Source organism: Apodemus sylvaticus, chromosome 10 (genome assembly GCF_947179515.1).
Source record: "Apodemus sylvaticus chromosome 10, mApoSyl1.1, whole genome shotgun sequence".
NCBI lineage: Eukaryota > Metazoa > Chordata > Mammalia > Rodentia > Muridae > Apodemus > Apodemus sylvaticus.
The window spans coordinates 92,671,478-92,799,859 of record NC_067481.1 but is presented as its reverse complement, the minus strand read 5'-3'; the positions used below and the strand labels follow the sequence as shown (position 1 = coordinate 92,799,859).

The window sequence follows — 128,382 nt, the reverse complement described above, 5'->3', positions numbered from 1 at the left end:
AGTTCAAATCCCAGCAACCACATGGTGGCTCACAACCATCTGTAACAAGATCTGATAGCCTTTTCTGGTGTGTCTGAAGACAGCAGCAATGTACTTACATATAGTAAATAAATAAATAAATCTTAAAAAAAAAAAAACTTGGAATAACTGTAACCTAGGAAGTGAAAAGCCTCTGCAATGAAAATTTGGGCTAACAAAAAAAACTTTGGGGAGCTTGGTGAAATGGCTCAATAGTCAAGAGCACTTTACTGCTCTTTCAAAGGTCCTGAGTTCAAATCCCATCAACCACATGGTGGCTCACAACCATCTGTAATGAGATCTGAACCCTCTTCTAGTGTGTCTGAAGACAGCTACAGTGTACTCACATATAACAATAAATAAATCTTTTAAAAAAATCTTGGATGCCGGGGGGGGGGGGGGGGGGGGCGCGGGGTGGTGGTGGTGGTGGTGGTGGCGCACGCCTGTAATCCCAGCACTTGGGAGGCAGAGGCAGGCGGATTTCTGAGTTCGAGGCCAGCCTGGTCTACAGAGTGAGTTCCAGGACAGCCAGGGCTACACAGAGAAACCCTGTCTCAGAAAAAAAAAAAATCTTGGAATTAAAAAATATAGAAAAAGACACTGAAAGATAGGCTTCACATCCTGTGGGGATTCAGGAGTGTGCTGCCGCACCTGCCTTCTTAGGGATGTAAGCTCAGGCCTTCTGGCTTTTTCAGCAAACACTTGCTGACCAAGTTCTTTTTAAAGTGGAGCATCATGGCCACCACTGCTGTGCTAGCGCTGGGCAGAAAGGCTTGCAGAGCCTCTCCCCTCACCTCCATCAGGATGTGCATGACTTCTCCCCACCTTTCCCGCCTTTCTCTTTAAAATGTGTCACCAAGAACAGAGTATCAGTGTTCTGCGGTTCTGTCTTAAGCTGTGGCCCTGATCTCTGGGAAAGGAGAGCTCCCCAGGATATTCCAGTCCCCCCAGGATAGACAGGAGCGTTTCCGGTTGTTCCTTGAGACCTTTTGTATTTTACTTGGCTAGTGAAGCAGCGGCTCCTGGTGGCACTCACCTTTTCTGACATTTTTTACTCTCAGTTTACTCCCTGCAGGGTCTTGCTCACCCTGTCTGCTCTCTCCCTTGGCTCCGTGAGAAATCTTCTCCTTAGTATTGGGTTGGAGACTACATTTCTCAGACACAATCGCAGCTGCTCTGCTCCTGCTTGCTTCATGTCTTCCATATGTATATGAATTTCAAAATTCCATATGTATATCCATTTCAAAATTACTTCTGTATGCGTCTGAATTTAAAAATTACATTTACAAGTTACAAATGTATATGTTCTAGTATGCATTCTGTCGTGATAGAGCATTTGCACCCAAAGCCACTTGAGGAGGTGAGTGTTTATTTCACTTACAGATTGCAGTGTATCCTCAAAGAAAGCCAAGGCAGGAACTCAAAGCAGGAACTTGGAAGCAGGGACTTAAGGAAGAAAGCATGGAAGAGCACTGCTTCCTGGCTTCCTCTCCATGGCTTGTTCTTCCCACTTTCTTATATAGTCCAAGGTCACCTGCCCAGAGAGGGCACTGCCCACAGTGGTCTGCACCTTCCCACGCGATCGATCATTAATCAATCTCCCCACAGACCTGCTTTCAGGCCAAGGTGATGGAGGTAGTTCTACTGAGCGTCCCTTAGCCCAGATGACTACAGCGTTATGTGTGCATATGTGTGTGTGCATGCATGTATATGGATGTGTAGGCATGTTTGTATGAGTGCCTGAATGTGTGTATGTGTGTGTGTGTGTGTGCTTGCGCGCGCACAGGTCAGTATAGTTGTAGAGGTCAGGACAACTTGCAGGAGCTGGTTCTTTCCTCCCACCATGTGGGCCCCAGGTCCTCAGGTCACCAATCTTGGCAGCAAGTGGTTTTACACATTGAGTCATCTCAACAGCCCTGACTGATAAATGTTATTTTGTTTGTTTGTTTCGTTGGTTGGTTTTTTGAGACAGGGTTTCTCTGTGTAGCCCTGGCTGTCCTGGAACTTACTCTGTAGACCAGACTGACCTTGAACTCAGAAATCCGCCTGCCTGGGCCTCCCAAGTACTGGGGATTAAAGGCGTGTGCCACCACCCCCAGACTACATTATTCTTTTTTGAAAGCCACTGATGATTTTAGAGATAAGTTTATGAATCTTTGTTGGGAGTCTGATCATTTCAGTATTCTTGCAGTTGGTGACTGGGCAGTTACCATCTCTCAGATGCATTGTGTTGGCTTTTTCTGGCATTTCTGTGTTGTGTTTTGTGCTCTGTTGTTTTGGGAATCTCCCTCAGTCTTTCTAGTTGCCACCATGAACAGCCTTCTTTTAGATGCCCAATCTCCAGTAGCATTCAGAGAGGGGGGGCATAAACTACTCTAACAGCAATAAACACCCAAACCAACCAGATAACAGAAATGCATGCAATTGTAGTCTATTGAAGCCAATGGATGATCATAAATCAGAAAATGGCAAAAGGAGTAGAGTGTATGCTACACACACATTCATTCACACACATACACACACACACACACACACACACACACACATTTATCAAAGAGTAAAATACAGGGCTAGTGAGATGACTCAGTGGTTAAGAGCACCAACTCCTCTTCCAGAGGTCCTGAGTTCAAATCCCAGCAACCGCTCACAACCATCTGTAATGGGATCAGATGCCCTCTTCTGGTGTGTTTGAAGACAATAGCAGTGTACTTACAATAAATAAATAAATGGATGAATAAATGAATGAATGAAAAAAATTTAAAAAGTGTAATTATTCAGCCAAAAAAGTTTACTTAAGTGAACAACAACAGACAGTACCAGTTTTCTTTTCATCAAAGATATCAGTTAGGCCAGTAGAGGTGAAAGTTAACAGCTGACTCTACATCACTCTTGTGGCCTGGCGGTTTCCTTTGGAGAGGCCACGGGCACACACTGTTTACCTTTCCTCCCTCACTGTCCCTAGGCTAGCAACCAGAGGGAGTGGTCAGTGGGCACAGCCAGTTTGACTCTTGGCTGCCTTGTGCCAGGATGGGCTGCGATGGAACATAGGTTCTACGGCACTAATTTACCGGGGGATTAGTCTGTCTGGACACTACTACGGCAGCATGGGTGCTGGAGGTTCTGGCTTAGATCTAGTCTCTAGTACCTTCCAAGATGGCTGCTGTGGGGCTAGGGGGCCCCTGTGGGGCTACGCTCAAGGGCCCTGGGTCCTGCCTCCTCCCATACAAGCACTGCTCACAGCCTGGCCCTGCCTGTTCTCTTCTGACACCTTCGTTAATCCTGTTTGTATCTCAAAGGCAGTTTCCGACTGCAGGGAACTGCATTTTGACTCAGTCTACCTGCTCTTTTATAATCAACATTTGGAGGGCCAGCTACCACTCTGGTTACAGTTCCAAGAGACAAGGAAATGCTGTGACTTTGGACTTAAAGATGGCTCCTGGACACTGCATTTGAGCTACATGCTGGGAAGAAGGAACTTCCCCAGGGTCCTTGTCTTTTTATGAGACCCTTGCTGTTTTCTGTTTCTCCGTTCTTTTGTTTCCACCCTCGGCCGCGTGCCTGGTGCTGGGTCACTCTCTTACCAAAGTTTCTAGAGTTTTTCTCAGGTCTGTTTTTTACAACTAAATGACAACGCCTACTTATCTTCTTCTCATCTATCCAAACCTATCTATCTGTCAGTCAGTCAGTTTGTCTGTCTGTCTGTCTATCTATTTGTGACAGTTCTAGCTATCCTGGAATTTGTTTGATAGACCAGGTTGGCCTGGTACTTGCTTGTCTTTGTCTCTTAAGTGCTGTGATTAACAGTGTGCATACCACACCTAGCTAAATCATTCTTTTTTTCCCCTTCTCCAACTCCATATTTTTCTGGAATTTCATCCTATTTTTTTCTTACATCAAGCACATTGAGACAAACCTATTACATATTTCTTTTTTTTTTTGGATTTTGTTTTTTTTCCGAGACAGGGTTTCTCTGTGTAGCCCTGGCTGTCCTGGAACTTACTCTGTAGACCAGGCTGGCCTCAGAAATCTGCCTCCCAAGTGCTGGAATTAAAGGTGTGTACCACCACCGCCTGGCTGCCTTTTTTTTTTTTTTTTTTTTTTTGGTTTTTTTGAGATAGGGTTTCTCTGTGTAGTCCTGGCTGTCCTGGAACTCACTCTGTAGACCAGGTTGGCCTCAACTCAGAAATCCGCCTGCCTTTGCCTCCCAAGTGCTGGGATTACAGGCGTGAGCCACCATGCCTGGCTAATTTTTAAATTTCATTTGTATAGGTGATTTGGCTGCATGTATGTCTGTGCACCCAAAGAGGGCATTGGATTTGCTGGAATGTGAGCTGCAATTATAATTGATCATGTGGGTGCTGGGGATTGAACTGGGGTCTTCTGGAAGAACTATTGGAGCTCTTAACTGCTGAGCAGCCTCGGCAGCCCTGGGGTCAAGTCCTTCGGGGTAGGATCTTGCTGAGGTGGCTTGGCTGGTCTCGAGCTCAGGTAGTCTTCCTGTTTTCTACTCAGCTAGAACTAATGGGGTGTGGGACCACCATGTCCTGGTACTCTAAAGTCTCTGTCAGTGTCAGTTCCGACCTCCTCTGATGTTGCTGACAACACAAAATTAGAAACTATTTGACTAGTGGGAGGATAGGTATTGTTCTTTTCATTTTGTTCCTTTTTGAGATAGGGATCTTAAGCCTGGTGGACATTGGTGGCGCACGCCTATAATTCCAGCAAGTGGGAGGCAGAGGCTGGTGGATTTCTGAGTTCAAGGCCAGCCTGGTCTACAGAGTGAGTTCCAGAACAGCCAGGGCTACACAGAGAAACCCTGGGAAAAACAAACAAACAAACAAACAAACAAACAAACAAGATGTATCTCCTTGGTCCAGAAAAGATGGCTCTGTAGTTAAGAGCAGGCACTGTTCTTGCAGGGGACTTGAGTGCAGGTCCTAGCTCTTGTGTCAGGGTTCTCCTCTGGCCTCCACAGATGCCTGCACTTCTGCGAGTGCGTTCGCACGCTCACCCACCCACACACCCACACACATTCTCACTTGCATAACTCATTGGTCAGCCAGATTAGGCACTGTCTTTCTCACAGTTATCTTTTTCCTGGGACTTATAGATAAATAAAGATATATAGTCTCATCATATGGGTAAAATATTTGAGTGTATTGCTTTTATTCTGTCTTACTAATACTCTTTTTGCTAATGGTCTCAAAAGTTATTAGTTTGAAATGAGCTGAATCAAAAGCTTACTCCATATAATCATCACTTTATGACATGCCCACAGACTCATACACTTACTGTATACAAATATAACACATGCACAACAGATAAATAAAAATATATAAAAAAGAGAAAGATATAAATTCTATCAAGACTTTGTGTTATTTGATTGTAAGTGATCTCAGGGAGTCTACTGTTTAGATGAGCTGCTCCCATGACCCTCAGCTATCTGCAGCTATGTGACATCTACTTCATAACAGCCTGGAAAGAACAAACATGACCTCATATAGTCTCTGAGTGTCAGGAATCCAAGAGTAGCAAGCTGTGTTCGCTGTTGAAAGAATGCAAGCTGGGGCTGGGAAACTGGTGACTTACTGAGGTGCACTGAACAGACCACTTCAGCTGGGGGTGGTGGTGCTGATATTGAGGACAAGGTGAGGGGGAAAAGGAGAAAGAGAGAGAAGAAATGTGAGACAGTCACATACAGAGGAAGAGAGAGAATGAACACACATCATTCAGACAGACAGACAGACAGGCAGGGAGATTGCCTCCATATACACACAGAGTGGGATGGAATGGATACATGTGAGACATATAGGACATTTGCTGCTTGGGTCACCAAAGCAATAAGGAAGAAGGTACAGAAGAGGCAGGACCGGGAGCCCCTTCATTCTGCCATACCCGTGCTGTGCTCTCTGCTGATGAGGTGAAGCAGTCTGCATGCTCCAGCATCTCGAAGGATGGCAAGGATGGGTGGGTTTGGAGCCAACTGCTAACAGGCACACATACAGGTTACTGCAGATAAACGAACACATCCGACTACAGAGTGTGACGTCCGCATCATGCTGGGGGTCATGGAGCTGCACCTCCTCACTGTCAGCACACCTTGCAAACCTTGGCCGGAAGCTGACTGAGGCTCTGGACAGAAGCTGCCTTATGACTTTCTCCTGCCTTTGTCTATGATCAGATCTATCACCAGCTAGCACCAGGCCTGAAGCATAAGAATCCTGCACACCCAGGCTCTTGTCTAAGGCCTTCACTCAGCTTAGGTAAGTCTTCTGTCATACACATGCTTTTTTAATCCCTTTGAACATTTGGAATCAAAGCCAATAATGTTAAGTTTTCTTCTTCTTTTCAGGAGGCATATGATTTTTATTAAAGAACGGAAACCGTGAGGTTTTTCTGATGCCAGGGGTTGCAAACTCAGATATCCTCAGGGGTTTAGCATTCAAATGAGAAGCAGGCAGATTGCTAGAGTATGAATGTGGCACCAAAGCTTTGGTTAAAATGGAGTCCCATTGTGAGGGTTAGGTCATGAGGGCTTTTATTCTCTTCAGTCATTTAACCCTTTTGTGGTGGCTATTCCTGGTTGTCAACTTGACTGTATCTGGAATGAACTACAATCCAGAATTGGAAGGCTCACCTGTGATCCTGATCTGAAGGCTGGGAGATACAAGTTGCTGACATCTGCATCTCTGCAGATCTTTTTTTTTGGATCTTTTTTTTTGTTTTGTTTTTTTTGTTTTTTTTGTTTTTGTTTTTTTGAGACAGGGTTTCTCTGTGTAGCCCTGGCTATCCAGGAACTCATTCTGTAGACCAAGCTGGCCTTGAAACTCAGAAATCCGCCTGCATCTGCCTCCCAAGTGCTGGGATTACAGGCGTGAGCCACCACGCCCAGCTCTGCATGGAGATCTTGAGGCAAAGTGGTTATGAATCTCAGAAGATTAAGACAGGGAGATCTCTGAGTTCAAGGTCATCTGGTGACTCAGCAAGTCCCAAATTCAAGTGTGGTGACACATTCCTTTAATCTGGACCACACCTTCTGCTGGAGACCTACATAAGGACATTGGAAGAAGGAAGATTCCTTCTCTTCTTCACCTGCTTGCCTTGTGAGACTGAGCAACTGCTAGCTCCTAGGACTTCCATCCACAGCTGCTGCTGACCACTGTTGGGAGTTGGACTTCAGACTGTAAGTCATCATCAAATTCCCTTACTATAGAGAGACTACTCATACGCTCTGTGACTCTAGAGAACGCTGACTAATACGCCCCTTCGTAGACTAATGGGCTAATAAGGGCATTGCATGGCTATCGAGCGAGCTTTCTCTGCTTAGCTTGCTCCGCACATTGCCTCTTGATGACCACTGCCTGCGATGAACCCATGAAAGGCACTGACCTGCGTGAGACAAGCAGATGCTGGCACCATGTTCCTGCCATAAACTAAACCAGTTTCTGTCTTCTTTCTCTTTTTTTCCCCCTCTGTGTAGCCCTGGCTATCTTGAGTTCATAGAGATTGGCCTACTTCTCTCTCCCAAGTGCTGGGATTAAAGGGCGCACAGCCGCTGCACAGCTTTAGGGTTTTTCTTTTTCTTTTTTTTTTTGGATTTTGTTTTTTTTCCGAGACAGGGTTTCTCTGTGTAGCCCTGGCTGTCCTGGAACCCACTCTGTAGACCAGGCTGGCCTCAAACTCAGAAATCTGCCTGCCTCTGCCTCCCAGAGTTCTGGGATTACAGGCGTGTGCCACCACCGCCCGGCTAGGGTTTTTCTGTTATCTGTTCTCACATATTCAATACAACAGCAACAAATGGACCGAGACAGATATGGCAGAGTTCAAGGACTAATGGCACTGGTGGAACCTTAAGACACTTTCTGAAAGGAAGGTAGTGGATACCGAGCCACTGCGTACTGTGGTCTTAGATCCAAGAGTCAGATATTCTAATTTTTCAAGGGAAATTAAACCACAGATTTTAAAGATAGATTCTTTTTTTTTTTTTGGTTTTTTTTTTTTGAGACAGGGTTTCTCTGTGTAGCCCTGGCTGTCCTAGAACTCACTCTGTAGACCAGGCTGGCCTTGAACGCAGAAACTCTGCTTCTGCCTCCCAAGTGCTGGGATCAGAGGCGTGCACCACCACTGCTAGGCAAGATTTATCTTTTAACTATGTGTATTGAGGTGTGTGCATAGGCATGCAATTGCCTGCAGGGACTACCAGAGGGCACCAGTTCTTCCAGAGCTGGAATTCCAGGCACTTGTGAGCTACCTAGTATGGGTGCTGGGGGCTGAACTCAGGCCTGCAGGAGCAGAAAGCACTCTTCAGAAAGCCATTCAGTCCATCTCCTTAGTTCCCCTAAAGTGACACTTTTAACTAATGGATTTTGACGGTGCTAAGGGTTGAGCCCATGACCTTCACATCATGGATATGCCAGGGTTTTTTGTTTTGTTTTGTGACACGGTTTCTCTATAACAGCCCTGGCTTTCCTAGAACTCCTCTTGCAGATCAGGTTGGCCTTGAACTCACAGATCCACTTGCCTCTGCCTCCTAAGTGCAGGGATTAAAGGTGCGCACTACCACACTCAGTGTGTGACAATGTCTAAAACAATGAATATGGTAGTCTAGACTAAACAAACACATGGGAGGTTCATCCTCATCCTGCGCCCCTACAAGCTGTATCAATATGAAAGGGGCTGGCATCACATGGGAGGGCATCCTCACCCGGTGCCCCTTTATGCTATATCATATGAAAGGGGCTGGCATCCTCAAGGGCTTGGCTGGCTGTGAACTCCAATAAACTATAATTTCAGTCCTCATAGAACTTTCCACATTCACTATGGGCTTGGACATACGACTTGCTTTGACTGATTAGGCGCTCAGAGCTTGATAAGCATTTGCTGATGGCTCTCTTGTCCTTTTTCTTTTTTCCTAAAGATTTTTATTATTGTATCTAAGTACACTGTAGCTCTCTACAGACATACCAGGAGAGGGTATCAGATCTTATTACGGATGGTTGTGAGCTACCATGTGGTTGCTGAGATTTGAACTCAGGACCTTCGGAAGAGCAGTCAATGCTCTTAACTGCTGAGCCATCTCCCCAGCCCTCTTGCCCTTTTTCAAGCCACCCTCCAGAAGCTTGAGAGGCCCTGGAGGATGAGATATCATTTTGAAGGTGTTCCCAGCTGATTACAGTTCTCTGTAACCTCAGCTTATAAATCACATTGGTCCAGATGGGGGCTGGGTTAATTTACATAATTGTATAAAATAATAAGCCATTGTTATTCTAAGCCATCACGCCTTGGGATAGATGGTTTATGTCGCAATAGGTAACTGAAACAAAGGTCGTTAACCTAACCTCATTACACTTCTGTCTGTCCCAAGTCCGGAAAGGGAAGAGAGTTTGGGGAAATCCAGACAGCAAGGTATTGACAGTAATTCTAATTCTGGGCTTTTCCCAGTTACTTGCTTTCAATCTCTTGGTGAAAGCCACTAGATAAATATTCTAAAATTTCAAACTCTACCGCAGGGAATTTATACTGCGGTTTGGATATATACAGATTACTGTAATGCCTTGCTCTTTGGGAATGAGAAGAGTTGTAAGTCATCCACTTTGTAAAGTGGGGCAAGGAACTGAAACACACTGAAGCAGGAAAGCAGGCACTGCTACTGTGAAGTGCGTGGAGTACAATGAGGCAGACCCTTGAGATACCCCTCCTTCAAACCCTTTTCTATATTACTTAGACCTTCTCTTCTGCTTCAGCTAGAAATAAACCCACCTTGTTCAACTATCAGCATGTTCCTGGGGGCTTTTGGTTCGAGGGTACTGACAGTTGGAGGTCACAAGAGGAAGAGTTCACTGGAAGTCTCCAGATGTGTTTCTTCATAGCATTTCTAACTCTTAATGTCTGCTGTCTTCCCATTAGAATTAAACTCTACAAGAACAGAGGTTTCGCCTGTTATTCCTAGTGCTTAGGGCAGTACTAGTAAGAAACTGAATGTTTAAAAATAAATGTCTCAAATGAACAGCATCTTTCTCAAGGCTTGGCCCCTCTCACTCAGTGTAGCAGATCTTCATACACCTGTTTACCAACTCAAGTCTCCAAACTGTTAGATGTCCATTTTCCCTTGGTTGTGTCCTCGGGCTCGGCCCCCCCCCCCCCCCTTAGTGCAACCTAGGACCCACCTACCTCCACAATCTGTCCCTACCAAATGCAACCCGCACGGAACGGCCGCGCTGCCATCTAGACAACCAGTGGGCACTGCAGACACCCACTGCGCATGTGCGGAAATCGGTCCCACCGCAAAGATCTCAGACAAGTGAGGAGTTGCCTCGGAGTTTCCGTCCGGGTCCAGGCAGCCACAAGCTGCCAGGAAGTCAGGGATGACCAACCGGAAGGAGACCTCACGCGCGAGGATTTCTGGGACAAGTAGTCGCGGCGTTCGCGAGGCCCTATCCCGAGCAAGGCCTAGATACTCCAGGTCTGCACATTCCGCACTCCCGGCCCTGCACTCCCCTAGGTGCTCTCTCCGGTGGCGAACCCTGGCAGATTGGACCAAGCGGCTTCTTGCTCCCACAAGACTGCGCGAGCCGCCGCGGCTGCCGGGAATTGTAGTTTTTGGTGTGCGTCCTGCGTCCGCCGAGGGGGAGGGCGGAGCTGCGGGCGGCCCGGGCGGGCTGGCAGCTAGAGTGGGTGCGAGAGCTGCCGCCGCCGCCGCTGCCACCGCCTCCTCCGCCCGGGCCGTTCGTTGCTGAGCGGAGAGAGCGAGGCGGGGCCGCCGGGGCCGCCATGGAGCCCGACTCGGTGATTGAAGACAAGACCATCGAGCTCATGGTGAGTGCGGCCCGCTGGCCTTCAGTTCTTCCGGCCGGCCAGCGGCCCGGGGGACTGCCCACTTCGGCGTCCGCGCCAGGCCAGCCCTCGTTCCCTGCCGCCTGGGCCCGGCTGGTCTCCTGCTATGGCTCGTTGCTGACGCCTCGCGCTCTTGGGCCGGCCCGGCCTCCACTCCCCGCGGGCTCCCCCCAACCCCCTCCTTGCCGGGCTCTGGCCAGTCTCGGGTGTCCCTGCCTCGCTCCAGCCGGAGCCACTGCTCACTCTTGCCTTGCCATCAATCACACTCTCTTTTTAGAAGAGGATTTCTATTTTCCTTCCCTGGATACCTCTGGCCAGGCCTGCATCGCGCTTCCCAGCCCCGCTCAAGCTGAGGGTGATGGTGGTGGGAGGGAGTCCCGAGAGCAGTTGGAGCCGCTTCGGCCTCCGTAACTTAGGCGCGGGTGGGGTGGGTGGGGTGGGGGTGGGTCTCAGTACCCTCGCCCCAAGCTACCGCTGTGTGGATGCCCGAATAGGCCCCTCTAGACTGGGATGTTGGGGGTGCCTACGAGTCTGAGGCTGTATGGGATAAGGGGCCTATTTTCCGGGCCCCTGCGGTGTCAGGCTTCTTGGACAAAGGGTTTCCTACCCTGCCGTGAAGGATGTTTGTATAGCAAGGCCCTAGGTACTCTGAATTCCATCCCCTAGGAAAGGGAAACCATAACTTTAACATTTGGGAAATGAGAGAGGAGGGAGAAGAGGTCGCCCTCATCGCTACCATCCTCTCTTCTTTTAATAATAAAAAGCGGGAGGTGGGGTTTCTTGGCCCACGGAGAAGCAGCGATTCCCTTTACTGTTAAAAACCATTGGTAGCCAGGTTGGTCAAGTCTCCCGGACACCCCCTAACCTGTTTCTGACCACAGACTTGGTGCTAGAAAGGTTTTTGGAAACAGGACTCTTGAGTATGAGAAAGTGAAGAATTTGCTCATTGGTGGACGAAAGTATGGCTGGTATTACCTGCCAATTTGACCACGAGGGAAATCAAACCCTGCCCTGGAGTCGGGGAGGAAATCAGCCTCTGCAAATGAACATACAAAGGGCTTCTTCCTGTGAAAACCTTGATAGTTTCTTTGTATCTCTACAAATAGAGTAACGACTAGTATCTGTTCCACAGTATGGAGAAAAGGTGAAAGATCTACTGAACTTAGCAAGATGTTTTCCTTGTCAGAGTTTCTCCAGTGTGAATCGCTTATTGAGTCAGTGATTCCACTGGGTAGGGTTGGTGACATCAGAGCCACTTCCCCCATTTAATGCTATAAATAATAAATGGTGATACTGAAAGTCTGTTGGATAGCCTCATGGTTTCTGTGGATGAGGTTATCCAGGGAGCTGAGATACACGTTTTAAAATGGAAGTATAGTAGCATAAATACCGAATCTCATGTCTGCTGGACTCTGCACAATGTGCAGAACTGGATTGTTGAAAATTAAACCTGGAAGTTTCTGGTGTGTGTGTGTGTGTGTGTGTGTGTGTGTTTTCAAAGGGATTCTGCCACTTTATCTTCAGGTTCTGGAGACTTTTTTCCTTTTTCAGCATAGAATTGTTTTCAGCATTGAATTGAAAGCTTGGGAAACTTTCATAGTGGGTTATTTTGACAAAATGTCTTTAAAACTTTGTTGTTATGTATTACTATGAATTCACACATGCTCCACAGTGGGCATGTGGAGGTCAGAGGACAGCTTTGTAAAGTTTCTCTCCTGCTTTTATCTGGGTTCTGGGACTTGAACTCATTTTATTTGGCATATTTGATCAAGTGCCTTTGGCTGAGCCATCTTAATGAACTCTAATTGGGCAGATAGAACATCAGTGATCCATGAAAGCAGTGTATCTGCTTTCATAGTGACCAGTGCTTCATACTGAAATGCATTCACATAAAACAAGCAAAATGTCTTCTTTTTCAAAAGTGTTAGAAGAAATACAGTGTAACTAACCCCAAGCATGTTTTGTTTTGAGTGCTGGGGTGCACCTCAGTGGTAGAGCACATGCTTAGTTATCGTCCATAAAATCCTGATAGGTGTTTAGACTTTGTGATATTTGCCATTAAACTGAAGTGATATCACCTAATGAAGACATAAAAGGGATTTAATGTAGGATTCTTAGAAATGTAATAAAAATAATGGGCCAGGCATGGTGGCATGTACTTTTAATCCTGGCACTCAGGAAGCAGAGGCAGGAGGATCTCTTTGAGTTCGAGGTCAGCCTGGTTTACAGAGTGAGTTCCAGGACAGCCAGAACTATATAGAAGCCTTGTCCTCTAAAAACCTAAACAAACAACCCCCCCCCAAACAACCAAACAAAACCCTGTCTCAAAAAACCTAAAGAAACAAAAATTGTAGTGACAAGACCTGCATGCCTTGCTAGAACCGTTTACTATGGCTGTGTGTATGGCATGTTAGAGTCATTTATTTATAAGGTATGTAGCTATAGTTTTTCCAAATCTGTTGCTACCTGTTTTTCATTATGATTGGTTTCAGTTATAATCAACATGCCCTATTGTGTTATATTTTAAAATATTCATTTAAAAATGACTTCATATTGGTTGTGGAATACCAAGAGTGGACCCTACATCTATTTAGTATAGTATACACTTTGCTTCTGTCCCCTAACCTAGGGGGTAGTCGGAGGAAGACAGTGGCAGCACAACAGTGAAGTTTCAGAACCCAGTTGTTGCCTTTGTGACTGCTTGAGGCCTGGTCTACCAAAGGTGCTTCAGTGCTGGCATCCGGTGTCTAGGACTGACCTTACCAGCAACCTTACGTGGACTCAGCGTCTCCCCACTTTCTCCTTTCCTCTCTCCATCTGTCCTCATCCTTCTTATCATCTCCCTCCTCTCTCTTCTTAAAACATTCTTTCTCCAGCTCCCTGTCCTCTTGCAGGGTCTCATGTAGCCCAGGATGGCCTGGAACTTTAGCTGAGGCTGGCCTTGAACCTCCCAACGCTTTCCTCTACCTTCCAGGTGCTGGGATTATGGGTCTGTGCCACCATCCTCAGCAAGGTAGTAAATGAACTCTTGAAAGAGACAATGAATTTATAGTTGCTGAAAGTGAATTAATTGTCATGGCTTTTCATTGCTTTACTGGCCAAGCGAGTGCTGAGCCGACTTTATGGACCTGTTTCTTAACTTCCCTGTAACAATCAAAATTATTATGAGTGAGATAGAACATCAGTGATCCATTTTGGAGATATTCTGAGCTTACCAGGCTGTGTTGTCTGGTTTGGCGGATTTCAGTGGAAGGAATGGAAGCTGTGTTATGCGTCAGTTGGAGCACGGACTGATTGACAGGCGGGCCTTAGGAAGCTGCAGCTTGACAGACAGGTGGCTAGTTCCTCCCAGGAAGACAGCGAAAAGCTGCAGTAGGTCAGGAACACGGGCCACCAGGCAAAGGTGCTAAGTTACCAAGCCTAAAGCCTGAGTTTCACTCCCCGGGAGTCACATAGAGGAAGAAGAGAAGAAATCTCTGCAAAGCCACCCCCATCTCAGTAAATAAGTAAATGTAATTTTAGAGAAGTTTAAGAATGATAGTTCTGCTGCAGAAATAACCAGAACTTGTCTATTTACACTCCTGCCGAGCTCCTGGCTGTTGAAACATTGCCCTCCTCTAAGAGACCTTAAGTGAGTCACTTCCTTTTTGCTCTCAGCTCCTAAATGGATGAAGTAATAAAGACTAAATATAAGAAGGTGCAATCTAAATGCTATTTTTAGAGCTATTAAAAGTATAGGCAGGCTGCAAGACTAGGGAAAGGAAAGAAACTGTTCAGGTAAATTATTATGTCTTTTCTTTTTGGTTCAGTTTTCCCACAGACCTTCCAGTCTTTGGCTTCATGAGGCAAGTAGGATTGTTTAGTGAGTCTCCAGACATTGGGTGTCTGCACTCACCCCTCACTTCTCAGGTGGTGCTAGCTCACCACATGTGCAGACATACATGGATGCGGGTTTCAGCAGGGCCTAGAGACTGTGGCTCAAATAAACAATATGAGAATTTGCTGTAGGCCCCATGTCCTTCGGATTTGACAAGGATGGCCCTGATTGCTGTAGTCTGTCCTTTAAGTAGAGAGCTAGGTCAGGATACTCCCTAGGCCCTGACCTACTACTTCCTAGACCCACTCACATGTGGTTTGGGTGGTGCTGTTGGAGCTGTGAGATCTGGAGTTCTTTGTAATGTAAGGACTCTGGGATCCTGGGGAGGGTGTGTCTCCAGGCCTGCTGACTCTACATTTCATTCCTCCAGTTTATCTCCCTCCTGCCACTCTCCTGCCCTCTTTGAACCTGCCTCTCTGCCCTTTCTTCCAGCTTTCTTTTCTGTGCTCCATCAAGAGTTGGGGGACCATGGTCCTGCATACTCTTGTCACACTGTTTCTCTTGTCAGCGCTGGTATAAACTGCCTTGAGTACCTTTATGGAAGGCTGCTGTTTACTAAAGGTTTCCATCCCTGAGCAGCCTCTGGCCAGATTGGCTTAGGTCACATCTCAACATTCTTCTCTATTACACATGCTGATAAACCTCTATACCCCCAAGAAATATAATGGAGGCCACCCTTTGATGTCAGTTTGTATGGTGGTAGATAGATAACATCTTGTTTAGTTGCATAGCACTACCTCTGTGGAATAACCCTTGAATAAATCCTGACATTTGAATTATCTGGTGGTACTTAGCATAGTCTGTGGTTATGCTGTAGTTACCTGTTTGTGTCACCCATTAAATGATAAGATCTTCATAGGAGGAGATGAGGCCATCTTCCCTTCCTCTGGCCACAGCTCTTTCACACATTGCACTCTTCTGATACTGGTCATTTGGTAGTAGACTACATTCTGTATCTTGGCCATCTTTGTGTCTGGGAAACTGCACCCGTTTCTAACGCTGATAATAACTTTAGCTTTTATGGCACCTTAACCTCATTTACTAAATGACCTAGAATTGCTGTTGGGTCTAAACACCAGGTCAGAAGCTGCAGCCAGTGGTCCTTCACTCCCTCACCATGCCCCAGGCGTGTGCTGCTAGCTAGTTAAATTAATGTTAGGGTTTTTTTCTTTTTTTTTTCCCCTCCTTTTTTTTTTTTTTTCTCGAGACAGGGTTTCTTTGTGTAGCCCTTGCCTTTTTGGAATTTTCTCTAGCTGGCCAGGCTAGCCCCGAACTCACAGAAGTCCACCTGCCTTTGCCTTCTGTGATGGGATTAAAAGTCATTGCCTGAGATTTTGGTTTTCTTGAGACAGGGTTTCTCTGTGTAGCCCTGGCTGTCCTGGAACTCACTCTGTAGACCAGGCTGGGCTCAAACTCAGAAATCTGCCTGCCTCTGCCTCCCAGAGTGCTGGGATTACAGGCGTGCGCCACCACCACCCAGCAACTTTGTCTTTTTAAAATACCATCCTTTTAAGATTTTCTTTCAGTGAGGGAAATGGAGGGTGGTGTGTAGCACATGTGACATGTATAAACATTTAGTCTTCATGTATGCATATATTGACATGCATACACCTTATACATTGACATATATGCACCTTATACCATCTATCAACTAAGAACTGAGAAAGCTATTCTCCTTTTCTATATGTTAGTGAGCTTTGAGGCTCAGTTTCCTGATCTTAGGATTCCTGCTTAACTGGCAGAAAGGGCGTGGTAGGGGCAGGACACCGGATTCTCTGTCAAAGCTTTGCACTCGCTATGTGACCTTAAAGGAAGCCTAATCAGGCAGCTTAGCTATACACATGGAAACCTGGAAAGCCTTCTGCGTTATGGGGAAGGTTTAAAGAGACATGAATATGAAAGGACTTCACAAGAGCCTTACTAACTCTACCTATAAGTGCAGAGACCTTTTTTAATTGTAATATTAGAGACCATTGCTAAGTTGTCCAGGCAGTATCAGTCTCTGGAGTACTAGGGTTACAGGCATGTACCACCATGCCTGACTGATGCTTCTATTTTGTTATTGTGTTTGCATAAGTGTGAAGTGTGTATTTGTGTATGTGAGTATGTGAGTGAACTCATTCTAGCTCAGGCTAGCCTCAAATTTGATGTCCTCCTCCCTCCTCTGCCCCAGTTGCTTGGATTATAGGTGTGTGACGCCATGACAAGCTTCAGGGACCTGCATTTTATAAAGTAAAATCAGCACAGATGGTGTGGGAAAAGTTAATTTTTTTCTTCCTGAGTTATGCGTGTTTATTTGTAAAGCTATTTGCATGTATATGCATTTATTTTTAGAGGCCTAACATTCAGTTGCTTTTAACCCATAGATATAGTGAGTCATTCTTTGAGGGAAAATGGTAATATTTTACAGTACCCACAATGGTTTGGAAAATATGGGAGGTATTATGATGTTTAGTTAGTGTGATCAGACCTTTGTAGCTATGGAGAGAACCTCTAACTCTACCCAGTCCTGTTTGGGGTAACCCAGTAGAATGATACCAGCAGCTAATGTATGTGAACATTTGAGTATTCTGATAAATGTTTCATTGGTGTAGGGTGTTCTGTGAGGAAGATTTTTGATTCTTTGCAAAGCTGGTGCTTTTGACCACAGATTGAATAAACCATGTTTCCTTCTAGGTTGGATTGTTTATCGAATTCGTTGACAATGGGGGAAAACCTGTTGGTCAAGAATGAGTTCCCTTCTGTTAAGTTTCTACTTCATCACAATTGCTTAACAGGAAGTTTGTCTTTGTAGGCAAATGAGAGACAGACTAGGAGGACCTGACCATCCAGTTGCCATGTCTAACCTGGGCCTTACTGATTTACACATGTTAACTTTTGTATAGAGTTTGTGATGTCAGCAGGAAGATTGCTTAGGAAATTCCCTCTAATGGTTAGGCAACATGAAGGCCTCACAGGCCAGAGTGTAGTGAGGTAGAAATTTGGATATTATCAAGCAAAATGGAGGGAAAAAAGAATGCTTGCTTGTAGGTAGAGAAGTGTGCGAATGCATGAGGGTGGGAGCTGGTCTCCAGGAGGAAGGCCTCTACAGAAGGGAAAGCCAAGCATCGGCTCTGTACACCTTAACTTCAGGAGACCCTTTAGCCACTCTAAGAACTGATAATAACAATGTATACTTCGGCTGTCTGAGGAGAGACAGGGAAAACTCAGTCTTCACTCTCAGTCTGTTAATCTTCTGCAAAGCCTGCCACCAGTTAGGCATTGGGGAGATACTACTTCAAAGGGTGAAAAATTAACTCACCAGAACAGGGAAAGGCCAAAGGATTCAATGGGTGAGAAACAAGATGAAGTGGTTTGCTGGCTCCTGTCCTGCAGTTCGGATGGAAGTTGAACTTTGAAAGCGTATATTGTTTTAGCATAGTTCACTGGATACTTTTGTCAAACCTGGATTTCCAGTTAATTTAGTAAGACAGGTTTCATGTATCTTAGGCTGGCCTTGAATTTGCCAAGGATGAATGTAGCCAAGGATGCCCTTGAACTTCTGATCTTCCTGCTTCCACTTTCAGAGTCCTGGGCTAAGAAGGATGTGCACCTAGTTAATGCAGTACCAGGGACAGACCCTGGGACTTTGAATGCTAGGCAAGCTCCCTGCCAGCCTCAGTCTCCAGTCATTCTTGCCTCAGTAACATCAACTAGTGAGGAACAGGTTGAGCTTTCTCTGCCTTTCTCTTGGTGTGGTGCTTTCCTTATGTGTTTTCTTGAAGTTGCGAGGACTGTTTGCATCTGTGGTGCTGTTAACTCAGAGGGGCCTAGCAGTTCAGTGCCCTGGATGGAGGTCAGCACACGGTCATCATCCGCTTGTGGATGGCTCTGCATCTGAGAAGTCTGAGTTGAGAAGGGAGCTTAGATGCTGCTAACACAGAATTGGACTCAGGCAATGTGTTTTGCTGTGACATCAGTGCTTGGAAGCTTGGAATTGTATGTTTCTTTGGTAATGTAGAATAATATGTGGAGTTTGCCCTTTCTGTTACTAGGCTGAAAATCTCACCCTTCTGTACTTTGGTAGTTCTCATGAACGTAGGGCCTTTTGAAAGTATTTATGGGTGTGTGTGTGTCCCCAACCCTACCCCCCATGGTTTCTCTGTGTAGCCCTGGCTGTCTTGGAACTCACTCTGCAGACCAGGCTGGCCTTGAACTCAGAAATCCCCCTGCCTCTGCCTCCCAAGTGCTGGGATTAAAGGTGTGCGCCACCACTGCCTGGTGGCAGCTATGTTTTGTGAAAATGATATAGTCTTTACCCCAAAGAACTTGGGAGTTCTTTAATTAAATATTAAATAATTAAATAGTCTTTAAAGAACTTGGGAGTTCTTTAATTAAGTATTTAGGTGGGTTTTTTCTTTCTTTCTTTTTGGAGACAGGGTTTCTCTGTATAGCCTTGGCAGTCCTGGAACTCTGTAGATCAGGCTAGCTCGAACTTAAGAGATCCCCCTGCCTCTGCCTCCAAGTGGTGGGGTTAAAGATGTGCTCATCTACCTCCCGGCTTAAATATGGGTCATTCATATATAAGGCGTGGTCTGTCATGGTATTTAATACCCAAGTGTACTTTGGCTGTGGAGTGACAAGTAAGTTCAGTCTTCACGCTTCCTCTGGTCCTCTGCTTAGTGTCTGTCCTCTTTGTTACAGTTTGTTAGAATTTGTGCTCTATGGAGAAAACTCATAGAAAAAATGTTAATAGGATTTGGATTTACTGTAATGTTTATAGGTGTCATACATACATACATACAATAACTTGTAAGTTATTGATTAGTGTATTTATTGTTTCTTTGGTTTACTTGATTAGCTATTGTGGGGTATTGACCTTATTTGAACTGTTAAGTTCACACTTAATGTCAAGTGTTTTAAGAATATTCTGTATCCCAGTTGAACACCAAGGATTTGAGTAATATATGTAAGTTTGATGTCTTTTCAGTGGCAAACCAAATGATTACTTTGCTAGGTATGTCAGTAAATATTGGGAGATATTTGAACCCTTGCCTATTTTCATTTTGGCTGGCAAATGCTTTTGTAATGGTGGAAGAGCTGTCCTAGAAAATGGACAGGGAGTTCATTGTATTGACTGATAGGGACAGTTTATGTGGACTGTTGAGTGAGTCTTTAGTTGCTCTCATCATATGCTGTTTTTCATGCATAAATATTAATATTAGCCGTGTTTCATTATTCATTATGTAGAATCCTTCTCTCAATGCCAAGGTGAAGGGTACTGCCCCAGGTCCTCCATGGCCAAAGTCTGTGCCTCAGATCCACCATTCCATCCAGCCCTCCTCTCCATTCTTGGTGGCTGTCATTTGCCGCCGGTGCCATGGTGGGTGTATGGATTGCTTTCTGTCTTTCAACAGTTACCGAAGTGCATGTTTGGGATTTTGTTGAAGAAAACTGGATACAGTAAACGGAAAGAATCTTGGAAGATGCTTGACTGCTGTCTTTTCTCAGACTAGTCTGAAGGGAATCCCCATTCATTCAGTGGTGGATTGAAGTGCAGAATACTTTCCAGGTAAGCCATTGCCCTGTGTTGTGTTGTTCTGTGGACTCACCCACCTCACTGAAAGACACTTTTAAAACTCTTTCAAAGTTGCATATTGAGGCTCACACCTGTAATTCCAGTACTTGGGTGGATAAGGCAGGAGGATTGCTACAGGGTGGAGACCAGCCTGGGCTACAGAGCGAGGCTTTATTTCAAACAACAACAACCAAATCTTTCCCCCCCCAATTGCTAGGGGATGAAAGACATTGGGTATTTGTGCCTAGTGTTTTTGTGAGTCAGTGAAGGGCTAAGGCAGAGTTACCATGAAAACTGCATACATGTAAGGACTGCAGTTACAGGCTTAGGTAGCTTCTCACCAGATGTCAACAGGAATATGGTAAACAGGGATTTGGGAGGTGTGAGAGGATAGTTTATAAGGCCATTCTGAGATATTTTCTTGCATGGATTAATTGTTGGTAACGGCCAGATTGTTTTTTATAAATACCATGTCTGTCACGAGGACTCCCAGAGGGTCTTCTCAGGCAGATTTGCTCTGTGTAGCAACTGTTGAGCGCATTGCTAGCTTCTAGGCACTGTTGGTAGGTACTTGGCATGTATTGTAACTGGCATATGCATCACTTGGATTTTAGACATGGAATGAAGCGCAGAATGATGGAGAAAGTACAGGTTACCCAGGTCATGCAGCTAGGAAGTAGCAGAGCCAGATTCAGGCCTGGATTTTTATGTCCAATGAAGTTTATATTTAAGCCTTTTGGGTGTGTGAGTGTGTAGATATAGGTGTGTATATGTGCTCACTGTGTCTGTTTCGGGGATAAGGGTTGTACACGGGGTCCAGGTTGATGGAAAGTGTCTTTCTCAATAGCTCTTAGACCTTATTTTGAAGACAAGGTCTCCTTATGACCCTAAACCCTGCTTTTGCTACACTGGTTAGGAGACCAGTGCTCAGATAATAGGTGCGCCACCTCAGCTTTGTGATTTATTTATTTTTGTTATTTTAATTTTTGTGGGTGAAGATCAAGTCAGGTCTTCATGCTTGTGCAGCACGCACTATTAACTGAGCAGTCTCTCCCCAGCCCCACAGTGGCGTTTACTTGAACATTTGCTAGCTCATTGTTTGGCATGGTATTTGACCTAGTCAGGGTTACTATTGTTATAATGAAACATCATGACCAAAAGCAAGTTAGGGAGGAAAGGGTTTATTTGGTTTAACTTTCATATCACTGTTCTTTACTGAAGGAAGTTAAGACAGGAACTCCAGCAGGCAGGAACCTGGAGGCAGGAGCGGATCCAGAAGCCATAGAGGGGTACTGCTTACTGGCTTGCTCCCCATGGCTTGCTCAGCCTGCTTTATTGATTGTCACCAGCCCAGGATGATCCCACTCACATGGGCCAGGTTCTACCCCATCAATCACTAGTTAGCAAAATGCATTTTCTCAGTGGAAGCTAACCCCTGTCTAGTTGACATAAAAATAGCAACACAGCATTTTAGAAATGTCTGGTATTCTGTCTGCTTTTGAACATTCAGCAGATCTGTAGTCAGTTAGTTGTTCAGGTGAATATGAAAGTAGTTTAGGAGCATAAGAGAGGCACGGTACATTAAAACACCAGTGTGCTGTATACAGGGATCCACATTGGATTCAATCCCACATTTTCCCCATTCCTTCATAGTATTTTAGCTTTACTCAAATAGCTTATAGCTCAAATGCATACTCTTCGTTTGACCTGTTATCTGTCAGCCTAACAGGATAGATGTTCTCAAGTAACTCTTGAAAATCTAATTTTTTCATTATTTAACATTCCCTCTATTCCCCACAGCCTATTGTTTGGAAACCTTGTGCTACAGACTGACATTCTGACTTGTTTCAGTTGGATACTTTGCATTTGTTAATACTCTAGCAAATGAGCAGTGGGTCTTGGCTGTTGCAGTAGAAAGAACAGGCCATAGTTCCTGAGCACTTCTTGTCTATGAAGATTCCTGTAGTTAATGTGTAGATAGGAGCTCATATTTCCTTACAGCCGCCCCCCCCCCCAGCTCCCTGTGGGGTAAGAACCCTCACTGCTCCATTGCCCAGGAAACCAGTGGCTAGAGTGCTTAAATAATGTGCTCAAGAGCAGGGATGGGAGGGAATCCAGTCAGCAGGGTATCAGGACTGTGCCTTCATCCTCTGCTCTTGTTCAGACCAACATCCAGTCATGGGCACACAGGCTGAGATCTTGTCTAACACTGTATACCATTTTCTTACTTGAGAAATTAATGAAGCTGGGTTCATGAGCCTGTAATCCTAATATTGAGAGGCTGGCTCTGAGTTCCCAGAAATCTGATTCGGTCATTGTGTTCAAAGTGTGTCTTTAGCCTAGGGATGACGGGGTAACATCAGTAGATTTACAATACTGTTTGTAAGACCAGAAACTAATTTATAAGTTTACAGTAATTATATGTATGTTGACATGATTAGTATATTCTTTTCTTCTGAGACAGTGTCTCAGAGCTCTCAGGCTCACCTTGAGCCCACTATATAGCTGAGGATGGCCTTCAACTTGTGATGTTCCTGCATCCACATGGGAGTGCTGAGAATTACTGGCATGCATCATTACACTATTTTATTAGACTCAGGGCTTGTGCATGCTAGGCACGTACTCTACCCACTGAGCTACATCCCCAGCCCAAGTATTCTCTTATCCAGGGATCTGCTAGATGTTAATTTATATGCTAGTAATTCAGAGGGGCCTGCAGACTCCACCCAAACGACTATAGCATTCTCGTTCTGTAGGCAAACTTTGCTCAGTGTCAATCATTTGTGGGGTGGCGGGGCATCAAATAACCTTCCCATAGGGCTTACATATCAGATATCCTGCATATCAGATGTCTACATTACAGTTTAAAACAATAGCAAAATTAGTTATAAAGTAGCACCAACAATAAGTGTATGCTTGGTGGGGGTCACCACAGCATAAGGAACTGTCCAAGGGTCCCAGCCTTAGGAAGGTTGAGAGCCACTGACCTAGCAGGTCATATCATGGTTTCAGATCTGTTCAGTAAGATTATCTGCTGCTTTTCTGTTTGTTTGTGTTTGTTTGTTTTTTGTTTCCCATGGAGTAGATAGATTTCTTGAAGGCAAAATCTCATTTCAGAACCTTTTCTAATTAAGGCATTCAGGGTTTTGTGTTTTCTTCCCATTTTCCTTACCTTTGTTTCTGTTTTGAGATAGGATTTTGTATGTAGTCCAGGTTGGACTTGTCCCCTTCACCATCCTCAGTGCTAGAATTATAGCTGCGTGCCACCCTGTGCCTGCTTTTAGAGCAACTAGGTCAGCCAGCAGATTCAGCTTGAATGTACTTTTGACTTAGAAGTCTGAGAGGTCCTTGTCTTTTCCTTTTTTTTTTTTGCATGTGTATGGTGTATGTGTTATTTATTTGTGCGTGTACATGTGTGTTTGCACGTGCACCTGCACATGTTCATGTTGAGGCTGGAAGCTGATGTCTTTCTCCATTGTTCTCCACTTTGAGTTCTCGTTACAATGAGCTTCACTGAATCCACAACTCCTGGATTGGCTAGTATAGTGAGCTGCTGGAATTGGGGTTCAGGCCGCCCCCAGCTTGTAGGACAAGAGCTTTTATCACTGAGTGCCCATCCCCCACCCCCTGGTTTTGCTTTGAGTTCCTTTGTCACTGCTGTGACCCATTTTCTGTCTACTTTATATTCTTAAGAAGATAGTTGACTTACTAAGCTTATGTAACTTGGCCAGATCGCATGCTATACATGCAGCATCCTGAGGCTCGCATCCCCAGTGGTTCATTCTCCATCTCCAGACCCTCCACTCAGTGGAGCTTGGTTGCAGCTACTCTGTCATTACTTTTGTTATTTTCTTTCTGTTCTTGACAGTAAAAAGGGTAACACAAATAAATTGGTATTTCAGGAAGTTACCTTGGCAGGTGGATGCAAGATGAAGAGACTGAAGGCAGAGATGTGTCAACCTTAGTGTCAGTGATAAAAGGGAGCTAGAGAGCTTGCAGGAGGGTGACTGGTTTGTGAAAGCTGTAGGTGGTGTCTGCAGCGTTTACAGGGTGGTCTTAGCAGAGTTGAGTGATATCATGAGCTTTAGATTGTTTCCTTCTGCCTTAGGCCCTTGGGTAGGTGTTGGCATTCTTTCTTAGGATGGTTATACTGTAACAGAACCCTGTGTTAGGGGAGAGGAAAGTGAGTTTATGTTAGGGGAGATTAATCATGGATTTGATTCACCTATAGATGGAAAAACCCTAAGGGTAGACAGGTACCTGTGTGTAATTGGTCTGAGCTCACCGAGCAGGGGCATTTGGGAGCCTTTGCTTTCATGCAGCTGTGTGAGATTACTCAGACACAGACTGCCTGAGAATGGCAGCACACGGGGATGCACACGGGGATGGGTTGGGATGTTGTTGACCAGGAGGTGTGGTTACATTTCTCAGCAGCCTGCCAGTAACTTCCCAGTCCACAGATGAGATCATTATGTGTAGTGCGTCTTTTCTCACTCTTAACTGGCTAACGAATGTTAAATGTGTGTTTTCAGAAAGTCATTGTGCTCATAGTATAGACATCCTTTATTCTTTCACAATTTCAATTCCACATCTGGTTACTAAACAGAAAAGTAAGTAACCTGAGCAAAGGTGGCAGAGAGATACCTACCCTCCTAGCCAGCACTGCTGAGTGTAACCATGATATTTTAAAACTTTTTTTTTTGACTTTTTGGATTTGGTTTTTTCGAGACAGGGTTTCTCTGTGTAGCCCTGGCTGTCCTGGAACTCACTCTGTAGATCAGACTGGCCTCGAACTCAGAAATCTACCTGCCTCTGCCTCCCAAAGTGCTGGGATTACAGGCGTGCGCCACCACTGCCCGTCTTTAAAAAGACATTTTAACATCACAATATGAATTCTAAATACAAGTCAGCTATTTTACCTACATGTCAGTAAGCAATAGCAGGAGTCAACATTGGCCATGTTGGAAGAATCGAGATGCTGTGTTGGTCTCTAGTGTAGCACTTCCTTTGGAGAGTTAATTTTGAGACAGTCTCTCTGTGTAGTTCATGAATTCTGAGCTCAAATTTACCATTCCTTAGACCACTGCTTCTCAACCTTCCTTTTTGGGGGGAAGATTTATTTATTGTATATAAGTACACTGTAGCTGACTTCAGACACACCAGAAGAGAGCATCTGATCCCATTACAGATGGTTGTGAACCACCATGTGGTTGCTGGGATTTGAATTCAGGACCTTTGGAAAAGCAGTCAGTGCTTTTAACCCTTGAGCCTCTCTCCAGCCCCTTCTCAAGCTTCCTAACACTTTGACCCTTTGATATAGTTCCTCATGTTGTGGTGTCGGCCCCCCCCCCCATAAAAATTACTTTGTTGCTATTTGTTGCCATTTGGCTACTGTTATAAATTGTAATTGTAATATAAATATCTGACATGCAGGATATATGATATGAAACCTCAAAGGGTTGCAGCCCACAGGTTGAGAAGCACTCACTGTCTTATGGGATTTTAACAGATTTGCTTTTATCTCATGGGTGTAGGTGTTCACATGTGTGTACCACTCGTGTGTAGTGGCTACAGAGGCCAGAAGAGGGGTTAGAGATGGTTATGAGCTGTCATGTGGGTTCTGGGAAGAGCATCAAGTGCTCCTAACTGCTCACTTAGTTCGTCATGCCCTCCCTAAGGATTTTTAACATAATTATTTTTTTACTACATGCTTTTTCTTAATCACTTAACACTGTTGGTGATGGCCATCAATATTTTACACATCTTATAAGTATCCGCTGTATGCGCCAGAAAGTACACAGTGCAAAAGAAGATGTCGGGCTCTTGTTCTGTAATCACACATCACCTCTTTCTACATATGCCTATCTAATTTTTATTATTACTAATATTTTTATTGTTTTATTTTGAGATAAGTATCTGGAGAAGTCCTGGCTAGCTTGGAACTTGCTGTGTAGACTAGAATTTTGCGTGCCTTTGCTTCCAGAGTACCAGGATTGAAAGCATATTCTATCATGTATGGCCTGGATATTTTTTTAAATATTATTATTTTTTTTTTCCGAGACAGGCTTTTTCTGTGTAGCCCTGGCTGTCCTGGAACTCACTCTGTAGACCATGCTGGCCTGGAACTCAGAGATCCACCTGCCTCTGCTTCCCAAGGGCGGGGATTACAGGCGTGCGCCACCATTGCCTGGCTGTTCTCTCCCTTCTTATTTTCCTCCCTACCATTCCCACTCCCTTCCTTTCTTACCTGGTACAAATCTTTTGTTGCAGAAACTTTTGAGAGTAGTTGCAAACATTTTGATATTGTTGCCCCAAAATTTGTACTAAGTTGTCTCAGCTGTCTTAATTTAGAACAAGCTATCTGTCTTTCCTTTTCCCCACTGACTTCTCGGAAGAACTCGGTTTAGTTGGTTGCCTTTCCTTATACATGTGCAGCAGAGTGCAGCATTCCACATTCACTTATTTCCTTATGGTGTCAGGTAACTTGCTTCTTTGGCTCCTAGTTCCTGTAAACTGGAACTTGGGTGAGCTGTATCTAAGGCAGCTTTTCGGTAGCAATGCTCTATCTAGGGGAGAAAATGCCCCTCCCATCAAATCCCATCGCCAGGCAAAAAGAGCTGTGCTACATTGTTCCTTGGTTAAGGTGGCAGCAGCCAGATCTCTGTAATAACTGCTGTTTCCCCCTCTGCTCTTAGCAAGCTTATCTGCTGGGCACTGTTTGACACTCTGTAACAGTCTTTCCTACTCACTGCTACTCACCTGGAAACTCCTGCTTCTCAACCCTCAAGTCTTTTCTTATAGTAGGCTTACAAAATTGTAGTCTCCTTATCAATCCTCTTCTGTTTATTAGCTTGTGTTCAGAGAGCTAGCCTGATTCTTTACCTTTCTATCTGTGTCGTCTGTATTCTCGTGGGTTTTTGTTTATTCTGTGTGCTAACAGTCAATTACCATCCTTACTGATTCTCTGTGTCCCAGATTCTAGTAGCTCCCATTTTCTTTTAATGTGGCCCCAGTCTTTGTGTGTCTTTGGCTTTTTGGGACCAGATTGTCTCAGGTCTATGTCATGTGACTATGGGGCTATTTCTAGAAACTATTTGTTGTCACTGTTTGTAGACCCTTGGGGTAGTTAGGGCTAAGAAATACATTTAAAAGGATCTGTGAGTCCATCTTATTTCTGATTCAATTTTAATATTACAGTTTTTCCTCCTGAGATTGATAGTCTTAATATTAAAATCTTGTTAACATAATGGCCATCATGTGAGATGCGCATGTTACATAAGTAACATGTCTTGAGCATGTCCTTTTTAGTACTATGAGGAATACAGAGTTGAATCAGATGTATATGTTACTCCAGTAGTTTTCAGTCTTATATGGAGAAATTTGTTCAGTGTTGCAGGAGTTAGAAAAAGACAGTTTTATAAGAGACATTTTATTTGCTCATTTGGTTTCTGAGTGTTGATTTATATGTGTGGTGTATGCGTAACATATGTGTGATTGTACTGGAGGCCCAAGGAAGGTATTGGGTGTTTTTCTCTAAAGCTTCTGCCTTGTTCTTTAAGACAGGGTCTCTTGATAGGTCTGGGGCCTGTCTGTGCTGTTTGGGCTAGGTTAAAAGTGCATGTAGAATATACCCAGCTTCTACATAGCTGCTAAAGTCTCTACTCCCACCCTTATGCATGCACAACTAGGTTGAGCCATCTTTCCAGCTACATAAGACACATTTTAAAAGCTGTTCTTGCCGGGCAGTGGTGGTGCACTTGGGAGGCGGATTTCTGAGTTCAGGCCAGCCTGGTCTACAAGTGAGTTCCAGGGCAGCCAGGGCTACACAGAGAAACCCTGTCTTGAAAAACCAAAACCAACACCCCCCCCCCCCAAAAAAAAGTATTCTTTGAGGCTTGCCAGAAATTAGAAATGGACATAGATGTACTACTTCAGGGTACTGTCATAGCAAAGATAATCAGGGGACAATGGTAGAAGGTTGTCTATCTTTTCTCTTTAATATTTATTTTTATTATATATATGTTGTTATATATATGTTGTACACACACACACACACATACATACATACCTATATACCCTTTTTTGTGTATGAGTGTTCTTTCTGAGTGTATGTATGTGCACCACATATGTGCCTGGTACCCCTGAAGATCAGAAAGGACTTCCGATTCCATGGAACTAGAGTTACAGATGGTTGTGAACTGCAGTGTGTGTGCTGGGAACCTACAAGAGTACCAAGTGGTCTTAACCATTGAACTGTTTCTTTACACCCCTTTAATTTTTAATTATGTGTCTGAGAGCAGGTACCTGCTCTCTGTCATGTTTTTTAATGAGGCAGAGTCTAGCTATGTAGTCTGGGCTGGCCTTGAATGTATGACAATCTTACCTTGGCCTCCTAAGGGGTGGGATTACCTGTCTATGTTGCTCTGCCTGGCAAAGGGTGTGTGATTTCTCTGAGAAGGGATGAGTAAGTGGTTCTGTGCATTGCTTACTATAGTTTGAGTGAAGCAACTGAGGAGTATGAACTTGCTAAGACCCATTATTACTAGCCTTGGATTTCTTTCAGGTAACAAGTTACAGACTAGTTTACATATGGATAGAATCCCTTACTTGATCTGCATAGATTTTAAGGATTGGGACTCTGCCTATCAGCACACCCATTGCTGGTTTTGTCTGTAAAACTGGAGCATGTGGTTACTGGCCTCCTGAAGCAGAGCTTGTGCTCTCCTGTCTGCCTCGCAGTCATGCTCTCTTAGAGTTACCTGCTGCTGATGCATCTGGGCCTGTGTTCGGTCGAATCAGATGAGTGCAGTGGACGTGGAAGTTGAACAGCATCTGTGCTTTATAAAGATTATTCTGGCAGTCGGTTTGGAGGCTGCATTGAAACAAGAAAAGTTGGAGCAGTTAATAGACTGTTGCATTATTCTAGGGAAGAAATGACAAACTAGTAACAGATGGCGGAAGAGGAGGAAATGAGTCATTCCAGCTATGGAGTGGATAGAGTGTACTGATAGATGTGAGCATATTGTGCCTGCAATTTACAAAGAATGTCATTTTTATGTTAAAAAAAGAAAAGACTTATGTTTGTGTGAGTGTGGAAGTGCCTGCACATCTACAGTGTGCTTGGAGGTCAGAGAACAGCCTTTGGGGTGGGTTCTGTCCTGTGTTGCGGCAGAGGCAGGTGAATCATCTCACCTTAGGAGTGATGGATATGGGGCATTTTATTATTTATTTATTTATTTATTTATTTATTTATTTAATTTATGATTGAACTCAAGTCCCCAGGGTCACATGGCAAGTGCAAATACTATCTTGCCAGACTCTTTAAAACACAAAGTCCTGGGGTTGAATATTTAGCTCAGTAGCAGTGCCTTGCCTGAATGGGCAGGGTTCTGAGTTCAGTTTCCAGCACTGCAAACAAACATACAAAAAAACACATAGTATGACTGCTACTCAGGATATGGTAGAGATTATTACCAAAGCCCTTGAAGAGTTACCAATGGCTGCCAGCTCTCCCAAAGATCTATATCTATATTCTATATACATAGGTTAGCTGTGTCTCTTTAGTCATGTGTTCATATACTCTGCTCATAATTACATCTGTGAAGATCTCTATTTTGTGCTTCTGTAATCTGCCCCTTTGCATTTTCTATTTCTAGTTCATTGCTCTTTTTACTAGGTAGCTTGATTTAACTGGGTTGCTGAGTACTTGAGTGCTGTTGATGCATAATGGAGTTGCTTTCAATTTTTTGCTGCTCTTCTAGATAACACTTGTAAGTAGACAGAATCCCAAATTTCTCTTGAGTATACAGCTCTGAGAGTTGGCTTGTGGGTGGGCATTGGTGAGCATAGGGAATTTAGATAAGACTTGAAGAGTTGAGCTGTGGATAGCATATTGGGAACTTAGAGAAGGCGGTCCAGGTGTCCTCTGAGCCAGTTGCAGGTGCTAGTCCAGTTTAAGCTTCTATTTCTGAGATAGAGTTCCACTAGAGTCCATTACCTGATGGTTTACTAGTCCTTGTTGGTGTACGCTCTTATCTTTATTGTAGTCTTTATTTGAGTTTTATTTAGTTAGCTTAGTAGAGTTGATGATGTTTAGTTAAATGTACTACTTTTTGTTTGTTTTTGTTTTTTGGGTTTTTTTTTTGGGAATTGGTATTTTGAGTCAGGGTTTCTCTGTAATAGCCCTGGCTGTCCTGGAACTCACTCTGTAGACCAGGCTGGCCTCGACTCAGAAATCTGCCTGCCTCTGCCTCCCAAGTGCTGGGATTAAAGGCATGCACCGCCACCACCACCACCGCCCGGATTGTACTACTTATTTTAAGTGTAGTGTTTGAGTTTTCAGAAATACATATGCTCATATAACCACCACCATAATGAAGGTACTGTTCATTTCTCTGCTTTTAAAACCTTCCTCACTTCCCTTTGCAGTCATTAGCCTTCTAGCATCCCCGTGTCCTGCTTTCTCTAACTTTTGGTAGTTCAATCTGTTTTCACATGGATAGAGAGTCATTTAACACTGTGTACACTGTACACTGTGTACTTGGTATGTTTGCTTTGTTCTGCTCAGCATGGTTTTAGGACACAGTCATTCATTAAAAAAAATTTAGAGTACGTGTGCGCTGGGTGCATTGTGTAGTATGTATAGATGCACAGGTACAGGCATGTGCCTTGAGGCCAGAAGGAGTTTGCTTCTCTAGCCTTGGAGTTGTGGACACCTGTGGGTTGCTAGTTTACCCTGTGGGTGCTAGAATGGAAGTGTCCCCATTATCTATCATGCAGCAAGTGTACCCTTTCTTTCCCACTGAGAACCTTCTCTCCAACTCCAAGAACTGTTCAAATTCATTTTATTGTTAGAGGGTTTGTTTATATTGTTTGATTTTTGGGAATAGTGTAAGGGAGCATTATATAGACTTTTAAGGATGTTTGTTTCCAGGTAGATGTACTTAAGAGTGTAATAGTCCGCACAGCTCGATTTCAAAGAGAAAAAAAGCCCCCCTTTTACATTCTTGAGAGTTGTGACTGTTTGTTTATTTTACATCAGTAGTTTCCCCGTTCTGTATTCCTGCCAGTGCTACCTGGCATGCTGTATCCCAGCTGTGCTACTTCCCAGTCCCATGTTGTAACCTGCTTACCTTGGGAGTTTCCACAACCCTCTTCCTCATGCTCAGTAATGCGCTAGAGTGGCACAGAGAATTAGGGGAACACCACTTAGGGTTACTAGCTTTATGAAAGGACAATACAAGATTTGTTTATTTTTAATTTACAAGTAGTGAGTGTTTTGCCTGCATGTGTTTGTAGTGTCTCAGGTGGCCAGAAGAGGTCATTAGATTCCCTGGCACTAGCGTTATAGATAGTGCTGCCTGCCATGTGGGTGCTGGGAATTGAAGTCAGTGAGTGCCCTTAACTACTGAACCATAGCTTCATTCAGCCCATGAAAGGATGGTAGTATAATGGATACAAATGAACTATCCTGTCAAGAGGCGCCAGAGGTGATTGTTTGTCAACTCCGCTGCCAAAACAAACTTTGGGAGTTATTCACAGGTCTGGTTGAAAGGGCTGACTATAGATAGGAAGTGGTCTTTCGTCCCTTGCACTTAGGGAGTTCCAAGAATTAGAAGCCATTGTCTCTGGAAGGAGGCAGGGGGTACAGCAGAAACTCAGGGCTGAACTGTGGATTCATTGTACCACTATATGTGCACATGTAGCTAGAAAAAGAAGCAATAAGATATGCTTTTCTTTTTTGTTTTTGTTTTTGTTTTTTATTAAAAGGGAAGTAAAAACACTTCATGATAAAATTAAAGATTTACATGGAAAATATTTCAGATAAAATAGATACATAGAAAAACACATTAAAATTGATAATTTTCATGGAAAATTAAAAGTAGTAAAGTGGTAGATATGTAAAACTTTGCTAAATAAATTGAAATATGAAATAGAAACATTTTATGAAAGAATTGAGGATTTACATGGAAAATATTTTTGATTAAATTGTAGAAAAATTTTAGGTGTTAAAAATTTTAAACATGTTAGAATTGAAAATTATCATTGAAAATTTTATATAGATGTAATGTTAGGTATAAAAGTATTCCTAAGTTGATTGAAAGTGGAATTATAAACATTTTTTCTGATAAACTTGAAGATTTACATAGAAAATATTTCTGATAATATTGAAGAAATATATAGAAAAATGTTAAAATTAAAGATTATGGAAATTATACAGATAAAGTGATAGGCATAATGATAATTCTAAGTTGGTTGAAGGTGGAATTATAAAGATTTTCAGATAACATTGGAGATTTACATGAAAAATATTTCTGTTAAAATCCAAGCAATATATGACTTTCATGGAAAATTTACATATAAAATGGTAGATATAGAAACTTTATAAATTAATTGAAGGTGGAATTACAAACATTTGTGATAAATTTACATTGAAAACATTTCTGATAAAATAGAGGAAATATATAGAAAGACATATTAAAATTGAAGATTACCATGAAAAATAATGCAGATAAAATGGTAGACCTAAACATTACTAAAATAATTAAAAGGGGAATTACAAAGATTTTCTGATAAATTTTAAGATTTACATGAGAACTATTTCTGTTAGTCTATGTCTTTTTATTTGGGAGTTGAGTCCATTGTTAAGATATATTAAGGAATAGTGATTTTTGCTTCCTGTTATTTTCAATGCTATTTATATGTTTATATGGTTATCTTTTGGGTTTATTGGAAGATTACTTTCTTGCTTTTTCTAGCCTCCTTGTGTTGGCATTTTCCATCTATTATCCTTTGTAGGGCTGGATTTGTGGACAGATATTGTGTAAATTTGGTTTTATCATGGAATATCTTGGTTTCTCCATCTGTGGTGATTGAGAGTTTTGCTGGGTATAGTAGCCTGGGCTGGCATTTGTGTTCCCTTAGGGTCTGTATGAGGTCTGCCCAGGATCTTCTAGCTTTCATAGTCTCTGGTTAGAAGTCTGTGATTCCGATAGGTCTGCCTTTATAAGTTACTTGCCCTTTTTCCCTTACTGCTTTTAATATTCTTTGTTTATTGAATTTGGTGTTTTGATTATTATGTGCCAGGAGGAGTTTCTGTTCTGGTCCAGTCTGTTTGGAGTTCTGAAGGCTTCTTGTATGTTCATGGGCATCTCTTTCTCTAGGTTAGGAAAGTTTTCTTCTGTAATTTTGTTGAAGATATTCACTGGCTCTAAGTTGGAAATCTTATTTTCTCTGGTAACATGTAAAATTTAATATGCTTTATACTGCTATACTGCTATAATATTGCTGTCTTCCTCTTCAGTTTTGGTTTAACCTTGTGGGCTTCCCTACAGAGTGACTGCCGATGCTCCTCAGCCTTTCTGTGCTTGCTGGTTACTGTCATAGCTCGGAATAGATGTGCCATTTTATGCCTTTAACACCAGCACTTGGGAGGCAGAGGCAGGCAGGTCTCTGAGTTCTAGGACTGCCAGGTCTATGTTGTGAGACTCAGTCTCAAAAAAACAAAATAATAGCTAGAGAGATGGCTCCATGGTTAAGAGCACTGACTGCTCTTCTGAAGGTCCTGAGTTCAAATCCCAGCAACTGCATGGTGACTCACAATCATCTGTAAAAAGATCTGACTCCCTCTTCTGGAGTGTCTAAAGACAGTGTACTTACATATAATAATAGATAAATCTTTAAAAAAGAACCAAAAAACAAAAAACAAAAAAAAAAAAACAAGTATGTAAAAGGACAGAATTCCACCAAATTAACATAGAGATCGTGATTGGTTTAAAACTGTTTCTAGGATATTTCATTGCACACGTTGCATCTCAACACAGGCAGTTGGTCGTGTCAGAGTTGCTTCTTTGTGGGCAGGGAGGTAAATAATAGAAAAATAACTGGTGTGTTAACACCAGGTCACTTCAGGTTACATGAGGGATAGATTAAAGATTGGGCTGGAGGGACCTTCTTTGTCATGCCTGTTTGGGAGGGAAGCTTGTCTGATTCCTAGGAAGGCAAGATAACTTAATTTGTTCACACCTAGTCTGTTTATCTGTTTGGACAAAATAATAAAGGTTTTTGTGATTTTCCAGTCATAGAAAACTCAAAACTCTTTAAAGCTAAGAAGGGAATTTCTAATTTGAGAAGAAAGGTGTGTGTGGATGCACGTCAGGGTGTGGTGTCTTCAGCAGCCCTGGTTGCATCTCTTGCCCAGCTCAGTGGGGAGGATTTCTCTTGTGGCTCCCACATAAGTCTTCTGATTGAACCTTGGCATGCATGCATGCGTGAGCACACTGCTACACTGACTGACGGGCTGGGGTGGTAGAATGATGGCTTGCTGATTGCTTATAATTTTCTATTTTTCATAGTAAAAAACCTGGTTATAACAAGTAAGTATAGTTTTTGAGGAAAAATAATGGCTTTTATTATTTTGCTATATTTAAATTTATTTTTGGCTTTTTAATTTGATTTCCCCCTCCCCCCTTCTCTGTGTATCCCTGGCTGTCCTGGAACTCATTCTGTAGACAAGGCTGGCTTTGAACTCAGAACTCTTACATCCTGCATGCACCACCTTAGATTAATCTGCACACCTCTGCTTAATTTCAAAGAGCAGTAATCTCATTTTCTTAGCCTCTCACCCTCATCTTCCAACTATAGTAGCTGTTTCTGTTCCACATACACATACACATGTGTATGGAGGTCAGAGGTCAGTGTTGGTTGTGCTTTCAGATGCTGGCCACATAGACTTTTGAGCCTGTATCGCTCTCTCATTTGGCCCGGAGCTTGATTAGCTAGGCTGATGGTCAATGAGCCCCAAGGACTGACCTGTCATTTCCTCCTCATCTTTGGGAGGACAACTGTACACTGTCAAACTCACTGTCAAACTATTTTTAAAGGGCAAGCCGTTAATTAACTAAGCTAACACTCCAGCTGCCCAGTTGTATGTGCAAGGTTGTGTGTGCATGTGTGTGCATGTATGTGCATGTTCAAGTCAAGGCCAGAGGTGTCAGCCTCAGGAGGTTTGTCTTTCTCTTTTGAGACCAGGTCTCTCCTTGGCTTGGGGCTCACTGAGTACACTGGGTTTTGGATGGTTCCATGTGTCCTAAAAGTATCCTCTTGGCCTACACTGAACTGTGATTTTAAGTGTGTGACACCAGGCCTGGCAGCTTTGCATGTGTTCTGAGGATTGAATTTAGATCCTACTGCTTGCTCACAATGCAGGCTTGTCACTGAGTGAGCAATGTCCCAGGCCCTCCGTGCAGCCTTAAAAAAATGTGCAGCTCATAAGTTGTTCTGAATGGCACAGACCAAGCTGGAGCCTGCAGTCCTGCCTCTGCCTTCTGGTTCGTGTGGTTACAGGTGTGTAGTCACACTTTGGCATTCTGTATTTGCTCCATTATTAAAAAGTTCACTATTCTGGTGACATCTCTGTAGTGACAAGTTTTGAGAATTTTGGTTTCTCTGTAAAACACAGAAATACTGTAAGTGTGTGCTTTTGTTTTAATCCCAGGTGTGGAATGTGGGGCTGCTTGGATTGCCACGGCTGCTCACCATGTTGTCTCGCTCTAGCAGGGTCAGGGTTTGCAGTTGAAATAGTTTCTGCAATTGTGTGACATTTGGAATTTTTGGAACTTTTCAGAGGGTATATAGATGATAGGGTTCCTTAGAGGGGTGGCTGATGGCTTGGTTAAGAAGAAACATGAAAGAAATTAAGATTCAGATCTCTCCATCTTTTTCTACCTTTCCCTCTCTTTCCCCCTCTTCCTCCCTTCTTCCCAGTCTCCCTCCATTTTTCCTCCCTCCCTCCTTCCCTCTCTTCCTTTTCTCTCTCCCCCACCTCTATCCTTTTTTTCCTATGATAGTTGGTGAAACCCGGGAGATAAAGGGTGGGGAAAAGAACCCACAAAGTAGCAACGACCAGCTACATATCTGTGTTACTGGTTTGTGAAGTATTTTAATTATTTGCTTATAGCTAAGTCAGTCACAAAATTATTGAAACAGTTGTGTTAAAAGGGTTTTGGGCAAATTGGTAGGAATCTTGTATCTGTACTTTTTTTTCCCCCTGAGACAGGGTTTCTCTGTAGTCCTGGTTGTCCTGGAACTCACTCTTGTATACCGGGCTAACCTCAAACTCAGAAATCCACCTGCCTCTGCCTCCCAGAGTCTGGGGATTACAGGAGTGGGCCACCACTGCCCAGCAATTTATCTTTGTTAAATGCTGACTTCACCCTTGTCCTCCTGGAAGATTAGGTGCTTTGAATGGCTAAGTACTTATAGCCCAAGGCTAGAGATACAGAGGACCTGGCTGGAAAAGCAGTGTAAAGACACAAACACAATGGTTATAAAGGCCCTTTCAGCATCAGCATGCAATGAAATAAATCCCTGGCTTCAACTAGTGAGATGACGCCTTACTACTTACCTGTAGGGAAGCGTGGAAGGGCTTACAAGGGTAGCAGGAATCTCTTACTGAAGCTAGGCTGAAAGACAACCTCAGTTGTTCTGGGTGCCTGGTAGGCGGTAAAGCACACAGCTTTGTTACCTAAAATCATTTAGGGTATGGGAAACAGTAGCCATGTGGGAAAGAAAAGTGTGAATTTAATGATAAAATTATGGACGGGTGGTATGGCTCAGGGAGCAAAGGCAGCTCTCGACTGACTGTCCACAGATTCCATGTGGACCTGATTCTATGCTGGGACAGTGGAAGGAGAGCCCCATTTCCTTAAGAGTTGTCGTGCATGCACACAAAATCAATCAAAACAAACCCAATACAGAATTGAAATGAAGGGCTAATAAAACATGCCTGCCCCATGGTAGCCAGGCTTTCAGCTCTCAGAAGCAGGATTTTGATCTCCAATGCTATCTTAAGTCTGCTGGGGAGGCAGGGCCTGACTAATTTCTGAAGTTGTTAATGTTTAGAGTTGGCAGAGACTTGTTTAGATGGTGTTATGGTTTGACTTCCCAAGGATGCTAGCTGCATCCATTTCCTTCCCTTCCTGCTTTTAGTTTAGTTTAGTTAGGTTTGATTTTGGTTTCTTGTGTCCCTCTAGCCCAGGTGGTCTGAGAACTTACTGTAACATCAGGTTGTTCTCAGATCTTCCAGCCCAGGCCAATCTGCAGAGTATGGTGAGCCTGCCTTCTGAGTGCTGGGATTACAGGTTTGAGCTGCATTCTCAACTTACTTTCCCTTCCACTAATTCATAGTTTACAGAGCCAGGAATCATGTTAGACAGAGAAAGCTTCCGATAGTTTGCATTAGATCAACTGATTTCAGTACTGTGGGAGACAGTGATGAGGTGGGATTTGTGGACTGCATCTGTACTGTAGGAGTTAGCCACACCTCTCCCTTTAGTAAACTGAAAAACCATACAGCATTGTTTACACAAATCACTTCCCATACCGGATTATTTGATTTTGTCATTTCTTACAATATTTCCTAAAGCATATAGTTTACTGGCCTCTACAACAAATATTTTTGAATAAATAAATAACTTAAGATGAAAGAGCCCATTGTCCTCCAACCATCTTCCTGAAGCAGTTATCTCTTCCTAGGAAAAAACGACACTATCATGGGAAGAGAGGTTCCCCATATGTTCTGTTCTATATAAAACATGATCAGTTTTGCACTCTCAGTGTGCTAGAATGCAGTAGAATCTTATGCAGGCATTTCCAAAGACAAGTTTCTTGGCTTGTGAAGAAGGCCCTGGAAGGAATGAGGCTTGCACCACCTGTGCCTGTGGTGCTGCATCAATCAATCCATTTTCTGTTGTTGGGACAAAGTACCCATTGCTGGTACTTTCTAGGAGGAGAGGTTTGTGGAGGGCTTGGAGGCTCTTTTGGATCTTTTGGTTTCTGATGAGGATCTTGTGACATTACAGATAAGCTTTTAATGGCAGAAGTGCATTCAGAAGATCACATGTAGACTAGGACAACATCCTCTCCTGGGACTGAGACCCCATGAGCTACATCATTCTCAATGTGACAGTGTTCCATGACCTAACCACCTTCTAGGCCCCACGTACAGGTCCACCACCTCAGTGCTGTCATGCTAGTTAGCAAGTCTTCAGCACACAGGAACTCTGAAGGCCCAAACCTATGGAACCGTAGCCAATGGGAAAGAAGGATGTAGGCAGTCCTGAGAATTGTCTCTGCTGCTTGTCCTGTCAGATGGAAGTCCTTCCTCTTGGTGCTGGGCATGGGAAAGTGGAAGCTGCCCCAATCAGATGTGCTTTGGTGTAGTTCCTCCTCGGTGGAACGGCACTGGCTTTCTAACTGGAGCTCAGCTGTCCTGTTGGTGGCCATAGGTGTGAAAGTGGAGCTACAGTGGCATCTTTGTGTGCGGTCCTTAAGTGTAAGAGTGTAACCAAACTGACTGTTTTCCCCCATCTGCTATCACCTTCCGTGAAGGTCAGGGACAAGTTCTGTGATGAGATCCCTGAGTAAAGATGGAAAGGGCAGTGTATTATCCCCAGGACATAGGATCCTGAGGCGTGGATGCTGGATTTCCGGGTGTATGTGGTTGACTGAAAGATTAAAATAGAAAGAATTGCATCTTATTCTGAGTATTTTATATGTACTAAAATTGGACCATAACTGAGTCCTGAGTTAGTGCTTTTATTCACTTAAAGCTTTTTCAATTACTTCGGTGTATTTGGAATTTTTTCTTAATGGTCTGGGTCATGACCAGAATCCTCCTGCATGGTCCTCTGTGGCAGACACCACATTCTCCCTGTAGGTACTCCATAACTTACTGTTTTCTTCTTGTTACCAGTGACTTCATGTTCTATTATGCTTAGTATGATCTGATGGATGTCCTAGGTAATATCTTTTTTTCTTATCTTATTGTATCTTATTTGTAATTGATGAGTCAATGATACACCTGCTTTTCAGACTCTGAATCCATGTGGTACAGTTGTACCTCAGAGGTTGTGTATGTCAGTTAACTAACCAGTTACACTCCATTGGGGCTGGATAGGAGTAACAGGTTGATACAAAATGAGTTAAGCAGGGGTGTGCCAATTGGGAGAGTTTAATATTAAACAGAATAATAAGTAGTATAAATTAGAAAAGGAAACAGGGCTTTAGGAGTCAGAATTCTAGTTCTGTTCCCCCTGTTAAAGGCAGGATTTTACATACCCCAGGCTGGCCTGGAACTTGCTATGTAGTAGAGACTGGCCCTCATTCTCCTGCCTCTACCTCACTAGTGCAGTTCATGGTGGTGGTGGGGAGCTGGCAGGAAAGAGACGTTTTCTTAAGTGGTGTAGCCACTGATAGTTTAGTGTACATGTTCCTGTAAATAAGCCACCATCCACACTCCTATAGCCACCTTGATTAAGCTCTGCGTGCAACTCACAAAGCAAAAAGAGCAGTTGGGGAGGAGGTTGTCCTAGCCACAGAGTCCTTGGCCAGAATGTTTAAGGCTTGGAATCACACTCTAGAGCTGTAAAATGAACAAACATAATAGAGAAAAAGAGGGGAAAGAAAAAATTATCCTTTATTCTTCTTTTGGAGATGCCCATGGTAGCCTCATGAGCTTAGGGGTTTGAGTGTCTTATCCTGGATCATCCCTCAAGATGAAGTAACTGAACATTTAAGAACTGAGAGAGCAGTGTGTAAGAATGTGTTGGGCTCTGGTCTTGTTCTAACTAGCTCCAGGCTAGTCCTTATCATTGTTGACCTTGTTTGCATCTCTAAAATCCAGCAAATAATAAGTTTCCTTTCCTTATTTCTTCCCTCTTCTTCCATTTCTTCTTGTCATTTCTTTCTTTATTGAATATCTCACCTTAAATACTCTGGTGTAATATCAGTGGCAAGTTAATATGCAGTTCTGAAAGTACAGTTGCTAAGAATTAAGTATCAGCTGTCACGGTCACATGACACATGGTTACTGTCTAGCTCTGTCTTTAACAAAGTGTCATTGTTAGACCTGAAGGTTTGAGTCGGTATTATATTTTTTAAGGGAATGGAAAATGCTTTTGAATTGTGAATTAACTTTATTAATGGTGTGTGTGTGTGTGTGTGTGTGTGTGTGTGTGTTCTCTCTATCCATTGTGTTCTCTGGGGTGTTGCCCTCAGGTCACTGTTTAACTTTAGAAGCCTCCTTTCTAAGTCTTCCAAGACTTAAAAGCTTTGTGGTCATCTGCCATTACAGACATTATTGTTTCCTGACAGGTGGCAGATCAAGCATGGTTCTTGACTAATTATAATGCTTGCTCTGTTTGTGTTGAGTGTAGTCTTAAGAGAAAATTGAATGAGTCCGGCTAGACTCAGAGCTGGTGCTGCCTGGAGGTCTTCAGTGGAGGGCTTGTTACTTACTGCTCAGGGTCCTCCCGGATCTTCTTTTTTACTCCTGTCTAGAATTCCCATTCTACCATGTGTTTTCCATCTCATAAGGAGGGCATAATGAAAGTCTTATGGGGAAGAAAAGACTTGGACTGAGTGTTAGTACTGGCTCCTCAGCGAAGTTTGCAGTTCCCTGAGATAGCCTTTTCACTTCTCCTCAGATTGTGCCTTTTCACTAGCTGCCAGGACTTTGCTAACACAGTTGCACTCCTCCTACAATTATCACACCAGTGGTTTGAAATTGTTGACTTGACACATTTTTGTGTGTGGTGTGTTTGTGTGCCCTGCATGTGCTTTCTACCTTAGCTTTAAGACCCTCTGTCATCAGATCTGGAGCTAGTGATGTAGTGTGCCCCATTTCCTACTTGTTGAGCTAAGAATCTATGACCCATTTTTTAAAAAAAGATTTATTATATTTTGTGTGTGTGTTGATGTGGGGGCATGTTCACAAGAGTGCCTGCCGGTGCCCATGGAGGCCATAGTGCCCATCCCTTAGATCCTCTGGAGCTGGAGGTAATGGTGGTTATGAGCTACCTTGTATGGGAACCAAAGTCAGGTCCTCTGGAAGAGCTCTGGCCCTGCCTGCAGTGTGAGTACCCAGGTGCCTGCCGAGTGAGTACCCGGCTGGCCAGGGCCCCGTGCAGAGGCTGTACAGTTCTTAGCTCTGCACACACTCTTTATTCTTCTTGAAGTTCATCTTGTCTTTCTCATTAGCTGCCTCCTACTCCTCCTTGTAGGGTCTCCCCCTTCTGTTGGATAGCTGTGTGTGTGTCTGTTTGTGGTATATATGTCTTTATACATTGTGAGGATATCTTCCTGTGTCCAGAGGAAAGTCTGTTTTTGTTTTGTTTTTTTGTTTGTTTGTTTTTGTTTTTGCCTGTGCAGATTTTTATTGAATGAGATGGGGTTGAGGACATTCAGGTGGGTCATCTCCAGCATCCTGATGTGAGTTAGGTGAAGGTCATGGTTGATTTGCAGATTTCTAAATCAAGAGACACCAGAGAGATGGCAGCATACCTCCATGTGTTGCTTGCCTCTCAGAAATAGACCAGGGATAGCCTTGGTGAGCACTCTGCAACCTGGCCAGTGAGAAGACAGCAGGTGGCAAGTACTTTTTTAAAAATTTGATTTGTGGTTCCTGTGGTAATAGAAAGAGAGCCTAGGACATTTCTCTCTTTCCCACTTTAATAAACTTTTGAAAAATGTCATAAAGTTGTTCTTTTTACCGACAAGTGCTTCACAGCTGGTGACAAATGTGGCGGAATCAGTAAGCTCCAAGCATCTTTGGGTTCCCTGGCCAGTGTTTTGTTTGACAGAGTTGAAGAGGTATCCATCCTGGTGTATATTAGCCTTTATTGCTAGAACCTAGTATAAATAATTTCTTGTTTTCTATGAATTCTGGACATTAGAAGTAGTTGACTATGAAAGTGTGACAAGTGTATATTGGGGATTTTATGACCCCTGGGATTGGTCCTTGTGAGTCTGTGGGGCTTGAAGCTGAGGTTGTAAGAAGAAAGGCTTGCTTGGCATTGTTGGCGGTTGGTGACTGAGTAGGTCAGTACATATTTATTTGTTCATATTGGTAAATAATGCTATTCAGAGTAAATTCCTCAGACCTATTATAACAGTAGATAAAGATATTTAAGGTAAGATATTTAAAATTTAAAAATACACAAGGAGGGAGAAGCAGTTACATTGTAAACATTGCTGATAAGAATACAGCTTATTATTTAAAAAAAAAATGACAGCTTGAGTTTCCAACCAAGTCCTGAAATTTAAATTAAAAGTAGCTCAAATCAATTGCTCTTATGGTCATAGCTGCATCTTATTTGCTGTTCTTAGATTAGTGAGTATAGAACTTTTGGTTTTGCTCATTTTCAAGTTGGGCCTGTGTCTTTCTGGTTTTTTAGGCTCAGGCGCTCGTGTGGACTTCCTTATTACAAAGTGCATAATTTCCCACAGCAGCCTTTTCTGTTGAGTAGAGACTTTTTGCTGCAGTGTGTCTGGCTGGTTACCCACAGGATGGCTAAGTGTGGGATGGAGCACTCCTAACGTTAGCCTTCCAACTCCCACTGTCTCAGCTCTCATCTTGACCCGGAAGTTTACAGACCTGCTGAGCTTAGGGGAGATTTCTGGAGCTGCAGTCCCATTTGGAGGCAGATCTGTCAGCTGTGGAGCTGCCCTTCCCCAGCGCAGACCTGGCAGGGTGAGGTTTTTAGACAAGAAGTTGCATCTCTTTTCCTATTCTGAATATTGGAACAGTATGGATGGAAATGCTGGTGAGCTGTGGCGACCTGGTCACATCAGGGACCACTACCATCATTCTACAGCATCTAAGGTGGGTGGTAGGAGATAAGCTACTGGGATTAGACCAGCAGCAAGGCCTATAGAGGCTTGGTTGGTTGGTTGTTGCTTTTGGTTTTTTGCTTTCTAAATAGGGTTGGACATGCTGGCAGGCACTGGGGAGGCTCAGGTTAGAAGGTCATGAGGTTGAGGCTAACTAGATCGTATAGTGAGAATTGTCTCAACAAACAAACAGACAAACAGACACCTCCAAACAACAACAAAAAAGCAGGGCAAGTGAGCTTTTCAGTAGGTAAAGGAACCCTTTCAACCACATAGAGGACAAAAAGAGAGAATTGACTGTTGTAACCCATCCCTGGACCGCTACACTTGTTCCATGGAATGGGAGGTTTGTTCTCAGCCCCCACCCCAATAAATAAAACTTGTAGTAAAAGAAGCTAAAGCAAGCAAGTAAAACTCTTGCATAATTTCAAGCAAATATGCAAATGTATGTCAGATCTTAAAAATGGTGTGTATCAGGTTTAGGAGTATAGATGAGTAGCAGAATGCCTTCCTGGGACTCATGATAAGTTTTACAAAGGAACATGACCCTTTACTGAAATGAAAACCGCTGCTGTGATCCTCTTACCTAGGCTCTGAGTGATTTGTGATTGAGCATACAGTGCAGAAAGAGACCGCAGGCTGTGCGGAGGGAGTCTGCTCTTGAGTCACTTGTCTGGCAGGAGCAAAGGTCCTGGGTTCAGTCCCAGGACTGCCAAAAGGAAAAACAACAACAAAATCACCAAGAGATTCCTAAATTGAACTATTGAGTATATTTGGGAGTTTAATAATTTAAATAATCCCTGTAATGAACATGTGATGTGGGTCTTTTCTCTGACCATACATTCTGATAGAACTACTGTTCCAGTGAGTATGTGTAGCAATGTGCCTCCGGGTAGAGAACTTGTGGTAGAATCACGTGCCCGTGGACCTCAGATAGCTGGTGTTCAAACAGATCTTCTGTAGATGGAAATAGTGTGTGCTCTTCAGAACTTATTTGGACAACTTTGACATAATAGGAACGGGTTAGAGGAAGTCAAGAGATGGCAGCTACTTTCATTGTATTTTACAAAGGTGTTTTCTCTCTATGTTTCAAAATGGTTGGACAAAATTTGCTGTCCCAGAGCACCACAGCTTCCCCACTGTATCGCCCAGGGCAAGCAAGCCTTTAACAAGCACTGGGATTGGGATGTATGGTGGCTTTCATTGCTAAGAGAGGTGTGTCGATACTCACTCCATCTGTGCTCTTTGGGCTGGTGTCCTGGACTCACGCCCAGATTTATCTGAGTTCAGGCAAAGCTTTCTCTGTTTATAATACGCTTGTACTGATTGTAGAGGTTAAGAGAGTAAACCAAGGAGCCGAGAGTAAACCAAAACGGGGCTTGGCCCGAAGATCTGTGGAGCATTCAGTAGAACTCAAGCACCTATCTTCAGGGTTTGTTTATTTATTTGTGTTTGATTATTGGGTTTTTGCCTCTGTAAATTAATTGATCCTAGAATAAAAATATTTATTAAATGCCAGTATGATACTTACTATAGATTATCTATTGTATGTGCTCAATACAATATATTTTCTTTTTATGTTGTTTTGGGTTTTTTTGGATTTGGTTTTTTTGACACAGGGTTTCTCTGTATAGCCCTGACTGTCCTGGAACTCACTCTGCAGACCAGACATTACATTTCCTTTGAAAGCAACAAATTTTTTAAAATGGTAGAATGTAGTCAGTTTAATAGTAGTTAATTCTTTTGTAGTTAATTCTTTTTTGTTTTTCTGAGACAGGGTTTCTCTGTGTAGCACTGGCTGTCCTAGAATTCTCTATGCAGAGCAGGCTGGCCTCGAACTCACAGAGGTCCACCTGCCTCTGCCTCTTGACAGCTGGGATTAAGTGTTTGCCATCACTGGCTGGCAAGCTTTTAATTCTTAGTCTTGTCACCAAGTTTTTACAGAATGAAAAGTCACAGGTCACAAAACTCTTCAAGTTTTTTTTTCTCTTAGAATACAGATGTTGATGACCGTGAAAATGAGGTGTGTTTCAAGCAGTTTTATTGCCTGTGTCTATCATTGATCTGTCTTCCTTCGCCTCATTCTCTTAAGTCTCCTGCAGTTTTACTGTGGAGAAATGTAAACTGTATTCACATAATGAATGTTAGTTAGGTCCCCCAAGCACTTTGGTAGAGGAGGCGTCCCGATCTATGGAAGAGTGGGATTTGGTAGCCAACAAACTGAAGCTTAAACCCTGACTCCTGTCCATGGTGTGTGTCCTTGTGCAAATTATTCAACAACCAGTCTCCCTTTCTATAGTGAGGTGTGGGGGATAGGGGATCCTATCTAAGGCCTGCCATTGTGGTTTCTTAAGCCATTGGGACTGACTGCGATGGGACTGCAATGGAGCAGAACTCCGCTGTAGTTTCTGGAACTGCCGCTCTCCAGCGTTCTCACGCGGACTCCCTGTTCCTTCTCCCGGGTTTTCACTAAGCATTCTTTCCCTTTCTGATTTTCCTGTGAAATGAGTGGTTGTCAGCACAAAATTCCTGTCCATAAGACAGAAAGGGGCCTGCTCCCCAGGGTTCAGGAACTTAGGACCATCCCTGCCCTCTAAACCGCATGGGTGCACCCCTGCCCGACTAACATCAGCTGCCTGTGTGAAGGAGTGACTTGTTGCGGCCTCTAACTGCTTCTTCTCTTCCTTCCTTTTTGTCATCCTGCAGTGTTCTGTGCCAAGGTCTTTGTGGCTAGGCTGCGCCAACCTGGTAGAGAGCATGTGCGCACTGAGTTGCCTGCAGAGCATGCCCAGTGTCAGATGTCTCCAGGTGCCTCTCTTCTTTCTTGTTGTAAATGTGTTTTTACGTATGCCATGAACATTTGTTGAAACTTGCAGTAGTGTGTTTAATCCAATGTTAAGTCTGCTAAATGTTCTGTGTAACCCTCTGCTTTCCTCCAGCCTGGACACGCCCTTGGAGAGGAGCACTAGGAGGGCCCTTCCGAGCAGACAGGGCTGGAAGGGTCCTTTCTTGCCCCCCTTTCTGCTCCTGCCCTTAATTCTTCCCCTTTCACTTCATAATTGTGATTCTCATGTTTAATTGTTAAACCTTTGAAAAACAAAACAAATATTCTGATATTTCCCATTTGGCTGCCTTTAACAGATTTGAGTTAAGAGGGTTTCATAACTACAATTTTCTGTTTTGAAACATGTTTACCTTTTCTCCTCCATTTAAAAAAAAGCAAGAGAGGGGAGGGACTTGCCACTTAACACTGTTCTGCAGACCTCACAAATGGGGGTTTATGAAGACCACAGCTTTATGCTGCTGGGAACCATCAGTTCTAGCCAACTCCAAAAATCCATGGCCAGATCTGATACCTGTCCTCAGGTCCCACCAGCTTTCCAGGCCAAGGCCAGCAGAGAATTCCACAGATAAAGTAATATTGGGTGGGGGTTTTGGATGGATGGGGTGGGGATTGCTTAGGATAAAACTGTTAGCAGGAGTGCAGTTGGTGTCACAACCTGACAGCTTCTAATAAAACTAAGGCCACAATTGTTATGGCCTTGCATGCGAGGCTCCATTTAGAGCATGTGTTTAATTCAATGTGTCAGGTGCAGTGTGTCATTACTACGTACTGCACAGATATTAGGGATGAGTCAGGGATTTTGATGCCTGGTTGATTTCATTGTTCCCTCCAAGGCTTGCTGTTGGTGTGTACAATTTTAAATGGTGCTAGGGCTTTGGAAGGAAGAAGTTTCTTTTATATTGATGTTGAGCTATCATTTGCTTATTGGCCAGCCTCTGAGTAGCACTGGTGTGGTTATTGATTGAAATTGCTATCTTAAGACAATTGTGCTGGCACTTCATTAACAGCTAGATGGAGTTTAGTTAGATTCTGCATACCGCTCAGTTCTTAGGTCAGTGGAAGATAGGTTACAAGTCTGGAGTGTTTCTTTCAGGCATCTTGCCTTGAAAGGACAGTGTTGCAGTGATTTCTCTCTTTGCTACCATAGAATGGCCATTTGCATTATAAAAGTGTCTCTTCAAGGACTCCTGAGGGTTGCCCTTGGTTTGTAGTGGGCTGACCCAGTTTTATCCAAAGCTGGCAGTGCAAGTAGGGGAAGAATTGTAATTATAAGTCTAAGTTATTAACATGAGGTTCTCTTTGCTACATTCAGTTAAATTAAAGGGTAACTTAGGCAATAGGCAGAGTATACCAGGAAGTGTGTCTGTACCATACTGTGGATTCTCTAGAGCTGCTAGGGAGGGTGTGTGTGTGGGGTCCTCCTAAAAATGGGGAAATGCCTTCAAAGTTCTTCCGGAGTCACCTTCCTCTGAAAAAAAACGATGAAAGCTTGCCTTCATCTGACCTTGTTTGAATGAACAGGAGCAATGTTGTCTTAGATGTATATGGGGAATTCTGATTATTAAGCTTTTACTTTGACTAGCCTATAATGAAGGCATGGAGCTTAGTGAGATGAACCAAAGGCTTAGCTGCTTGAAGTTAGCAAATTGCTGTTTTGTTCCATGTGAAAATGAACCTGAAAGACTTCCTTTCTTTCCACTTGGTTGTTTTATATAAGTATTATTATTGATTGCTTATATTAAAAAATATGTGATTGGAGTTTTAATTCTTACTTTTAAATATAATTATTGTTCCGATTGGGTGCTTGGGTGGAACCAGGGCCTTATGTTTCCTAGGTAACTGCCTTGTCACTGAGCTGCAGCCTTGGCCTTTCCTTCCCTCTCTATTCTGTGGGGAGGATCTCAGGGAGGACTGGGCTGCAGTCTCCAGACAGCAGAAGCACCTGTTGACGTGCAATATGCTTGCTTTTGTCTTACATGTATGTGAGTACTCTGTAGCTGTCTTCAGACACACCAGAAGGGGGCATCGGATCCCAGTACAGATGGTTGTGAGCCACCATGTGGTTGCTGGGAATTGAACTCAGTACCTCTGGAAGAGCAGTCAGTGCTCTTAACCGCTGAGCCATCTCTCCAGCCCTCATCCTTTGTTTTATTACAAAGGTGGCTCTCCTTGACCCTGCATGTCTCAACAGAGCCATTTTAAAAGACTAGAAGAGAGAGAACCTTGGTTGCCTGTGCTTGGGATGTAGAGGTCTGCAGTTGACACGACACCGTCATGATCTCCACTTGTCCTATGTGGTTAGCTGTGTACATTTTGAAAAAGCAGGAGTGAAGGTAGTAATTGTGTTTAGGCTTAATTTCAGTCCTGTAGGGTTTGCCAGCAGAGAGGAGGGCTAGCAGTCTTTCACCAGCTGTATTTGATTCACGTCTGTTAGGATTATGACAACTTGTGGCTTGTCTCCACTTTGTGGGTTGTCTCCATTTTTCTTATGTGGCAACTGAGGCAGATGATGTAGTTCCCAGGCTGAGATGATGTGTGCTGACTGGAAAGTGCTGGAACAGGTGTCTGAGATCCATGGCTGCCTTGGTGCAGATTCTATTCCTGCTGTACTAGTTGTTTTTGTTTTTTGTTTTTTCTTTTTTCTTCTTTTTTTTTTTTTTCCAGGGTTTCTCTGTAGTCCTGGCTGTCCTGGAACTCACTCTGTAGACCAGGCTGGCCTCAAACTCAGAAATCCACCTTCCTCTGCCTCCCAGAGTGCTGGGATTACAAACGTGCGCCACCATGCCCGGCCTTGTACTAGTTTTTAAATTACCTGGTTTTTTAGCATAGCTTCATTATGAAAATTGTATTCGTGATAAATAATGTATGGTTTCTTTAGTCATTATTTATTAAATTGAACCTAAAATAGGAAAAACACGCTAAGTTCAAGTGTTCCCTTTGCCAAAAGGAATACCCCTGACTCTTAGAGCTGGGAAGCCTGAGTAGATTTCCCAGAGAGCACAGCTTGTGAGTGTGTCCCTGGTGTGCAGTGCAGGGGCCTTTCTCACATGCGCAGATGAAAGGCGCAGCTCATTTCCTGCTGTCAAGGAACTTGTGTGGAAAGCAGAACCACCCATTAAAATCCAGACTGAACTGCCAGTGAAGTGTGTGTACAAGCATGTGTGTGCATGCATGCAATAAAGCCCTGAAGTTAGCTAAACCTACACATACTCTTAGAATCATGTGAGCCAGCTTAAGCTTGGTCCACTCTCCGAGTTGTGGAACACGTGGCTTGAAAAGTCTGCCTGTCTCAGAATCTAGCTGAGCTGAGCCAGTTCATTACTTCACAAGTCCAGATTTGACCATTTGGTTCTTAGCTCAGTATACTGGCCCTGATGGCCTTTTATTTCCTGCCTTCTATCTGTTGTGACCTACAATTCTTGGTTTGGTTTTGGTCCTGAGGAGGCAGGCCTTACCATTCTCCCAGTCATGCCTGCCCTCATTAGGATCCTCTGCAGAAATTACCTGGGCTGCTTCTTTGTGTTTGAAGCTATAGAATTGGACCGACTTGTCTGAGGTTATATATTTATTAAATAAAAAAACTAGGTTGTGAATCTACATCTGCAGAGCGGCAGCGACTACTTTAAATTGGCAACGGTCATTTTAGAATTAAACAAATTTCCCTTAGTTTTAATGTCAAAACTGAAAAGCGACAAATGAGACACAGAGGCTCAGTGACTGAAGAGTGACAGTGTTCTTAGGGGTAGTGATGTTGTTGGGCACACCTGGGAGGGTCACGTGGCTGGCCTCAGTGACTTCCTCCTAGCCCTTGTTTTGCTGGGCTGTAAAGAACTCAGCCATGAGCCACTGACTGGGTAGCTGTGTAGATGGGTGAGGTGCTTTGGATGTGGAGTTGGTCTCCAAGCTGGAAAACCCAGGTTCATCTAATGGTTGCTTGAGGCTGGAGTCTGTTCCTGGTTTGACAGGCAGTGAGTTTTTTACCTTTCAGGGTCTTGACCAACTAGAGGATAATACCAAAATGCCTCATGCTAACTGCCTGCTTCTTATTGGTGGAAATCTACTTTCTCTGCTTGCAGTGAGTTCTCTATAGAAGAGGCCATTTTATTTGTAGGTCTAGGGCAAGTTAAAGAGAGGCTAGGAGACCAGGCAGGTGATGCGGCCTTTGATTCTTCTGGCCTAACAGTGAATCCTTCTGACCACCTAAACACTGAGGGTTTGTTACTTCTAATGATTATTTTATTGGACTTCACGTCTAAAGAATATGCTGCTTAGGGATGACCTTTGGGACTTCTCACTGTTAGAGCCTTTAATATTTTATGAACATTAAAAACCATACCTTTTGTCCTATAGGAAAATTTGCAAAATGCAGTGACCAGAGTGAAGATAATAGTTTAGTGGTAGAAATCAGGCCTTGCAAGTCTAGCACACATAGCACCCTAGGTTCAATTCCTAAGTAGATCAAGGCAGACCAGATGCCCCCCTTCCCATGTCTGCCAGCAATCTTACTACCAGTTACCACCTGGACCTTCATTCCGTTAACCTGCAGCTGGCAGCTCTGATGACAGTGTTCTAAATGTCCTGTGCGCTCCAGGTTGATTTAGAGGCATACATGAGCCTGGACTTGTTCTATGAACTCTCCCTTACCTAGAATACCTCTGGGTTGATTTAAATGTGGTGTGAGAATTGAAATGGGCCCTGCCAGTTCTTAGCTTGAGCTTCATGCCTGCCCTACTCAGGGAAGGGTCCCATAGGGAGTTTGAGGCTAACCTGGACTACCTAGATTTTAACTCAGAAAACCAGAAATTGGGCTGGCAAGCTTGATGACCTGAGTTCATCCCCAGGACCCACTTTGTTTTGAAAGGAGTGAACTTACTTTGACAAGTTGTCCTTTGACCCCCCTCCCCAAGTTTTACTTGAATACTTGTCATTTCTCTGAAATTTAGGTAGTAGGAATAGGTAAATATAAAGAAAAAGTAATGATGTAGCTATAATGTCAATGTAACATCAGCTTCCTTTTATTTTTCACTCTATTTTTGCTTTGACATTTTTGTGATATACATATATTAAACAAATATATATTTATTTTATAAAGGCTCATGCTTTATATTGCATTCTCAAGTATAAACTATTTTTTAAATATTATCAGTTGAGCAATATGGTACTTATTAGTGAGTGTAAGTCCCTCTGAATAATTTTGTTTTTTTGAGTCAGCGTCTCACTGAGTATATAGCCCAGGCTTTGGTTTTTTTTTTTTTTTTTTTTTTTGGCTTTTTTTTGAGGCAGGGTTTCTTTGTAGCCCTGGCTGTCCTGGAACTCACTCTGTAGATCAGGTTGGCCTTGAACTCAGAAATCCACCTGCTTCTGCCTCCCAAGTGCTGGGATTAAAGGTGTGCACCACCACAGCCCTACTATGTGCAACTTTTTATCCTAGGATATAAGGGAAAAAAGGCTGTTTGAAGCCACATTTTATCTTATTTATCTGTTGTAGTACCAGGAAAGGCTCTGAAGCCTCCTGTCTGCTGGCAAGTGTTTTCCCACTGAGCAGCCCTCCCAGACAGGTAAAACCTCCCTTCATTTAGTGGGAAAGACATGAGATGTGAAGGACACTAGTGTCAGTGAGGGGAAGAGGACCTGGGGTGGCTTTGGGAAATGCATTCAGTCCATGTAAAACTACCCAATTCCAAAGAACCTGAATTTAGTTTCCGGCACCCAGGGTTGGCAGCTCACAACTGTGTGTCTCTAGCTCTAGATGGAGCCTGCTTGTGCGTGTGTGTGCACACACACACACCCACACACACCCACCCACCCAAAACTGTTAATTAAAAATACACGGCACCTGGGCCCTAGAAAGATTTACCGGGAAGTCATAGGCTCATTCTAGCCACCTTGTTAACACAGTGAGATGAAAAGATGGAATCTGGGACACCAGTTCTAGATTGCCAGTCAGCTTTTCTCCAGAGCCACGGACTCAAGGGGAGGCAGGGAAGGAAGAATAAAGACCCAGTTCTTGTTATTGTGGGGCAGGCAGGCAGGGCTCCCTGTTGTCCTCACTGAGCAAGTTTCCCCCAAACCTCAGTGTTTGTGGTGAGTAAGGCCCCTTATATCCTGGAAGCTCTGTGTTAATCATAGCTGAAAGTATTTCCTAGCAGCGTCTGGATTAGTGTTTGAGCAGACAAATGGCACCGTAGCCTAGGCAGGAAGATACAGAGCTAGACCTGGGGTTGGGGTGCTGGTGTTGGAGTGGGAGACAATCGTGACAGAATAAAAAGAGAAGGATGGCGTGACATAGTAGGCATGTTGCTGATCTCACCAAACTGGTGTCGCTTATAGCACAGATACCCCATGAGAATTTGTAGCTGATTGAGTGGAGTCTGTCTGGCTGCTCACTGCACAGGCATGGCGCTTCAAGGAGAGGTGTTCAGGGACAGTCTAGATCATTAAGGGAAGATCCGTGCGCTATGTGATGAACAGCAATGTGGAAGTGTAAGCTGAATAAACCCTTTCCTCCCCACCTTGCTTCTTGGTCATGATGTCTGTGCAGGAATAGAAACCCTGACCAAGACAATGGGAACAGCCAAGGAACACTTGTGCCTGCTTACACTCTTCTCTGAGCTGTCCTCTTACATCTCTGCACGACATTGTAAACCAGGCATCTTCTGTTTTACATGTGCGAAAGCTGGGCCTGAGAGGAGAAGGCAGGTGGCAGGACTGATGAAGGCTGGTCCCTGATCTCAGGAACCTCAGGTTCAGTACAGCCATTGCAGTGCTCGACTGTGTGTGAGGGTGTAAACAGCTTTTCAAAGTCAAAGTTGGTCAGCAGGAGAAATGCCATTATGTCACTGGCAGCTCACAGGGCCAGGTATTGAGAGGATTTTCTGAGTGGGCACTGATGTCCTGCTGGCCACTGCTCACTCCTTTGGGGTTTGATTTTTTTCTTCCCCTAGCACTTAGCATTGGCTCAAATTAGATCATAGGTTTGTTTTTCCTGTCTCTTGCCCCACCCACCCCAATCCATGTTCTGAGCAAAAACAGGTCATGTTTTCCTGTCCAGTGCCTGGTAAACACACTTGTTTCTAGACTGCCAGGCAGTGGGTACTCAGTAATCATTCACTGACTGGAGAGTGGGTGCAGTAGGCTGCAGTGAGCCGGAAGGCTCTGGCTCTGTGGTCTGCTTCTCCCTGATTGCATAACCAGGGCCGCTTTGGACTTGGTTGTCTGAGCTCTGAATTTAAGTGTTTCCATGAGTTGGCAAGTAACCGTGGACAAAAGTTGATTTTGCTTTTAAGCTAGCTAGCTGTAATTTTGTTTTGCTTTAAAAAATCTTTTCAGCTGGGTAGTGGTGCCTTTAATTCCAGAACTCTGAGGCAGAGGCTTGTAGATCTCTCTGAGTTCAAGGTCAGCCTGGTCTACAGAGTTAGTCCCAGTACAGCCAGGGTCGCAAAGACTCTGTCTTGAAAACAACAAAACAACGAAAAGCAAATCTTTTCTGAATATATAGTTAATAACAGAATTGGGGTAAAAGTGGTAAGTGAGAGTGATAGCCCTCATCTTGAAATGTAGCCAGCACCTTCTAGTTCTGAATCTATTTGAGTTTTGCAGGTAGCCTTTTTTTAAAAAAAGACTTATTATATGTTAAGTACACTGTAGCTGTCTTCACACACGAAGAGGGCGTCAGATCTCATTACATATGGTTGTGAGCCACCATGTGGTTGCTGGGATTTGAACTCAGGACCTTTGGAAGAACAGTCAGTGCTCTTAACCACTGAGCCATCTGTCCAGACCCTAGTTGAGACTTTTTTAAAAATTTTTTATTTAGATATTTGTTGATGGGTTTTGTTGCTTTGTTTTGTTTTGTTTTGGGATATATTCTATATATAGCCTGGCTTTTTTTCACTGTGAACTCACTATGCAGACCCAGTGGGCTTCAGACTCATAGAGGTCCACATGCCCCTGCCTCTGAGTGCTGAGGGTGCAGGCGTCACCATTGCTCCTGGCCTATGCAGGGGCTTATATTAGTTTTCCCTATAGCTTCTGATAATATGAGTTAAAAGCGTTCTGTAGCTTGGTACTAATCAAGGTCCTCAGAACTGGCTTCGGTGGCTAGAACTTGTCACGTGATTCTTGTGGCACATCTCACTAAAATCCTCACTAAGGTGGCATGTTAGTGTTTTGAGAAATTTGGAAAGCCTGTTGCCCTGTGGCATCAAAGTTGGCAGCTCTTCACTCTGAGCAAGGTGAGCATATGTGAGTCAGCTGAAAGCATGGCTTATGAGAGAACATCCCCTGGATGCACTTGCCACGAGTGCCCCAGAGACATTGCCAAGCACGTGGCTGTGCCAGCTTGAGACAGCTCAAGCTTCCTGACTGAGCTACCTGGGCACCATGTCTAGAGCTATGTGTAAGATGATTCAGTTACAATGGCGAGACAAGCAGACCTAGTGTCCTCAGTCAGCACTAGCTCTGCCTTTTTCTTGTGTGCGTGCATGCATGCGTGCACATATGCACGCACGCCTGTGTGCTTGTGGAGTTAGGTTTCTCCTTTCATCTTACGTGGTTTTAAGGATTGTATCAGGCTTGCAGAGCAAGTGCTGATACCTGCTGAGCCATTTTGCTGACCCCCGATGCTTCTTAGGATCATCTGACAGTAATAGTTTAAAGAGGGAGGTGTTCAGGGATAACCAGTTTCTCTGATTAGATTTGAGGCTGGCACTACAGGAATTCACCTCCAACCCCTGTATACCTGGTGAGAAACCATGACTGAGGAGGTCATGGGGCTGAATGGGGAAAGCTCCTGCAGTGGTTTGGCTAACTGGCAATGATGCGCCTTCAAAAATAGCTTTGTTTTTGCCCATGGATTAGTTCTGTTATCAGATTCAGTCACAGAGGTGCATTTTTCTGTGAGTATTGGTAATTGCAGAGGCTTATAACTGATCAAAATGCTGAAAATGACTGACTCTTGAAAAGTTGGGCTCTAAGTGAGATCACCCCTTCCAGGGCCCAGGGAGTGTCATAGACAAGGGCTGAGGAAGAAACTAAGGGATGGCAGAGCGGTAGATCGTGGAGTCTGTCTTCTGGCCAGGGCCTGAACCCTCATAGCTCCCTGGTCAGCTAGAGACCTACAGAGCATTGGACCTTAGCCTTCTGTCAGAGGGAGCCAGAGCATTAGAACCCATTCCTCCCCGCAGATACCAGCAGGGATCAGTCATTCACTTCAGTGTAACCACTTACGGAAAAGTGTCCATGTGTACGTAGGCAGCCCTAATCAATCTCAGTGGGTGCCAAAAACAAAAAAAGAAAGATGTAACTAGCCTGAAACTAGTTGAGACAAGGAAGAGAATAGTGGGCCAAGGAGGAACTCAGGTGGAAAAAAATGGGGAAAAAAAAAAAACGTAGAAAGGATTGAAGTGTGAGTGCTCACGTGTGGTTATGCTGAGTCTGAGACAGTGTCTCTTGTGAATCTGAGGCTCCCACAGTCTAACTAGTCTAGTTAGCTATCTTGCCCATGGATTTTCCCCGTTTCCCTAATGCTGGGATTGCAGGTGGCTTGTTACATGGTTCCAGTAAAGTACTTTATGTGCTAAACTATGCCTAGTCCCAGGATTTAATTTCTAGAACCAAAAATAATTTGTTTTCATACCAATTTAAAAAAAAAAGCCTAGGACTGGGGATGTAGTGATAGCATGCCAATCACATGTATGCAAGGCCTGACTTTGCAACCCCAGCATTGCAAATATATATCCTTTTTTTTAAACGATCATATCCGTTCTTAGCTGTATGGTCACATTATTGAAGTGCTGGATATTAATGTGAGGAAACCATTGCAAGGTTTCTTTTTCTCCATTTGAGCTGTCCCCAGGCTTCTACCAGCTTAGGCCTTGTACATTAAAAAAAAAAAAGCTTGGAAGTAAAACTGGTTGCTGTGGTCACTTCCTTGGTGCAGGGCGAGTGTCCCAGAAGTCTGGTGGGACTCAACGTGACAGCGGTCCTCTGGCCCTACCTGAGTGTCACTAAAGCTCTTCACAATGTCCTCTGTGGAGGTCATGCATTTAGGAATGATCTGCTGACTTCAGTTGTACCTCCTTAAGTCTGGGATAGTTTTCCTGTCTTTGCTGGGTCCTGATGAGTTGCAGACCAGCTGTTAGGGTAGGGGTGGCTCAGTCAGTGTAGGCTCCCATGTGCATCTGTAGTGTAGGGTCGGATCAACACAAGGGTTTGCTCTGTGCTCATAGCACCTTCTAGCCTTAGTGTGATTTTGATTTGTCTTCTGAACAGTGATGGCTTAGGAAGATGGCTTCCTTCATAATAAAGTTGTTTATCCCTTTGTAACTCTGGTCTGCGGGGAGATCCTTTGAGCCGACGCAGTTGTTCTGTCTCCCTGGCACTTCACTTTCGTGGACTGTCAGCTGCCCTTTCTGCTTCACTCTGTTTTACATGGCAGACAGCTGTGCTCTGTCCACCATGATTTTTATGGTCAGGTTGCTCAGTTCGCCCAGCGGGTGCTTCAGGGTCAGCTCATAGATCTGTTTATGTGTCTTTGCCATTTTTAAGTGCTTTGTCCATTCCTGCTCCAGGCTCTTGGGTTTTCCGGTACTCAGGTACAAGAGTGAGTGTTTAGTGTTGCTGGGATGTCATTGCTTCTGGGCCCAGCCAGTGTACTAGAGATGTTCTCTGTCTCTCTCTCTCTGAAACCTCTACCTTCTATGGATGGAAGCCCCCATGAGTTCAACCTCAGCTGCAGTGGCGTCCCCGTCCTCCACTTAGCTGTCCGTTAGGTCTCCCTGCCTCAGCCTTTCAAGTGGAAGCTACTGCTGTGGTCATCTCCTTAGCCGTACAGCTGCTTGAGTAGTATTTTCCAAATGAATGTGAGGACTGAGTCTTAGCGGGATATTTGTGATAATTACCCAGCAGGAAAAAATTGTGTCTTCTTAGGGAGCAGAATTTTTTTTGTCTCTCTTAAGATTTATTTATTATATGTAAGTACACTGTAGCTGTCTTCAGACACGCAGAAGAGGGTGACAGTTCTCATTATGGATGGTTTGTGAGTCACCATGTGTTTGCTGGGATTTGAACTCAGGACCTTTGGAAGAGCAGTCAGTCTCTCCAGCCCCTCTTTTATTTTTTTTAAGAGCCCGGAACATGAATGTACAAAGCACAAAACAATGACAAAGGACATCAAACAGATCCATCAGCTGACCCTGAACACCTGCTGGGTGAACTGAGCAATTAATCCCAACAATCAAGATACAAAGATATCAGATCTCCGACTTCAAGGCTAGCCTGGTTTATAGAATGAGTATGGCCCAGGACACCCAGGGCCATACAGAGAAAGCCTGCCTTGAAAAACTAAGAATATTTTAAAAATACAAACATGCATATATTTAATATTATATTTATATATCTAAACTAATATTTTATCTTAATGTTTATCAATTAATTAGGCCTTAGTGGTGTAGGCCTTTCTTTAATCCCAGCACTTGAGAAGCAAAGGCTGCAGGGTCTTTCTGAGATTGAGGCCGTCCTATTGATGTAGTGAGTTCCAGGGCAGCCAGGGAAAAGAACAAAACAGCAAAGGCTCTGAGTGGAAGGAGGCTCTGAGGATTGACCGACCCCAGGACTTCTTGCTTGCCAGGCAGGGCTGCAGTGCTCATCTGTGTCTAGTGTTCTCAGAACTCACAGTAGCCCAGGCTGCACTTGGACGCGTGGCAGTCTCCCTGTTAGCCTCAGTATGAGACACCACACCCAGCTAGGCAACCCTTAGTATTTTGTTTGCTTATTGAGATGGATTTCCCTGTAGCCCTGGGTGTCTTAGAACTCACTCTCTAGTCAGAGATCTAGCTGCCTCTCTGCCTCCCTCACAGTTTTATAATTCCCCTTCTAATCCTGAGAAGCGTGACTGAGAGTCAAAGCAATGAATACATTGTGACTAGAGACTAACAAGGGGGCAAGAGAGAGCCTAACTGACTAAGGTGTATGGCTAAGGTGTATGGCCTGAGGCAGCAAACCTTTTCGGGTGGTGCTAGCCATAGGGTTTTTGTAGATGTTCTTCATTAAGTTGAGGAATTTCTCCTTCACAATGCCTTTCATATTTATGTTTTGTCCTTAAGAGTTGTTTTTCAGCTGGGCGGTGGTGGCGCATGCCTGTAATCCCAGCACTCTGGGAGGCAGAGGCAGGCGGATTTCTGAGTTTGAGGCCAGCCTGGTCTACAGAGTGAGTTCCAGGACAGCCAGTGCTATCTCTACAGAGAAATCCTGTCTTGATAAAACCAAAAAAAAAGTTGCTTTTCAAAGGATGACTTTTACCATGCTCCCTTTCCCTGTGTTAGCTGTCATGGCTGACACCAGCTTTGATTCCATGTGTGCTCTGGCTACTGCTTGGAGAGGCACAAGGAAGTGCCAGGCTTCCTTTAACTCTCCCTTGGGTCCCTGCCTTCAGGTTTGCTGAGTGTCCTCCCCTGTCTGTCCGTCCGTCCGTCCGGTCTCATTCCTGTGACATGTGCCACTTTTACTTTCTTGTGTGCACTATATAACACAACTATACTGCCATCGATATTTTTTGGTGTTTTATTTGTGTTTTCTTGCCTTGTGACCTATGGACACAGGGTCGCTAGATGTTTGTGTCTTATTTCTTGTAGCACCATCATCTGTTTTTCAGTTAAAATTAATGTGTATGTAGTCTGATTTTTTTTTTATCATTTTCTTTCTTATTTGCCTTTATTCCTTCTTTCATTCTTTAGATTCAAGTGTTTTCCTCTGGTGTAATTTTCCTGTTTGAGGAACTTTAGGGCTTCATGCTGATGTTCCTGGGAGTTAAGGAGCTGTGTCAGAGGAAGTGACTGTTGGATAAAGGGACTTGGATGTGAAGTCTGCTCTTAGGAAAATATTTGATAATTTGATATTAGAGACAGTCAAAGTCAGTTTGGTCATCCATTATGAAACTCAGGTTCCTAAGCATCTTCTGCGTGTCTGGGAACCCAAATCAGAGGTAATTGTAGGTGTGAAAGCTCATTCTCAAGTTATACTTAGTAGAACTAAAAACAACATCTTTACTTCCTGTTGATCTCACGACTTATGGGATGAAATAAACTGTAGCCACTAAAATGTATGTACACAGAGGCATATGGAAAAAGCAGTTTCTAGAGAGCATGTCTTAAACAATTTTCATGTGTGTATAAAGGTACTTTGTGTTTATTGCACCACTAATTTTATCTCTAGGAGGCAGTATTTTGGTTGGTTTCTTAAAAAAAATAATTACTAGCCAGGCGGAGGTGGCACACGCCTGTAATCCCAGTACTCTGGGAGGCAGAGGCAGGTGGATTTCTGAGTTTGAGGCCAGCCTGGTCTACAAAGTGAGTTACAGGACAGCCAGGGCTACACAGAGAAACCCTGTCTCGAAAAAACCAAATCCCCCCCCCCCAAAAAAAAATTATGTATGTGTGTGTAATGCCTGTGTATATATTTTACCTGTTTGGAATTCAGTTGTGTTTTTTGTTAAGTAAGATCTGTTGTGTTTGTCATTGTCCTGTGCAGTGCAGGGTGAAGTATCAGTTATTCCTAGGATGTTTTCACTTTCACTAGATGCAAATGATGTTTTTTGCACACTTAGTAATGCTCAGTGCCTGTACAAGCGGGGGGCATGGGAACATTGCCCCAGCACCCATGAGAAGGAAAGCCAGGGCCAGCTGCAGCTCAGGGAGCTCTGCAGAGACGGGAGGATCTTGGGAACACTCCGGCAGCAGGCCAGTCTCCCTGAACCCCAGACAGGTGTCAAAGTCATCTGACAATGACCTCTGGTTTCCATGTACACACACACACACACACACACACACACACAATGCTTTTAATAAGCAGAATTACTTTACCTTAGTGCAGTTTATCACATCATCTTAACAGTAGTTAACAGGCATTGCTGAGACTATCTTTGACAGTGTTCTCCCAGCATTTTGGAGGCAAAAGCAGAGGGATTTCTGAGTTCGAGGCCAGCCTGGTCTACAGAGTGATTTCCAGGTAAACCAGGGCTACATAGAGAAACCCTGTCTTGAACCTCCCCCCAAAAAATCAAAACAAAGGGCCTAGAGAGATGGCTTAGCAATTAGGAACACTGATGACTGCTCTTCCAGAAGGTCCTGAGTTCAATGGTGGCTCACAACCATCTGTATAGTGTGTCTGAACCCTCTTCTGGTGTGTCTGAAGACAGCAACAGTATATTCATGTACATTAAATGAATGAATGAATGAATGAATAAATCTTTTTAAAAAACCAAAACAAAAGGAGAAACCCAACTTTTGTGTGTAATAGATGTGTACACACTTTGCTGTCATTATCCACTGAGCAGTCAGTATAGTTCAGCGGGACAGTTCACAGAGCAGTTTAAGGACAGGCTTGTGAAGAGTCTAGAGGTGGCTTAAAGAGCACATGCAGCTTAAGTGGGAACACTGCAGTGCTTTCATTTTGACTTCTGAGGAGGTTCCCAAGATCAGGTCTGAACACATAGCTGCGTGTTTGCATACTGTAATTTGCTCTTAGTTTTAAATTAGGCTTTCTGATGTCACAGAGGGAGCCGTATATTACTTATAACTGGAAGGTCGGGGTGGGTGGGGGTGCTGTATGAATAGCCTCGGGAAATGAGTAGTCTCGAAGCAGGACACTTGCAGCTAGGCACATGCTTTGGGAGAATGCTGGTATACACTGCAGTGATCCAGTGTGCTTCTTAATAGACCTGACAGCATCACACATGTGCACACCAGAAGACATGGCAGAGTTATTTTTAAATGCTGAAAGAAGGCTGGGATGTGGCCCAGTTGTGCTTGGCTTGCTTGCATGTAGTCCAAGCCAGACCCCAAAACACCAAGGAAGAAGAAAAGGAAGAGCCGGAATGGGAGTGACTGTGTGCATGGACAGTCGGGGGTTTGGGGGACTGAACCCAGGGCCTTAAGGAGGCAAAGGATTTTGAGCTAAATCCTTTGTGAGAAGGAAATTTCGGATAGTATTCAGAAATGAAAAAGAATGAACTGCTGGTGTACTTAAAAATTTCATTGTAACAATGTTAAGTTAGACTCAGGAAAAAATATAGTGAAATTCCGGGCAGAAATGACACCACTGGTCACTAGGGAGGGCCTGCCTGTAAAAGCCACAGTGAGAGTTGAGTGTCACCCATGCCAGCCCTCACATCTGAGACCTATCTTAGAAACAGAATTTGGCAGTAACTTTAGGTAGTAGATAAGTGGCCATCATTCAGGAGTTTGAGTGAACATTGTGCTGCTTGCCACAAGTGCCCCTCCACCTTTCTCGGCCACCATCGCCATGCCAAAGCCTTTCTGTGAGTTTGTGCTTACTCTGTGGGTTAAGTGAATGCCTTATATTATAACTGCTGGTTACAACCCATTAAATTGATGGTGGGTTCCAGGCAGCAGTTGGAGAAGGCCCTGAGAGAAGTACTGGCGGGTAGAAGGCCCTAGCGGCTCCTAGCCACTGACCTACTGCACAATTCACAGCTTTAAATAAGGATTGTTCCCGTTAGATGATTCTCAAAGGGGGCAACTGTCAAAGTGAAATGCTGTGTGTGTGTGCGCGCGCGCACTCTAGCAAATATGCATTTGTTGTGCAGGTATATTTTGTGCATGTGTGTAAGTGCACGGCACAGACAGTTTTGTTAAGAGTAGTCTCTGTAATCCTATGTAGAGGACTGACAAAGGTGCTGGAGAAGTGGTTTCTGTTTGTGACCTCAAAGCTGCCCTTTCCCTTAGTCAGAGCTGTTTTTCTGAAGTCTAGATACATGCTGAGTTAATGTTAGCAGAGATTACTACTGAGGGTTGCTCACCTTCAACCTGGCTTGAGGGAAGCAGTATAAACTGACTAGGTCTGACTAGGAGTTCTAGTTCTTACAGAATGTACAGTAGCCTGGTCACTTACTGGATCGTGTGACAGCTCAGGTGACAGGGTTTCTCCTTTTTTCTCCCAGCTTCTCTCAAGCCATGTAGGATTAAATACCATTTAGAAGTGATTTCACTGGGAACGTGGTCCAGTGGGCAGGAGCTTTCTAGCAGAATGAGGGCCCATGCTTGCACTGTAGAGCTGGTGGAAGTCCTGACCCCCAGCCTCATCAGTGTAGCTTGGATGCTGGTCTCTATTAAAGCTTTTCTCAAGTGTCTATAAGAGAAGCTGGGAAATGTGTAGGGGCAGGTTTAGTCTGGCCCTTAGAGGGTTTCACTGAAGTGTATACACTAAGCCCCTGTAATTTAGCATGAAGAAAATAGTTGGTATTTCTTCACAAGAGCTGCCTTCCTCTCAGCTGTATAAATAATGCCTTTGCTCTTGTGGATCAGGTGAATTAAAATCCCTCACTGTGATGATGCTGTTATTGGTGAAGTCTGCAGGACTTTGGAAATTTTACTTGAGTGAAAAACATGACAGTGCTTAGGTCAGAACTCTGGCAGTAAGAAACCAGGGCACTGTCCAGAATGCTGAAGGTTTAGCATAGACTGTAGTAGAGGCCTTAGGAGTGTCACACGAACTCTCTGCACCTGGCTTCCCATCCTCTCCGTGCTCTTCTTGTGCGGCCCGGCCTGCTTCTGTCTCCTTGCCATTCTTTATTATTATTAATTATTTATTATTATTATTATTAACTTTTAATTGATTCTTTATTGTTTCTTGACATCATGCACAACCAATCACACTCATTGTCATATCTGCCCTTTGCCCTTGCAACCTCCACCCAAAAGAAAATAAAAAACAAAGCACAAACTTAAACCAAAATGGCTCAGCGGTTAAGAGCACTGACTACAACCACATGGTGGCTCACAACAATCTGTAAAGAGATCTGATGCCTTCTACTGGTGTGTCTGAAGACAGCTACAGTGTACTTACATATAATAATAAATAGATCTTTAAAAAAAAATCTTGTCACGGAAGCTGTAATGTGTCACAGTGTATCACACGTGCATCACACAGTGTAGTCCATGTATGTTCATGCAGTGAGTCATGGGTCTGGCTTCTGCTACACCATCAATACTGGGACCTCACTGGGACTCCTCTCAGATGTCTTGTTGTTGCGTGTCATGGAGATCCTACAGCTTGAGTTGCACATGGAGTTGTAGAACTGGCCCAGCAGATCATGGAAGCAGTGGATGTGTTTACTTCTCCCCTGCCTTCTGCTTCAGGATCACCCACCGCTGTCCCTGGTTTGAACACTAGGACATACTGCCCCCCCCCCTCACCCTTTCTCCTGTAATCTTGTCACTGGCCTTGACATTCTGGACTTTTAAGATTTTATTGAGGAATTTTCCTCTATAGCCATTCTGCTCTGCCTAGGTCAGTGAAGTTGTAAACATGTGCAGAGGAAACCTTGTAACATAGTATCCTCAAAGCAGGGAAGGAGGGCATCTGTGACCAGAGATACAACAGCAGGCACAGCACTGGCCATCTCACCACACCCTGTGGCCCTCTGTTTCATGAGTGATTTCATTTGCCACCCTGAGTGACCAAGTGTCTCGCATTGGCTCTATTGTGTGCCACTGACATAGACAACAGTGACTCATACTCAGTGCTGACTCCTGTCAGCTGTTGTGGATTCTCCATTGCTCTGTTGGGAAGTACTCTGGGTTATGTCCAGACATTTTAGGGCAGTTTGAGACGGTTTATCCCTGAAGATGCAAAACAGAGACATCTTGGTCATTTTAATAGAGCCAGAATGGACCTTCCAAAAACATTGCAAAGCAGATGATGGAGTTTTGTGTTCCATCTTAAGAATTCTAGGTTTGGGATGGATAGAGCAACCGTCTCTCCTTCTGAGCACAGCCCACACACTTCCCCTTAGTAAGGCTCCACTTAGCTGATAGGTAGAAGCTTCAAAAGGGAAAGCCCAAACATGTATAATCTCCAGTTAATGGGCATCTTTTGAGCCACTAGGTCACCAAAGGGATAATTACACAGTACTTCTTTGTGTAGTAAGATGCAAAAATGGAAAGAAAGCGTGTTCAAAGGCAAGCCAGATTCTTAGTGACTAACAACCCTCTTGTTGAGGAGAAGGCGGGGCAGTCTTCCACTCTTGCTGGGGGAGATGGCAAGGCTATTCCCCAGAACAGCTGTGGAGGGAGAGGTAGGAGGGGGACGCTTGGGGGCCTTGTCACTTGTAATTGCTGGTGGGTAGGATGCATTACTGAACCGGCAGTTGATCTAGGAGACCATTGGGAACTTGTGAGTCTCTGACACAAATTGACTCCAAGTTGACTTGGAGTTTTTTGACACAAGCCATAGAAGAGCAGTGATGAAGGTTACCCCACAAGTTAGCCGCTCTTCAGTCATGCCCAGGCCCCGTTAGTGAAGACTGCATGCTTACTGTTGATTTAGGAAAGCTGATGATAGCTTCCTGACCCAGCATGGCATATGGCAACAAGCCAGAGCTCTTGAGTTTGCATCTCACAGTTTATGTCTTGTAGTCATTTAGGTTTTGTAGAACTTGACATAATTCAAATAACCTGTTTTTCCCCCTTTAGAACACTTCAGTTATGGAAGATCAAAATGAAGATGAGTCCCCAAAGAAAAGTGCTCTTTGGCAGGTAGGCATGATAAGTTAGCAGATGACTGTAGATAAAGCTCTGCCTTGCCTTGTGTCCTCACTGAGAGCAGAGCCCAGCCTCTGTGTTCTATAGGGTTCCCAGACTGAGAAGCCACCTTGCTTGTCCACCGTTTCCTCCCCCGTGAGGTGCTGTCCCCTTTCAGCTCAGTCCCCTTTCCTTGATCTCTTTCCCGCTGAATCTCCCAGGCTTTGGTGGGGTCTGGGAAGCACACAGGCCTTCATGGGTCAGTGTTTGCACTAAGCCTGCTGGTGAGGACATGAGTGAAGGCACAGCATATAAAGAAAGTGACCTGGGCTCCTGTGGAAACTACAAGGAAACTACTAGTTAGCTACAAGAGTGCTTGCCCAACAAGCCTAAGATGACATAGACCAAGGTTAAGTAACAGCAGCAGGGTTGGTCTGGGCCACCAGGGTGGGGGTGGAGTGGGCTCCGATAGCAGCTGGAAATTAGCTCCTAAGCACGCATATGCCTCCTTGTCTTTTGAACATCATGTATAAAAAGAACATGCCGACCTTCTTCCACACTGCCTCGCCACACTGCTCTTCACGGAGATCCTCTAGCTTACAATGGCTCCCAGGTCCTTAGCATCCAGGTTCCTTCATCTGTTCAGCTCCTCATTGGTTACTCAGTGGGGAACTACATGGTAAATGAAATAATAACCTTTTTGCCCATCAAAGTCAGAAAGTGGTGTGAAAACACAGTGATCTAGGGAGCAAAGCACAGATGCAGGCTATTATTCTGTTTAACCAATTCTGGAAAACTGTCAGCAGACATTGAGTAAGAGGATGAGCACATGGAGTCTGTCAGATCCCACAGTTGGCATTTCCATGTGCAGCCTGGCTTTGTCCTGGTGATTATGTTCACAACACCATAAAACCCTGCATATTTCACCTTTGGTCCTTCCCATCATTTTCAAAGCTGCCAGTGGTTAATCTGTATTTAAAAGCTGGACTGTAACATCCACACTGCAGTGCTTCTGTGCAGAAAGATATGTTGTGATTTGCTTGTAGGTAGACATGACTATTTTCTTGTTACAATGCTGTGGTACTGTTATGCTTAAAATAACATTGATAACTCCTTTTATGTTTATCCTTTTATATTTGATATTTTATGTAAGATGTCCTTATATCTCCCTTTATATTTGCTAATATTTATCACAACAAGGAATTTTTACTTTGTCTCAAGTTCTTCAACAACTTTTAGAATGCTTGTTCAATGCTGCCCTCTGGTGGTAACAGCTGCTGTTGTTGAATTATCCCTCACTCTAGGAATTGGGGGTGGCGTGGAGAACTGGAAATGGATGGTTAATGTAAATTAAGTGGAAGGTGTGTGCTTTCTGATCTTGCCTGTAAATACAGAGAAAAACAAACTTGAGATATGAAATTAAAAAGATTCTTGTTAAGGACAGTCAGAATTTTCCTTTGAAGTTTACAAAGATTCTCTTTTGTGCATATGTTTAGTCTAGTTTAATATGAGAACACACTATTTACAAGAGCTCTTTATTCCATGGCATATATTGGAAACAAGTTTCTAATGGAAGTAAAGGCCATTTGTAATTCACCTCTTCAGGTCTGATTCCTCTAGGGTCTTACTTTCTGTTAGTGTATGCTATCAGAGGAGGCGGTACATGCCTTTAATTCCAACACTCAGGCAGAGGCAGGTGGATCTCTGACCAGCCTGGTCTACAGAGTGAGCTCCAGGACAGCCAGGATCACTCAAGAGACACCCTGTCTCAAAAATCAAACCAAACCAAAGAACTAATGTTGTTTTTAAATAGCATTATAATGGTTGTGGCTTTGAGTCTAGGGTTGTAGACTGTCATTGTTATGGTGATGGGGGAGGGCAAGCGTGCTTGCACAGATGTGAGTATGCAGATGTGCCTGGACATTGTCTTCCAGCAGTTATAGCCATCAGAACTATTAGGAGAAAATTAGGGTCAAAACTATTAGGAGAAAATGGAGCTTTATAGATTGATTAACTTTTAGGCCCCCTCTTCTCTTTAGAAAGGGGGGGGGCTTCTCAGTGTGATCCCCTAGACTTGGCAGCACTTAGGAACTTAAAATACAGATCCTGAGGCTCTCATCCAGACAGGCAGAACCAGAATCTGTGTTAACAGGCACTCAGCTACTCTAATGCGTGCCCAGGTGTGAGAACCATTAGTAATGCACATTAGCCTAACCCTACTCTGGTGTGCATTGCTCATGGTGCCTGTGGTCAGCTGCAGTCTAAACATACTAGATGAAAAATTTCAGAAGTATAGATGGGGGAGAATGCATGTACAATATTGTTTTAAGTATTGGCAATAATTTTTGCTATGCATAATTTATAAGCTCTGCTGTATGTATGTATGTATGTATGTATGTATGTATGTATAGGCAGTATTTGGGTCCATGGTTTCAGGCATTTACCTAAGGTCTTGGAAATATCTTGAATATAAGAGAGATACTAACTTTTAATTTTGAGGAAGTGGAGACAGCTACTACTAGCCAGGTAGATGCTGGCTTATCAAGGTGGGCATTTAGTGCCTCTAAGATGACTGTTTCCAAATGAGTTATCTAATGGTGGAGTGGTGGTATAGCACGCACTGAGGAATGGTGAGCTAAGACACCTGTCAGCTTTAGAAACAGCTGCAATATCAGTAGGTTAAATTCATAGTACAAAAGGTATTTCTAATGAAATTGATTAAATGCTTTTCTGGCTAATTATTGTTTGTTTTTCCAAAACAGATAAGTAATGGAACATCATCTGTGATTGTCTCCAGAAAGAGGCCATCAGAGGGGAACTACCAGAAGGAAAAGGACTTGTGCATTAAGTACTTTGACCAGTGGTCTGAATCAGATCAGGTGGAGTTTGTGGAGCATCTGATCTCCCGGATGTGTCATTATCAGCATGGACATATTAACTCTTACCTGAAGCCCATGTTGCAGCGGGACTTCATCACTGCTTTACCAGGTAGGGAGCTGCACTTGGCAGTTGTTGGGCAGGGCACGATGCCTAGTCCTCGAACCTGGCAGTGCTGAGTGGCAGTGAGTACATTGTGAGCCTCATTTTTGAACAGACACTGCATTTGTAGTTAGGTTTAATCCTTAAGTGCCATATAGTAAATACAGTAGATGAATTTCTAGGAAATTCACAGGCCACTTCTGTGATTGGTTTTGCTGCGAATTAAAGGTCAGTGCTGTTGCTTTATTTAGTTGCTTTTCTATTTTTAAAGACACACGATTTTGGTATGTCGACAGTCTGTACTTTACATGTAATTTTAAAATATATAGAGCTGAGTATGGCAACACACACACACACACACACACATAATTCCTTAAGTCTGAATTTTGGCAAGCCTCCAAGAGTTGAGATTGTTCCCTTGTTTGAAGTGACGGGAACGGCCAAGAAACCGAGGAATATTTGTTGTGTATTTGTGTGTATTTGTTAATTCATTCATTCATTCTTTCTCTCTCTCTCTCTCTCTCTCTCTCAATTCATTTATTTTATGTGTATGAGTATCTGCATGTATATCTGTGTGCCATGTGGTTACCTTGTGCCCATGGAGGTCACAAGAGTGTTGGGTACTCTGGAGTTAGAGGTGGGTGCTGGAAACCAACCTGGGTTCCCTGCGAGCAGCATGGGCTACTAACTGGGCCATTTCTCCAGCCTGTTCATGTTTGTTGACACCGCTTCTCTGTCTGCTCCTTAGTGAAGCCGTGCCATCCTCTCTCATGCGTGTGTGCCCATGTGTGCCATGGCTAGTTTTCTGGTTAAGTTTTAGTTGTATCTAAGACAGTTTTAGTCTTGAGCAAAGACTTTAAAAAAAAAAAAGTACAGAGAGCACTTGTTCCTGCCTGTGCCCGGGTCTCCCACAGCTCAGCGTCTGTGCTGACATCGTCCTGCTGCCTTTGGTCACTGGTGAACCATCATTCCCTAAATCCATAGTGGAAATTAGAATTCCCTGTTGGGGACATCGGCTGGGTGAGGTGCACACCTGCGCCGATCACTCTCAGGGAAAGTATTTAACTTCACTCTGCTTTGGGTTTTAACAACTTATACTTTTCTCTCTCAGTTTGAAATCATTTGAAATCTCCTCAGATGTAGAGTTCTGGCTTGTGAGAGAATGCTGGTTCTCCACTGATGGTCAGTGCAGCTGTCACTGTGCCTCGCCAGCACAGGTCTAGGGACCTCCCAGGACAGTGTTACTGCAGCACCCCTGCCTCAGGAACAGCAGGTTTTCATAGCACAGAGCTGTGCTTCTTGCCTGGAACTTGCCTGGGCTACAAGTGACAAGGAAGCTTCTAATGCACTCTTCTTTCAGAAGTTGTGTGTTTATTTTCTAAACAGAGAGTATGAAGAATATTTGAGAGTTAGCTGATAAAAGGCTTGACTCTGCAGATCTTTCAATGACAGAGTGGCGGACTGTCTTCCAATAGTTGTCCTCTGTATGTCTAGAAAAGCAAATAGGAACCCTTTCCACCTAGGATTCGAACATTAATTGCTTAATCCAATTTCTCATTAGACAGAAGGACAGAGATCAGAAGAACCGGAGGGCATTCTTCCCTAGGGTACCGTGCTTGTTTGCCATGTGCTGTTATAAAATGACGGTGGGCAGACATCGGTTCAACGTTAGCACAGAGGATGAAATCACTCAGTTGGGATTACTCTGGGAGAATCCTTAACTTGATCATGAGAAATGTATCATAACTGTCTTTGTTTGCTGTCTATTGTTTTGATCAAGGATCATGTTAACAAGCAGCTTAGAAAGGAAAGGGTTTATCTCACCCTGCAGCCTACAGTCCTTCACTGAGGGCAGTCAGGGCAGGAGCTGAGCAGAGACCACGAGGACCTCTGCCTACCAGCCGTCCTACTGGCACACACCGTTTGCTTTCTTTGCTCTAGCCTTTGTCAAGATGATAAAAAACCTAGTCAGGACAGTAACCCAATTCACATTTAGTTCTGGAGAATGAGAAGGAGAGAAGGTGAAGGTGAATGGATTCTTGTGCACCTCTGTACGTTGCTGGAACTAACTCTCCTGTACCAGAAAAGGACAAGGAAGCCTTTCAGGTCACTGATTGTCCTGTTCCTCATCAGTGACTACTAACGAATGAGGCCAAGCCTCCATCCTTTCAAGAAAATCTGGTTATTGTTTGTTACTCTTGTTTTGGTTTTATTTTTTTCTCTCTAATTTGCTTTCCAAATGGTATAGATGTAGGCAACTGCCCCTTATGTTTACAGACTAACCACAAGGTGGCACTGTTGAAGTGCCCGTGATAGTTTCCAGCCGCCCCTTCTGGGGTGTGCACAGCCTTGGAGAAGAGGCATAACAGATGAACATGTGTTATGTATATAAATATGGTTAGTATAATTGCATACAATTCAGTTTTCATTACAGTGAATTTTAAGGCATTGTCCATATCTCTGTTAACGTGGAATTTTGTGGTATTGAATGTTATATGAAATGAATGGACTGTTGGCTGGGACATGGAAATATTTCTGTTAAAATGCTATTTGTTTTAACAGGATTTGATTTGAACATATATACATATGTCAGTATGTTTCATACACGAGAATCTAATAGCCATGGACAAGCTGGCCCAGCTGGTTGTGTTGGTGACTAGTAGACTTCGGTTAAACCTGGCATTAGTTCTTTGCCCAGCCCTATGCTGGTAGAGCATTATGGGGAAGAGAGGTCTGTACACACTTGCTTAGGTTTACTATGATTTAGAAAGCTTTGAGTCATTGTCCAGTCATTCAGTAAGTATCTGGAGTTTGGAGTTTGGTTGTGAAAAACATTAGTTCTAAAAAACTGAATATAGTCTTGGCTTTTTAAAAAATGCTTACTGTGAACATTGTACCTGTCAGTATAAGAAAAGTGGAAAATGTTTGTGGTCTCTGGCTCCTTTTGGTTCAGTGGAAAAAGTGATAATTATGATACGCTTTTCTAAAAATCATGGTAAATGTTTAGTCTGCAATGTCAGTTTCTGCAGGCTAAGTTTGTGGTTTGTAAGAACTGTTGTTAAAGGGAAAATGTATACTGTTTAAAAGAGAGGCAGATTGTACTTCAAAAAGATGATAAGTCTTACTGATCAGTTTGGTGAGGTATCTGCATGATTAAAATGTTGAAGTGCTTAGCTTCCTGCCCATGGTTTATTCATCTGTCTAGCCCCCAAGTAAGGACAGAACCATCACAGACTATAAATATGATAGACCAGATTAAAGGTCACAGGGACAGTAGGAATGAGCTGTGGCTTCAGGTTGGGTACAGGGCCACGAGTGGGGAGTGTGAGCACTGGAATTAGAGAGCCCGGGGGCTCCAGTCTCAGACCCCACACACAGTAGCCCATCCACATCTATGGAGGTGCAGTGTTAACCTAGGAGTATGGGGGCACTAAAGACTGTGTCTGCAGTGTGCCTACCACCTAGTGGGTATGGCATGGAATGGTTTTCACTTCGTCATTGGTTTTCTGGGTAGTTTAATGGGAAGCCTTGCCTTTGTGACCTACTCTTATTTTCACATTTTAGCCCTTAGAGTCACACATAACCAAGAAAGGCTTCTGCAGTGGTTGTAGGTGGTTGTTTTATTTTTAAAAGACAACTTTGGTTATTTTATTTATAAAATATTTTTATTTTGAAGCAAGGAGCAGCAGAGGTGGGGATTGGGGGTTTCTTTACAGCTGCTCTTGGAGGGTCTCTAAACTACGGGAAGTTACTGATCTAAGCAGCTGTGTTAAGCTGGTCTCACCAAGGCCATTGAGCTGACATCACACATGTGAGGTTCATTTTGATGTGGTAGTTTTTACATGTTGAACTTTGAAATTGGTGCCTTTTAATTGTTTGAGTTTACTACTGACATTTCCTGGATTCTCATGAGGTGCCTGCAGTTAACCCCAGAAGCACTCTCAGAAATGTGCCTGCATGTATTCTGCTGAGGTAGTGATGTGTCCTCGTGTTGCCTTGGGGGGGAGGGGGGGAGGCTCCATCATCATGATGAAGTGATAAGAGCCAGACACACTGCTGAGGAAAATGCTGAGGAAAACACTGCAAAGCCCTTTGGCCCTGGCTAAAGATCGCCTTGTGTTTGTTCCATAACCTCTTTTTCCTCAGTGAACTTGAAACCAAAAAGTTGCAAGGTTTGTAAGGCTCTTCTCTTCAGTGGACTGAGGGCTCAAAACACAACTTCTTAAAACATTTTGGGAATATGGGGCTCAGAATTGAAGTTAGCTGGTTTTGCTAGTAGAGATGGGCATTGTTTTCTTTGTGGATGAAGACTTTGGTAGCCTCTTCAACATTCATAGCAGCTAAGAAGACTGGAGGGGAGAGGAAGGGAGGGCAGGGGACTAAGGGCATTTATTGAACACCTGTTATATATCTATCTGGCCCTTTAAATCTCCTTGTAGCCTTCCCAGTGGACTTGAGATTCCCAGATTCCTTCCCTGTAAAATGTGGATATTGCAGATTATGTGAGATAACTTCTTGCAGCACTTAATATTGTTCCCATGTTATGGACTAATGATATTAAATGGCTACTCACATAGCAGTTGACTATGTAAACCTGGTTGTCTAGTTTGACAGCCATTGCATTTCCGTAAGACTAAATCCCCTCACCTCCTGTAAGGGGTAGTAACCAAAGGAAAGGAGTCTAACCCTGGGTGTCACTAGGGCATTGTTTAAGTGATCCCAGGGCATTTGAAAGAGGATATATGTAAGGGATTTGCTTATGCACAAGCTTATTAATGGCTTAGTTGTGTGAGTAATCAGTGAAGAAGAAAGACCCACGGCTGCTAAGGTGCCCTTGCTGTAAACCAGGAGTCCCCCATTTGTCAGAATCAGGTGACGTTTCTAAGATGGATTCCTAGGCAGCCTCTTCCAGAGGCTGCTTCCGCAGGAAGTGTGAGGGATCCATTCTCTGGCTGTGCTTTTGAAAGTCAGTGACCCTAGTTGATTCCAGTGCAGTGCATGGCTTTAGGATCTAGTAGGATTTAGTAGAGGTTCGAATGCTGTAATCTTGGTTCTTCCCAGGTCATGGGAACCCTGCCACCAAGACCTGGACAGGCAGCTGTCTTTTAATGCACGTTTTCCTTGCTATTTATCTTGCTTTTTCCAAGAATAGAGGATTTGAAAGGGGAATGTTAGATCATGTTTCTAACCAATTAGGAGGATCCAGTTAGTAGGCGACGTTCATGGAGTCATATAAAGTGACCGTTGACATCCTGTGTGGGAGGAATCCAGTGAGCCCCCAGCTTTTAGAGAAATGCAAGAAGAACTATGTATGTTACCCTGTGGCTAGAGAAATGTGATTAAACATGATTTTAATGTGATTATAGTTGGGATAAGCCATGGCAGCTGAGAGATTCTGTAATTTGAATCCATAGTTGTAGCTGTGGCATGGAGAGGCAGGCAGACCTGTGCAAGCGACTACACACAGGAGAGGTAGGAGGGGGCACATGAGCATGTGGCTCACAGAAGATGTCTGGACTTGGAGAATGCTATCAAGAACAGAGCTGGAGTTCATTCATGTCAGCTTGTCCAGACAAGGAGAGTTGAAGACAGTATCCAGCCATCTGGAGGGGAGTCACAAGGAATATAGGGATAATTTGCTGGAAGCATATGGCAGCATGGTCTATTTCCACTCTGGTTTTACCAGTTCTTTCTGTCTCTTAATAAAGGAAAGAAAAGGTGCAGCCCAGAAAGAGCCTGGGCCTAATGTTCAGAACTGGGAAGCTCTGAGAAGTGACTGAGTGTTGGTGCCGCTGGGCTTGCAGTCCTGCCTGATGATGTCCAGAGCATCATCAGGACTGGGGGAGGTATTTGTAGGATGCAGCTCATCTTGATCTAAAAAGTTAATTGGCACCTGAAAAGATTAGGAAGGGTAGATAATGTTCAAAAGGGTGAATGTAAGATCTGAAAAATCTCTTGGGTAAGGGTAAGAGCTGGCAGTTAATTTGTTAATAATGTGTTTTGTGATTTGTCTTCAAGGAGCATGGATTGAACCGAAAGGTTGCAAAGCCAGTAATTAGCACTAAGAGGGAGGGTGAGTGAGCAGATTCAATTGGCTCCTCATCTGGGTCATCTTACCACAAAAAAGTCAGAAGAATGATCCAAAGATGGCATTGTCTTCCTGGGAGATTCTCCAGATGTCCCCATGGACTGAAGTGACTAGACTGGACTATTTAGATGTCTTACAGAGCTGGTCGCTGAATTTTGGGACCCTGGAGTATTGTCAGGTCTGTCAGGAATAGCCTGCAGGGGAGAGCCCTGTCCTGGGTGCTGTCCTTGGTTCTGATTCATTTCCTATGCTTGTACTCAGCTGTGGGGAAAGATAGTCTGCTCTTTGTGTAGGTCTGCCGAGGAATACCCCTTCTGGATGCTAAAAACCAGAATTCTAGAGACTGCAGTAGCTAGGTCACATGGAAAATTTGAAGCTGAATTATAGTAGGGATAAACTGACCCTACCCGGCCGGTGGTCACATCTAGAGTGAAAGGGAATTGCTTTAATAGCAACTGGGGAGAAGGACATAGATTTTCTTTTAACTTGTAACCATCTCAGGAGTCTGCTGTGCTGTGGCCATTAGGGGAAGCACACCATTCTTTGATTATATTCAGGTAAACAGGGGAGCATTGGGGCTGTGCAGTCTCAGGATAGGGCTAGGCTCTCCCCAAGATCTAGTCCAGGGTAGTGTTGGCATAGGAAAGGCTTGGCAACTGTCATCAACAGTGTGACCTTGTCATTCTGAGACATAAAGGCAATCCCCATATGTAATGCATGCTCCTTCCTCCAACTAAAATGTCAGGCATGGGCCCCACTACATGTGGGTTGGAAAGAATTCCTTGTGTGTCAGTTTGTGTTGACACTGTCACAGCCAGTGATCCTTGTCGATGCTCCGTAGAGAAGGAAATGGGGGCAACAACTGCTGCTAACTGAGGCAGGGTTGTTTCAGTGTTTGCTTTGTGTCATAGAACCAGCAGTATGCAGTGAACTTGGGACGTGGAATTTGAACGTTCCACGCTTGGGGATGAGCTGTGTTTTTTCTAGCTGCAGAAGAGACAAGAAGTACAAGAAGGAATATAACAGAATGTAACAGTGCTTGGTGATCTTCCATGGCAAGGCTCTTGAGTGAATTTCCTTGCAAAGCCCTTGCCTTTTTCTTTTACTTATCTCTGCTGTGTGTGTGTGTGTGTGTGTATGTATGTGTACGTGTGCATGTCTTACTATGTGTATCTACACTACTCCTGTGGAGGTGAGAGGACAACATTGGGAGTTGGTTGTCTCCTTCTATCTGGGTTCCTTGGGTCTATAAATTAAACAGGCTCTTCCCCAAAGTCCTGAAGTGAGTAATCATGTGGCAGTTGCTTTAGAGGGGTCTTACCCGTCTGCTCAGAACAGAAGAAAAGTTTTCTGTCAGAGGGAAATGAGATTGACATGAACACTTTCATTTTTAAAGATTTACTTATTTTATTTATATGAGTCCACAGTAACTGTCTTTAGACATCCCAGAAGAGGGCATCGGATTCCATTACAGATAGATGGTTGTGAGCCACCATGTGGTTGTTGGGAATTGAACTCAGGACCTCTGGAAGAGCAGTTAGTGATCTTAACCAGTGAGCCCTCACTCAAGCCCGATACGTCGTATACTTTTAATTCTTCACTTGCCTCATTCTTCCTTTTGGCCCCGTGGCTATGGAGAGTGCACCTTGGAGGATGGCTTGCTGCACGTGAAGGCCTGTAAAGGTTCGACAGAAAAATAGGCTCGGGGCTCTGGAAATTCCCAGGACAGCTCTCACAGCAAGAGCAGCGGCTGGCTGCACCAGTTCCTGAGCCTTGCCAAGCCTTGCTCCTGCATGTTGTACCAGCCTCAAAGTTTACTTAGTTTTCACTTTAAAAGAAGGGCTGGTCTCTCCATTTCTTTTCATTGCTTTTCTTTTTTGTAGAGCAAGGCTTAGATCACATAGCAGAAAACATTCTTTCCTACCTGGATGCCAGGTCTCTGTGTGCAGCAGAACTGGTGTGTAAGGAATGGCAGCGAGTGATCTCAGAAGGGATGCTTTGGAAGAAGCTGATTGAGAGGATGGTGCGCACCGACCCTCTCTGGAAGGGTCTCTCAGAAAGGAGAGGCTGGTAAGTACTTGGGGAGGGGGAGGCTTGTGAATGTGTCAGTCTTTTTAAACAAGGAAGAAAAATGATAGGTTAAAGCTGTTAGAATTTCCCCTTCTGACATGGGTTTGTTACAAAGTTTTTAATACTTTAAATGGGTGGTACATTCATCTTTTTAAAGCTATAATTTATGCTTTTTCTCATCACAAAAAGGTAACGAAAAATGTGAGAGTTGGAGCTAGAGAGATCCCTCAGTGAATAAGAACATTCAGAGGACGTTGGTTCAATCCTCAGCAACTACCTGGTAGTTTACAATATTCTGGTGCTCCATTTCCAGAGGAAATGCACTCTGATGCCCTCTTCTGGTCTCCATGAGCACCAGGCACACAGACATACACAAACAAAACCTCCATACATAGAACAAATTTTAAAGGAAAATATGAGTCTAGTAATGTTCCTTGTTTGTATTTTAATTGCCAGGGATGGAAGCAGCTGCTCTGTCACAGCAGCCTGAGTTAATGTCCTTTGTGTTAATCTCTGCTCATGGGGAAGCATGGAAACCCAATGTAGGCTCTCCAGGGAAGGAAGCCTGTGAGCTTAGATGCAGTTTGATGGTCCTGTGAAAATGTCAGCCACTCTGCGCAGTCAGCACAGAGCATTACAGAAGAGGCACAGGCCTGCGGAGGTGGAGCAGGGTGAGGGTGGCTGCAGTTTCCTGATGGGAGCTAAGGCGTCTCAAGCTTCTGTTCATGTGCTGCGTCCGACATCGAACACAGCCTCCCGAGGAAGGCACAGTCCTAGGGAGGCAGACTGAGTGCAGCTAATGGGCACGAGGAGTTTTGAAAAGGGATAACAAACTAATTGTTGTCTTGATGCTAACTCTAGCATGATTTTTTCATTTTGTAGTGGATAAAACCATAAAAATATATTTGATAGTGAAAGCACAAAGTCCAGTGAAGGTGCACAGCTTCAAAATGCCTATTGTAATTTTTTAAGAGGTTCTTTAAAATGTGTAGATTTTGTGACTGGTTCTTTTCAGTGTGTCCTGTTTTTTATTTGCAAGTTTTTACTGATAAAGTTTGGGGGGGGGGGAGCTCTAAAATTAGAGTTTAATTATTTGTGTGATAGTACTCAGAAAATAAAAGACCAGCATCGTGCCAGAACTAGATTGTCTCTACCATGGAAACTATAGTTTGTTAGAAACCTTCCTTTTGAACTGTTAACACTCAGTGCAAGGAAAAGACATGAAGTGCAGGCTGTCCTTATAAGCATGCTTAAGTAAAATCTCTACTTTTATGTGCAAAAATGTAACATCTGTTTGTTTTCATTTGCCAGGGATCAGTACCTGTTTAAAAACAGACCTACAGATGGCCCTCCCAACTCATTTTATAGATCGTTATACCCAAAGATCATCCAGGACATAGAGGTAACTGCTTACTTAATTGCCTCTCCATGGGAGCTTATTCGCAGCTTTTTATATTGTTTATACATAAAGTTCTATACAAAAATTTATATTGTTTTCTAAGCCCTTTTGTTCTAAACTCATGGAACTCATTTTTAAAAGTTGAGTTTTGGAAATAAATATCACAGTGTGTAATCTTTAGCTGTTTTTCAGAGCCGGTTATGCTTTTTTATAGAAATACAACTTTTCTAAAATGCTTCTGTAAGGCTGCAAGTTCATTAAAACCTTAATCCAAGATAAACTATTATTAAACTGTTCTTTTAGGTGTACATTACTTTTATATTTTTGAGCCATCTTTGTGAAAGGCATGTGTGTAGTCTCCTTAAGTCATGCATAGTTTTTCATACAAATGGCTTCAGCTACTCTAAGGCGTTATGGAGTAGGCTTTGTAAAGCAGGTTATGCTTTGGGGCCGTTGTGAAGTTGAGTGTAACTTCAGTGACCAGCTTCTGGGCTTTTGCTAAGAGCTCTGAGCCGTGTTTGATATTGTCAGCGTATTCTAATATACTTTTTTTATTAAGCTCTTTCTCTTAAACCAGGATAGACACACGCACAGGGACTTCTTCATTAACTCTGTCACATATGTCTCGTCTGTTCTTAGTTTCTCTACTGTTTCCTCTTTGGCAGTAAAGTTGAGCCTTCGTTGACCAGTGCTGTATACATAAAGTTACAGCCAGTTTCCAAACTGTGAAGTAATCCTCTTCCCCAGGTGATGAACATAAAAGTTACTGTGCCAGAATTTGTTAATGGAGAAACGTGCCTTTGTGGAGTTCATCACCGCCCCTTCTCAGGCAGATGTGAACTAATGGATCCATCTCTCTTTAATGGTTCATCTGTGTGTGACCGGATATCATTATTTAAAAGGGGAAACTCTTTATCTTGAGTGTATGCTCTCTAAACAACTTAAAAACTAACCTTTTAGGGAGGGCTCAATAATTTTAAACCATTGCCACATAAAGTTTAAGAATTAATTGACCTATTGTTCAAAACTTGGACTAATGTCCTGCAGTGCTTAGCAGGCGACATGGAGCAGACTGTCATCCATGTTAGGGTTTGTGCACTTCAGGAGGGAGCGGCTGCTCTAGTACAGTGTGTACGCACAGCTCAGAAATGCCCTTGAGATACTTACTCTCCTACTTTCCATGAGTGGTCTGGAGAAAGCATTCCTTCTGAGGGATGTTGGTTAAAGCCGTTCATTAATAAACAGGAATTCGGGAGAACCTTTCTATTTGATCGAGGTTTGGTGATGTAGATTATTTTATTTAGTCGTCATGACTACCATTATAATTGACAGTATGACAGCACTTACCATAAACATTTCCTCAGGCTGAAAAAATACTTTAAAGCTAGCAAAGGAGGCAGATGTGATGGGAAATGGAGTCTTGGGGAAATGCTGTTTGATATAAAACCTCTGCATCACGGTGGTCTTCCCAGTGGTTCTTAAAGTGTGGTTTGGGAAAACCCACTGCCTGGCCACAGAGTCTCCTTCAAATTTTTGTGGCTAAGTTTCTTAGTATGAGGGATGACGCTTATACTTCAGTGTACTCACTAATAGTAATAGTGACAGAAACTGTGTTCCACTAATAGGACACTTACTTATACCAGATACTTTGTTTAGTAGTTTAGAGCATAACTTCTCATAGGATAGTCTAGGCACCCTGAAAAATAGGTCAAGTCCACACTGAAAATCTAAGAAACATGGGCCGACAAGATAAACTGTTAACCTTGTATCACAGTGAGTGGCACAGCCCATAATCAACCACATAGTCTCACAGACACAGTATTGAGTGTTACAGTCCACAGCTATCCACATACTGTCACCAACAGTTACTGAGTGGTAGAGCCCAGGACCAATCAATCATATAGGCTCTGGCTCTTCATACAAGAGCTTTGCAGTATGGATCAATGGCACCACCTCTGAACAGAGCTCCACTCTGTTTTAGGAGTGTGCTGTGTTTTGTTAAGGCGGGCATAAATGTGGAAGTTTTCTCTGATCCATATCTGGGAGGCACACAGATGTGACCCATATCTGGGAGGCACACAGATGTGACCCATATCTGGGAGGCACACAGACGAGCTTGTCCATAATGACTGCTGTGAAAGTATCACCTGTTGCCGGGCAGTGGTGGCGCACGCCTCTAATCCCAGCACTTGGGAGGCAGAGGCAGGTGGATTTCTGAGTTTGAGGCCAGCCTGGTCTACAGAATGAGTTCGAGGACAGCCAGGACTACACAGAGAAACCCTGTCTCGAAAAAACCAAAAAAACCCAAACTAAAACAAAAACTATCACCTGCAGGACATAGTGATTCTCACTCTTATACTCTACTGTGAACTGTGAGGGGGTTTACACAGATAATTACAATAATTTTATAAGGTCTGTATCATGCCATATCGTATTGTATCATATATCATTGAAGGACACAGAGGCTAAAGAAGTTTTAGGGTGTGTTACATAGAAGAGGTGGGCTTTCAGCTGAGGTCTGTTTAGCCCTGGCCTTACAGTTAGTTGTTTGCTATTTCCAAAGTAGAACATTCAAGAAGTGAAGGGGAAAGGCATATTTGATTCTGTAGACTTGTCTTCCTCTGAGGATGTGGACCCTCAGCACCTTGACTATTGAGATGAAAGAGATCCCTTGGCCTTGCTTTCCTTCTGGGAAAGTTTAGTTCTTGCTTTAGTTTAGGGAAAAGGTAGCATTGAAAGGTTATCAAGCACTGCCCAAAGTTCCAGGAAGCCCAGAGTGTCCAGGTCTCCCCAGCCCTGCACAGCCCCCATCGGTTCTTCGTCTACACTCCACTCTTCTTGACAGCTTTCTGACTCCTCAAGTACAACGTTCTTAGCTTGGCCTTGGCCTATCATAAGCAAAGAGGAAGAAGTTCTTCTCCCAACTTTGCCTTCCACATTGAGCCACCAGAAATTGGCTGTAATTTTGTGTGACTAGCTCCTGCTGTTGAGAAGATGGGGAGTGAGAATCGGAGTCTGGAGAATAATTCACATTCTTCACTTTCTGAAAAGGTTCCTCTCTCCTGGGTGTTCTCACCACACAGAGGGTTTGCACGCCTCTATATTGAAACTCCTGGCAAACCTGAGGCATGTCCCGCCAAGCGGCAGCCACACTCTCCCTTGATATCTAGAGTCCTTGTCAGTGCTGTTTTTAGGAAAGCTCACTGTCCACTCACCTTGGTTATGTGACTCCCCTGACTGTCTGCCCTGCACTCCCAGATGTCTCTGCAGATGGAAGGAAAATGCTCTTACAAACAAACTAATGTCCTGATCTAGGATTTTTCTTTTCTGCTGTTCCAGAGTAGTGACTGTATTTACCGGGTAAGTGGCTTTGAAGCACTCCCCGTGGGGAAAAGGATGGTGTGTTGTATCACACCTTTTAATAAACCACATTTCATTCAGGGAAAGTGGAAAGCTTTTTTTGTGGTTTGCAAACTTGATATTAACATTGTCCCAACTAGAAAATGCTGAAACTTGCCCACCCACTCAGTTATGTTTAGGCTTCTAAAAATAATGTTATTTCTCCATACTCAGACATCTGTTTTCACTCTATTGCCAATTTAAATGCCGCTGTACACTCTGTATATCATGGCTACTTTCCCAGTGTTTTGAGATTCTGTGCAGGGTAAGGCCATTTTACAAGTTCTCTACCACGTGAAATCCTCCTGCAGTAGCTATACCACCTTACGGCTCATGGCATGGCAGGTATTCGAGAGGTCACACTGTGTGACTGGCCACGCTGCTGCCCCACTGGGGTGATAGCTGAGTTCCATGCAAAGGTTCAACACCTCGATGACCCTTCCACGAAGTATGCCTGCGATAAATAGCAGCCAGGCGGACACAATTCCTATAATTTGGGGAGAACCTCCCTTTTTAATTACCGCCTACTGTTTTTGTCAGTGTTCCCAATAGGTGGTGAAGAGCACGTTTCCTCTTTGACAGTTGGGGGAGCAGGTCTACTGCCCTGCTTCACAGAGGTGGAGGCTGCTGCCTGCCAGGCTGAGGGCTACGTTTGTGAAAACCCGGTTGAGAAGAACTGGAGTGAGGGTTGAGGCTGTCAGCCGTGATGCTAGTGTTCTGGGTAGGCACAGTCCTCAGCAAGTGCTGCCTCTGTGTGTGGGTGGCCTGCAGAGCTAAAGGCAGGCTGTCTCAGGAGTGCTCTCGGTGGCTGCATGGCTGTCCTGACACTTCCTGTTGGTTCCAGTGAACTATACTTACCTTGGATTCAAGAACCTAAAGATTTAAAAACTTGCCCTAAGTGGGGACTTCCCAGCGTGACTCACTGAGAGTCTTCTGAACATTTCCTTAAAATATAAAAATATCTTAGAGAGTTAGGAACCTTGTTAACATGGAGTCGTGCAGCCATAGCTTGGTTTCCTTCTGCCTGGAAGGCAAGTGGGCTATCTGGTGGCACTCATGAAGAAGCCCTGTCCCCTCACAGCTGTCTGAGGCTCAGGAGTAATGGGACAGCTCAGCTTTAATAATGACTATTCTTTGTCCAGGTGTTTGAAGAACTGTCATGTCGTCACAGGCGATGTGGCCATGTGGTGCCATAGTGGCTCTTCTTCCTCATCTGTGCATTCTGTGTCCCCAGTGTGTTAGGTGCAGTTAAAGGTTACGGCCAGCTCACCATTCTAGAAAGTACTTGACGAGTAGTAGGAAGTGTCTAAGAAATCCTCTCAGCTCCTCTGTTCAAATGAAGAATACCTTTCCTTTTTTAACTTCTGTGTGATATAAATGTGCTTGCTTTCTCTGTTCTGTACACAGAGTAGAGCCTGCTTTAGATCACACCACTGAAAGCCCAAGGACACCCGTGCGCTTGGACCATTAGGCATGCTGTGTATTTAATACACACTTTCTATCAACTCTTTTTCCCAAAGGATGGCACCCGAGCACGGGTGACTACTGGGCTAGGAATAGACTCCTTTCTAGTATATCTGGCTTCCTAAGTCAGCATTTTCCTAAGATGCCCCAGTCATTATCCAAAATATGCTAATTTCTGTAGATGTTTCTAGACAGTGGGTTTGTTTAAATACACTTTTATGCTCTGGATCCCTTTACAAAGTTGCCATAGAGACTAATTAATACCTGTTATGAGGGATGGTTGTACAGTGGGGTCAGGTAATTTTCCTGGTTTTGACATTTACCACCCACTAGAGATACTGTACGGCTAGGAAGTTTAGATGGCAGCAGGCACCCAGAAGAGCCCTGGTGTCTGCACTGGTGTGTGTTGTCACCAGGCGTTGGGCATGCAACCACTGTCCTGCTTGTTCAGGGCTGGCTCTGAGGGCCTGTGCTGAGCACAGAGGTCACAAATGACAGACGCTTGCCCTTTCAGTATACATGTATTGATACAAGTATTAATAGCTCCAACTCTTCATTTCTTTCTCTATAAAAATGTGAGCAGTGGCTCTTGCCTCAGCATTAGGTGAAGAGCTGGCTAGAAATATTCTATTAGTTCCGCAGACTCAGCTACCACATTGGGAAAAGAATTTGTACTGAACATGGACAAGATTTTTTCCCCTCTTTCTTTTTTGGTTGTGATTCACTACATAACTTTAGCATCACAGCTATTTATGTAATATTTATATTGAGCCAGGCATGGCAGCACACACCTTTAATGCCAGCGCCCAGGTGACAAAGGCATATGGATCTCTTATCCTGAGTCTACTGAGTGAGTTCCAGAATGGCCCAGGCTACACAGAGAATCCCTGTTTCAAAAACTACAAAGGAAACCTCAAAAATTCCCCAATGTTTACTATTAAAGCTCATCTAGAAATGAGTCAAAGCCTATATGATGATGTGCATAGGTGTATGAAAATATTATACCATTTAATTAAATGTGGCAAGAAGATTTTAAAGCCACCCTTGGCTACATAGTGAGGAGTACTTTAAAAGAAAAAAAAATCACAAAACAAAGTAATTATGCTGTTTTACATAATTAAGTTATTTTGTAAAATCTATACCATAGACTTTGGTATCTGTGCTGGGCTGTAGAACATATCCCTCTGAATGCCCAGAGATGGCAGTGTATAATGCTTAGGACAGTGTTAGTGCACTCAGCATGTTAGCATCTTAAGAGTTCAGAAGAATGCAGTCCTCAGAGCAGAGGACTCTTGGCTTACTGGGTTCCAGGAGGGCCAGTGCTTGGGCCTCTGTTGTGAGGAGAGGCTGTTGCTTCTCCAAACAGCAAGCACTCAAGCTTTAGCCAGTCACAGATCCTCTGTCAACCTGGACTCAAGTTGAGAAGTTGAGTGTGGACAGCTGTTCCTGTTTTCTGCTGGTTTCAAAGGCTAAGAGTGCAGAGCAGCTAGTCTTATTGGAGGCTTAGTGTTGTTAATTTTGAATAGTCTCTGCTAGCTACTTCCTGAGGCCAGGCCTTCTAGTAGACACTCTCTACTTCCTCATTGATCTGGGCCAGAGTGCCTTTGGTGTCTTTCCTGTAGCCAGAGTTTGCTTGATTTGTTTGACACAGACAGTGCCCTAGATTGTTCCTGTATGTTTTTATTCTGTGTTCTCTGCCTGGACAGAAGAGCTGAGACTATCCTTTGTACTGATGAGTATATTCCTAGCTGGTCAGAACTGGGCATAACTTCTACCTAATCCAGTTTGCAGACTTAGGCAGGTAAAACTATTTCCTTATTTATAAAAGGAAAACAAAGATTATTGGCTTAATCTTTAACCAAGCCTATTTCGTTCAGAGTCTTGATGTCCCTTAGTCTACCATGGGATTACATTTGATAAATTCATGATAAGTGTAGGTTAAAATGTGTATAATGTACGTAACCTGCTGAGCGACCTCCCTCAGAAACACACAGTGTTCCTCCCATGCTCTAGTTGCAGATCATGGCTTGCTACTGTCAGGCAGCATCCAGTTAGCTAGCCAGTTTCTGTTGTTGAATGTATATTATTGTTTAGCCGTTAAAAGTGCTGAGAGGGGAGAGGGAGAGAGCAGGCATGAGGGGGAGGGGAGAACAGGTGTGTTCACACAGCCATGAGGGGGAGGAGGAGAGCAGGTGTGTTCACACAGGGATGAGGGGGAGGAGGAGAGCAGGTGTGTTCACACATGTGTGAAGGGAGGGGGAGAGCAGGTGTGTTCACACAGGGATGAGGGGGAGGAAGAGAGTAGGTGTGTTTACACAGGGATGAGGGGGAGGAGGAGAGCAGGTGTGTTCACACAGGTGTGAAGGGAGGGAGAGAGCAGGTGTGTTTATACAGGCATGAGGGGGAAGAGAGAGATCAAGTGTGTTCACACAGGTGTGATGGGAGGGGGAGAGCAGGTGTGTTCACACAGGTGTGCAGGAAGAATCCTGATGTGCATCTTAGGCAGGCCCCTGTTTCTAGGATTCCAAGTATTTACCCTCACAATTGGCTTTATGCCTCCTTGGAATGCAGTGTGGTTCCTGTTGGTCTCTCACATACTTCTTGATACTGGAAATATGCTAACAGCTCATTAAACAACACACACCAAGCACGTATGCACCAGTGAGCACAGTTTCTCTCTATTGTTCTGGCTGTCCTGGAACTCCCTGGTAGACCAGACTGAACTCTGCCTCTGCTGGGAGTAAAGGCATGTACCACCACCAGGCAAAATCTTCCTTCCTTCCTTCCTTCCTTCCTTCCTTCCTTCCTTCCTTCCTTCCTTCCTTCCTTCCTTCCTTCCCTCCCTCCCTCCTTCCCTCCCTCCTTCCTTCCTTCCCTCCTTCCCTCCTTCCTTCCCTCCCTCCCTCCCTTTTAAAAATTCTTATTCATAGTGATTTCAGTCTGGCAGGAGCTTAAAACTGACAATGCAGTTCTCTATGGATTTGGCACACATTAGCACAATGTCTTATCATTTTAGTGATCAGAGAACTTTTCAGTTAGTGCTTAGCAATAGGGCAGTCTTTTGCCATGTATTTTAATTGGCATTAGGGAGTGACTCAATGAGTTGCTATCTATTTGTATTTGGGGGCAAGTGATGTTCTTTAAACACTGAATTCTGTCTAGGCCATTTCAAATCTAACCCAGTGCTCACTGGAAATCCTGTGACACCTGCCAGGAAGGCAGGGAGGGTTTAAGGAGAAACATTGTTGCCCAAGGTTTATTGGGAAAAGAGCAAGGTTGGGGGTCTCTGGTGTTCTGCTTCTGGAAGCAATACCAGATTGTTAAATCTAACCAAATAGTTGACTCACAAAATCCCACTTCTTGCCTCCTTTCTCCAGACCATAGAATCCAACTGGCGGTGTGGACGACACAACTTGCAGAGGATCCAGTGCCGATCTGAAAATAGTAAGGGTGTCTACTGTTTGCAATATGATGACGACAAAATTATCAGTGGCCTCCGGGACAACTCTATCAAGGCGAGTTACTGATCTGTGTGTTATTTTAGAGTGATGCTTGGGGTAAGGTGCTCTGGTGTATGACAGTCTCTGCTACTGCTGAGAGATTTTTATCTGTTTTCAACATCAGCAGCTCCCTTGGTTCAGAAGGAACCAGAACCAGCACTCCCAGCCTCTGAGCACATTTGTAGTTGGTCCTCTCTGTTGATATCCCCTCAGATTCACTTACTTGTCCTGTGGTTCCCTCAGGCCATCTCGCACCCAGGAATCCAGTGGTCTTCTCAACACTGCAGTGTGTGTGTGTATTCATATAACATGTAGCTGACTTTTGAACCGATGTCTGTACTCAGTACAGATGCATTTACTCTCTCCTGCTGCGTTTAGCAGTAGTTCATTATTTTGTGAAGTAGCAGTTCATGTTCTTAGGTACATCACAGTCTGCTGATCCATTTAGTTCTCAGGGATGTGCTTACTGCTTGTGGCTTCTCAGGATTGGGAATGAAACCTCTAGCAATACATGTGTGTGAGGGTTTGTCAGAGGGTAGGTTCAGTTCAGCTGAGTGAGTGAACCCCGGATGCTGGCTGCCACCTGTATGGTAAATGACCTTGGGTGCAGGGATGACTTGTAATCCAGACTATGGTCTGTCAAGGAAGAGTTGACGGGGTAGGCTTCATTAGTATGACAGTTTTCTGCTCTGAGAAAATACAGGCTTTGGGCTGACAGGATATACATGTAAAAGACACATCTGATGAGGGAATCCTAGCTAAGTGTGTAGAAATTATCAAAACCCAACAACGAGGAAATAAAACATGTTTAAAAAACAGGCAGAGACCTTAATAGATACAGCTCTAAAGAGCAAGTCTATCCAGCAATGGAGCCTGTGTCTGTTTCAGTTCTTAAGTGCTTAGTTTAACTTTATTAAACCATTTTCTTATTTAGAACTCTTGGTCCTTTGTTTGGGATTTTCAGGGAACAAACACTCTATATTTTTAAAGTTTTGATGCTCTAAGGGAGGGGACGTTTTTAAATGGTCATCATTGAGGCTGTCACATTATGTACTAGAGAGTAAGACCACCCTTCCCAGAATTTATTAAAACCCCCTTTCTCAAGCTGTGATTGAATGAGCACAGTGGCCAGGGGCTACTTAGGCTATAAGTCTGTTCCGCTGTACGCTGGTAGGTACTGCCATTCCTTCTCTTGTGTTTCCTGCTTGTTTCCACCCTGTGTGTGTCTTTGATTCAGAGTGCAGCATGTGTGGGGATCTTTGTGTGAGTGTGTGCACTAAATTGCTGCTATGCTCGATCTTGTCTCAATAGATCTGGGATAAAAGCAGCTTGGAATGTTTGAAAGTGCTAACGGGACACACGGGCTCTGTCCTCTGCCTCCAGTATGATGAGCGAGTCATCGTAACTGGTTCTTCTGACTCCACAGTGAGGTGAGTGTCCTGGCTTCATTTTCTAACACTTTCCCGAGTCCTGAGGAAACGGGAAATGCCTTCCCATTTGTGTGCGTACACACCACACACACACATCCACATGTGTGCACACATGTGGTTCTAGACATATTTTTAACTTACTATATCTCCAGGTTCCTTTTGATGGGGTGGCACTCAGCAAAAGGCTGAGTTTTAGATGTCCTGTCCTCTTCATGTTGTATAGAGCTGGCAGGGTGCTCTCCTATCCAACCACACTGGCCTTTGTTAACTTGCCTCCTGTCTGCCAGCAGAGCGGAGGGGAAGAAGGCCTCTGTTGTTGGAGTGTGAAGGGTGCGGGAACTGCGAGAATCAGGCAGGTCTGTTTGCAGACTCATGGGAAAGTGAGCTCTGAGAGCTGGAGATGATACAGTGTGATGATGTATATCTTCCTGAGTTCTTTTAAGCCTTGTCTTAATCTGTATTGGTACCTTAGAAAACTAAGAAGTTAAATAATGTCCTGGAGTCACATTACAGTGCATTTTGAGCCCTGAGTTTAGGTAACCTGTGACTGTAGGGTTTGTAATGTAGGCATTGAAATGGTGGAGGCTTTAGTTTTTAGTTGCCAACCCAGGGCAGAGTGGAGAAGACATTGCAGGAGAGAGCTGTGCCTGAGAGTTGGGTATCAAAGATAAAAAGGGAACGTCACTGAGATCTGCTCCTGCACTCCTGGGAAAGCACACCTCCCCATGCCTGATAGGCTTGCAGGCAGGGTGACCAAGTCCAAGAGAAAAGGGCATCGGAATGGACAGTCTGGCTAGACTGAGGGGGACTGCAGGGGTGAGGGGCAGGATGGAGCAGGTCCTCTCAGGTGACTCATTCACAGGCACAGCGAGGACATAGGATAGTTGCTCGTTCTGCCCCTGGGTTCAGTGATGTTCTGCCCCTGGGTTACTTCTCTCGTGTCACACTGTCAGGCTCTTTTTAAGCCTGCCTGCAGCACAGCGGCTGCTTTTGCCCCGGCTTGGCCTCTTTTTGGTCACTGCTCAACCTTCAGGATTCTCTTCCGGTCTGTGGCAGTATTCTTTAGGATGTTGGGGCTTCCTCTAGAGAGGATACACTGTGCACCCCATGTCTCAGGTGTAAGACAGAAAGGGCTTTGATAAAATGCCACGGCTTAGTTTGCAGATGTAAGCAGCAGATTTCTCAGCCTGCCAGAGGCCAGTGGGAACTTTAAGCATGAGATTGCCTAGGGCTCCCCAGCTGTCAGCCTCCTGCCATCACAGATTCACTCAAAGCCTGCCCTCTAGAGTGATTGTCTCTGTCACTGGTACAAACCCGAACACATCGCTGAGTTAATTACTAGAGTGTGAGATAAGCGTGTTTATAGCCGGATTTAACTTGTTAAAAGTATTTCAGATTTGTCAGCATTAAGGAGGCCGCTGCTGGGGTTCTGCCGCCAGCACACACCTGGTACAGCAGGAGTGACACATTTCCCTGGTTTTCAGTGTCCCAGCTTTCTGTTCTCTTCCAGAGTCTGGGATGTGAACACTGGTGAGGTTCTCAACACACTCATCCACCACAACGAAGCCGTACTGCACTTACGCTTCAGCAATGGACTGATGGTGACTTGTTCCAAGGACCGTTCCATCGCTGTGTGGGACATGGCTTCTGCCACCGATATCACTTTACGCCGTGTTCTGGTTGGCCACCGTGCTGCTGTCAATGTAGTAGACTTTGATGATAAGTACATCGTGTCTGCGTCTGGAGACAGGACCATTAAAGTGAGTGTGTCTGACATCTTCAGCTGACCGTTCCCATTCCTATACAGCAGAAAAAGGCAGAGGTGGCTTACAGCAGGTGGCGGGCGGGGTCTTCTCTATGCATTCCCATGAGACCGTCCCATCCTCATGCTTTGGAGCCACAGGCAAGGCAAGAAAATGCCATTGGTCCAGTGGGGAACAATTGTCAATCTGTGAGATGCGTGGCTAGGACACTCACCCCGCGTGTGTAGGAGCTGTACACAGTTGTCTCATGCCGCCAGCGCACACGCTGCTGTCTGTTTCACAGACATGGTTCAGACTAGTCATGTGGAGCCTAAGTTTGGTTTGTTGACTTCTAAGAGCTGGAGAGAGAAGGATGAACAAGACAGCCCCGGCCTTCAAGAAGCTTATCGGGCAGATGGAAGGCAAACACATGACCAGGAATTGTAGACTAGGATAGCCCACAAGGTGTAAGAAATTCAGTTCTGATTCCCATATCTATGTTAACTCATTTTGTTTGTATGCACACATGCACGCGCGCGCACACACACACACACACACACACACACACACTTTTCTCTTAATTACATTGATTCTATGACAATCTCACATATTGTATTGTCCACGCTGATCATCCTTACCAGTTCTCATGTCTCCACATGTTCCTGGCATTCAACATTCTACCCTCTGTCTCTGAATTTGCCTAGACATTTTCATATAAATGGAATCATGTGCTATGTGGTCCTTTGTGTCTGTAATAGATGGCTTAGCAGAGATCAGTGGTGTTTCTGGTGACCAAACCCATCTTTTTACTCTGACTGGATCATACTTCTGTTTCCCCTTCTGTCACGAATGACATTGCTATAAACATTTGCCCATGCAGATGGCTTTCCGGGTGCTGTCCCACGCTACAGTCCTGCCAGCATGAGACATTGTTCTGGCCTTAAGGATTTCTAATGGTTAGCACTGCACAGCTCTGTTCCCTGATAACTCACCTTACAAATCTCAGGCTGTATCACATGAAACCGTCAGTGTCTGGAAGCTGAACAGTTGGTTTTTGTGTGCATTAACTTAACCACATGCCAACCGTCAGCACTAGAGCAGCCCAGATGTCAAGTCAGGAACACTTGGGCCTGACTGAGGTCACCTCTGTGGGGATCGCTCCGTATGACAGCTCCACAGCTGTAGCTGTCCTGGGCTGCAGGAACATCTGCTGATTTGCTCTTACTCTGTAGTGGCTAGTCGTGCCTGCTTGCTTGTTGGTCATTGTATCTGCTCTGGATAAATGTATCTTAAGCCCACTTAAAACTTTATTTTTCTAGATGAGTTGTAATTTTTTTTAAAAAAATTGAATATTTTATTTGTTTACATTTCAAATGTTAACCCCTTTCCCGGTTTCCCCTCTGCAAACTCTCTATCCCATCCTCCCTTACCCTGCTTCTATGAGGATGCTCACCCACCTCCCCACCCTAGCGTTCCTCTACATTTAGTGGTTAAGAGAACTTGCTGCTCTTGCAGAAAATCCAGCACCTACACTGTGGCTCACAACCATCTGTAACCCTAGTTCTAGTTCTAGGAGATCTCATACCCTCTTCAGGCTTCCAAGAATACTAAGCACAGATGTAGTGCACAGAAATATACATGCAGATGAAATGTCCATGCGCGTCACATAGCTGGATGGATGGGGAGATGCGTGGGTGGGAACATTTTTATACATTATCGAGATGAGCCTCTTAATCAGACAAATGATTTTTTTCTTTCACTCTTTTACTTTGTCAATGTCATCCTTGGGAGGGCAAAGATTTTGATGACATCCAGTTTATCAATTTATTGTTTGTGTTGTATGTACTTTTGTTGTGAAACCATTGCCTAACACTGGAGGTTTACAAAACAACTCCTTTGTTCTTCTCCCTGAGGTTCTATTATTTCAGCTCTTCCATTTAGATCTTTGAACTCCCTGAATTAAGTTTTCATATGTGGCATGGGGTTGTGGGTCCAATTCTATTTGCTGGGATGGGCATAGAAATGCCCGGTCATTCTGCTCAGCCACAAGTGCTGCTGTGGCTCTCACTCTGCACGGATGCCAGCCAGCGCCTGCATCTTACAGAGTCTCACAGATGCACGGATGCCAGCCAGCACCTGCATCTTACAGAGTCTCACAAAGGAGACTATACATCCCGTGGCCGATTAGGAGTCATATGGCCAAATAAATGGTGCTACTCAAGAAACTGGTGAGAAGCAGAAGATGTGGACGGTGAGGATTTTGTATGTCAGGCACATTAAGTGTGACATGAGCTAGCACAAAACCAGAAAATCTGTCAGGGACTCTTTCCTCCACAGAAAGAAAGGCCTGAGCCTGAGTTTTACTCCAGCTCTCACTGTGGCCAGGAAGATTCACACTGGCTGGCATTAGCTGAGAAGAGAATTTACGGTTGATCCTTGTGTGCCCTTGCCTGTCTTCTGTAGCTACACTGTCTCTTGGATGCTAACATCGCAGCTCTCTATGAGTGTCATCCTAACCGCACCGCTGCCTTCCTGCAGGTGTGGAGCACGAGCACCTGTGAGTTTGTTCGCACTCTCAATGGGCACAAGCGAGGTATCGCCTGTCTGCAGTACCGGGACCGGCTTGTTGTCAGTGGATCGTCAGATAATACCATCCGGTGCGTAGAAATTAGTTTATTATTACAAAAACCATTGTACAAAACAAAACAAAAATGTCTCTCACCCCAGAATCAGAATGCACAAGAGTTTACACTCTGTGAATCATGCAAAGGAGAAGGCTTGATATGGCCATAGGCTTTGTGTCTCTAAGAGTCCAAGGCCCACTCCCTAGGAAGCAAATCACCCTGGTACCTGAGTCACCACCGAGCTTCGTCACTGTCGGAAGACCTCCGGGGCCGTGTTGCTGGCCATGTGTCATCTCCCTGCCCTTCCCTTGTTTTTTTCATTTCCTGCCTCAAGTCTACATCTCAAGAAAAACTGAGGCCATTGGGCTCTGGATTTATCAGCTGAGACACCAGGAGAATTCCCAGGGACTAAGTGTAATTGAAATGACTTTGTTGATTGATAATTTGATTTAAATAGAAAATGACTTTTATAGGTTTCAAATTGTATAAAGCAAAGTATAGCAAAGCGAAGTTTCTACCTAAGCTAGTGTAAAAGTGTTAGATTCAGTGGTTTGCATAAGCTATGGGATGGGAATGTGGGGGTGCAGGAGAATGGAGAGGTACCTGCCTGGAACAGGTGCACAGAACTAGGAGGGAGGGAGTCATGTGAGGGGATTTGTTTCATAGACGACTGCTTCTTGTTTAAGGTTATGGGATATTGAATGTGGTGCCTGTTTAAGAGTCCTAGAGGGTCACGAAGAATTGGTCCGCTGCATCCGTTTTGATAACAAGAGGATTGTCAGTGGCGCCTATGATGGGTATGTGTTTAATCTGCACAAGCATGGCTGTAGTCTTGTCAAGAGCTTGTCAAGAACGAGTCTTGTATTAACAGCAGTGTGAATGCAGAACTCTGTGAGAAAGATTCGTCCTACCAGTGGGTCAGGTGAGGATGCTTAGATCCAGAATATGAAGTAAAGCATCTGAAGTCGGACCTGCAGGGTTAGTGAGGGTGTTCGCTGCACAAGCCTGGTGACTTGAGCTCAGTCCTGGTGAAGGAGAAAGGACTCACTCCAGAAGAGTTGTCCTCAGACACGCACACACACACAAATTATAGGGAATTTGCCTAAATTATAAATAAACTGTGAACTCAGTAATAAAATTTCTCTTCTCTCCTTTTGTTGTCAATGACAGATGGAAGCTATAAGTCCCAGTACTGCCTTATATGTGCTTGGTCAGGGGCATTAGTGTGCTAAACATTTCTTCATTTGGAGAAGGGCATAGTGGGAATCTCATACTTAGTCCCCCACATTTTGTAACATGGATACTAAGTTACAAAGTGAATTTAGGGAACCCTGAGTCTTCTGCCTGTTCATCTCAGCGGTAATATCCCTTTAAGATTTCAGGAATTCTGGGAGGGTTTAGGTTTTTTTTCTAAAATCAAATACTCAAAGTCTAAGTTTGAAAAGTTAGAAACACCAGCATGTTGCTTGTTGAGTTTGGTTGTAGCTCTTTCAAGGGCACTGTTTGTCATGGATGTTCACAGTGTAAGAAATGTTAACACTTTGATTAAATCCAGTCTCATTTTTCCTTGTAGGAAGATTAAAGTCTGGGACTTGCAGGCTGCTCTTGACCCTCGGGCCCCAGCAAGCACATTGTGTCTGCGCACCTTGGTGGTATGTGAAGTGTTGGATGGGGAGGGTGCCCAGGAAAGCTTGTGTTTTGTACCATGCTTGCAGAAATGTATAGGTAATTTTGGCCAGCCAGAACATAGTACGTTTGCACTACAGCAGGGTCCTCTATAGGTGAGCAGCCTTCAGGGTTGGGCTGCATTTCTCCTGTAGCCTTAGGGGTGTCTGTAGTTAGGGCTTATGTTATGTTTTATAACTGTACAGTGGTGGATTGTTAAGGTCGAATTTCCCCCTTGGTTATTATCTGGACTCCTTTGGGCATCGTGGGAATCTCATACTTAGTCCCCCACATTTTGTAACATGGATACTAAGTTACAAAGTGAATTTTAAAATTCACTTTTTAAAAATTTTAAAATAGCTTTTAAAATTTATTTTAAATTAATAAATAGATTGTTAAAGTAGTGTGATACTTTGGTCTATAATATGCAGTATAGAAAAATTGTCAACAAATTAATGAATATGTCAGTTTACATTTCTTTGATAGAAATATTAAAAATATTAGATTTTTGTTTTTTTAAACCATGTATGGTAGTTCAGACTTTTAATCTCAGCTCTTGGGATAGAGGCAGGAAGATTAGAAGTCTAAGGTTGTCCTTGGCTACATCATGAATTTGAGGCCAGAAGATCTTGGCTAGATATACTTTTTAATGAATTTTGAAGTGTTCGACACTGTGCACTTTACCGTGGTCTCTGTAGTGCCGTTGATGATTGACAGGGAGTCCTGCAGTCTAGGTGAAACTGTGGCCCTTCTGAGGAGCATTGGATTCAGCCCCCACTTCTCCCATCCCTCTTCTCTTCATCCCCTCTTTTGCCATCCCCCCTTCCCCTTCATCTCCCCTTCTCCATCTTGCGCTTTAGCACCCCCTTTCTACTGCATTTCTGTGAGGCTCCAGTCTGTGGGCAGGGTCTGCTTTATTCCACTGACTCTGTGACCTCTGTGATCTCCAGGTGATTGGTTTTCCAAGTCAGTGTAATGGCAGAATGTCTTCCTTGCTTTAAGATCAAATAAATGCTTTATTTTGATTTGTGAATCTTCTTTAATATTACCAAAGCTGTTGATTTCTAATATTGTGGCTGCTTCTGTGTTTGGTTTTTGTTTTTGTCATTTTTCCCCTTTGAGAAGACATCTGAAAATAGTGATAGGCTTTTCTTGAATTCAGCAATTTTGTTTCTTTTTAGAAAATTATCTTTAGGGCCATGCTATGCTGGTGACCACAAACCTTTAATCCCAGCATCAGAGAGGCAGAGGCAGGTAGATCTTTTGAGTTTGAAGCCAACCTGGTCTATAGAGTGAGCTCTAGAACAGCCAGGGCTACACAGATAAATCCTGTGTATGAATATTTTGCCTTCCTGTGTATGTGATCACCTTGTGTGAGCCTGTTGAATCTGCTGGAATTATAGTTACAGATGGTTGTGAGCTGCCATGTGGGTGTTAGGAATTGAGCCTGGGTCCTTCTGCAAGACTGACTCTGCTTTTCAGACCCAGCAGTTATATTTGCATTTCCTATCTTCCTGCACTGACTAGAGCAGGTAGTACTGTAAGGGCCATTCTACTTTCACCATGAATTTTGATGACCGCTGTGATTTAACATAGATGTTCTTGGTCATCTTTAAAAAAAAAAACTTTATAGGAGGCTGGAGAGATGGCTCAGCGGTTTGGAGCATAGACTGCTCTTCCAGAGGTCCTGAGTTCAATTCCCAGCAATGACATGGTGGCTTGCAACCATCTGTAATGGGATCCAATGTCTTCTGGTGTGTCTGAAGATAGCTACAGTGTGTTTGTTCATATACATAAAGTAAATAAATCCTAAAAAAAATTATAGCAACTTTGTCCTTCTGTGTTTTACACTATCTCCTGAGTAGGTATTAACTCTGATGGCCTCTGCTTTTCTTCACATTACTTGACCATGATGACATAATGTTTAATTTAAAAATGAAAAACCTAGGAGGCATTTGTTTTTAGAGAAAGGATGCAGCTCAGTGTCTGCAGGCTACACTGGAGGCTCTGAGAGCTAAATGCCAGCTCTGGCGGGGCTGTGTGTGAAGCTATGCTTCCTGTGCTAACCACGCCGCTCTTCCACAGGAACACTCTGGCCGTGTGTTTCGACTGCAGTTCGATGAGTTTCAGATCATCAGCAGCTCCCACGATGACACTATTTTGATTTGGGATTTCTTAAATGTGCCTCCCAGTGCCCAGAATGAGACACGCTCTCCCTCCAGAACCTACACCTATATCTCCAGATAGCAGCCTGCACTGTGGCCCAATCTGGTGAGTGTGCTCAAACTCCAGCCCCACCTGGGCTCTTCAAGACCTTGCTTCTGGGCTTTACCTCTGGGAACTAGGAGACTGAGGTTCTTAGTGGTGTGAGTGAAAGAAAGCCTGTCAGAGAGAAGGTCTCCTCCATAGGCTCCCGACAGACAGCCCTGCACATTGTGGGCTGTGGCCATCATCGACGGGCACTGATGGCTGTGGTTGCTGATTTAAAAAACTAGTTACCTAAATGAATTCCTGCATGGTCATAGCCATTTACCATCAGGGTAGGTTTCCAGGTTTGATTTTTGGATTGCAGAAATCAACCTTTTTACCTGGACTTAGTTCTGTGGCTGACAGACAGACAGATGGATGGACATGCTCATGCATGCACACACACAGGACAGTCCACATTCTTCTTCCCATCACCATAGTCCACTGTGCATTGCCATCTCCACAAGGAGATGGTGAGGGGTGACAGGTGCTTCAGAAAGCAAGTCCTCGCTCTAGTTACAGAGCTGTCACACTGTTGGTGACAGGATAGTTTGCTCACCAAGATGCTCCATTTAGAAGGCGAGAAGCCTGGTTTGCCCCATCCCAGGTACGCATGGCTGCTGGGAACAATATTCCGGCCTGGAAGATCTGTCAGGGCCGCGGGGTTCTGCACATGCACATCCCACTCAGTCCACTTCATGAATACCCTTACTTCTGTGACTACTTAAAGATCTGTGGTTAAATTATCCTAATTAAGAAGCATTACTTAATTCTTTGAAGCTTTTTATTATGTACTTTCTAGCTTACTAAAGACAAAAGAATAAGCTAGGTAGTACTGGCACACACCTTGAATCTGTCTCAGATATTTTTTAAGTCCAGATTCTGAATCCCATAAATGACTCTCCAGAAGTTCATACTGCTCAGGTTAACACAATGTAGCCAAGCATCTCATTTGACCACTGGATGCTTTGTTTTTCTGCCAATGCGGGCCAAAAATAGTTTTTACATTTTAAACACTTGAAAAATACAATGGTTTTTTTTTTTTTTTTTGGATTTGGTTTTTTCTCTGTATAGCCCTGGCTGTCTTGGAACTCACTCTGTAGACCAGGGTGGCCTTGAACTCAGAAATCCGCCTGCCTCTGCCTCCCAGAGTGCTGAGATTACAGGTGTGCGCCACCACCACCTGGCACATACAATTTCATGCTATCCAAAAATTCTGTGATATTAAAATTCCAACCTCCATAAAATTAGTTTGACTGGAGCTTAGCCGCACTCATTTGTTCTCATGTCACCGTGGCTGCTGGTTGCTTCCAAGCCTCGGTGGCAGAATTGAGTAGTTGGGACTCACATAGCCTTTATTATAACATAGGGCCAATTTCAGACGTGGATCAGGAATGGTGACCCTGTGATGGCTTCCCAGCACAGGGCTCAAGAGGTTTGCTGAGGCAGAAGACACAGCTCCGCACCAGGCATAGTCAGAAAGTCTAAGGGGCAGGCCTGGAAAGGGATGGAGGGGGAGGTCTAGCCCCCCCCTTCCCCCTTTCTTTCTTGAACCTGCCTTCTGCATCCCTTCCATGTCCTGTCTAGTTAATAATGCCATTCTCCTTTCTTCTTCTTCAGGGTTTCCTGGTCTTGAACTACTGGCTACATGGCTAACACACGCCTAAGGGAGTTGGTTCACAGCTGAGTTTTGGGGCTGGACTTGGTTCCAGATGCTGGGTAGACACAGAGCAGCCCCACCCCTCAAGCCCCGACATTTCTCCCTGCGCCCGCCTGGCTCTCCTTGGAGAAGGACTCCTTAGCTCACCCCTGCAAGGAGAGCAGCAGCTCCTGTCCCCCTTCAGTGAAGACCCCAGCGCTTCCGATGCACATGCTCCCGTGAAGGACACAGCAAGGACGGCAGGAGAAGCCCTGCTTCTAGTTACGTCGTCGTCGCTTTGCGCCTTGGTTTGGTACTAAAAGCAGCCTTGCATTCTTGGTGAAGTGCTGGGTGCCAAACGACTCCACAGCGCCTTCCGGCTTCCCTCTCCAGCAGCGGCAGCAGCTTCTCCTTAGACTGTCAGTCACCATCACCGCCGCCGTCGCTCTGATGTGCACAGGAATGTGTTGGACAGTGGGCAGATCTGGATTATCTTAGTATTTTTGGATTATACTTTCTTTCTTTCTTTCTGTTTGTTTGTTTGTTTGTTTGTTTGTTTTTTTAATTTAAAGAGTAAGTGGGTTATATTACCTCTGCACAGGTAATACAGCTATTTTCTTTTATTAACTGTTCTCTGTCCCCCTCATCTTCTGATATTTGGTAGAGTAACACCTTTATCTGAGTGCTTGCCTCCTAATTTAAAATGCTGTATCCGCATGTAGATATAATGTACATAACATTCAAGCTCAAGGTTGCTGGCCGGCCCCTGCGCCTGAGACACTACTGTGGGGACTGTCACACCTGACTCCAGGGTTGCTGTGCTGGCCTAGGACCTTCCTTCAGTATTCACTTGGGTTTTAGTTGTCACTGTCTTTTGTGTATGCTGTGTATGTTTTCAGATGGAACTTGAGAAGTTTCCCTAGTTGATTTGTTGTGTGGCATCTGCAGGTGTCTTCACAGTCTCCACAGCACTGTCCTTGTCCTCCTGAGTCCCCAGTGCTCACCTCCTCAGGGTGATCACTGGCTTCTCTGTGCAACATCCAACTGTCCTACATGACCTGACTGAGGTGGGGATGGCTGCCCCGTAGGCGGGGCTCCTGGCTCTGAGCTCCGGCACTCTGCTGGGGTGTTGGGAGCTGCTGGCTTAGAGCCTGGAGAGCACATTAAGGAGCACAGCCTCAGGCCCTGTCTGTCAGCTCTGCTGTCACTCCCTTGTGAGAGTGGCACCCAGACAGGACATTGGGGACATTATTTCCCTCTTTCAAGATTAGGTTTTGATTTCCCCTTGCCATTGTTTCCAAAGATCAAGGAATGTTAGTACGGTTTTAAAGGACCAACCAGCCCCTTCTGTGAATGAAGCCTCTTCCCATGGAAGCACACTCTAGGAGAGAGAAGGCCTCTGGGCTCTGCTTGTCCCGGCCTTGTGAATGCAGTGGGTCAGTAGGTCAGTGGGTCAGTGTGTCTTGGATGTGTTCACTGGTTGGCTTTCCTTTTCAGTTTTTTAATTTTGTAGTTTGTTTGTTTTCCGATAAATCATTCTCACAAGCTTCCATGTTTATTTCAGAGAGGTGGGGGCTTAAATGTATAGAAAGTAGGCCCCGGTCCATAAGGGGGTGTGAACACACCACCTCACAGCTTATCACCCATTTGACAGGAACGCCCAGTGGAGGGGAGGGGGAGGGGAGGAGGTGAGCTCTGCACAGCTGGACGTTTCTGCTGTTTCTGCATGTTTAATAAAGAAGTTCCTGTCGATCCTTGGGAGATCATGGCCTTCAGATGCACACGACCTTTGATTTGTGCCTACTAATTATAGCAGGGGACTTGGGTACCCAAGGAATTCCAATTTCTGGGATTACAGTAGTAATTCCCAGCTGTACTCTGGACTTTATTTTGCTAACCGTAATTGAGCAACTGTAAATTACTGCTATATTAATGTGTTAAAGCACTGGGGTAGTCTAATTCTAACTGGTAACTAATTATGTTTGCCAATTATCTGTTTGAAATAAATATGTGTCTGAACAGCTATTGAAACTGTTAAATTGTACAGATATTATCATGACGGCTTTGTACTGTGGAATGTGCTTAATAAAAACAAAAGTTTGACCTTTGTCCAATAAATTGCTAAGTAATGTCAATAAATCAAGATGAGTGCTATGCAGTACACCTGATCTGGCTGTGTTACCTGGATTGTTACTTCTGCTGCTAATTCAAGCCAATATCTAAAGTGTTGTAGAAGTCCTATCTGGCTATCACAGTTTTCAGAAAAGCAGTTTTGTCTGACCAGGAATTAAGTGACATACCATAAAGGTGGATTTTTCCCATTCATCTGTAAGGTGAAGCTGAAGTCTGGACTTCTGGCCTGTGGAATTCTTCAGGTTTTCCCAGAAAACTTCAAGAGCACAGGGAGGGCCTTGGAGCTGTCCCTGGCAGATCTGTGACAAATGAGCATGATTTCTTCATGAGTTCTGTGAGATAGGAAAGTGGTCCTTAGTGCTTGCAGGAGAGGATCCTTCCTCTTGAAATGGTGTGAGTGATGGAGCTGTAGCTCCTTAAAATATATAGCAGGAATTTGGAGAAGAAAATCAGTTCACAATGGGCAGTGGTGGCGCACGCCTGTAATTCCAGCACTTGGGAGGCAGAGGCAGGAGGATTCCTGAGTTAGAGGCCAGCCTGTACTATAGTGAGTTCCAGGACAGCCAGGGCTACACAGAGAAACCCTGTCTCGAAAACCAAAAGAAAAATCAGTTTGCAACCCTAACAGAGTTGAGTGCAGCTCCCCCCTCCCCTCTACCTCCTCCCTGGGTCTGCTGGGTGCCAGTCTGCACTATCTGCAGAGCTGGGCTGTGCCACACCCCTTTTCTGGTGATTATTCCATGCCATTTTTGTTTAATGGCTCGGTATATGGTTATAAGGATATGCCATTTTGCCAATTCAGGTGAGAGTGGAGATTGGCTTGTTCCTTGTGTATCCATTCTTCACAGGTCTCTCCCAAACCCAGACTGTTAAATAGAATAAGGGGTGTGGGGCGGGGCTAGTTCTTAGGAATGGTACTGCTAGTAGTGTGGTCAGAGGGAACAATAGCAGCTTGCATCCTGTGCTGGATAGTTTCATGTCAGCTTGACGCATCTGAGAGGAGGGAACCTTAATTAAAATGCCTGCATAAGATCTGCCGGTAGGGCATTTCCTTAATTAGTGATTGATGGAGGCTGGGTTGGTGGTGGTCATGGTCCAGTCAATTGTGGTGCCATCCCTGGGCTGGTAGTCCTGGGTTCTATAAGAAAGTTGGCTGAGCAAACCATGAGGAGCAAGCCAGTAAGCAGCGCCCGCCATGGCCTCTGCATCAGCTCCTGCCTCCAGCTTCCAGCCTTGCTTGAGTTCCTGTCCTGACTCCAGCAATGAGGCAGTGGAAGCCAAATGAACCCTTTCCTTCCCAACTTGCTTTTTGGTCATGGTGTTTCATTGCAACAATAGAAACCCTGAATAAGATCCTGATCTCATCTCCCAAAGCTGGTAAAGACTCCCTCTCTTTCCTCCTTTTCTTCCTTCTCGAATGCTATAGATCATCCCCTGCCACTGGGAATTTGAGGGTTCTGTAAAACTCACTGTCTTCCCGTCAGAGATGAGCTGCCCTGCCATTCCAACCTGCTTGTAATTGATAGATTCTGATGGGGCATTTGGCTTATGGTCCTTGCTAGCCTCTTGACTGGCACTTGTGGTGGGGGTCTTTTGCACCCTGTCAGACTTTATTCTGGAAGGCACATGACTAAGGTGACTTTGGGAGTGCAGAACCAGTGATACCCGAGCTGATTTCCAGGTTACGGACTCCTTCCGTCAACTTCTAGAAGTTGGTACTTACTCCTTAAGATACATTTTTGTTTTATCTGAGTGTTTTGTCTAAGTCTTAACATCTGTGATAAAGCACTACACCTGAAGGCAGCTTGAGGAAAGGGCTTATTTGGCTTAAACTCAGGTCGCACTCCATCTCTGAAGGAATTGGGCACTGAAGCAGACGCTATGCTGACTGCTGCTTCCTGACTTGTTCCTCCTAGCTCCTTCTGTTTTTTTCCTAACACGAGCATCTGTTCAAGGTAGTCCCTCCCACATCCATCTTTAGTCAAGAAAAGACCCCCATGGGCTTGCCTGCACCCACATCTTATGGAGGCATCTTCCCAGCTGAGGTTCCCCCCTCTCAGATGACCCCAGCTTGTGTCAAGCTGATAAAACTAGCCAGCACTGCCTGCCTGCCTGCGTGTGTGTCTCTGCACCAGGTTGTATGGTGCCTATGGAAGCCATATGGTGCCTACGGAAGCCATAAGAAAGCATTAGGCGCCCTTGAACTGGAGGTATAGTTGTGAGTCACCACGTGGGTGCTGGGAATTGAACCTAGGTCGTCTGCTGAGCCATCCTCTATCCTCTGGTGATTCTTTTTTTTTTAAACCAACCTCACCAGCTTGCATCTCTGAGCTAGTATAACATTAAGCAAATTTAACGAGCTGCTAATTGACACTATCACTTTAGGGCTTATAGAGGACAGGACCAAGATAGATGATAGGCCTTGTAGCACTATGCATAGGATACAACAGTCGCTCCAACATGTTTTTTTTTTATTGATATATTTTTTATTTACATTTCAAATGATTTCCCCTTTTCTGAGTTCCCACTCCTTGCAAGTCCCATAAGCCCTCTTCCCTCCCCCTGTTCCTCCATCTACCCCTTCCTACTTCCCTGTTCTGAATTCCCCTATACTCTTGCACTGGGCCTTTCCAGAACCAGGGGCCACTCCTCCATTCTTTTTGGACATCATTTAATATGTGGATTATGCTTGGGTATTCCAAGTTTCTAGGCTAATATCCACTTATCAGTGAGTGCATACCATGATTGGTCTTTTGAGACTGGGTTACCTCACTTAGGATGATGTTCTCCAACATGTTTGTTTTTGAAGAGGTATTTAACAGAAGATCAGAGGATTAAGGAGCCAACAACTAGACTTCAGGCTTCCATTGCTGAGTGGGTGTTCAGGCCAGCTGCCTGCTTTGGCTGGACTCACGTTAGCCTCATAGGAGGCAAGGCAAGGTTAGGTTAGGGTTGTCTTTGTCTCTATCAGAAGATAGACGATTGTCTCTGCAGAGCTCCAGAGTCTCTGGACTTAGTCAGGCTCCTTGCATTAAGCTGTGTCCTGCACCCAGTAGGTATGCAGCTATCAAAGACCACGTGGCTAGTGGCTATCGTCAGGTACCATCATTTGCCTGGGGATAGGGCAGTCGACCCTTGATGGTTTTTGTTGTTTTGTTTTTTTGAAATGTCCTCTGTATGCCTAACCTGCCCTTGAACTCATAGCAGTAATCCTGCCTCAGTTCCCTGGTGCTGGGATCATAGGCGTGCCCCACAGTTCCTGGCCTGGACCCCTGGTGCCCTGGTTTAAGAATCTAAGAACTGCTGAGGCATAGCTGTGCAAAAGTCCTGGGGCAGACACGTGTAACTTTCCTCTGGTGGATTCTCAGCTGCAGGAGTTAAGCGAAGGGACTCCTCACATGGTTTCCTGGTTCCCCTCTGTCTCCATTCTCTGATCCTCTCCAGGAACCAGTTGGTTTTGTCAATGACTCTGGAACTTCTCCCTGGGCTGGCCTGGGAGAACCCAGAACTTAGGAGACCCAGGGCGAGGGTCTTAGAGCTAGCCCAAGCCTAGTGTCCTGGGGAGGCCCCTCTGTCCATCCTCAATACCCTTGCGGGCTGTAATTGTACTCCCAAATCCTGACAGCCACCACGATCTTCAGATCTTGCTGGAGAGTGTTCTCCAAGGGCTTCTCTGCTACAGCTGGCAGAGGAAAGGGCAGCTTTGGACCCAGGACTGGAACTCTGTCATCTATGTATGGGGCAGGTTTGTGAACAAGTACATTCATTGTTTTAGAACCTAAGCTTCCACAACTAGATAGCAGAGATAAGTGTTTTTAAGAGTGCAGTGGGGATTAAGTGGTATAACCTAAAACTGATCTAGAGTCTTTTAAGATAACCAAAGGCTGAATGGGGGTCCCCGAGGCAACGCCCAGCACAGTGCCTGGGCGCTTCACAGCACTTAAACAGCTAAGAGTGGCAGAGTGGTCTCTGGCTTGACATGAGAGGGAACACAGGTACTTCAGCCAGCCCATGGCTGATGGTCCCCAGTCAGGACTGTAACCTTACAAAGAAGCCCCAAGTTTGCAAATAGGACCTAGGGTGACATTGTGCCCTCTGTGGAAAAGATGGCAGAATGCATTGCCTAGATTTGCCTCTGGTCCATATTGGTGGCTATAGCTGACCTCTCTGTAGGGGGTCTTGCCTCTCTGTGCTCTGTGAGTGTCAGGATGCCCACCCGCAGAGCCCCACACCCACTCACTGCAGAGGAACAGGCCTCAGGCTGTGTGGTCCCTTCAAGTTGACAAGACTCTCCTTATCTCTTCTTCTCTTCCACATCTTTGGCATGCATTGTGTTTTGGTTTTTTTGTTTGTTTGTTTGTTTTGTTTGTTTTGTTTTGTTTTGTTTTGTTTGGAGATAGGGTCTTACTATGTAGCCCTGGCTGGCCCATAACTCCCTATGTAGACCAGGCTGGCTTTGAACTCACCTGTACTAGCCTTCTGAGTGTTGAGATTAAAGGCACGCACCGCCACATCTGGCTACTAGTATTCATTCTTGAGCAGTAACAATGTGTGTGATGCGCCTGGCCCAACACTCAAGGTGTGATTGAGAGCAAGGGGCGGGGTGCTCAGCCGCCAGGCTCCGTGCTGAGCTAGTGAGCTGGGTGCCAACTGTCCTAACTCAGAAGGATGCTGAGGTCTGGAATAAGAACACAGGATGTGTGCGGTGGTGGGGGCTTGGATGGGTGTTAAGGATGTAGGAACGATGAGACTTACCTATGACAGGTTGAGTAGGTGGCAAGTCGCCCCTCCATATTTGGTGTGCCTCCCTTGCACCATTAAAGGGCACTAAAAGACACAGTCCCCTGCTCTCAGGAGGCTTGCGTTCCGGAAGGAGTGGTCCCCTGTACCTGCTCCAGTCCGCAGAGACACATGCAGTGACAAGACAAATTAAGCCATGTAAGAGCAGTGAAGAGCTCCCGCGGGCAGGGGTTGGAGGAGCGTTGGGTCAACGGAGTCAAGAACTCAACGGTAAGGGGCCAGATACATGCTGAGTCAGGGAAAGATAGTCCTGATGAGGCTGTGGAGATGCAAAGGCCCTGAGGTGGGAATCCCCTGGAGTGGGCCTCTGGTCCCCAAGATGGCGGCTGGGGTTGGACAGGTAATGCTTTGGGGTTTGAATGGTAGAGGACTTCAGAGAGACACTGACCTGAGAGCTGCCTAGAAAGGGGGCCTTTGGTGGCTTCTGAGTCTGGATGAACACGGATGCGGGCTTGGGAGAAAGGGCAATGAGTAAGGTGTGGTACAGACAGAACCAGAAGGCAGCGGGAGCGTGCCTGTCTGCTGCTGGACGCCTAATCCCGCCTCGCACTCCATCCGGCCCCTGCCTCGCCCTGGCTCTTGCTGCCTGGCTCCCTCCTTGGGAATGTTCCTGAGGCCCATCTGCGCAAACAGCCCAGGGCCAGGTCTGCACCTCAGGCATGGGAGATAAAAGGGGCCTCGGGACTTTTCCACCAAAGGCAAAAGCAGTTTGTCGAATGGGCTGAGAGCTTTTTGTTTCAGGAAATTTCATCATGTCTCCAAGAAGGGGGTTGGAGGGAGGGAGGGAGGGAGAGAGAGAGAGAGAGAGAGAGAGAGAGAGAGAGAGAGAGAGATGGAGGGAGGGAGGGAGGGAGGCAGTGGGGGGAGTTGTCTCAGACTTCCTTGCTCCTTTTCATGTTGGTGACACAGGTGGCTCAGGTCATCCTCAGGTCAGCGAGAGTTGGCTCTTTAGTGCCCCTCTGTGAATACCTCATTTCTGTAAGAGTTTTCCCTTTAAAAACAGCTCTGCCTTCTTTGGCAGATGGTGACATTCCATTAGCATATGGAATATTTTTCAAAACACATCCGGAACCGTGTCTCCTACGGAGGAGCCTGAGTAAAAACCACGCGCGTGCTGCTTGAAAGAGTGTGTTGGAGCACGGAAAGGAAGGCCGTACTCTCGTGACCAGACACCATCATCGCTGGTCCTCACCTGAACTGAGAAGCCGTCTGTCTGCCCCTGAGGGTCACCTGCCGGCTCTGCAGAGCAGGCACAGCCACGGTGCAAGGCCAGAAAGGGAACGGGCTCCATCCTCCATCTCCGTCCTGGCCTCAGGACTTGTGCTGTTTCTGGCCTAACACATACTTCCCTCAGCTGTGTGCAGGGCCTGCCCTCCTCACTCGAGTCTCAGCTTTAAAGCCTTCTCCCTAGAGGCAGAGTCTCCGAGCAAGTACGCTGACCTGTGCACCACAGACACGCCTAGCAAGTCATCTAAATAGTGCATGTCACCATCCAGCACATTCTGTGTGACTTTAGGGTCAAGTCTTACTAGACACTCTTTCTTTCCTTCCTTCTCCCCTTCCTTCTTTCCTCCCTTTCCCCCTCCCTCCCTCCATCTTTCCTTTCCTCCCTCTCCTTCCCTTATCTCTCTCTTTCTTTCTTTCTTTCTTTTTTCTTTCTTCCTTCCTTCCTTTTTCTTTTTCCTTCCTTCCTTCCTTTTTTTCTTTTTTAATTTCTTTCTTCAAGACAGTTTCTCTTGCCCTGGCTGTCCTGGAATTCATTCTGTAGACCAGGCTGGCCTTACACTCAAGAGTTCTGCTTGGCCGGGAGGTGGTGACACACGCCTTTAATCCCAGCACTTGGGAGGCAGAGGCAGGTGGATTTCTGAGTTCGAGGCCAGCCTGGTCTACAGAGTGAGTTCCAGGACAGCCAGGACTATACAGAGAAACCCTGTCTTGAAAAAACAAAAACAAAAACCAAACAAACAAAAAAAGAGTTCTGCTTGTCTCTGCCTCCCAATATTGATATTAAAGGCATGTGCCGCCACCATTACCTGACTTCAAGATATATTTCTTGAAGGCCTACTAGGTGCTACATACAGTGCTGGGGAGGGTCAAAACCAATATCCCTGGCCTCATGACTAAGGAAGGCAGGCAATGCATTGCAGTAGTCTCTTGCTATCTTCAGGGGATGATTCTAGGACCTCTTAGGTACCAAAATCCTGGCATACTCACACCCATCCTGTAAAATGGCTTAGTGCTTGCACAGAGCCTGCCATCCTCCCATAGGCCAAGACATCTATGAATTCTTATTATAGGGTGTGGATGGCACAGCTGAGTACACAGAAATGAGAAACCTGCACAGATGGTTCCCCTCTCTCACCTCACATAAGGCGGTTGAACCTGTGGCTTGTGACTTCAGAGGCCCAACTATTTACAGCTCTATATAACTGACATTCCTAGTCAGAAACATGACCTTGAGGACAAGACCTTTATTTGTCTTGTTCAGAGGTGGAGCACAAGGCTTTGCGCTTAGCCAGAGGACAGTACCCACATTTGATAAACAGCCTCAAGACATAGGCATTGCGAATATTCTGCTAGTGGAACAGCAAATGTCTGCTTCTAGGCTGGTTCTGGGTAATTTCCTCATCTGCTCCAGTATCCTCAGAGACCACTGTGGTCTGCCCATTTTGCAGATGGGTGAGAGAAGTCTCAGAGACAGGAGAAGTGGGTTGACTGATTCCTTGAGTGAGTGTGGCTGAGACACAGGGTCAGAATATCAGTTACCTCTCACTTGGCACCCTTCCTGAGAGAAGCAACTCTGTATTTGACTCTATTGAGGCACGGAGGGCCTGGCAGGGCACAGAAGCAATCCTTACCGTGGCCAGGAAGCGAGAGGGGCAAGAACACTGGGGTTAACAGCCTTCCCACCCCTCATTTTGTCTTTTCTTCCACTGGGGATCCTGTATGCTGAAATGTGTACCCATTCAAGGTAGGTCTTCTTCCCTCTGCTGATCCCCCCCAGAAGTGCCTCACAGGAGGCGCACAGTCCAGTGTGCTCTACCAGTCTGAACCAGTTGCACCATTGATATATTCTCTAGCTGTCCAGAAGGCTTTACAAAGTCTCTCTGGTGATGATGTCTAAATGGTGAAACAGAAGTCAGAGCCCACCCTTTAGGCCACTGTCTAACCTTTTTAAAAACAACTTTGTCAATTTGGTGCCGGTCTGAAGCAGTATTCTCCTAAGGGACATTGTGACCCAATTGGCAAGCATCCTCAGATTGGCTCAGTGTGTGCTGTTCATCAGACTCTGCCGTTCTGTCCCCCACAACCCTGCAGACCTCCAAGGGCTGCCTGAGTAAGGTTTGAATTCTACATGCTTACTGCCAAGCATGCTGTCAAGAAATTCCCATCATATTATTAAATTTTCTCACTCAAGATTTTTGTTCCAGTGGAGAAAACTTGGGACTTGTCCAAGGTCCGTCAGCAGTAGATAGACCTGAGTCCAGGCTGGTCCCATCATCTTCCAGAGCCCTAAAGCTCTGGAAATCACAAGCCTAGTGGATTTGCAAAGAGCTCAGCTTCTTTTTGGTTCACATTTCTGCCCTGCCCGCTACTAAACTTGGGGTTATACGCCGTCAAGGTAACTTTTGTGGCAATGTTTGTCTTGGGTATGTGAGCATTTTCTCTTTTCCTCCTTGAACTTTCCCAGAAGACCACGAGAGCACAAGGCTCACCCATTTCCAACCCAACTTCCAGGTCCTTTCTGTTGGATCTTGAGCCATTGGGATAGGCCATGAGGGTTGAGGCTGGGTTCTACCTTGGTTTAAGCTCCTTGCTGTTATGACGCTGGATCAGGGGCAGAGTTTAAGGTGCCCTCAAGCAGACGATCATTTTAGTTGGGCTTTTATTGCTGTGAAGAGCCACCATGACCACAGCAACTCTTATAAAGAAAAACATTTAATTGGGGCTGGCTTACAGTTTCAGAGGTTCAGTCCATTATCGTCATGGTGGGAAGCATGGCAGTGTGCAGGTAGACATGGTGCTGGAGGAGCTGAGAGTTCTACATCTTGATCCACAGACAGCAAGAAGAGACTGTGTGCACTCTGAGCACAGGAGACCTCAAAGCCCACTGCACAGTGATGCACTACCTCCAATAAGGCCACACCTCCTAATAGTGCCTCTCCCTATGGGTCAAGCATTCAAATGTGCGAGTCCATGGGGCCATTCCTATTCAAACCACCACATTCCACTCTCTGGCTTGTAGCCATAACAGAGCCATGACTTCAAAAGTCCCCATAGTCTATCACAGTCTCAAACTTGTTTAAAAGTCCAAAGTCTCCTCTGAGATTCATATAATCTCTAAATTGTTATCCCCTGTAAAATCAAAATCAAAACGCAGATCATGTACTTTCAACATATAATAGCATAGGATAAATATTACCATTCCAAAATGGAGTAAAGGAAATACTGGACCAAAACAAGACAAAAAATCAGTTGGGCCAGCTGTTCATTCTCTTTGTCTGGTGGAGCTTTCTTTAGCAGGTATCCCATGACTCTAGCCTCTCTAACCTCTTGATGTCTCCAAGGCAAACCAGGTGCCACTTTCAAAGCGTCACACAATGAACTTTCTAGGCTTCCATGAAGGAACACCCCTGACACAGTCCTGGCCTCAGTGACTTTCCTTGATCTTGAAGACAGAGACCATAACTCTTCTTCTATTCTTGACTCTAAAGCCAGAGTCACGTGGCTAAAGCTGCAAATGTCATCTGCTTGTTGGGGCTGGGACATGGCTCCCTCATTCAATTACATCTTCACCAGCTTTCTGTTTTCTATGGCTTCCTTCACTGCCTAAGCTTGACTGTCTTAGAATTTGCTCTACAGACTGGGCTGGTCTAGAATTCAGAGATCAGCATGACTTTGTCTCCCGAGTGCTGGGATTAAAAGTGTGCACCATCAGTCTGGGACCTAAACCTGGGTGGGTGGGATCTTGCCCTGAGGTCACCACTCACTTAATTCTCTTAATATCTTTAATCTGTTATCTCTTTGAATACAGAATTCAGCTCTATTCTATTTCCTGGTGTCCTTTTAATCCTTGACCCATACATACATTTTGTATTTTTCCTTGCTCAGCTTGCTTCTTTTTTTATGAAAATGCTTTTCATAACAGTTAACATTAGGAAAGGTCTATATGGCAAAAACTTCAAGTCTCTGAAGAAAGAAACTGAAGAAAATATCAGAAGATGGAAAGCTCTCCCATGCTCATGGGTCAGTAAGATTAACTGATCCAAAAATGGCCATCTTACCAAAAGCAATCTACAGATTCAATGCAATTCCCATCAAAATGCTAACACAATTCTTTACAGACCTTGAAAGAGCAATTCTAAACTTTTTGTGGAAAAATAAAAACCCCAGGATAGATAAAACAATTCTGAACAATAAAAGAACTTCAGGATGTATCTGTATCCTTGATTTCAAGCTATACTACAGAACAATAGCAATAAAAACCTTATGGTGATGGCGTAAAAACAGACAGGTTGATCAATGGAATAAAATCTAAGACCCAGAAATAAACCTACACACCTACAGATACTTGATCTTTGACAAAGAAGCCGAAACTATATAACCATATAAGTATAAAACTATGTAATGGAAATAAGAAAGCATCTTCCACAAATGGATGTCTGCAAGTAGAAGAATACAAAGAGATCTGTATTTATCCTTCAAAACTCAAGTCCAAGTGGATCAAAGAATTCAGCATAAAGCTGGATACACTAAATCTATAGACGAGAAAGTGGGGAATAGCCTTCAATTCATTTGTACAGGAGACAGCTTCATGAACCAACAGCTCAGGCACTAAGATCAACAAAGAATAAATGGGAACTCATGAAACTGAAAAGCTTCTGTAAGGCAAAGGGCATCATCATTAGGGCAAAACAACAGTCTACAGATTGGGGAAATATCTTCACCAACCCTAAATCAGACAGAAGACTAATATCCAAAATATATAAAGAACTTGAGAAGTTGGACACCAATAAACCAAATAACTCAATTAAAAATGGGGTGCAGAGCTAAATAGAGACTTCTCAACAGAGGAATCTCTAAAGGCCAAGAAGCACTTACAGAAATGTTCAACATCCTTAGTCATCAGGGAAAGGCAATTCAAAATAACTCTGAGAGTCTATCTTACACTCATCAGAATGGCAAAGATAAAAAAACTCAAGTGACAGCTAGTGGGGATGTAGAGCAAGGGGAATACTCCTCTTTTGCTGGTGGGAGTGCAAACTTGAACAACCACATTGGAAATTAATTTGGTGGTTTCTCTGAAAAATTGGAATAGCTTTATCTCAAGACCCAGCTATACTACTCCTGGGCATATAACCAAAATATGTTTCACTATTCATACCACAAGAATACTTGCTCAACTATGTTCATAGCAGCTTCATAATAGCCAACAATTAGAAACAATCTAGATGTCCTTCAACCGAAAAATGGATAAAGAAGATGAAGTACATTTATACAATACTATTCACTATTAAAAATAAAAGACAGCATGAAATTTTCAGGCGAATAGATGGAACTAGAAAATATTATCCTGAGTAAGGTAACCCAGACCCAGAAAGACACACATGGTATGTACTCACTTATAAGTGGATATTAGCCATAAAGTGCAGGATAACCATGCTACAATCCACAGACCCAAAGAAGCTAAGTAACAAGGGAAGACACTTGAATTTCACTCAGAAGGGGAAATAAAATAGTCATTGGAGGTGGATAAAAGGAGGGAAATGGACAGGAGAGAGGTGGGGAGAGGAACAGGGATGGGAATCAGTTGTGGGTGTTGGCAAGGGGGCTGGAAGAGAGGAGGGAAATCAGTGCAGGGCATCTCTGGGATGAGCTGGTGACCTGGGAGGGGGAGGCTCCTGGGAGTCTATGGGGTGACCCTTGCTGAAACTCCTAGCAGTGGAGGATATAAAGGCTGATGTGGCCACTTCCTGTAGACAGGCAGGACTTCCAGTGGTGGGAGGGGAATATCAGTTGATCCACAAAATCTTCCACCCAAAATTTGTCCTGCCTACAAGATGTACAGGGATAAAGATGGAGCAGAGATTGAAGGGATGGCCAAACAATGACTGGCCCAACTTGAGATCCATCCCATGAGAGAGAGCCAACCCCTGACACTATTAATGATACTCCGCTATCCTTACAGGCAAGAACCCAGCATAACTGTCCTCTGAGAGGCTTCATCCAGCAGCTGATGGAAACAGATGCAGAGAGACCCATGGCCAAAAAATTAGGCAAAGCTCATGGAGTCTTGTGAAAGAGTGGAAGGAAGGCTTGATGGAGCCAGAGAGGTCAGGCACACCACAAAAAGACCTACAGAGTCAACTAACCTGGGCCCATGGTGGCTCACAGAGACTGAATGACCAACCAAAGAGCATGCATGGGCTGGACCTAGGTGCCCTACACATATGTAGCAGATATGCAGCATGGTCTCCATGTGGGTTCCCTGTCTCTGACTCTGTTGCCTCTCTTTCGATCCCTTTCCTCTAACTGAGACTCCTGGACTGCCTTGTTTGGCCTCAGTGGGAGAGTATGCACCTAGTCCAGCTGCTACTTGATGTGCTAAAGCAGGCTGGTACCCATGGGGAGAGGGGCTTCCCTGCTCAGAGGAGTCTTGGGAGGAGGAGGAGGAGGGGTTGTGAGGGTAGGGCTGGGAGGAGAGGAGGTAGCGGGGCTGAGATCAGGGTGTGAAGTGAATAAATAAAGGGAAAAGAAGAGTTAACAGTTACCACATGACAGAGTCTATACTAGGCTATTTTGAGATTTTTCTTTGCCAATGCAACTAATCTAAATCTCTTTAGCCTCAGGAAGATTCTTCAGACAAAAGCATAAAGTAGCCACATTCTTCACCAAAATAGCACAAGAACTGTCTTTATCCTGTCTTAGTTTGGGTTTTATTGCTACAACAAAGGCAACTCTTATGAAGGACAACATTTAATTAGGGCTGGCTTACAGCTTCAGAAATTCAGTCCATTATCACCATGGTGGGAAGCATGGCAGCATCAGGAAAACATGGTGTTGGAGAAGGAGCTGAGAGTTCTATGTCTTGATTGGAAGGCATCAGAGGAGACTGCCTTATGTAGACAGCCAGAAGGGGACCTCTTCTTCAATGCAGCAATTTAGCATAAGATCTCAAAGCTGACTCCACAGTGACACACTTCTTCCAACAAGGCCACACCTCTCAATAGCACCACTTCCTATGAGCCAAACATATTCAAATTACCATAATACTAAAACTCTTCTCTTCTGAAACCTCTTTCTTTTTTCTTTTCTTTTTTTTTTTTTGGTTTTTTGGATTTGGTTTTTTCGAGGCAGGGTTTCTCTGTGTAGCCCTGGCTGTTCTGGAACTCACTCTGTAGACCAGGCTGTCCTTGAACTCAGAAATCTGCCTGCCTCTGCCTCCCAGAGTGCTGGATTACAGGCGTGCGCCACCACCACCTGGCCTTCTGAAACCTCTTAAGCCAGGCCCCCATATTTCAAATTATCCTTAGCACCATTGTCTTCCAGGCATCTGCTAGAATGGCCCATTAGTCCTCAACTTAAAAAATTCTATTGCTTTCCTAATCCAAAATTCCAAAATTGACATTTCTCCAAATAAAAGCATGGTCAGGCCTATTAAGGCAATACCCAACTCCTGGTACTAACTTTTGTCATACTTAAGGTTCTACTGCTATGAAGAGACACCATGACCAAGGCAACTCTTATAGAGGACAACATTTAATTGGGGCTGGCTTACAGTTTCAGAGGTTTAGTTCATTATCATCATAGCAGGAAGCATGGCAGCATGTAGGCAGGCATGGTGCTGGGGACTGAGCCAGGAGGTCTACATGTTGATCCAAAAGCAGCAAGGAGAGACTGTGTACCACATTGAGCTTAGCTTAAACATAGGAGACCTCAAAGCCTGTCTTCACAGTGACACAAGGCCACACCTATTCCAACAAGGCCATACTTCCTAATAATGCTTCTCTCTATGGACCAAGCATTCAAACACACCAGTCTTGGGGACCATACCTATTCAAGTGGTCTAGCCTGCTTTGAGAACAGACTTGCTGTCCCATTTCATGGCTTCCAGCTGCTCAGGAAGAAGGGGGCTGGTGGGAAAAGAGCTCCTTGATCAAACATTGCTTTGCAAATGGGACTTACAAGTCCTCCATGCCTGAGAACATCAAGACAATCTCCTTGTCTAACATTATAGGGAAAATTCAAAAGGATGAGAAGCAAGATGTTTTATACTTTGAGGCATTTGGATGATATGATAATGATGATTGATGATGGCGGTACCAGGAGGACTGGAATGATGGTGATTGTGGTGAAGACGATGAAGGCGATGGTCATGTGATGACGTTGATTGTGGTGATAATTCTGCTATAGTAGTGATGATGGTGGCAATGGTAATGACAGTGCTAATGGTCATCATGACTTGGATGTAAAATGCCATCACCCTCCAGTCTCTTGGGTTTGAATACTTGGTTCCTAGCTGGTGGTATTTGAAAAGGTTGTGGAACTCTGGTGGTTTGAATAGGTATGGCCTCTACAGACTCATGTGTCCGAATGCTTCGGCATTTAGGGAGTGGCAATTTTAGGAGGTGTGGCCTTGTTGGAAGAAGTGTGTCACTGTCAGGGTGGGCTTTGAGGTCTCCAATGCTCAAGCTAGGCCTAGTGTGGCATTTACTTTTGCTGCCAGATGTAGAGCTCTCAGCTCCATTAGCATCATGTCTGCCTGCATGCTGCCATGCTTCCTGCCATGATGATAATGGACTGAACTTCTGAAACTGCAAGCCAGCCCCAATTAAGTGTTGTCCTTTATAAGAGTTGCCTTGGTCATGGTGTCTCTTCACAGCAATGGAACCCTAAGACAGGAAGGAACCTTCTGCTCATGGGGTCTAGCTGGTGGGTGTGGGGCGTATGAATGGGTTTTGAGCATTATAGGCTGACTCCATTTCTGATCTTTCTGTTTCCTGATCTGCCAAGATATAACAAGCTGGGCCACAAAGTCTTCGTGCCATGGAGGCTTTGCTGTACCTCTCTGGCCATGATGGATCGTATGCTTATAAATGAACCAACCTTCCCTCTTAGGTAGCACATGTCAGAAATGACTCTATCACAGCGATAAGAGAAATAACTCCTGTAATGATGATTCATGATAGTAATGATGATGGTATTGCTGCTGGTGGTGACAATGTTGGTGACAATGACAGCAGTAATGATGGGGGTGGTGATGACGATGATGAAGATGATAGGTTTTCTGATGATGTTGCTGATGGTGGTACTGTTGCTCATGGTGATGTTGCTGCTGATATTGATGATTAAAAATCAAAATGCACAGTTAAGGCCTTGGAGCTATCAAGGCATCTCCTGTGTTCTTCATGCATGCCCTTCTCACCTGGGACTGCAGTGTGGTCAAGGATGCTGCTGATATCAGCATGGTATGAGACTGCGTCCCAGTCCTGTCACTGAGTGGCTGAGTGGCCATTTGTGAGTTACACGACCCTGGTGGGAGTCATCAGCATTTTTGTGAATCTGCAGGATGTGATGTGCATGAGGTGAGGAGTCCTGTGTCAATCTGTAGTTCTCACTGAGCAGATGAAGTCTGCTGTGTCCTCGTGAAGCTGCAGTGTAAGGCCTTGCACACATCCCTGAACTCGGAGTCCATGGTGGAAGGGTCTCAAAGCTGGTTCAAACTGTTGTCCCTCAACTTCTTATTCATGAAACCTGGAGGAGTATCACCTCTTTTCAAGGGACCCCTAAGTCCCCTCTGGTCAAGTGGGTAAGTGTGAGGTTAATACCCCCCTTTCAGGCTTGTTGTGAACTGGAGATGCTATCTGTGAGCCACTCGGCAAGCGGTAGATCTGTGACTCAGCTATGCATATGGAGACTTGGCCCATGTCCAAACCAGGCTAACCTCAGAGGGGTTAGTGTCTGTAGTGATTTGAATCGGTTTAACCCCAATAGACTCATGTATTGGACCGCTCGGCCCACAGGGAGTGACACTATTAGGAGGTGTGTCCTTGTTAGAATAGGTGTAGCTCTGTTGGAGGAAATGTGTCACTGTGGGGGTGGGCTCTGAGGGCTCCTAGTGCCCAAGCTCCAGGCAGGACAGAAGAGAGGTTCTTCCTGTGGAGGAGCTTGTAGAGGATCATCTTCTGGCTGCCTTCCGATGGGGACGTAGGACTTTCGGCTCCTCCAGCCCCACCTCTGTCTGGACACTGCCATGCTTCCTGCCATGATGATAATGGGCTGAATCTCAGAACCCGTAAGCCAGTCCCAGTTAAACGTTGTCCTTTATGAGAGTTGCCTTTGTCATGGTGTCTCTTCATAACAATACAAGCCCTAACTAAGACAGTGCTCCCTTTCTCTGAAGCCAAATGACGAGGAACCTTCTTGGAGACATATCTGTAAACTTGGCCACCACCCACCAGGAGCCACATTTAGGCAGCGACAAGTCTGGGAAGCAGTAAGGCTTAGATGCCCTCTCAACATTCTGTGACATCCAGCTGCCTTGCTTCCATCCAGAATGTCTGTTCTTCAGCCACAGGCTCTGGCTGGGAAACACAGCCTTGATCCCAGAACATAGACTGAGGCTGATTTCTGAGCCCTGCCCCGCCCCCTCTCCTCCCCCCTCCCCCCCGTGAGTTTTGTGGCAGACCACTCTTGATGCAACCACTTTCCAGCTCAAATGTAGGGAATTAAGCTGTATTGATTTGGATTCACAGCTCAGCTCCCTTTAGCTGTGACATCTCCTCCCTCTCAGAACCGCAGTGGGATGAGACTTGATGTGTGTGTGTGTGTGGGGGGGGGTGACCAGGTCTCTCATGGCTCCCCTTCCCTCTAACCTGGCCTGGGTGACTCTTCCACTAACAGGTGACCTTGACCTCGTTCTGAGCTGGCGAGGAGGTCTCTGAGGTCTCATGACATGCTGTGCAGTCCTCTTCAGGTGCTGCTCAGGAAGTGTGGTGGTTTGAGGCCCTTCTTCAGGGTCCCCAAACCCCAATACCCATGATTCCATCCACACAGCCTTCTCTGCTCTGAGTAGACACACATCTGCCTCCTTGCATTCCAGATGTTGCCTTTGCAATCCTCTCAGGGTCCCACCCTACACTGGCTGTGGCCCTTTATGGTAGGGGAGGCCACCGGCCCATTCTGCAAAACTTCATACTGGGGGGGGGGAGGGCCTAGCTTTCGCTTGGGAGGGCTCCATACTTAAACTCAGGGTTTCTGGCTTCTAAGTTGTCTTTCCTTGCCTTGCAGCTAGTCTTAGCAAAGGGACCCAAGTTCTAATATGGGAGGGTTTGTCAGCACAGCAAGGCACAGGAGAGGCTGCCTGTATCGGCAGAGGTCCAGAGAGGGGCAGGGCAGTGACTTGCCTACGGTCATACATCTGACAAACAAGGGCTGTACTGAAACTCAAATTTCCAGCACCCAAGCCACTCATCGCTCCTTATGGTCCCAGCCCTTCCACTAGACCCACACCTAGGGATGACACAGATGTCCACTGGACGTCATTATTTCTCTAGCAAAAGCTAGGTAGGCGTTTTCCTTGGCAGGGTATGAGGGTTTCCTTGCTTTCCCAAGCAAGAAAACTGTGTCTGGGGTGCTCAGGTATGACTTCTCTTCTACTGGCCCAGCATCAGGAGGAAAAAACTGCTTCCTGTTTTCCTAGGGTGGGGAAGGTCAGCTTGCAATCTGAGTATCCTCCCTCCAGGCCTCTGACCCCTATGGCCTTTCTTCAACCCTTCCACAGCCTCTCATGCCTCCGCTCAAACCCCCACGCTTGCAGAGTCATTCATTCCTAACTCTCCTGTCCCTGTTCTTCAAGTCCTCACGCCCACCCTTCCTCACAGGAGATGGAGGCTTCCAGCCAGTTTGTGGCCAGGCTCACAGAACTGCAAGGCTCTGGGTCCTGCTTGCCTGTGTTTGCTGGGAGGATGCTGAAGCTGAAACAGGAAGTGCCCCTGGATGGAGTGGAGACAGGGTGGGGAGAAGGTGGGGGTGGGGTGGGGTGGAGATGGGGTGGGCCTGTGCTGAGGGCTCTCCAGATGGGCTGCCTGTGCTGAGGTCTGGGCTCTGTGCTGAAATTATAGGTAAAGGCACTGTCACTGTCTGAAGGAGCATGAGGGAACTGGGCAGGGTAGGGGCACACAGGTGTTTGGGATGGAGGCAGAGGCTGAGGGCATACCTATCGGAGTGCGAAGGCTCCTCAAAGCAGACGCCTGGGGTTCCTGATACCACGCTGCCACATTAAGCATGCACCCTTACTCCTCCTCGGGCCCCCCAGGCAGTGAGGCATACAGACCCAGTCCTGGGCTCTGTCTGCTGACCTGCCCACGCCACACCCTTTGGAAGGCAGCTGGGATCCTAAGTAGAGAACAGGCTTGGGAAAATCAAAAGGGCTGCCCTGAGCTTACCTGGGCTAGCACGGGTGAACGTGTGATGCCATCTATGAACCGTGTTCATTAATCAACCGAGAGAGCAGGCCAGATGGACACACAAAGGAGTCAAGGACCCATCCAACATCCACACACACCCAGAGGTTGAGGCCAGCGTGGGCAGGAAGGTGCTTTGCAGTGAGATGCTGTGAGATGCTGGGGAGGATGTAGCAACAAGAGAGGCCACTGAGAGATGGGAAGTGTTCCCAGCAGTTCACACCCATCTCCCCATCCTTTCCACTAAGTCAGTGATGCTCAGAGACCGGGAAGGGGAGCATTGTTTCCAAGAACAGAACACAAATACATGTTAGTGTTAGAAAGCCAGGGTCACTCATTCTGAAGGGCCATCTTTCCAAGATGGGATTTTCTTAGGTTGTGTTTCCCTGTGGGATTTATTAGGATGTATTTGGCTCAAAACAACAGGGCAACCAACAAATAGAATCATAAAAGACATCTCTGTTAGACAGTCAAGGACTGGCAGCTCTAGGGTGGCTCAACAACTCAGAGCTAACATCAGGAACTCTCTCTGACAACTCTCTTTATTCTACTGGCATCTATATATTTTCTTTAACAGTACAGGCTATCTCCTAGCCCCTAAGAGAGCTGCCACAGCTCAGAGCATCGCATCTTTATCTACCACACTCCAGGTAGAGACTCGCCATTTGTTAAGGAAGGAAATTTCTCAGGGACTTTTGGAGACATCTGCTTGATCAGAACTGGGGCACACGACCAGCTTGAAGTAAAGATTATCCAGTAATGAGGCATAGGGCAGTGATGGGTCCTCTACGACTGCACACATCTTGCCAAGACTGGGCTTTTGTGGCAGAGATGAAGACACAGGCAGACCATCCAGGAGGGGATTCTCCATCTCCTGCCTGGATGGTTGCATTCCAGAAGTGGAATGTAAATCCCACCTGGCTAGCTTTGCCTCTCTAGTCTGCTGAGGGTGGGGGTGGGGGCAGGCAGAGGGAATTCGGGAAGCTTAGATCATCTCTGTGTATATACACTGACAACATGACCACTTTGTGGTGTGGAAAGATTTAATTGTAGAAGAGAGAGAGAGAGAGAGAGAGAGAGAGAGAGAGAGAGAGAGAGAGAAACAGCTAGAGCCAGCCAGTTGGGAGAGCCCAGAGCAGAGAGAGTAAGATTAGACATATCCAGTGGAATGGACCTGGCCAGGGCTATCTGTGAGAGAGGGGAGACTGGCAGGGGCAGAGACTAGAGAAGGTATAGAGTGAATGGGGTAGAGAAGAGAGAAGGGTGGGCAGCTGGGAGAGGGGAGGGCCTGGGGACTGGTGCGGGGCCTTTGCAATGTTAAAAAGAACGTGTGATTATGGACTGAGGAACTTCTCCTTCTCACACCCCGGCCATTCTCTAAGCTCTAGGCTCCACAAGGCAAGGAAGGCCCAGCAGGAAGAAAGAGGCCAAGAAAACAAAGGAGCGTGGCTACAGAAGAAGATGAAGTCGCCATTGCGGGACCTGCCCCGTGTCACCAGAGCTCATCCTGCAGCTCAGTCCAGGACAAATGTTGTCTCTGCCGAGGGTTGGACGTGCCCTCTGCTGTCAGCAAATGAAAAAGCACCAATATATGTGTTTCTCTCTTTGCCTCGGCTGCCAGAGCCAGGTGCACGGGGCTTCCTTTCCGCTCCTTTCCGCCAAGCGGCCCTGTTCCCTGACTCCTGTCCCTGCTCAGAGCCTCTTGGCATCAGCCCGTCCAGGGCAAGCAGGGCTGAAGCAGGGATGAAGAGTCCTCAGCAGACGTGCGCCAGGCTCAGCGTCGTTCCCCGGTGTATAAGGTTCACCTCTAATCTTAGCCTAGACAAAGCAGTGCAAACCGGGCCAGGGAGGCGGCAAGCGCACATCTTGGCCATCTCGGGGACCACTGAATCACCAAGCCTGGCTGTTTTTCCACTGTCAAGGGGTTTCCGGCTGCGGGGAGAGCCGCCCTTCCTGGATTAATGGCCTCGTTGTCAGGCGGTGGGAGGAGGCCTGCTGACTTCTCGTCGGGAAAACAGTGGTTTTAACAGTGGGAGGATCGTCCTGGTTAGTAATCGGGTGATTTATCTGATGACCAGTATTTGGGTTTCCCCCGTCCTTTGCACTTGAATTTGGGCTGAATGGAGAAGGAACATGGTCTCGGGAGGAAAGGGCAGGGATGGCCCGGCGTCGAGGCTGTCACAGCCACTGCCCACACTTCCCGGCTCATCTATGAATTTACTCGGCCCTTCGTCAGCTCTTTCCGGCCATACTGGGGCCCATTGCACATTTGCTATACAAGCAGGTCTCCCTCTGACTACTTGTGTACCCACCCTCCCACTGCTGTGCTGCCCCTCCCCACCATGCTGGAGCCCCCAGAGGACGGATGTCTGCCAAACTCTCAGGGAGGCTTGGTTCTCTTCCTGCCACCTGGAGAAAGCTGCCAGAGGCCTTTTCTCGGAAGCAGGACCAACCTGGGGCTCTCTGCTTCCTTATGTGAGAAGCTAATTTTTGTTGTTTATAAGCTTTCCAGTTTCTAGTATTTTGTTATAGCCGCATAGGTTGCCTGAGAAATGCTTCTTCACAAAGTCCCAGACTCCCAACAAAGAAGAGGGGCCCCAGCTGTGTTCAAGTAACTCGAAACACTGAAAGGTGGCACTTTCTGAATCCCAGCACTCAGCTGATGCTTGGTATGTGGAAACTTACTCATTTCTGTCAACAGCCGTCGTAGTTCGGTACAGAGGTGTGAGTGGCTTACCCAAGGCCACACAACAGATCTTTTTTTCCCACCAGATACCCATTCAGCTCCACCTCAGGAAGGACCTGGGGTCGCCTCAGAAGAGAAGGGTGCCCACAGAGTGCCACATTCTGATTCTGTGACTTGAGAGATGGCTGTCACACGCTGCTTGTGGTCTTAACGTCTCCTCTCAAGCTCCTGCTGTTTCGATGGTATTCAGAGGTGGGGGTCTTTAAGAGGAAGCCAAGTCAAGAGAAGCCTGGCTTGTGAGACTCCTCAGTTCTGAGGCTTTTGATGGATTTCCTGAGAAAGCCAAGGGTCTGAGCCAGGCATGTCTGCCCGCACCTGTCATCCTATGGGGACTCAGCCAGACTGACTGCACATCACGGTTGGCCCTGGCAAAAAGGTGTTCTTTAGGAAAGAAAAAGGTTTGTTTCAGCTCCAAATTCCCAAAGGGACACAGTGCATCTTGATAGAGAAGGCACAGCAGGAGGAGTGAGGGCCGCCCTGCTGTCATGGCGGCGTGCAGCCCCATTCCATCTCCATACCGGAAGCAGAGGAAAAGGGGGAGGGAGGAGGAAAGAGGGAGGGAAGGAGAAAAGGTGTGTGTGTGTGTGTGTGTGTGTGTACCACATTCCATTCCCATACAGGAAGCACACACACGCATGAAAGAGGGGGGGGTGGGGAGAGAAAGATTGAAAAACAGAAAGTGGAGCCAGGTTGTAGAACTTCAAACCCCCCATCCCCCACCCCTCATGCCCCCTGAAACCTCCCCTCCCCCAATGACCAGTGATACACTTCCTCCAGCAAATCTCCTAAAGGTGTCCATAACCTTCCCAAACAGGATGGTCAGCTGGGGATCAAGTGTTCAAACACATGGGCCCGTGGGGACGCCGCTTGGTCAAGCCTCCACCGTGTCTGTGGTGATGAGAGGTTGAGTGACAGGAGCCGTAGAGCTGCCTCTCTATAGGTCTAGAGAATGACACACCGGGACATCTGGTAGGATTTCTTCCTTTCTTTCCCCTCCCCTCCCTTCCCTCTCCTTCCCTCCCCTCCCCTCCCCTCCCTTCCCTTTCATTCCCCTATAATTTTAACTACACCCCGTAAACCCTCTCATTATTTAATCATTTTACAGATGGAAAAGCTGAAGCTTAAGGAGGGACAGGATTGAGAGAATACTCCAGGAAAGGGACAACCAGATTCAAACATGTTTCATCCTCTGTGTGTGTGTGTGTGTGTGTGTGTCTGTCTGTCTGTCTGTGTGCGCGCTCGCGCGTGCGATGTATCACTTTCGGGAGACAATTCTCTCCTTCCATCTTTATGAGGGGATTGAACTCAGGTCTCAAGATTGAGCTGCAAGGACTCCGGCCCACAGCCCCGTCCCACTGGCCCCTCTCAATGGCCCCTCCCACTGGCCCCTCCCACTGGCCCCTCCCACTGGCCCCTCTCACTGGCCCCTCCCACTGGCCCCTCTCACTGGCCCCTCCCACTGGCCCCGCCCCTTTGCTTTTGATCAGGGTGTTGAATGGAGGGGGTGAAAGGAGATTTTGAGATCACACAAGCAAAGGGCGTCCTGAGCAGACACACTAGGGTCTTCTACAGCGAGCTGAGCTGCGAAGGTAGAGGGGCCCAGTGCCCTGCAGACTTCTTGCCTGCAAAGAGATTTCTTTTGCAAGTGATTTGCCTGGGCCACTCCATGAGCTCAAAGAGGACCCCAGGGCCTCTTTACTGAGGGAAAGGAGAGCAGACGCGGCCTGCCCCTGCCAGCACCGGCCTCTGGGGCAAATGAAATGCAGCTGACATTGGGACACAGTGCCTAAGTTGTACTAAAATGCACCCCATAAATGGTCTCTTTCCTTGTGAAACCACAAAAGGCATGGAGGAAGGTGGCTAAGGCCAGGCCAAAAATATTTCTGCAGTATGGCTGACTCTCTAAGACCAAGGGCCAGAGGAACTTCTCCCAAGTAGTGGGCTCCCTGCTCAGCAAGCCCACGTTCTGCATGTCCTCTTTGAGGGACTAGGGTTGGCATCTGGAGCAGAGGTCATGACTCCAGGGGGATTCCAGGAAACTGAGGCAGGAGGTGGGTTTCGAGGAACTCCAATGAAGAATGCATTCTCAGGACAGGAATCTCAGGTGATGATCAGGACGCCTTCAGAGTCAAGGGGGAGGCATGGGATGAGCGTTAAGCAGCAAAGAGGAAACTGAGGTACAAGGAGGCTGCTCAGTGGTGGCTCCGCTCACAGACTGCTACTGGAGCTATCACTGTGGGAGACGCACTCCCTCCCAAGGCTGTTCTGCACACGCCGGGGCTTGAATCCTCACAAGCATCTGGAGACCACCACTCACTCTGTCCTTTTGGGCCTCTCCTCCCAAAGTCCACTCAACCACAGGCAAGATCGGCCCTAAAATGTAGGCTGCCTGGGAAGGTTCGATTTTCAGATAATAATTAAACAATTCGTAGATGAAATGGATGTTTATCTGAAATTAGAACTGGGCATCTGGTGCTTTTCCTTTCTAGCTCTGGTCCCTCTCTGCTGAGGTCTGGGCTCTACCCTAGTGGTCAGTGGACAGGAACCTGCCTGTGCTGGTAAACATTCATCATTAAGTAGACACAACTTTGAGTCACCTGGGAAGAAGGAACCTCAGCTGAGGAACTGTCCCCATTGGCCCGTGGCCATGTCTATTAGCGATTGTCTTGACTGCTAATTGATTCAGGAGAGCCCAGCCCGCCGTGAGTGGCACTGTGCTTAGGCAGGTGGCCCTGGGCTGTAGGAGGAAGCTAGCTGACCAAGATCCAGAGAGCAAGCCAGCAGACAGCACTCCTTAATGGTATCTGACTCAGTTCCTGCCTCCAGTTCCTATCTCGACTTCCCTCGGTGATGGACTGCCTCTTGGTTTGCTCCCTGTCACTGTGACGAAACACAATGACAAAAAGGAATTTGGGGAGAAAAGGTTTATTTCAGCTTATAGTTGTCCATCATCCAGGGAAGCCAGGGCAGGAGCTCAAGGCGAGAATTTGGAGGCAGGAACGAAAGCAGGAGGCTATTCGTTGGCTCTCTCCCCTAGCTTGTCTGTTTGCTTTCTTGTGTGCCCCAGGCCACATGCCTTGGAATACCACTGCTTGCTGTGGCCGGGGCCTTTCATCATCAATCATCGTTCAAGAAAATACCCTACAGCAGCACATGGTGGTACAGGCCTGTAACCCCAGCATGCAGAGGCGGGGTGGAGGCGGGGGAGGAGTCAGGAGGACCTCTGTGAGTTCAAGGCTACCTTGGGCTACATAGCAGGTTCCAGGCCAGCCAGAGCTTTAGAATAAGACCTGTCTCAGAAAACAAAACAGAGGGGCTAGTGAGATGGCTCAGCAGGTAAGAGCACTGACTGCTCTTCCAGAGGTCCTGAGTTCAAATCCCAGCAACCACATGGTGGCTCACAACCATCCAGAATGAGATCTGACGCCCCTTTCTGGAGTGTCTGAAGACAGCTACAGTGTACTACATATAATAATAAATAAATCTTTAGGAAGAAAGGAAGAAAGGAAGAAAGGAAGAAAGGAAGGAAGAAAGGAAGAAAGGAAGGAAGAAAGAAAGAAAGAAAGAAAGAAAGAAAGAAAGAAAGAAAGAAAGAAAACCTTGCATGTTTGCCTATGCCAGTCCAATGGGGGCATTTTCTTAGTTGGTACTCCTTCTTTCCCAATGACTGTAACTTGTATCAAGTTGACAATAAAACAAACAAACAAACAAACCCCAAGCCAGCCAACCAACCACAACCAACAAACGAACCAGCATGGGCTATGACTTGAAAGCATAAGCCAAATAAACCCTTTCCTCCCCAAGCCACAGAGAGGAAACCAGGATACTTGCCATTCCGTTCTCCTCTGTTGGCCAGTGCCAACCTTAGGAACTAGTCCAGTCCCATGATTTGGAGGTAAGAGAGTCCAAGAACAGCAAATGCAGGAGTTCCTGGGCCAAAGACGAGGTGCCATCCCAGCTAGCCCACACCATGCCCCAAACACCGCAGGCAGACGCTGCCTGACTTCTTGTCTTTGCCAGCTCAGCCGCAGCTGCCCCTCAGCATCTATGGCTGCCCCCTTGAACACATGGACAAGCAGTGGCTTGCTGTGGCTTCCCGGGATTTGGAGAGAACACTGAACGGTACATTGATCTTCTGTTACTATAACAACACACCTGAGATAATCGGCTTAAGCAGAGAAAAGGTTTATTTTGGCTGAGTGTAGAATGTTCCTTTGCTTTTGGGCCTGTGTCGAGGCAGCTCATTATGCTGGGAGTGTGTTAGGGATACCGTGGCTCAACTCAGAAGCAAACAGAGGGTCAGGAAGAGTGACAGGCATGCTCTTCATGACCTATGCCCTCTTAAAGGTTCTACCATGTCCCAATATTGCCAGGTCGAGGACTGAACCTTTGACCCAGGGGCTTTGAGGGAGGTTGAGAACTAAGCCATCATTTAGGGGGCGTTTTAAGTCAAAGGAAACAGGCTGTGGGTTTTAGACTAGACCAGAAACAAGCCCAAGTTCAAAATCTAAAGTCCTAAGTCTAGTTCCTACGGGACGTGTTGTTTTTGCATACTGATGGTAAGCCTGGACTGTATCAACTGCAGTGCTGGTTAGTTTTAAAGACTTTCTTCCCTCTAGGAAGCCATGGGGATGGGGAGACTGGTCCACAAGGCTATTCTTTATTCCCCTTATGAAACACAGAGGCCCCCTCCTCTCTTGCTCCCTGCTAGTCACCAGGAGGCAGACCACACGGGATCTCCTTACTCATGGGCTCACCTTCATGAGTGGATGAAGGAGGCAGAGAGCCGACAATGGAAATGATCTATGGGGTTGCCTGTCTAGACAGGGCTGACCCACTAGGCGGGCAGGAAAGCAGATGGGAGTAAGCTTTGGCCAAAGCTGAAACTCAAGACACCCCCGAACCATCAGAGCCATCCTCTGCTGAGCCGGGGCTGTCTGGGCCACAGCCAGCCTCACGGCTGATTCCTCTAGAATGAAAGGGCCTGTGCGTCCACAGAGGAACAGCCTGGATTTCACGGCGAAAACTTTAATGAGGGAGGGGAGCTGGGACGCCTCCTCTCTCACACCCCTTTGTGTGGGGGAGGCTAAGAGGAAATTAATATTTTAGCTATAAAAACTGTCTTCAGATCTGCTTTAGAGAGACATCTACTAATTGAAAACATCATTTAGGGGAGCCTTTAAGTCAAAGGAAACAGGTGCAGGCTGTGGTGTTTTAGGCGGAGTATTTATCTTGGAAAGAAGCAAAGGAAACCCAGATAAGGTCCCCCAAAAGCCAGCACCCTGTCACCTGCTGGCTCCTCCACCCAGTAGAAGCTGACTGAAAGATTGGTGGAGACAGTGAAAGTGACATTTCCGGGTAACACTTTAAGGCAGCCCCCTCCCTTCCCTCTCTCCCTACCCTGCCCCAGGAGAGCATGTACCCTTATTGCAATTTTCATTGCATCCCACCCCATCCTGCTCATTCCCAAGTGGGTCCTGCCCTGCTCAGCTCTTACTTATTTTTTTGGGTGTGGTGAACTTTACTGATGATATTCAAGAGGGTGGGGCTCCTTAAGCCCCTCCTCTTCTGGGAGATGCTCAATATTGGTGGCCGAGTTGGGACAGGAGCAGCCCAAGGCCTCTCTCTGGCTCTCGCATCCTTGCTGGGGTGGGTGGTCCAGGGCTTCTCCCTCCTTGGAAGCCTTGTAGGCCGTGAGGCCTACCATCCATGGCTGTAGCTATATTTATTGTTATAGCAAGAAATGAGCTTAACAAAGTTGTCATTGGGGGTAATGCCAGGCCCACATCAAAGGTGAAAGAGTGGCTGTCACTGTTAACGCAGCAGGAGATAACCTGGCCTTAGAAGCCAGGAGGCCTTTAGTGGGTCTTTCAGTGCCTGCTTCACCTCCTTGTCATCATTGTTGGGTTCTTTCTCCAGGCGGCTTGTCAGATCCCTGATGGACACACTGGGGGTGTCCATCATGGAAATCCATGCCGGGGGCTTCCTGTTCAGCTCCGGGATGACCCTGCAGTCTTGTCAGCACCAGCGATGTGGGGATGATGTTCGGAGGAACCCGTGGCCATTACCCCACAGCTTCAGAGAGGGGCAGGCCACAGTCTGCTGGTGGCAACGATGGCATGGACATGAGTCTTTCCAAAATGCCAAAGTTGTCATAGATGACCTTGGCCAGGGGCTGTGCAGTTGGAGAAGCAGGGTGCACGCTGACAATCTTGAGCAAGTTGTCATGCTTCTCTTTATCCACACCCATCACAAACATGGGGGCATCAGTAGAAGGGGCAGGGATGGTGACTGTTTTAGCTCCACCCTTCAAGTGGATCCCGGCCTTCTCCATGGTAGTGAAGACACCAGTAGACTCCACAAGATGACATCAGTCTATTTGGTGCTGGCAGGGTCTTGTTCCCGAAGCTGGAGGTGGCCTTCCTGCTGGTGACAGGTTTCCCATCCCCATCATGACTATGCCATGGAACTTGCTGTCAGCAGAGTTATATTGGAACATGCAGACTCTGTAGCTGAGGTCAATGAAGGAGTTGGTGATGGCAGCAACATGCACTTTGCCAGAGTTGATGGCAGCCCTGGTGTCCAGGTACCCAGTATGGGCAAGTCCTTCTCCTCAGCCTTCACCGTCCTGTGGCAGGGTGTTGCTGGAGTGTGTGGTCCAGGGCTTGGCAAAATCAGTGAAGTTGCTGCTGTTTCTAGAATAGGGAAGAGTAGAGGCACAGATGGCCTCTGCTCTTATTTCAATCTCTGGCAGATAAGCCCAGCTCCTTCCTTCCACATGTGCTCAGTAGAGCTGCCCCTGCCCATTGCTGCTACAACACCCTGGTTTTGAGCATTTTATCTGTTTCCAAAGGGGTGTATATTTAAATTTTCTTCTACCGGACATATCAAGTTGTGTTCATTCTCAGAGTGCAATGGTATTCAACACACCACATCAATGAGCCTGACTTACCACACTGTGACAAAAGTCATGAGATACCTTGGGGATCAGAGAAGACACTTGAGAAAATCCAACCTTTTATCATGAAGACTCAACAAATTAAGTGCAGAAGGATACTTACAATAAAGGCTGCAAATAATAACCCCCAGCTGATTGCATTCTGAACAGGGCGTGTCTGAAATCGTCCTATGACTTGGGGAGGATGAGAGTGACCGTCCTTCTGCTTTTATTTAATGCAGCATTAGAAGTCTCAGCCAGAGCAATATGGCCAGAAGTAGCAGGCATAAGACTTGAAAGGAAGGGGTCCAGCTGCTTCTGTTTGCAGAGGACATAATCTTATACACAGGAACTCAGAGAGACAGAGATTCCAAGGTCATAAAGTCTCAGAAGAAGTAACAGTAACAGTGTGTGTGTGTGTGTGCGTGTGCGCGCACTATGGGTTGGAAGCTTGGATATATCATATATTTCTACATTTCCATGAGAGTTTCTCTGTAAAATTGCTTTGTATAGTTAAGGAAAAGATGTCAAGAGAGCAGCGACAGGCCAAGGCAGGACTGCAGTGGAAATTTCTTTGGAAACTCATGTCCCATGATGTTTTGCTGAAGCGGACACATGCCGTTTAGAAAGAATATGGGTGTGACCCCACGTATTGACAGTGTGAGGAGGCTCTGGCGTTGGTTCACCTTGTTCTGCCTTTCTCGTCTTCACGATGATGCTCTGGTATTAGTTTGCCTTGCATCCTGTTGCTTCTTTGCTTGCTGTGATTTCTTTCCTACTGAGCCGCTCACCAAAGAACTGGTGATATTTCAACAGCTTCCTGTGGACTTGTCAGAGCTTGAACTGACATTGCTGAATTGCGAGTGGCGATTGCTGAGTGGGCTGGGCTGCAGCTGCTGACTCCTGCTGGCGTTATGCTAGAGTACTGGACTGCTGGCGCCAAAGATTGGGATCACCCCAAAGAACTATTTCTAAATAGGCCCACAACCCTTGTTTCCTATTAACCTTTCTTTTCCACTACTTCTGGTGGATCATGGGCTAAAGGGAGGTTGAAGCATTTAATAGCCCTTATTAAAGTAGGTTTTGAAAAATCTAAGCCTACACAGGACAGCAATTCCAACCTCACAGTCAAGTCTGTGACTCTTAAGTCCTGGAGTCTGCTGTTACACAAATGTGCCTTCCGTGAGGTGTGAAACTACCCAGAAAACACAGCCTCTGTCCTCATAAACTACCCAGAAGTATGTTTAGTTGTACCTGTACACCTTTACCTATGTCATTTCTATTGTCTTCTGTCTGTCTGTCCGTCTGTCTTCTAATTATCTTATTGCCATATTTGAGGAGGAGGAAATATAAGTTTTAGTAAGTGTCAAGAAAAGTAGTCAGGGATGCCGTCATGGTTCAGTGGGTAAAAGGGCTTGCTGTAAAGCCTGGCTAGCAGAGTTTGACTCTTGGAACCCATACGAAGGTAGAATGAGAGAACTGACCCTACAAAACTGATCTCTGGCCTACACACGTTATGTCTTGGTAGAGTCTTTTTCCCAAGGAACTTCCATCACATATTAGTTAGCTATTGCTGTATAACAAACCAGCCCAAATCGAATGATGTAATACAGCATTCATTACTTCACAATTTTTGTATGCATGAAATCTGACCACAATTTAGTCACATCTTCTTCAGGTTTCCTGTAGTTTTCTGTCCTCATTAGAAGTCTGG

The 128,382-nt window shown here is 45.2% G+C and overlaps 1 protein-coding gene across 4 annotated transcripts; it reads left to right on the top strand.

The window, feature by feature from the left end:
- The first annotated feature begins 10,405 nt into the window (after positions 1-10,405).
- Positions 10,406-98,754, top strand: Fbxw11 (F-box and WD repeat domain containing 11). Of its 4 annotated transcripts, XM_052194948.1 has the most exons (14): positions 10,406-10,833; positions 20,125-20,279; positions 64,293-64,355; positions 67,103-67,328; positions 75,291-75,477; positions 76,789-76,879; positions 85,117-85,254; positions 86,551-86,669; positions 88,180-88,429; positions 90,950-91,068; positions 91,722-91,832; positions 92,609-92,687; positions 94,786-94,971; positions 96,568-98,754. In XM_052194948.1, exons 3-13 carry the CDS (start codon positions 64,305-64,307, stop codon positions 94,945-94,947), a joined length of 1,533 nt encoding a protein of 510 aa, XP_052050908.1. In that variant the 5' UTR covers positions 10,406-10,833; positions 20,125-20,279; positions 64,293-64,304; the 3' UTR covers positions 94,948-94,971; positions 96,568-98,754. The 4 variants fall into 4 exon arrangements, with proteins under 4 accessions (XP_052050908.1, XP_052050907.1, XP_052050910.1 ...); XM_052194947.1 differs by lacking the exon at positions 20,125-20,279 and having other exon boundaries at positions 10,407-10,833; XM_052194950.1 differs by lacking the exon at positions 64,293-64,355 and having other exon boundaries at positions 10,429-10,833.
- The last annotated feature ends 29,628 nt before the right edge of the window (positions 98,755-128,382 follow it).

What these genes read in the sequence shown, in the direction of transcription:
- Fbxw11 (XM_052194947.1), top strand. Translation starts at nt 10,789, where the DNA reads ATGGAGCCCGACTCGGTGATTGAAGACAAGACCATCGAGCTCATG. An exon ending in CTTCATCACTGCTTTACCAG is followed by an intron (nt 67,329 to 75,290) that starts GTAGGGAGCTGC and finishes TCTTTTTTGTAG; the next exon opens with AGCAAGGCTTAGATCACATA. An exon ending in TGTGTCTGCGCACCTTGGTG is followed by an intron (nt 92,688 to 94,785) that starts GTATGTGAAGTG and finishes GCTCTTCCACAG; the next exon opens with GAACACTCTGGCCGTGTGTT.